General features: G+C 44.5%; 4 protein-coding genes and 2 pseudogenes across 8 annotated transcripts; 3 read left to right on the forward strand and 3 right to left on the reverse strand.

The window, feature by feature from the left end:
• Nucleotides 1–5,423: 5,423 nt before the first annotated feature.
• On the forward strand, nt 5,424–37,757 carry KDM5C (lysine demethylase 5C). The gene is given in 27 exon segments (XM_016219649.2): nt 5,424–5,810; nt 9,559–9,636; nt 11,950–12,072; nt 12,382–12,552; nt 13,081–13,215; nt 13,952–14,075; nt 14,186–14,367; nt 15,589–15,747; nt 17,690–17,809; nt 17,941–18,099; nt 18,673–18,854; nt 18,949–19,111; nt 26,027–26,146; nt 26,255–26,449; nt 30,909–31,090; nt 31,180–31,304; nt 31,433–31,580; nt 32,183–32,288; nt 32,980–33,338; nt 33,922–34,060; nt 34,537–34,716; nt 34,876–35,013; nt 35,185–35,394; nt 35,396–35,785; nt 36,058–36,124; nt 36,261–36,460; nt 36,565–37,757. Coding segments are annotated over 27 exon segments (4,671 nt in total). The 5' UTR covers nt 5,424–5,660; the 3' UTR covers nt 36,931–37,757.
• Nucleotides 37,758–51,257: 13,500 nt separating this feature from the next.
• LOC107542353 (WD repeat-containing protein 5-like) lies at nt 51,258–53,523 on the forward strand (annotated as a pseudogene).
• Nucleotides 53,524–66,001: 12,478 nt separating this feature from the next.
• Nucleotides 66,002–84,851, reverse strand: KANTR (KANTR integral membrane protein). 3 transcript variants are annotated; one of them, XM_087829326.1, is made up of 3 exons: nt 84,803–84,836; nt 84,627–84,700; nt 66,002–67,882 (listed from the first exon to the last, which is right to left on the reverse strand). In XM_087829326.1, the coding sequence occupies exon 3, from the start codon at nt 67,048–67,050 to the stop codon at nt 66,820–66,822; it is 231 nt and encodes a 76-aa protein (XP_087685452.1). In that variant the 5' UTR covers nt 67,051–67,882; nt 84,627–84,700; nt 84,803–84,836; the 3' UTR covers nt 66,002–66,819. The 3 variants fall into 3 exon arrangements, with proteins under 3 accessions (XP_087685452.1, XP_087685453.1, XP_087685454.1); XM_087829327.1 differs by having other exon boundaries at nt 66,002–67,895; XM_087829328.1 differs by lacking the exon at nt 84,627–84,700 and having other exon boundaries at nt 84,803–84,851.
• Nucleotides 84,852–88,405: 3,554 nt separating this feature from the next.
• On the forward strand, nt 88,406–88,693 carry LOC107542356 (small ubiquitin-related modifier 2 pseudogene; annotated as a pseudogene).
• A 2,659-nt stretch (nt 88,694–91,352) lies between these two features.
• On the reverse strand, nt 91,353–97,379 carry TSPYL2 (TSPY like 2). Of its 2 annotated transcripts, XM_087829400.1 has the most exons (7): nt 96,410–97,379; nt 95,087–95,164; nt 94,866–94,977; nt 94,637–94,782; nt 94,408–94,505; nt 93,467–94,119; nt 91,353–91,672 (listed from the first exon to the last, which is right to left on the reverse strand). In XM_087829400.1, exons 1-7 carry the CDS (start codon nt 97,241–97,243, stop codon nt 91,533–91,535), a joined length of 2,061 nt encoding a protein of 686 aa, XP_087685526.1. In that variant the 5' UTR covers nt 97,244–97,379; the 3' UTR covers nt 91,353–91,532. The 2 variants fall into 2 exon arrangements, with proteins under 2 accessions (XP_087685526.1, XP_087685527.1); XM_087829401.1 differs by lacking the exon at nt 95,087–95,164 and having other exon boundaries at nt 94,866–94,971.
• Nucleotides 97,380–98,755: 1,376 nt separating this feature from the next.
• Nucleotides 98,756–120,960, reverse strand: GPR173 (G protein-coupled receptor 173). Of its 2 annotated transcripts, none has more exons than XM_016219659.2 (2): nt 120,272–120,960; nt 98,756–102,754 (listed from the first exon to the last, which is right to left on the reverse strand). In XM_016219659.2, exon 2 carries the CDS (start codon nt 102,655–102,657, stop codon nt 101,536–101,538), a length of 1,122 nt encoding a protein of 373 aa, XP_016075145.1. In that variant the 5' UTR covers nt 102,658–102,754; nt 120,272–120,960; the 3' UTR covers nt 98,756–101,535. The 2 variants fall into 2 exon arrangements, with proteins under 2 accessions (XP_016075145.1, XP_087685502.1); XM_087829376.1 differs by lacking the exon at nt 120,272–120,960 and adding an exon at nt 119,614–119,629.
• Nucleotides 120,961–137,014: the final 16,054 nt, after the last annotated feature.

The following is a 137,014-nucleotide window of genomic DNA, read 5'->3' on the forward strand; positions in this document are numbered from 1 at the left end:
AGCTTTTGGGTCTCTTTGGAACATCCTCATGTTTCCTTTAGCACTTTCTGATGTTCTCCTCCCCTCCTCATTGCAGTCTCAGCACTGGGTTGTCCTTGCCCCACCTTCCCCCTCTCCCTTGGAGGTTCACTCATCAGACTGTGGAGGGGGTAGTTCAGCTCCTCCCCTAATTTCTTTGAGGACCTGAAGATAAGCCCTTTGGCTGTCCTCATATCAAAGGTTCTACTGCCAGTCACTTTAAAGATGGAGATGGGGAGGGACTACACATAACAAAGGACAAAGGTCCTAGAATATCTTACAAAGTTCTTACCTTTGTCCTAGACCTGTGCTGTCCAATAGGTCTTTCTGTGATGGTGGAAATGTCCTGTAACTGCGCTATCTGGTGCAGTAACTCTTACCCACATGTGGCTACTTGAAACATGGTTAGTGCCACTGAGGAACCAAATTTTTACATGTAAATTTAAATAGCCACATGTGGGTAGTGGCTACCATATTGAACAGTGCAGGACAAGACCTTGAGGAGTGGACAGCCTGGTGGGGCTATGTCAATACAATATAATAAGTACAGGCCTAGAAGGAAGCACTGCATGGGGGCACAAAGAAGAGGAAACCCCAACTTGGGATGGGGTGGGGTAGGGCAGGGAAGTGTTTCTGGAACTGTGCCTTTCACTGAGTCTTGAAGGGTCAGTACAAATTGGCCTGATAAAGAAGGGCATTTGTCAGAGGGAGCAGCTTATGAAAAGGCATGGAGGTGTGGGAGTCTGTAATGTGTTTGTGGAATAATAAGAAAGGAACAGAAGAAGGCAACCCAGGGGTGACAGCACAGAGGGAGGCAGCCCAAGTATCCTCATACGTCTGTTGTCACAGGATTGTCTCACCTGGCCTCAGTAGGAGCTAAAGTAAGACCAGGTGGAACATTGGGCCATATAGTGTCTCCACTGTAAAGTTACTATTTTTCCCTTTGTAATTAATGAGTATCTTGTGGAGTGATGCATTGACACTGTAAATATCCTAGTACTCCTCACACTTGCACCCACCAGCTTTAGCATTCACTGATGATTCTCCAGGTAGCCAAATAGTGGTTTTCAAATGCCATCACTCTTTTGACTTGTACTAACTGGCTTTCCACTATAAGGGAGAGCTCTCCCCTCTCCTACATTTATTTACTTATTTATATCCTGTCATGGACCCTTGGTTGCCTATTTTATTAATATCATTCTTTATTTTGATGCTCATAAGTCCCAGATTTGGCCATCCAGAGGTACTCCAAGTTGGCGCCTGTGTTCTTTTGGCAAGTCCCCATCTTTCCTTGAACATTTGCTTGTTTTCTGGCACCATGAGATGTTCCAGGCCCATCTTATACTTTCCCTGCCCCAACCCTGGCATCAGCCATTTTTTCCAAGAAGTCCTGGTTCTTTTGGATTGAGAATGGCACTTAGGAACCAAGATTTGGGCACTAGGTGTTGCAGCTGCTTTAAGAGTTTGCTTTTTTTTTTTTTTGAGAGTGGAAGGGAGGGAGGGAGAGAGAGAAAGAGAGAGAGAAAGGTCGATGTGAGAGAGACACATTGATTGGCTGCCTCCTGCACGAGCCCTGACCAGGGCCAGGGATCAAGCTTGCAACCAAGGTACACGCCCTTGACTGGAATTGAACCCAGGACCCTTCAGTCCACAGGCCAACGCTCTAACCACTGAACCAAACCAGCCAGGGCAGGAGTTTGCTTTTTTATTTGAAAAAAGTTTGAGTATCTATTGATGATTTTCTAACTCCATCATTCCTTTAAGAAAGAGCTTTCCCTTTTCACTCATTTTATTTATTTATATCAATGTGGAGTTATGGATTTTTATTTTATTCAATAAGTTATAATCCACTACTATTATAATTCATTTAGAATTATTATTTTGAATATATCTTTTTATTGTTAAACGTATGTACTGAGCACATAATGTACATCTATATTTCTCTCTCTCTCTCTCTCTCTCTCTCTCTCTCTCTCTCTCTATATATATATATATATATATATATATATCCATGAGTTTCACACCTTGATACCTTGAGGAGGCTCTTTTAATACAGGCTAGAGATAGTAACTGGCTCTCAAAGGGGTAGATTAGAAAATGGCATGGCAGGAGGGATGGATTCCAGAACTCTAGGAGTCAGAACTCACAGCTGACACCTACTTCAGAACTAGGAGGGACATTATTTTACAAATAAAAAGGGAGGTACAATGTCACACTCACCCAGTTCATCCAGAAAACAAGGACGGGGTGAGTGTGATCAAGAGCCCACCAAGACTTCTAATCACAGCTCTGCACCAGCTCCATGCCAGACCCTCTCTCTCAGGGGATGCCCAGCCCCTAGTCCAAGGTGAGCTCCCTGGTGCTTGCCAGTTCTTAGCTCAGCAGTGCCCAGACTCGGGTTGGTCCTCAGCAAGACCTGAGACTTGGAAAAGGAACCCATTTCCTGAGCACCTTACTGTGTGTGTTGGGGGGGGACTGTCTGAGACTTTTACAGGTAGAACTGTACGGCAGTCAGACTTGTGTTTGAATTCTGGTTCTGCCACTTACTAGCCATGTGACTTGGGTAATTTATACTTCCCAGAGCTTCAGTCTCCTCATCTGTAAAACACGGATAACAATACCTATTTCATAGCGCCTGGCCCTTGATGAACAGCAGTCATCATTATCACTAGTCTTCGTAACTACTCTGTGAGGAAGGAATTCTAGCGCCACTGGATAGATCTGAAAATCAAGGCTCAGGGAGGTGAGGCACTTGGCAGACCTCAGTGGGTGAATTTCAGCTTCAGGAAAGCAGGGACCATGACTGTCCTGGTCACCATTATACTCCCAGGTCCCAGGAAAATGCCTGGTGCATAATAGGAATTTAATAAATATTTGTGAATGAATGAACTGGATGGAACCTGGTCCCCCAACTCCTGATTCATGCTCTTTGTCCTTCGCTGCGCTGCCTTCAGAAGAAGGGGCCGAACTTCCCCCAGCCTAGGATTCGGCATGTTCTCCCACCTTCTTCATCCTCCTCGCCCTTCCCCTGCCCAGGTCTATTCCTGGTAAGAGCAAATGACGGGAAGCATTTGACCAGGAGTCAGCAACTTCCTGTGTAACAGCAGGCAAATTGTTTGATCTTTCTGGAACATGGTTTCTCATCTACAAAATGGGTAAATTGACCTGCATCTTTCCCAAGACTGCTGCAAACATTAAGGGAAATGATTGGTATGAAAGAGCTATGTGGGCTGTTCAATATTACACATATGAGAGGCTAGTGATTTTGCTGTTATTAGCATCACCTCGCCTAGCTTTCTGTTTCCCATCCAGACAGTTGTTCACTTGGGTTATTCACCTGTGTTTCTGATGGAAAGGGGCTGAGGTTTCTCTTGACACCTAGAAAACTGGAAAGATGTCACTTACTATGTGTATTACTTGGGACAAGTTTCTTCACAAGCCAAGTGAGGATAAAGATTCCAAACATTCAAGGTAATATAAGGATTCAGGAGATAAAACAAAAATATATGAAATCACTAGGCACAGTGACTGGAACAAAGGAGATTCTTAATGAGATTTGACATATTGGTTGTTGACTCTCAGAAATAAAAATAACAGTTAACAGATACCAAGGAACTTCTACGTGCCAGGTGGTGTACAACAGCCCTGAAAGGTAGGTATTATAATCCTCATTTGTTTCAGAAGTTAGGACTTGCTCAAGGTCACATAATTAGGAAATGGCAGAGAGCTGGTGGGACTAGAAGTTGGGCCTGTCTGACCACAGACTGTGAGCTCCTACCAGTGTGCTCTACTCCCACAGATAGGCTGTCAGCTCAGCCCTGAAGCAGGCAGAATGATGTACCTAACTGGGACACAGTATGAGATTAGGAACAATTAATTGAATGAAGGAATGACACCCCCTACCCCTTCAAGCATATTCAAGCCTATAGCAGATGCTCAATACAGTATACACAAAATGTTTGCAAAGAGTTTATATTATCTTCAGTCAGTATACATACACTAAGGCTGCTCAAAAATATACGTTCATTTTTCTTTTGTTCACTCAACATTAATTTACTGCTTACCATGCCAAGTGCTAAGAATGTATAAAGCCACATTGTCCCTGCCTTAAGGAATTCAGTCTGATGGGGTGGGGGTGGGGGTAGGGGTAGGGGTAGGGGTAGGGCTGGGAGGGGACACAAAAAATAAGTACTTAATCAGCATTTATACAAGTACTCTATTATGTGCACAACAGATGTTGAAACTGTATGCAGTAGGCACACAACTGTTGAATAATAAAGATGGTCCTTAAATGCAGTAGATACCTGTCTGGGTAAAGTACTGGTTTGATACTCATTTGAAGTAGTTTCGATAAACCTATTCAGCAACTGCTCAATGAACATGTACACGAGTAGTAGATGTACACACAGTAGGTACTCAAATGCATAAGGCAGGGGCTATACACAGTACAATCCATGTACACAGATGTTTGGTAAGTTCACTGTAGGCTCACAAATGTGCAGTGTTTCATATGAGAGGGACTAATAGGTGATAAGTATGCTGCTGCTAAACATCCAATAGTTAAAATATATACACTTAAGCTTATTTTGTAGGAGTACCTGCCACAAATGTGCACACAATAAAAGTGCATACAGAACAGTTGAAAGTGTGTATTAAAATGCTAATCGACAATGACTCTTTGGGGTTAAGAATGGAAGCCCTTTGTGAGGCCTCTACGCATAACCTTGGATGAAATAAATATTTCTTCCTTTCATTGGGTCTGAAGATTCTAAAAATCCATAACCCCCTGAGAAGCCTCCTGCCTGTCTTCCTTCAAAGCACCAAGGGTGTCAACGCGTAGAGCTGGGAGCTCCTTACACCTCCCCCAAACCTGCGGGCTAGCAAGACGGGTCGGTCGCAAAGGCCCACAACCGAAAGACCCAGGAGGAGAGAATGTTGGGGCGGGGCTCCCACCAGGGCTGAGGTCATGGGGGGGGGGCTGCCAGTTTCGGCCTACCGCCCACCAACCCCTGCTCCTCTTCCGGTCTGTCTTCATAATGCGCATGCGCACCACTGGCCTTTAAACGTGCACCGCTGGTCCATCCGGAAAAAGGATCCGGCATTTTAATTACAATTTTGCTCCTCCGCCACTGAGCAGAACTATTTGACCTCAGTCTGAGAGCTACTTTTGAGTTCCCGCTTCCAAATAGGGAACCCACGCCTTCCGATTCTGCTCGATCCTCACTGAGTGAAGGCTTCCTAGGGCTTGGGCTCACATAAGATATACAAGGCTCGGAGGAACACCCCGCGGAGGGATCCGGTTTGTTGTGGTGTGGGAGGGGGGTGGGAGGACGCTGACAAACCAAGATGGCGGCGGCGGCGGTGAAGGCCGCGGCGGTTGGGAGGTAACTGTGGTGGTGAAGGCTGCGGGAGTTGGGAGGCAGCGGCAGAGTTTGGAAGGAACGGAGCAGGATTAAGAGGCGGCAGCATTAGGGTCAGCCTTTGCCTCTCAGAGCTCGGCACTCAACACGCCCCCTTGGCCCCCGGCGGGCGGCGGCCGCCCCGCTTAGGGCCTAGTCTCCGAGCTGTGCCTCGGTTTCATACAGCGGCATCCGCCATGAGCCCTTAAGGGCTGTCCGAGCCCTCCAGTTCTAGGGTCCACCATGGAGCCGGGGTCTGACGACTTTCTGCCGCCGCCGGAGTGCCCGGTGTTCGAACCTAGCTGGGCCGAGTTCCGAGACCCTCTTGGCTACATCGCGAAAATCAGGCCCATCGCGGAGAAGTCCGGCATTTGCAAGATCCGCCCACCCGCGGTAAGGCCGCGGGCCGGTGGTCCCTGACAGAATGGCCGGGGATGAGAAACTAGGGTAGCCGGAGGGGGAGTCATGGGCTCAGGGCAGCTCGAGATGTGGGGAAATGGGGTGGCTGGGACAGCGCGGGTCGGAGAAAGGATGCTGGGGCCAGGGGTCCTCGTGATGTGAGGCCCCCAAGTGACCTGGGCTCAGAAATCCACCCCCACTCCCACCTCCCCTTTCAGAATCATTCCTGGTAAGGGTCCAGACAGGGATGCCTGATGGGCAGGAGAGAGTTTACAGAGAAGCACACGCACAGTCTCTTAGTTACCCCGGACCACCTAGGCCAAGGCTGCACTAAGGCCTTTCTGCCATCTACTGTCATCACTTCTCTTAAGGCAGATGGTTTGTGGTAGTGGGAAGATCACAGCTCTGAAAGGAGAGAGACCTGAGTTCAAAACCCCACTCTGCAGCTTCCCAGCTGTGTGACCTTGGACGAGTAATATAACCTCCCCAAGCCTGTGAAAGGGGTCCAATGAATAGTTATTTCAAAAATTCCATTAAACTAGATAGCGTCTGTGTGTAGTAGGCAGTAGATAAGTGGTAATTATTGTGACTGCGAAGGTGTTTGATGTAGTCATTGGTTTGCTCCTATGTGAGTTGACTCATATTTACTCACACCCTGCCAGGCCAATTCATCTATGATAATATCCTAGCCTGGTAGATCAGTCAGGAAATCAGTCTCACAGGGGATGCTCTATCTGTCTCCCCTGAGGTAGGTTCAGGGAATTGTCCCCTTCTTTTCCTAGTTGGACAGTATCAGTATCTCGGCCTCTCCTGCACATCACCCCTCCCTGCACATCACCCCTCCCCAGACTTGACTTCTGTGTAGAGGCTTGGACCAGTCGGCTTGGGGGTGGGGTATGAGTCCTCAGAGGATCTCTGCTCTGTCCCAGGATGTAGGAGGTCCCAGAGGGTAGGGTATTCTTGGACTCCCAGAAACAGAATGGAACTATGGAAGTCTGTCTCCTTTGGAACACTTGATTCCCAGAGGTCAGCGACAAAGGGCATATCTTTGCTCCTAGGTCTGGCTTCAGGCCAAGAGAAGTCCCCCAAGGGCCAGGATAGTCTGTCATGGAGGAGAAATGATGATATGTGTATTCAGTCATCACTTGGGATTCTAAGGGCAGGAATTGAGTTTGTCTGGAATAGCTTGTTTTTGAGTATGTGTCTGGCTGAAACGGGTTGGGAAGCCTCACTGCCACCTGAGGAGGGCACCGCAGGCCTTCTTGTTCAACTTGGTGCTTTCTGGTGCTCTGCCACAGATCTAGGCTGGTTTCAAATGGATCCTCTGGGAGGTGTTGGGTAAACTAATTTCTTCCTTGTTGGAGCCTGGCCACAGATCTCTGAGGTATCCTTGTCCATGGTGAGGGAGTGGCCGTGGGTAGTGAAAGGTCAGGAAGGCTAGCAGAAAGGAGAAGCGAGAGTCCTGCGCAGCCTCAAGGAAGTAGTGTCTGACATAGGGGGTAGTTGAGGCCTGAATTTCCATTTTTCTATCTTGGATTTATCTGGGAAGCCTGGCCTTGTGCAAGTGTTACCTTCCGGGGGGGGGGGGGGGAGTTAGGAGGGGGAAAAGTGACATGTCCCTAGTGTGTGTGACATGGGGGGGGGGGCATCGTCCTTTGTTATGCTTATCTTCTCAACCTCAACAGTGTATTTCTCTCCAATTCAGGAGACCTGACTCTCTGGTTTTGTTCTGGTTTTTCCTTCTGTACGGCTGCTCCTACGCCAGCTTTAGGCAACTAAGCCTTCAGGCTGGAATTTGAAGCACTCACCCAAGTGGTGCTTGGGCCCAGGGTGGGAACCTGTGTATGGGTGGGTTCTTGGAAATGAAGATTTGCCTGAGGAAGGACGATTTGGGTTCTGAATTGCTAGACAGGTAACTAGTACTCTTGGAGACGTTGGAGGCAAGTGTTGGTACCCTGGAGTAGACCCAGGGGAGCTTGAAAGTGCCCTGCTTCCTGCATCAGGTAGCCAGCCTTTTTAGCACTGTCCTAATAATACTGACATACTGAGTGTTTGGCATATAGGAGTGTGAGACTGAAGGCAGGATGAGGGCGCTCATAGGTTGCAGGAAGAGCCAAGCAGGGAGGTTTGCTGGACCTCCCACGGCTATCTGTTGCACCCACAGCTCCTGCTCTAGGATTTCGGTTCTGCCATTTCCTGTCAGTTTGCTTGATGGTGCTTATTCTTATCTAGAACTCAATTCAGCAGGAAAGAAGGGTGCCTGGAGTTTGGGGTTTGAGCACCTTTCTACCTGGGTTACCTGCACTGAGAGGAATGTCCTATTAATGGGGAGTTTGTCTAGGCTTGAGCTGTAACATTTTAGCCTTTTTTGTGTGTGTGTGTGTGCCTCTGCTTTACTGAGCCCCAAGTGTTTGCTACCTGCTTGGGGACTGGGGGGAGCATGTGTGGATACAAGTATGAATCCTCTGGCCTCTTTTCTAAAAATGTATGTGCAGTAGAGGCCAACAGCTCTTTCTCTTCACTGCCCCCCCCCCCCCCCATATGTATGCATGTGTATATGAACACAGGTAGCCTGGTAGAATGCAAAGAGCTTTGGACTGGCAGTCAGAGTCAGAAAACATGGGTTCTAGTCTTCACTCTACCACTAATTCAGCATGTGATTTTGGAGAAATCACATTTCTTTCCCATTCGTAAAATGAGGGCATTGGTCTAGGCTCCTCTAAGTTTTTTCACCACCCCAGCAGGAGCCAGGGCTTTGGGGTGGAGAAGACTGTATGGGAGGGCATTGGGGAGAGGATTCTCCGTAGCCACTCTTTGGGCAGGACGCAGCAAGCTCCAACTTGGCAGGACAGAGCCTTCCCCAGTTTTATTATCTTTCTCTGACTTCCCTCCTCCTCCCTAAAACCTTCCATTATCAGCCATGATAGTTGGACATCTCTGCCCTCTCAGCCCTGGGGCTTCCTCCCCTGCCTCTTCCTGTACCAGGCAGATTTTTGATAGAGGACCCAAGGAGCCTTCTAGGTGAATGATGGAGGTTCTTGCTCCCTTTTTGTTGCAGTGTCTGTCTCAGGCCCTGTAAACTAAGAGAACAGACATTAAGGCCAAGACCTTTAAATCCTGCCAGAATCAGAGCTGAGGTGGGGTCAGTCTTAGATGTGAAATCTTAATGATGGCACCTTTGAATAACATTTTCATTTGAAAAACAGTTTAATTTTCCATATTGGTCTTGTGAGGGAGCTAGGGCAAGAGTTCATATTCCTGCTTTACAGATACGAAAGCATGTATAGAAAGGTAAAATCCTATAGCCAGTAAGTAGTGGAGCTAGAACATGAACCCAGGTCTTCTGACTTCAGGTCCTGTGTGATTTCCAGTAGTTTCAGACTGTGTGTCCTACGGTACATGTCTGGGGGGCAAAGGGTTAATGTGGGTATAGGGAGAGTTTGGGGTCAACTGTTTTGGGTCCCATCTCTATTTCTTGAAATCCTAGCACATTGTACTGTTGGGAGGGACTTGGGAGAAGTTTCCCAGGGCCTGTGCATAGGGCATTAGATGTGAACTTGAGGGGCTGCTACGGCCTTGTTGTGAGTTCTATATGTGGTGGTGTGGGTCGGGTGTTTGCCAGGTTAAAAGGCATCTAAGGGTCTGGGAAGGTGTGGATGGGGTATTGAGCTGCTTTTGGTGCCCTCTGGTCTTGCACTATGCTCGAATAACCCAACTCCCTTTCCCCTTTGTACCTCCTCAGGACTGGCAGCCACCCTTTGCTGTAGAGGTCGACAACTTCAGATTTACTCCTCGAATCCAGAGGCTGAATGAACTAGAGGTGAGAAGACTAAGAGCTGGTGGCAGGATTGGGAGAATGGATACCTGAGCTCTGGCCCCTCTTCCCTCATTCCTTCTCTAAGATACTTTACTGACTAGGCCTTTATTCTCTCTTCTCTGAAGTTACATGGAGGGCATGGAGGAAGCTTTAGGGCTCTGAATATAACCAAGAACATGAGCATTTAGCATTTCTGATCTGATGGTCCAAAGTCTGAGGATATCCCTTTCCCATAAAGGTTTACTACTGCTGAAGTTCCCCTGTCAACTAACCTACCCTATGTGGCTCAACAGAAGGGAAGTATGGAGCTGGCTGAATGTGGCCTCAGTATCCAATTCTTCCACCTCCCTGTGCTTCCTATCTTCCTTCCATGGTGCTTGATGATGCAAATGTGTGGGAGCAACACAAAAACTTATCTGTGTGGCGGCTGGAATGGTTACAAATTTGGGCAGTGTGTCAGACAGATAGTCTTCCCTCTCCCTTTTGTTCTGTACAGGAAGTCCAGGCCCTTTGCATGGGTAGGTGAGGTTTTCTACTGAGGGCTTGAGACTGTCCTGGGGTAAATGAGAATGGGTACCCTGAAGCCAGTTCCAGGTAAGATCCTGGAGTTTCCCAGGGAAGGTGGAGATTAGAAGTATGCTACCACCCCCCTCCCTCATTATTATGTGTCCACAGGCCTTTCTAAATGTCCTGGGGGGATATTAGACCCAACCGAATACCCATGACCTAAAAGCTTACTTGTTTCCTAGACCTTAGTTCCTCAACCTTGGCACTATTGACATTTTGGCCCAGATCATTTTTTGTCGTGGGAGGGCTGTCCTATGCATTGCAAGATGTTTATCAGCACCCCTGGCTTCTACCCATTGATGCCAGTAGTACCCTTTCCCAGTTGCAGCAACCAAAAATATCTCCAGGCATTGCTACATGTCCTTGGGGGCAGAATTGCCTTTCATTGAGAACTAGTGCTCTAGGATCAGTCTTGGTGCTGTTCAGATCAGGGCAAAAATCATCTCTTGTAAGGGTACAAATTTCTTAGAGAAATGGATCTGACAGATCTGTGGGGGTACAGCTAGGGCAAGGTATTGCCTAATATGGGATGGGCAGGTTTTCTAAAAAGGTAGTGCTGGCTAATGAGGGGGAGGAGCAAGGATGAGGCCAAGGTTGGAAAGCTAAGGGGTTGAGCTGGAGGGAGTAGAGTTCCTGACCCCTTAGGGGTTCTGACATCTGAGGAGCCATACGTTGTTTCTCTCTACAAATATTTCGTAGTTTTCCTCATTTATGAAATAGACCTGTCCCTGTTCCCCCCTAATAGGATCAGAGCAAGGTAGTAAATAGTAGTGACTTATCTAGGTCTCCCTAGAATCACGCCCTCTGACCAGGGTGAGGTGTTCTATAGACTTGCATCATGCTTTATTCCTTGGATCTTTGGCCCATATCCAGTCCTGGGTTGGCCAGGTGCCAGCGCTGCTTTGGTATACCATATCGTAGCTCTTCAGGCCATTCTGTCACTAACATGCACTCTCACCCTTCGGCTGCCATGGAACAAGTTTCATGGTACATAAGGAGATGAATGTGCTCTTTTGGAGCCTTCATTCTCTGAAACATGCCTAGAGCTTTAGATGAAATTCTGGAGTTTCCAGAGGGCCTCATTGTTCCTCTCATAAGTCCACCCTTCTGGGGTAAGTGGACTGGGCACTTATTTTATTTCCCTTTTATAATTAGAAAATAGGGATCCAGAGAGTAAAATTGATTTGCTTGAGGCTGTTCAGCATATCAGTAGCAGAGGAAAAGCTGAAATTTATTATTTGACATTCAGATCTATCTCTCTTTTAGTAAATTTGACATTACAATGTCATTGTGTAAGTTTCAAGTAACACAGCATATTAGTTTGATACATTTATGTATTATAATGTGATTGCTGATGTAGCAGTATTTATCACATTACATATTGTAGTGTTATATCATTATACTGACATTCTGATCTCTTGGTACCTGCTGTGTGACTTTTGAGGAAACCAGTTCTCTGTAAAAGAGATGATACTTATCCAGCCCTGTCAGGGAGATTGAGAAAAGGAGTATATGTAAAGCTTTGGCTCTTGTGACCTGACCCTCTCCATTTTGGGACCTTGGGCTTGTCCTGTTGACCAGAAGGTGGCAGAGATGAGAGGTAGGCTAACCACTGCTTAGAGTTGGAGATCCATTTTGTTGGGAAAGGCCCTGGATAGTGGGCCACTTTGTACCCTTCCTCCTCCCCTAAGATTAGGCCAGAAGACAGGAGTTGAGTAGAAGGGTCAGCCTCAGTCATTTCTTTTCCAGGCCCAGACGAGAGTGAAATTGAACTACTTGGACCAGATTGCCAAATTCTGGGAAATCCAGGGCTCCTCCTTAAAGATTCCTAATGTCGAGCGGCGGATCTTGGACCTCTACAGCCTCAGCAAAGTAAGAACAGATTTTTCTCAAACCCCTCCTCACCCTACACCTTAATATCCTTGGTATTCTGGGCACTCTTTTGGTTTGGATATTGGATCTCTAGGCTGCAGTGGAAGGGGGACAGCCTAGTAGCACACATCAGAACTTCTGGGCATGTCTTGCTGCAGTTTGAGTCTTCGTGGTGGTGGTAGGAGGAGAGGGTAGACCCAAGTGCAGTGAGGGGCTGGAGTTGTCCTCATTGCCCTTCCTGCAGGCCTACTCCCTCATGTACATACATACACACAGCGCATCCACGTCCCTTCCTGCTTGTCCTTGCAGATCGTGGTGGAGGAAGGTGGCTATGAAGCCATCTGCAAGGACCGTCGGTGGGCCCGGGTGGCCCAGCGCCTCAACTACCCACCAGGCAAAAACATTGGCTCCCTGCTACGCTCCCACTATGAACGCATCGTTTACCCCTATGAGATGTACCAGTCTGGAGCCAACCTGGTGGTAAGGATGCCAGCCCGGGGTGGAAGGAGGCTTCCCCACCCCAGACACAGATTTTCACACTTGCTCTTAATGAAACTGGTTCAGTGGACTAGAGTCCTGGAATCTAGACTCCACCTTTTTCTAGCGGTGCACATTCTCTTTCCACACTGCCCAGGGTCAGAGGTCCTGCAGTTATCCGCAGGGCCAGTGTACTATCTGTTATGCGACAAGGTTTTAACTTGATTAGAGGAATTCAGAGGAAGGAGAGATCTTTTGGGCTCGAGAGGTCTGGGAAGAGATGGAGTCTGATTTAGTTGGGGAGATGGTTGTGGGGAGGTGGTTGGAAGGAGGAACGGTATAAGCAAAGGAAGGAGAATTCCCAAAGTGTATGCTGGTGTCAATGGTAAAGATCAGTTGAGCAGGGCCTATTGGTGTGGGTCACGGAGGTGCAACCACAGCTTTGGTTGCCACTGGGTGAGGGTAGAGGAAGTCCTTGCTGTTGGGGACTAGGACTCCATGCCCTGACCTCTATCCCTTACTTCTTCCCAGCAGTGCAACACACGTCCATTTGATAATGAGGAGAAGGACAAGGAGTACAAACCACACAGCATCCCCCTTCGGCAGTCTGTGCAGCCTTCCAAGTTCAACAGCTACGGCCGGCGGGCCAAGAGACTACAACCTGATGTGAGTATTTCCCTTCTGACTCAGGGCTTTGGAATGGAGAGAGTCCTCTCCCTCCCTCTGGCCAAGGCTCTGTTACCCGTTCCACTCTTCCTTCTCTCAGTTCTCTAGTTCTGAATAGTAGTGTGCCTCTCTGAAGTCACTCTTGCTCTTCCCTTCACTCTCCACTGAGCTTCCGAGTTGGGTCTTGATCTGTTTATACAGTATCTTTTCTATAGCTGATCTTCTCGCCTGCCTTGTTTTTTTCCTGACTCACTCTGCTTATAGGGACAAAACTCTTCTTTCTCCTTTTACCTGTATCCTAGCTTCAGGCAGAAGCTTATATGCCAGGCATTCTTCTAGGTGCTGGGAATATGACAACAAGATAGACACTGTCCCTGGACTCATCAAAGCATGTAGTTTAGCAGATCATTAGTCACTGCCATTTATTGGTAGTGCTAAACACTGATAGATTTCTTTATTTATGTAACCCCCAAACCTTCTTGTAACTTTAAGGTAAGAGTTAATATTCTCAATTTTAGAGTTGAGAAAATTGGGATCCTGTCTTAATTCATTTCCAAGAGAGGGCTGAGGAGAGAGCTCACTTACTCCCTGTCTCCAAAAAGCACCTCTGAATTCTTGTCCTGGCCCACCCATGCTTCAGCCCCTGGCAGTAGCTCAGTACTCTAAGCTATTGTTCTTTTAGGACAGGGCAATCTGCCCCAGTAGCAGTCTTGATTCATTTCCTTCTTTCTTTCAGCCTGAACCCACAGAGGAAGACATTGAAAAGAATCCGGAGCTGAAGAAGCTACAGATCTATGGGGCAGGCCCCAAGATGATGGGCCTAGGCCTCATGGCCAAGGATAAGACTCTGCGGAAGAAAGGTGAGTCTTGAAAGGCTGGGACAGTGTGAAGGATCGCCTCACCTGGAGATAGGAGGCAAGGCCCTAATTGTTCCAGACCTGTGCTTTAGAGCTGTTCTGCTTTCTCCCAGATAAGGAAGGGCCTGAGTGTCCCCCCACCGTAGTGGTGAAGGAGGACTCAGGTGGGGACATGAAGGTGGAGTCAACATCACCCAAGGCCTTCCTGGAGAGCAAGGAGGAGCTGAGTCACAGCCCAGAGCCCTGTACCAAGATGACCATGAGGCTGCGGAGGAACCACAGCAATGCCCAGTTTGTAAGGACCCAGTCCTGACTTCATAATGCTTTGCTTCTTATGCCTTCAGCAAGCATTTCCCCAGCATGGCACAGGACCTGATTGCATTAAGCTGAAAAGTGGGCCTGGTGGGCCCTGCCCTCAGGTAGCTTATTTAATTGGGGAAACAAGATGAACTGACATAGAACAGAGAACAAGAAAGGGTGATCAAATACTATCAACATGAAGTGCAGCAGGGGTCCACAGAAGGAGACTCCATCTCCATTGTTTCAGGATAAAGGCTAAGCTTCCAGTCCCTGCTGCTGTCTAGCCTCATTCCCCAACACCGCCCCCTCACACTGAACTACTTGTAGGTGTGTTCGTTTTTTTCCCCTGACACACCATGTTCTTTCCTTCCCCATCCTTTGCACATGCTGTTTCTTCTGCCTGGAAGAGTTTCCTATGCACTCTGCCCCATTGCAGTTTGCTCTCAGGTTTCGGTTTCAGGTGTTACCTTTTCAGTGAAGTCCTTAAGACTGTCTCTCCTTGTGTCCAGCTGATTCGAGTGCTTTCTTCTCTAAGCTTTCACAGTACCCTTTATAGGCCACTCTTGGGAGTTTCTGCACTGCCCTTTATTATTATTTTTTAATGCGTCTATTGATTTCAGAGAGGAAGGGAGAGGGGAAGAGAGAGATAGAAACATCAATGATGAGAGAATCATTGATTGACTGACTGCCTCCTGTAGGCCCCCTGCTGGGAATCGAGCCTGCAACCCAGGCATGTGCCCTGACTGGGAATTGAACCTTGATCTCCTGGATCATAGGTCAGTGCTCAACCTCTGAGCCATGCTGGTCGGGCTACACTGCCCTTTAATTTTTATGAACCTGTGTCTCTGGAGTACTGTATGCCTCTAGAAGGCAGATGCCATGTCATATTTCTCACTGTCCTGCAGAGTCCTTCCTACTGTAGAACATACAAGTATTCCGTAAGTGTTTGTTGAATGAATAAAAGGGGGGAGTTCAAGATAGAATGATAAAGACTGCTTTCACAACTCTACCAGTGTGTCGGGAGATGTTGAGTGTATGCAATTAAACTCTAGACCTAGCATGACTAGCCTGTACAGGGCCATGAATGGTCCAGCTAACAAGCACTGTGGCTTTCTCATGGAGAGCTCTGTGGACCTGGGTCCTTTCTGGAGGAGTCTTCTGTGTGAAGGCTGGACAGGGCTTAGGTGGATGAACTGTTTCCTCCCTCCCCTGGCAGATTGAGTCATATGTATGTCGGATGTGTTCCCGAGGGGATGAGGACGACAAACTCCTGCTATGTGATGGCTGTGATGACAACTACCACATCTTTTGCCTGCTGCCGCCTCTGCCTGAGATTCCCAAGGGTGTGTGGCGGTGCCCAAAGTGTGTCATGGCGGTAAGGCCTTCCCAGCCGTAGTCCATATCTGTCTCATAGGGTATCCTTGCTTTCCTTCATCTGGCTTTATTGTGAGCAGCTTCCTGGCTCAGCCACAGTCTTATGTTTTGGGTCCCTGGGGTGGGGCTGGGCTCTGCAGAACTCTGGGACAAAAAGGAGGAGGAGACTCAGCCTTTGCTTGTGTCCTCTGGGAGCTCTTAGACCACTTGGGGAGGTAAGAGTCCTGATTAGACACACTGTATGCAATGGCGTATAATCAAATGCTAAATTATGTTTTAGAAACTCGGCGTAGAAGTTCTAAGGAGAAGAAAATGACTAAGGGTAGATGTTGGGATTGACATTTGGAGGACAGGAATATGAAGAAAAAATTGTTCTTTTTATTTCCAAGTTTTTTATTACTTGTTTTTTAAGAAAGCTTGGAAAATAGACAAATTACCTATCATTTCACCACCTAGAGACAGCCATTGTTAATAGTCTGGTATATTTTCTTCTCATCTTTTTGTTGTTGCATTGGGGATCTTACTGTATATTTTCATTTGTCACTTTGTAATCATTTTTCTATACTATTAAATTTATTCATGGGTATAATTTGTTTTTCTTATAGGGGGTCCATCATATGGGTAATAATGTTTGTGTCCTTCTGTTGTGATAATGGAATTGGTTTGCGGTGATGTAGACTCACTAGAAAAGGTGGGCAGGAATTCTAGACTGGGGAATGGAGGACATGCGGAAGCAAGGGTATAGGGGGAGAATGTACCTAGTGCAAGAGGGGCAGTAACGAGAGCAGCTGAAGCAGCAGTAAAGGCTAAGTGGCCTGGAAAGTCCTCCAGGTCTGTTCCATGAGCTTCCTATCTTCATCCAAATTCTCGGTGCTCATTTACATTTCTCTCTGGTTTTCTGGAGAGCAGATGTTGATAATCTATCCTTATCGTAGGGACTCAGCTGTGGTCGTAGACTAGGTGTGTATGTGCGCGCGCGCGCACACACACACACACACACGTGCGTAGAGATGAGGAAAGAGACCAGGGCAGTGCATAATGAATGGCCTTGGTAGTGGTGGAGATTCCTTTGGGGAGGAGTTTGGACACAAACAGTATCATAGACGGCAAAGACTGTCAGCTCTGCTTGGCTCTCTAAGTGATTGTGGGCCAGTGGACCAGATTGACATTTATTTTTCAGGCATGTAAAGAGTGTGTGTCTGACTCTGGGGTACATACACCTCTCATCTAAAACCATGACTGTAGGTACAAAGTGAGGTCGACCCGCATCCAGTCTTTGAGACAATCTAAGGAACAGGAACAATGTAGAGTTTGGCACTAAAAAATTGGTGCCTTTGTTTCCCATCCTCCACGCTACTAGAATATTCACTGCTGGTTTCCCAGGCCTGTAGTTCTAGTCTGGGCATAAAAAAAGCTTCCCTAAGCACCCTGTGCAGAAGAGCATAGGATAGCATATTTAAGTCAGGGTCCATGGTTTAGATCAGGAGCAGGGAACCTTTTTTCTGCCAAGGGCCATTTGGATATTTATAACATCATTTATGGGCCATACAAAATTATCAACTTAAAAATTAGCTATGAAAAAAACTCCTAGATTTATTGAATTTTGAGTCCTGCCTGTGGTTGCCTTGGCAGGGCCAGACCAAATGATTTTGCGGCTGTATTCGGCCTGCGAGTGAGCATTCCCCACCCCTGGTTTAGCTTGTAAAGTCCTACAGGAAGAAAAGAACAGAAGCCTGTGGAAAGAGTGAGGTGGGAAATGAAGAGGCTAAGCTGAAGTGCTAGGAGAAAAGGTGGAGCTATTAAATGAGGCCTGCCTTGGGAACCTTGAGTGCAGACCTAGGGCTACTTTCCCTCCCTACTCCTACCCATATTCCAGCTCCGATTTTGAGGCTTCTCCACCTCTTTGCCTCTGCCTTGGTGACATGTTCTCCTTTGGGTTTCAGGAGTGTAAGCGCCCCCCCGAAGCCTTTGGCTTTGAGCAGGCTACCCGGGAATACACTCTGCAGAGCTTTGGCGAGATGGCCGACTCCTTTAAAGCCGATTACTTCAACATGCCCGTGCACGTAGGTGATGGAGGGCTGGGGTAGTGTCAGGGCTAGGGTCATAGGTGTTGGTGTCTGAGAGTCTTAGCTCTCCTGGGTCAGTGGGGCTAGGTTATGATGGGCCACAGTCATTTGCTACCCCTGTTCTCCAGATGGTGCCCACAGAACTTGTGGAGAAGGAGTTCTGGCGGCTAGTGAATAGCATTGAGGAAGATGTGACGGTTGAGTATGGGGCTGACATCCATTCCAAAGAATTTGGCAGCGGTTTCCCTGTCAGCGACAATAAGCGTCACCTAACCCCTGAGGAGGAGGTGAGTGGATGATTCATTGTTATACGTCAGCTCTGTGACCTTAGGCAAGTCATTCAGTGTCTGAAAGACTCACTGGCTATGTGGGGCTTAGGTTAGACGATACATGTGTAAAGAACAGCCTGGTATTGGCATGGCATCTCTAGTCATGAGATTGGCTATTTCCTTGTCTGTAGAATGGGGATAGTATCTAACTTACAAATTTGTGATAAGAATTAAATGAGAAGATGTGTGAAATGCCTAGCAGGGTGCCTGACTTGTTCATAAAACGTTCAGGGACAGAAAAAAGTGAGGGCCCAAGCCTGCCTCAAGGGAAGGGTGCATTTTGCTTCAGAGCAGAGGTTTTTAACTTGCAGGTATTTTGGTGGGTGGATATATCTGTCAACCTCCCTGAAATTGAATTGAATTGAATCGAATCAAAATTTTATGCGTATGCATTTTGCGGGGAGAATACCTATACTATTTCTTAGATGTTTCAGAAAGGTCTGTGATCTCAAAATTAACATTCTCTGGGCTCAAGATCTCAGTTCCTTATTATAACCCTCATCCCCTTTCCACAAATATTTGACCTGGCAGGAGTATGCTACCAGTGGCTGGAACCTGAATGTGATGCCAGTATTGGAGCAGTCCGTACTGTGCCACATCAATGCTGATATCTCTGGCATGAAGGTGCCCTGGCTCTACGTAGGGATGGTCTTCTCAGCCTTTTGCTGGCACATTGAGGATCACTGGAGTTACTCCATTAACTACCTCCACTGGTGAGTTGGGGCCCTGGGGAGCTAGGAAAGCAGAGCGGACTCCCTGAGGACCACAGGTGTGACCATTCTATATGTCCCCTTTCCACTTGGACAGGGGTGAACCGAAGACATGGTATGGGGTACCCTCGCTTGCAGCAGAACATTTGGAGGAGGTAATGAAGAAGCTGACACCTGAGCTGTTTGATAGCCAGCCTGACCTCCTGCACCAGCTTGTCACCCTCATGAATCCCAATACCCTCATGTCCCATGGCGTGCCGGTGAGTGCCCAGGAAACAGGGAAATGGGTAGGAATGACTTAGTGATGTCCTTTGTAGTGGTGGTGGCCATTGTCTGGAATCTACCCCTCCACCTTTCTTATTCCTGTTGGGTTATCAGTTTGATATCTCTAATAGAGACCCAAAATAATAGTGGTTAGAGATACAATGTGATGGTGAGCCTTCTGGGCTGCATGTTTGAGGGCAATACCTTAGGGATAGCTTATCACATCATATCTACATTCCAGCAGTGCAAGAGGGAAATTGGGGAAGAACAGGGCAAGACAAGTCTCTTTACTTTTAAGGGCAGACGTCATTTCCTGTTAGTCACAACTTAGTCACATGGCCACATTTAGCTGCAGGGAAAACTGGGAAATGTGTTTTTGTTCTGGATGGTTATGTACCAGCTACAATTTGGAGGTCATGTTATTATGAAAGAAAGTGAAAGAATATCAGGGAGCAATTAGCAGTTCTCTGCCATACTTTCCATACCGTAACCCTTGGAGCAGTCTTTTTACTTATTTAACAGGTCTGAAGTTCAATCGTGGTAATTATTTTGCAATATATAAGTCTATCAAATCAATATGTTATACATTTTAAATTTACATGATGTTTTATATCTCAATAAAGCCTGGGGAAGGGGCGGGTAACCTTAAAAAAAAAGTACTAATATCTTTCAACATTTTGAAAAAAAGTTGAACACAGAGTCCTGGCTTATGCTGTCTCTGTGTACCTCTCCCGCCCTATAAAACGTTTTGCTGGGCATACAACCTGGCTTACCTATAAGAGACTTTATATTCCTGAGAATTTCCAGCATCAGTTAGCATCAGCTAGTTTTCTGGTGTGGATCTTAAAACAACCTGATCAACAGTCCTGTAGGAACATGGCTTAGTACGTTCACCACCTCTGCTTTGAGTCTTATTCTGTACTCCTCCTCACTCCCTTCTACCCCCCACCCTTATCTGCCCTGACAGTCTAATGCATGGGGTCATGTACATATTGAGGTAGGCAGTCAGTACGTATTGAATTAATGTCTCCTCGAGATCCCTGGACATTTGTACAGTAGGGCTTTGGACTGGGTCACTGGTTCTCACCCAAATTTCTCCTTGCCTTCACCTTGTTTTAATATACTACATACCCTTTGAGTAATATTTTGTGTTATACATTTTTGTGATACTTAACCAAGGACTGAGATGTCTAGGAAATTAGAGGGAGCATTCTGCAGCAGTTCAGGCAGCCTTCCTCCACTTAAAGGTAGAGTACCCTTTTCCGTCTCCACCTCGCCCCATTTAAGAATTATTGGAGTTGAGATGCTGAGATGATCAAGGGCCCTTCCAGTTCTCTTCACAACTAGACATTGTGTCTGACCTTTCCTCAAACCTTGCCTACAATGTCAAGGAAAATTAGAAGAGTAGAGGAGGAATCTCCTTAAGAATTCAGACAACTAAGATGTATATATAGCTCAACCGAGCGTGGCTCAGCAGTTGAGCGTCAACCTAGGATCCAGGCAATTGGGGTTCGATTCCCGGTCAGGGCACATGCCTGGGTTGCGGGCTTGATCCCCAGTCGGGGGTGTGCAGGAGGCAGCCGATCAGTGACTCTCTTGTCATTAATGTTTCTTTCTCTCTCCCTCCCTCTCCTCTCTCTGAAGTCAATAAAGATATATTTTTTAAAAACAGAAAAAGATGCATATATAGCCCTGGCCAATGTGGTTCAGTGGGTTGGGCATCGTCCTGTGCACCAAAAGGTTGCTGGTCAGGGCACGTGCCTGAGTTGTGGGCTCGATCCCCAGTAGAAGGCATGCAGGAGGTAGTTGATTGATGTTGCACTCTCACATCAATGTTTCTCCCTCTCTCCGTCTCCCTCTCCCTTTCTCCTCTCTAAAAAAAATAAATAAAAAATGTTAAAAAAAAAAAAAAGGTGCATATATCTGTAGCTGTTTAGTCCTTACCTCTTTTTTAAAAACTTTATTACAGACTTTTAAACATGTGCTCTTCCACAGCATTTCTCTTGCTCATGGCAGTATCCCTCAATCCAAGGCATCTGTGATTTTCATATTCTCGTGTTGGCAGGCTGTAGTTTAGCCAGTTGGAGCTCCCTCAGAGCTATCTTTAGCCTGCCCCCTCCTTCCTCTTTGGTGAGAAAAGGCCATTTCTTTTTATAGATACATAGTATAATTTTCATTATAAAAGAAATATGCCCCCTTCCCAAAAAATGGAAATAGGTCATCTTTATTTCCTTCACATTTTTTGTTTCCACCTGTTGTTTTTCTATGTAAATTTTGACGTAGCAGTAATCAGTGCATGGATTTAAAATCTTTTTTGTAAGTTTAACCTAGGATGGCACTGTCCAGTTTGGTAGCCACTAGCCACATGTGGCTACTGAGCACTTGAAGTGTGGCTAATCCTAACTGAAATGTGCTGACAGAACACATGTTGGATTTCAAGACTTAGTACAAAACAAACAATATAAAATATCTCACTAATACTTTTATTTACCCATTACACATTGAAATAATATTGCAGCTATATTAAGTTAAATAAAATATATTGAAATTAATTCCCCCTGTTTTACTTTTTTAATGTGACTACTAGAGAATTTAAAAGAGCATATGTGGCTGGCATTATATTGGACAGTGCTAGACTGGGATGATTTTTGCTTCCTTACTATGAGCTGTTTATAGCCACCTTTTTAAAAATACCAAGTCTTGCCCTGGCTAGTGTGGCTTAGTTGGTTGGGCCTCGTTCTGTGCACCAAAAGGTTGCCTGTTTGATTCCCAGTCAGGGCACATGCCCAGGTTGCAGACTCATCCCCAGTAGGGGGCGTGCAGGAGGCAGCCGATGAATATTACACTCTCACATCGATGTTTCGCTCTCCCTCCTTTCCTCTCTCTTTAAAAATCAATAAAAATATTTAAAAGTAAAAATACCAAGTCTTTTTAAAAGCAGCTTTATTGCAGTATAACTTACATACAATAAAATTCATACATTTTGAGTATACAGTTGAGCAAATTTACAGAATTGTGCTACTATGACCACAATCCAGTTTTAGAACATTTTTATCACTCCAAAAAGGTATTTCATGCCCTTTTGCAGTCACTCTCCATTCCAACCCCTAGTCCCAGACAACCACTAATCTGCCTTCTGTCTCTACAGATTTGCCTTTTGAAGACAGTTCATATAAATATAATAATATTTGGTCTTTTGTGTCTGGCTTCTTTCACTTAGCATAATGTTTTCCAAGTTCATATTGTAGCCTGTGTCAGAACGTCATTCCTTTTTATAATGGAATCATTTTCCATTGTATGAGTATACTATGTTTTGTTTATACATTCACCATTTGATAGACATTTGGGTCTTTTTTTTAACAGCTGCAGAAAGTGAGGAGAGCTTTTTAAAATAACTACATAGGAAACAGTAAAGTGACATTGCCAAAATGAGGGGGTAGGTTGAGACAAAGAGTCAGGAACATTAGTTTCTATTTCTGGCTCTGCTACTTGAGACTTCTCTGGGACTCAGTTTTCACATCTATAAAATTAAGGCTAGAACTGGATCATTCAACATGTATTGCTAGAACTCCCTCTATGTGCAAGGCCTCTGGTCATCACCCCGAAGGTAAATAAACCAGTCCCTGCCTATGGGTATGCACAGATGGGTGGAGGACAGAGGTGAGTAAACAAGTAGAATAAAATGTTAGAAGTGCTACAAAAGAACAACAGACTGGGTCCTTAGGAAGCAAGGTGAGATGATCAAGAAAGCATTTGTGCCTGGCCAGCATGGCTCAGCGGTTGAGCATCGACCTATGATCCAGGAGATCTAGGTTCGATTTCTGGTCAGGGCACATGCCCCGGTTGCAGGCTTGATCTCCAGTAGGGGGCATGCAGGAGGCAGCTGATCAATGACTCATCATTGGTGTTTCTATCTTTCTCCCTCTCTCTTCCTCTCTCTGAAGTCAATAAAGACATTTTTTAAAAAAGAAGAAGAAAGCATTTGTAGAAATGACTCTGAAAGGAAGAGAAGAGTTTACCTGTCTGGCTGGGGCTTTATCATGTGGACATGGGGATTCAAGTGAGGGCTTCTCAGTAGGGTCAGATTTGCATTTTTTGGAAAACAATTCTAGTGGTTGGTAATGTGGCCCGGTGCAATAATACAGGCAAGAAATGCTAATGTTGCCTCTTAGTAGACATTTGAGAAGAAAATGCGTTGGAGGCAGGAGTTGATGCATGACCCGAATAAACGTGTAGATGTTTTCACATGTGGGAAGATTCAATATTTTTAGAATGTTAGTTCTCTCCACATTAATCTAGAATCCTAGCAGGGGAATCATTGAGTTGAATGGTATAAGCATCTTAGGTTCTTGATATGTATTAGCAATTTTGCTTTCTAGAGAGTAGAAATTATTGATCCCCTTATTGACACTGTACCTATTTCACTTTGTCTTCATCAGCAATGAATATTGATCTTAGAAAATTTTATGAGGTTTCTCAGTAAAAATGGAGAATTAAACATACACATGGACACTTCCATTGTATACCGAAACTCCACTGAAATGGCACAAGGGTTTTTTATTTAAGGTAAAAGAACAGAGATGGATAAACGAGAGAACACAGTGATAAAATGGTTGAAACTAGAAAACATAAGAAACTCAACCTTAAGCCAGTACTGGTACATCTGATTTATACCTCACAGTCCCCTAAAGGTTTAATAGTCGGTGGCACCAGGCATTTTGGGGATAAAGAAAAATGAGATGAAAATCAGGATTGAGTTGTATCTATATAAGAAGCTGTGAGATAACCCTCCTGTGCTGGGCAGCTGGAAATGTGCCCTCCCTCACTTTAGCAAAAGACTGGAAATTGACTTTTGAAGAGGTTAAAATAGAAGATGTCTGGATTGAGGTGTTCTAGGTACAGTTGAGGGTGGAGGTACAGTGAACATAGTCGGCTTTGTTACTGTATACAGACCAGAAGCTGAGGTTCCCAGCCACATTCCTCCACTTGGCTCTCAGAATATGGGCAGTGATGCTTTTCCTTCAGGAATCGCCCAAGAGGGAAGACCTAGAGTTTCCCAAGCTAAATGGCTCAGCCAGATCACCCTACAGTGAAGCTTACAGTTGACAGACTTTACCTATGCATTCAGAATTTCTCTTTACTCTTAAATATAAGTAGCCACAAATTAACATACAACCAAGGAACCTATAAAAAACAAAATAGAACCAAACAGGAAAAAAAACAACTTGGAGAAACAGAGCATAGCCAGGGAGAAGTAAACTTTTAAAAGGAAAGGAAAAGCCTCAGTAATATCTTCAAAGATGAGCATATATTGCAAACATAAGAACAAATACTATTTTAAAAGCATACAGAGCACAAAAAAGAGCTCTTGGAAATTAAAATTATGCTAGCAAAGCTAAAAAATTTAAAAAACATAAAAAGTTAGAAAATGAATAGCTATGGAAATCAGAATGAGTATAATAGAGGTAAAAATATAATAAACTCAATTTTATCATTAACTTTTAAATCACATTTGATAGTTGAAGCAAAAATTATAATTTAATATGCTCAATGTAGGTTGAGGAAATATGTAAGATAACTATTTTTTAAAGTGGGGATATTAAAAGGACCTAAAAATATGTAGGGTTTCTACATGTCATTAGGTTTGATATATTGTTGGTACCAGTATAATTTGATAAGTGATATTTGTATATTATGATATCTAGAACAACTACTAAGAAAATTATTCAAAGGGCTAAACTAAAAAATATAAATAAATCAAGATTGAACCTTAAAAAAAATAGTTACGGAAATCTCCCACAAAAAAATAGAATAAAAAGATAAAGATGGGAAAACATAGAGAAAATTAGAGAATTTGTTTAGGAGGTTCAATATTTAAATACTAGGAGTTCTGAAAAGAAAATAGATAAAAATGGAAAGGATCAAATAATTAATGAAATCATTCAAGAAAATGTCCCTGAATCGAAAGACTGAGTTTCTAGAATCAAAGGGCCTACCCAGTACATGAATGAAAGTAGATCCACACCAAGATATATTTGATGGATTTTCATATCAAACACTGGGACCAGAAAAATCCTACAAGCTTCCTGAGAGAGAAAACAGGTTTAAGTCAAAGTATTAGAAATCAGAATGGCTTCAGACTTTTCAAAAGCAACACTAGAATCTAGAAGACCAGAGCCATGCCTTCAAATGATTTTCAGCTTAGAATTCTATATGCAATTAAAAAAAAAAAAAAGTTCTTCCCATCATTTCTCAGGAAGCTATAGGAGAAATGTGCCCAAGCACAGCAAAGGAATAAACCAACAAAGAGGAAACCATGGGATCTGGGACACAGGTGACCTGTCACAGGAGAGTGATAATCTGGGAAGGACATCTGGCACTGATTGGTCCAGATTGGAACAGATCGTAAGGCTCCATGAGCGACTTACAGAAATGTTAAAACTGATAGAGTTGGACACTTGTCCCAAGGGCGGGGATTAAATTTCTAATAACATTCGTAGAAAATTAGGCAAATTGAGAAGTAGGCTGTTTTTAACATAGTCTAGAGGCATGTTATTCAGTATTAATGTAAATGCCAAAATAATAAGAGGTGAAAGCATTTGGCTCTGGGGAGTGGAGAATGGCAGGGCCTGCTGATTTTATAATAAACCGTGTAGAACCATTTGGCTCTTGAAACTGCATATATAACTGATAAAAAGAATTATTAATGAAAAAACCTTGATTAGCTTAATGAAAGGTGATATTTTAAATTTTTATAAAAATTACTAGTGAGGTTGAAATATTTTCGTATGTACTGTCTTTCTTTTGACTAATTTTCCTGTCATCTATCAACACAAAACCTTGAGAACTAGAGACCAACTTTCTGCAGATTGTGAAAGTCTGTCTCAGTGACTTGGGCCTTTCTTCCTCAGGTTGTCCGCACAAACCAGTGTGCAGGAGAATTCGTCATTACCTTTCCTCGTGCTTACCACAGTGGCTTCAACCAAGGCTACAATTTTGCCGAGGCTGTCAACTTTTGCACTGCTGACTGGGTGAGTCGAGTATGGTGGGCTGGAAGGGAGAAGCAGGAGGGTTATGGGGAAGCTGAGGCACCATGGCCTCCAGACTTTGGCCAAACTCAACTTTGAACCTGTCCACAGTTGCCAGCTGGGCGCCAGTGCATTGAGCACTACCGCCGGCTCCGTAGATACTGCGTCTTCTCCCATGAGGAGCTCATATGCAAGATGGCTGCCTGCCCAGAGAAGCTGGACCTGAACCTGGCGGCAGCTGTGCATAAGGAAATGTTCATCATGGTTCAGGAGGAGCGGCGCTTACGGAAGGCTCTGCTGGAGAAGGTGAGTGGTGGGGAGAGTGCCCTGGGTCAGGCACCCTAGCATGGCAGAGGTGAGGGGAGGAAGGGACAGCCCCAAGAAGTAGATGTAGCTTCTACTTTGGGGGAGTGGTGAAAAGAACCAGATGCATCTTGATGGGGAACCATATTCCATTCCCTGCTCTTCCATTTACTAGCAACCACGAGTAAGTTAATTTACTTCACTGAATATCGGTATCCCTGTCTGAAAATTTGGGATTATAATAAGGCTTATCTTTTTGAATAGTTGGGTAGATTAAGATGTTTATTAAGTAACTGAGCCATAGCAGGTGCTAGTATAGCTGCTGTTCATTATTATTTAAATAACGCAACTAGGCAGACTGGCATATACCGATTACCTGGATGACCTTTTCAAGTCCCTTAACCTCTCATAGTCTCACTTTCCCACTCTGTAAAATGGAAATAAATACTTAACTTGCAAGGAGGTAAAGGTTACGTAAGGTGGTTTATGTCAAAGCATCTGTTAACTGCACTTGCAGTGTAACAGCTGCTATTAATACATGAAGAAAATGATTGAAATCGGAAACATTTCTTAGGAAATGCCATTTTATTCAGATGGTTTAGCAGCTCACACTGAGGTAATATCACCAAGTAGAGGGCAGCCCTCCTTTAATAGATTTCTCATAAGCATGTCAGTTGTGTGTGTGTAGGTGAGTGTAGTTCAGCTGCCCTCTTAAAGCATCACACTTGCCCAATTAAGGAATTAACTTCAAGTCCTCCATAGGATTACAAAGGAATGCTAGTTCTGAGGGATCCCTTGCTGCCCACTTTAGGTAACACTTTATTTTAAAGCTCCTTTATAATTTTTCCTATGAGCGTGGGCTTCAAGGAGAATTGTAGTAACAGTAAGAGTTGGAAGTGTGGGGCCTGTCAGTCTGTGGCATTAGTTGGTGGGCCCCTGGGTGTTGTCAGGCATCACTGTCTCTCTTTGTTCAGTACTGTTATTAAATGATGACCCTGCGGCCATGCCAGACTACAGGACAAAGCCAAAGCAAGGTGGAAGAACTAGCCGTTCTCATCCTGCCTTTCAGATTTCTTTACACTGGGCCCTTACCTTAGAGAACTGTTCTGGACCCTAAGTCTTGAAATTCTATAGAAGACTCGTGTCTGTGTGTGTGTATACGTACATACGTATGTGTGTATACGTACATACGTACATGTGTACGCTTTTCTGGGGAGAGGGCTCATAGATGGCATCCAATTTTCAGAGGAGTCCATGATCCAAAAATACCTAGGGGGCTTCATCTTTAAAGCATTCTCTGACTGCAGAGTCAAAATTAACTGCAGTCAGATTCTCACATTGGGTAACTTAGTAACTCTGTCTCTGGGACTTACCTTCCTCCTTAGTAAAATGAGATAGTCCTGTGAAATAGGTATCCTATCTGAAAAGTAGAGTTAATAACAGTAAATATTTGTTGAGCACTTCTCCCCCCCCCCCCCGTAGTCACCATGCTGTACATTAGATCCCCCAAACTTACTTATAACTTTGACCAACATCTTCCCATTTCTTCTACCTCCCAGCTCCTGGCAACCACCAATCTACTCTTTGTTTCTATGAGTTCAGCTTTTTAAAATTCCACATATAAGTGATATCCTAGTAGTATTTCTGTGTCTAATTTCATTTAGTATAATGCTCTCAATGTCTATGTTGTCACAAATGGCAGGATTTCCTTCTTTCTCATAGCTGAATAATATTCCAGTGTGTGTATCACATTTTCTTTCTTTTTAAACATTTTTTATTTTATTTTTTATAACTTATTTTTTTAAAAGTTGACAATTATGATATTAGTTTCAGGTGTACAACATAGTAATTAGGCATTTATATATGTTATGAAGTGATCACTGTAAATCTAGTACCTATCTGTTACCATACGCAGTCACTGTATTATTGACTGTACAGGGTGAGCAAAAGTAGGTTTATAGTTGTGAGAACATGGAAGAGTTTTTCTTGTATTATTTATTAATTACTGTATTATTTATTTGTATTAAAACTGTAAACCTGCTTTTGCCCACCCCTGTAACCTGTGCTATACAGTACATCCCTATGACTTACTCTGTAAGTGGCCATTTGCACCCATCCCCCATACCTGCCCCTCTCTGGCAACCATCAGTTTGTTCTCTGTATCTGTGAGTTTGTTTCTGTGTTGTTTTGTTGGTTGGTTTGTTTTGTTTTTTAGATTCCACATATAAGTGAAATCATATGGTATTTGTCTTTCTCTAACTTACTTCATTTAGCATAGTACCCTCTAGGTTCATCCATGTTGTTGCAAATGGCAAGATTTCATTCTTTTTTATGACTGAGTAATATTTTATTGAATATACAGCTGACCCTTGAACTACACAGGGGATAGGGATGCCAACTGCACACCCTGCCCCCCATCACCCCATGCAGTTGAAAACTTATATCAAACGTTTGACCTTGAAGGATTGGTTCCAGGACGCCTGGCAGACACCAGAATCCACAGATACTCAAGTCCCTTATATAAAATGGTATAGAACAATGCATACAGCTGGCCTTCACATCTGCAGATCAGAAATACTGTTTATGATCACACCTTCTTTATCCATTCATCATTTGAAGGTTGCTTCCATATGTTGGTTATTGTAAATAATGCTTGATGAACACACAGGTGTACAGATATCTTTTTGAATTAGTGTTTTTTATTTCTTTGGATGAGTACCCAGAAGTGGGATTGCTGGATCATAGGATAGTTCTATTTTTAATTTTCTGAGGAATCTTCATACTGTTTCCCATAGTAGCTGCACCATTTTATATTCCCACCAACAGTGCACAGAGGTTTTCTTTTCCCCTTGTCTTTACCAACACTTATCTTTTTTAGATAGTCATCCTAACAGATGTGAGGTCTCATTGTGGTTTTGATTTGCATTATCCTGAAGATTAGTGATGTGCATCTTTTTATGTATCTGTTGGCTATTTGTATGACTTCTAAAAAATGTCTATTCAGGTCCTTTGTCCAGAATTGTTTGTTGTTTGCCATTGAGTTATATATTTATATCTTTGTATATTTTAGATATTAACCCTTTATTAGATATATGGTTTGCAAATATTTTCTCCCATTCCATAGTTGGCTTTTTATTTTGTTGATTGTTGGGATTTTTTGTGTGTGTTTTTTTGCTACATAGAACCTTTTTAGTTTGATTTAGTCCCATTTATTTTTGCTTTTTGCTTGTGCTTTCGGTGCCAGGAAGAAAAATTGTTGCCAAGACCAATGTCAAGGAGATTTTTTTCTTATGTTTTCTTCTAGAAGTTTTATGGTTTTTGGTCTTATGTTTACATCTTTAATCTAATTCAAGTTAATTTTTGTGAGTGGTGTAAGATAGGGGTCCAATTTCATTCTTTTGCATGTGGTTATCTAGTTTTCCAAGCACCATTTATTGAAGAGACTATCCTTTCCCCATTAAATAGCCTGAGCTACCTTGCCAAATATTAGTTGACCCATATATATATAGGGGTTTATTTCTGGGCTCTCAATTCTGTTCTATTGGTCTATGTGTCTAAGTATTAAGATACTTTTCTAAGTCCTTAGTTGCTTTATCTTTGTTAATCCTCATAACACAATGAGGATGGTACCATTATCTCCATTTTACAAGATAGGGAGACTGAAACCTAAGAGGTTTAAATAATTTATTCAAGATCACACAACTATTAAGTGGCCAAGTAGGATTTGTAATATGCACTGGACTCATATCTTATGTAGAAGTTAGTTGTTAAAGTTAAAGAAACAGAAGATAAAAACTGTTAAGAATCAAAATGTCCTTTTAAAATCCCTAAAATTTCCCATAATGGTGGCATTGTATTATCTTTCAATTCCTCCCACAAAGCCAACTTGTCCTCCGTTTTTGGAATGGATTGCCTTTTCTTCATCTGTGCACCAGATGAAGTCATTGCTTAGGTTTGGAGGCCATGTTGTTAAAAAAATATATTGTATTTTTAAACAGTGGACACGGGCACATAGTTTTATTTCTGTAACTTAGGTATGTGCACATAGTGTGTCCTGTCTGCTAAACAGCAAGCACGGTGCCTGGAGCACAGTGGGCGCTGAGTGACTAGAAGCCATCATTGTTCTGCAGCATATGGCCTTTCTCCTGCCCACTGCCACACCTTGCCACCTCTCTGGTGCCTTGATCACCACTTTTCTTACCTTCTCCCACCCAAAAGGCCCTTTTAGCTGATCTGAATCTTACCTAATTTTTCTTCCGCTCAGCCCACTCTGATTCTTCCCCTGGTTCATCTCATTCCCCCAGCTGTGCGAGTCTGGACTTCATACAGGCAGTGTGCTCCTTGAAGTTTGGTCTCCCTCACAGCTCTGCACAGATTTGTTTCTAACACAGGGCTCAGTAGTGCCTGAGGTGTGGGCCCTGTTCTGGTCCTATATAATGTGCATGGGTCAAACCGCTCCTAGGGCATCACAGAAGCTGAGCGAGAGGCTTTTGAGCTGCTCCCGGATGATGAGCGCCAGTGCATCAAGTGTAAGACCACATGCTTCCTATCAGCCCTGGCCTGCTATGACTGCCCAGACGGCCTTGTCTGCCTTTCCCACATCAATGACCTCTGCAAGTGTTCCAGTAGCCGGCAGTACCTGCGGTGAGCAGGGGGGCCTACCTGGAGGAAGTGGGCCGAGGAGGGAGATGCGGAGCTGGGCCAGAGTGCTCTTCCCTGCCCTCTTCCTCCAGGTATCGCTACACCTTGGATGAGCTCCCTGCCATGCTACATAAGCTGAAGGTTCGGGCTGAGTCCTTTGACACCTGGGCCAACAAAGTGCGAGTGGCCCTGGAGGTGGAGGATGGGCGGAAGCGCAGTGAGTGATGGGGGGGACGGAGGGACTCCACAGGCAAGTTCTACTCCCTTTTCTTCTGTGCCCCCCACCCTCTCCCTCTGCCTTTACTCAATACTGCATACTCCTTGCTGCTCTCATTTTTTCTCCAGGCCTTGAAGAGCTGAGAGCACTAGAGTCTGAGGCCCGTGAACGGAGGTTTCCTAACAGTGAGTTGCTGCAGCGACTGAAGAACTGCCTGAGTGAGGCAGAGGCTTGCGTGTCCCGGGCTCTGGGACTGGTCAGCGGCCAGGAAGCTGGGTATGGCAGCATGAGGTGTTGGGCACAGGTAGCCTGTTGAGACAGCACCTGGGAAAAGTGCTACAAGGGATGGACTCTGACCATTGGGCAGATGACATCAGTAGGAAGCTGAGAAGCACTGCAGTGCAAGGTGGCATGGGAGGTGGTGTGGGAGGGCAGAGAGACCAGGCAACTAGGATAGAGAAGCATCTCGGTTCGAGGAAAGCTAGAAATGCTTCATTTTGTCAGTTCCTGGAGGAGTTTGCAGATAGGCCGAGGGAATTTGTGTGCAGGACAGGTGTGGAAGTTTAAGGGCAAGAAAAGGACACAGAAGCATAACCCTTGACCATAGATCACAGTAGAGGATGGAAAGTCCAGCTTCTGTTACCATCAATTTCTAACCCCCCCCCTTCCCAGATATATCCTGTGTCCCCTCTTCTAATTTTTCTCCCTCATCATTGGATGTGCCTATATCTGAGAGCCTCCCCCTACCCTGGGCAGCTGGGGAAGCTGACGCATGAGAGATCAAGGTGGGAAGGTGTGAGGAAAGGTGTTGTCTCAGCACAGACATGGAAGGAGGGGACTGGCTTTTGACCTGAAACCTCACATCTGAAACTTCACAGTCCCCACAGGGTAGCTGGTCTGCAGATGACCCTGGCTGAGCTCCGGACCTTTCTGGACCAGATGAACAACCTGCCGTGTGCCATGCACCAGATTGGGGATGTTAAGGTAAGTGGAGGAGGTCTTGGAGTGCTGCTGAGTGCTCACGGGGATTGGGGGACCTGAACAGCAGGCCACGCTTGGCTCCCTTAAAAAGCATCAGTTATTTAGGCAAGACATGTGAGAAAATAATGGGAGATAGGAGGCAAAGGGTCTTGTGACTGTCCCTTAGAAATGGGATTTGAGAGACCGCTGGCAAGGGCATGAGTACAGGATGCAGAGTCAAGGGAAGGTTTTCTGGCGGAGCTAAAAGAGGAAAAGGAGGAAGTAAGGAGGGTGTTTATGGGCCTGAGAAGCTGAGTCAAGTTCAGAAAGGTAGAGAAGTGGGATGGAGAAGCTGTAGACACTGGCGTGAGTGGAGGGGTTTGTGAGAAGGCGGAGCATGGAGCATGGTGGGTGTCCTGGTGCTGTACATCAGAATCCTCTGGGACTTAAACAAAGCAGAGACTCCTGACTGACCCCCTATTAATCTCTAGGGGTCAGGCCCAGGGATCTGCATTTTTAACAAATTCCCCAGAGTATTCAAATAGGCAGTGAGGGTTAGGAACCACTGGCCATGGTGAAGGAGGAGAGGCCAGCCCATGTTAGGTTCTCTTCCCAAATACTGAAGGGTGAGAAGGTCGGTGGGCAAGGGGATCTGGTGGTGGGACCTCTAAGTGAGCCCAACTGAAGAGTTTGTTCTTCGTCTGTGTCCTGGTAGGGTATTCTGGAACAGGTGGAGGCCTACCAGGCTGAGGCCCGTGAGGCCTTGGCCTCACTGCCCTCCAGCCCAGGGCTACTGCAGTCCTTGTTGGAGAGGGGGCGGCAGCTGGGGGTGGAGGTGCCTGAGGCCCAGCAGCTCCAGCGGCAGGTGGAACAGGCGCGATGGCTGGATGAGGTGAAACGCACGTTGGCTCCCTCAGCCCGAAGGGGCACCCTGGCTGTCATGCGAGGACTGTTGGCCGCAGGTGCCAGCGTAGCACCTAGCCCTGCTGTGGATAAGGCCCGGGCCGAGCTGCAGGAGCTGCTGACCATTGCCGAACGCTGGGAGGAAAAGGCCCACCTCTGCCTGGAGGCCAGGTAAGTCCAGCCTCTTCCCTTCTCCACCCTACCCCACCTTCAGATTTAGTGAAGAAGCTAAAGATGACTCCCATGGGTGGCCTTGGGCACCAGACTCCTGTGTTGGTGTATTGACTCTCCTTCCCTTTTTTTAAAACTCCGTGTACACATAGAAGCAGAGACAAGCTTGTGGGGAAGCAGAGATGGACAGATACAGAGGCTTATAGAAGAGCTCTGCAGCTGACACATGTGCACACACACAAGCATGAGTACCAACAGGCAGATGGACACACGTTGGTAGAAAGACATTACGCACAGGGCAATCTGACAAACTACAGCACAAGAGTAATACCTCAGATTGTGTGTGTAGGCACTGCCAGCAGGCTGACAGACTGGCGGACAAGCTGAGGCACGAGGGCTCTGGCAGAAGTTGGGTGCATACAGTCTGGAGCAAGCAGTGACTGGCAGCCACCCGTAGGCAGAATACATGCAAGTAGGCCCACGTGGCAGCCCCAAGGGCTCACGCCAATATACCTGGTGGCCAGGCTGGGTTTCTGGTCAGGCAGACCACCCCAGACTGAGGCCTCTTTTTCCCTACCTTTAGGCAGAAGCATCCACCAGCCACACTCGAGGCCATAATCCATGAGGCAGAAAACATCCCTGTTCACCTGCCCAACATCCAGGCTCTCAAGGAGGCTCTTGCTAAGGCCCGGGCCTGGATTGCTGATGTGGATGAGATCCAAGTGAGGACCCTGTCGCCCCCCTCCCTCCACCCCAAACCTTCAGTCTAACCAGCAGAGATGACATACATTGGGTTGTGGATTGGCTTGGCTTGGCCAGAGAGGGGCACGGCACATTGTGAAGAGGCAAAATGTGCTTAGTGAGTAGCATGAAGAGGGGTTGCGAGGCTGGCCTGAGAGAAGAGAAGAGAGGAGGCTGGTGAGAGTGAGAATGGTGGGGGCAGGGAGGGTAGAAGAGGCAAACCACAACAAAATAGCTCGTCTGGTGGTCCTGGGGACTGACTGGATATCTGGGGGCTGAGCCAATGGCTGTAGGAGTTGTGAGGGAGAGCCACGTGGGTGTGCTTGTCTTAGAATGAGCCCTGTTTTATTCTGCCTCAATATTGCGAGTCCAATCCGTCTTCCCAGCTCAGGGCCGGGCACAGAGCATCAGTGGATGTTGGCATGTTGAATTGAGCTTTTTCTTGCCCCTGTCCCAGAATGGTGACCACTACCCCTGCTTGGATGACTTGGAGGGCCTGGTGGCCGTGGGTCGAGACCTACCTGTGGGATTGGAGGAACTGAGACAGCTAGAGCTGCAGGTACTGACAGCGCACTCCTGGAGGGAGAAGGCTTCTAAGACCTTCCTCAAGAAGAACTCATGCTACACGCTCCTGGAGGTGAGGCTGGAACCTGACCCACAGCTTCTCCAGCTTCGGGCCTGGCTGTCGTAGGATGGCTCATATAAGGACATGGGGGTTTAGGGGTGCTGGGGAGGGGAGGAGAGAGGGTGGGTGGCAGGGGAAGCCCATCATCCCTCCTCTGTGTGCCTCCCTCAGGTGCTCTGCCCATGCGCAGATGCCGGCTCAGACAGCACCAAGCGCAGCCGGTGGATGGAGAAGGAGCTGGGGTTGTACAAGTCTGACACAGAGCTGCTGGGGCTATCTGCGCAGGACCTCAGGGACCCAGGCTCTGTGGTAAGGAACTTGGGCCACATGGGGAGAAGAGCCTGGCGACCAGTGTCTGAGCTGGGTGACCACAGGCAGACCACTTGCTTGCTGGGCCTAGTTCTCCTGGTTTGGGGGTGGGGTATTTATGACACCATACAAGGGAGGCTGACCTCCTCTCCCCTGCCCTGGGCACGGCAGATCGTGGCCTTCAAGGAGGGGGAACAGAAGGAGAAGGAGGGCATCCTGCAGCTACGACGCACCAACTCTGCCAAGCCCAGTCCACTGGCATCATCGACCACGGCTGCCTCTGCAAACTCCATCTGTGTGTGTGGGCAGGTTCCTGCCGGGGTGGGAGCCCTGCAGTGTGACTTGTGTCAGGACTGGTTCCATGGGAGATGTGTGTCGGTACCCCCGCCTCCTTAGCTCCCCGAGGCCCAATCCCACCTCATCCCCACTGCTGGCCTGGTGGGAGTGGGACACCAAATTCTTATGTCCGCTGTGTATGCGCTCACGGCGCCCGCGCCTGGAGACCATCCTGGCACTGCTGGTAGCCCTGCAGAGACTGCCCGTGCGGCTGCCCGAGGGTGAGGCCTTACAGTGCCTCACAGAGAGGGCCATCAGCTGGCAAGGTCGTGCCAGGCAGGCTCTGGCCTCTGAGGATGTGACTGCTCTGTTGGGACGGCTGGCTGAACTTCGCCAGCGGCTGCAGGCTGAACCCAGGCCGGAGGAACCCCCTACCTACCCTTCAGCCCCTGCCTCTGATCCTCTCAGAGAAGGCAATGGCAAGGATATGCCCAAGGTGAGCTGCCCATCTATTGTCCTCAAATTTCTGTCACCCAGCTCCCTCCCTGTTTAGGCTCCGGCCCTGTCCCTGATCTCTGACCTTCCATCTCCTTTGGCCCACCCTCCCTGCCCATTCTGTATCTTGTCCAGATTCCTTAGACTGTTCCCTGCTGGTAGTCTGTGTCTGCCCTTCTCCTGGGGCGTTGGGGAGGGAGGAGTGTCGGATTGTGGGGAAGAACAGAGCCTGGTTCTTCAGTCCCCACTCCCCATTCTTGCTCTCCTTAGCAGGCCCAGGGGTTGGAGAACGGAGACAGCGTGACCAGTCCTGAGAAGGTAGCCCTGGGAGAAGGCTCAGGTAAGAGGCAGGTGTAGATGTGGGCAGGCTGTTTATTGGGTATCAGCAGACTTGACCCATGTGGTCGTTGGCTCTGTCGTAGTGGGGAAGTGGTCAGGGGCCGCCTCTAACACAACCCGTCTCTGCAAACCCCCAGACCTGGAGCTGCTGTCGTCACTGTTGCCACAGTTGACTGGCCCCATGTTGGAGCTGCCTGAGGCAACCCGGGCCCCCTTGGAGGAGCTCATGTTGGAGGGGGACCTGCTTGAGGTGACCCTGGATGAAAACCACAGCATCTGGCAGCTGCTGCAGGCTGGGCAGCCTCCAGACCTGGAGCGGATCCGCACACTTCTAGAGGTGAGGAAGGGATTGTGGGCAGGGCCAGGAGGTCAGGCCAAGCAGGCAGGGAGCCCAGGCCTGACCACTGGCCCACGCCTCTTTCTGCCCCTCTGTGATCACAGCTGGAGAAGGCAGAGCGCCATGGGAGCCGGGCCCGGGGCCGGGCGTTGGAGAGGCGGCGGCGGCGGAAGGTGGATCGGGGTGGGGAGGGTGATGACCCAGCCCGAGAGGAGCTAGAGCCAAAGAGGGTCCGGAGCTCTGGGCCAGAGGGCGAGGAGGCCCAGGAGGAGGAGGAGCTGGAGGAGGAGACTGGGGCTGAGGGTCCTCCCCAACCCCTGCCCACCACTGGCAGCCCCAGCACCCAGGAGAACCAGAATGGCTTGGAGCCGGCCCTAGGGGCCAGTTCAGGCTCCTCAGCCCCTTTATCCACTCTGACTCCCCGGCTGCACGTGCCCTGCCCACAGCAGCCACCTCAGCAGCAGTTGTGACAGTGGCTGAGCCTGGCACAGACCCCGACAGAGACCCCCCCTTGGCCTCAAGGATCCTCTTTCTGACCATCAAGCCTGCTTCTTGGGAGGTGGGCAAGTAGGGGGGATGGCCACTCCCCCCCACCCCAGCCCACCCCTGAGTCCCTTGACTTTTATATTCTGACTCCAAGGTATTGTTCAGACCTCAGCTCCTGGGGGCCGGCCCCTGGAGTCCCCCTCCCTGGTAGCCTCTAACCAGCATTCCCAGACACCTGAGGCAGATAGACAGACGGATGGGCAGGGGGGCAAGGGGCAGGGTGTGGCTGGGGCTGGGCCAGCACCATTCCAGAGACAAGGCCAGTGCGTATGCAAACTGGGGAACTCCTCTCCCTGCCCCAGTTCCAGCCCTGGCCAGACCAGGCTACACTAACCTCACCTCCTCCCTCATCTCCTCACTCTCCCCGTGTCCCTCCTCCCTTTCCCCTTCGTCTTCCTCTCCCTTCTCCTGATTGATCCACCCAGGAGGAGGAAACTTCACACAGCTGTGCTCACAGTTCCTTTTAAATGATTCGGTTGGGGAGCTGACCAGGGCTCCCTGCAATCTGAAGAAAGCTTTTTTGGTGCTTGTCCTCACAGCCACCTGTACCTTCCCTCCCTGTCCACCCCGTCTCCTTTCCTCCTCCTGGGTTCATGTTGTAATAAAACAAGATTGTTGGTGTGTAATTAATTTGTTCAAAAGAAAAAAAAAAGCAAAACAAGAAACTTGGTTCCAGCTGAAGCCTATTTTAATTTTATTTTATTATTTTCCTCTTGTTAGAAATAAAACCCTTAGCAACATTTTTTGGAAACTTGTTTCTGAAGTGCTTTCTCTTCAAAGGGGAGAACAGGGAGTCTGCCATCACCCGTCAGTGGAGTGGCTGGTGGGGGTGCTCAGGCGGGAGCCCTCCAGCTCTGGCCTCTGGAACTGAATTCCACCAGGTTCTCCTGAACTGGAGCAGGACATTCTGAGTCCCCCACTCCCCAACGCAGTTTTCTCCACCTCCCAACAGATGGCCCTGCACCTCTCACTTAACTCCTCCAATAGCCTTTGTCTGTCTTCCTCAAGCCCCAGAGTGCTTTTTTGCTTTATTGAGGTATAATTTAGTCACTGTAAAATTTACCTGTTTTAAATGTACAGTTCAGTAGATCAGAGGGATATTTCTAAAGCTCAGATATGATCATGTCACTCTACTGCTTAAAACTGTCTGTGATGCTTCATTCCCCTCAAGACCAAGATTATATATATAATCTCACTCTGGAATGTTCTCTGGCCAATCCATGTGCCAGTCAGGGACCCTTCCCTGGTTTTTCTCCACCCTCAAGGGTTCTTTCTGCTCTATGAATGGGGACTGAAGCTCAGATGTGTGGTCATTTACAACCTGAGTTCACTTTTGAAAAACAGCTTTATTGCAATGTCATTTACATACCGCGCAGCTTGCCCACTTCAAGTATACAGTTCAATGGCTTACATTCTAGTGCAACCATCTCCACAAAAGATTTTAGAATTTTTTCCATCATTTTAAAAAGAAATTACATACACCTTAGGCATCACTCTCCTCCCTCCAGTTCCCCATTCCAAGGCTACCAGTAATCTATATGGATTTGCCTATTTTGAATATTTTATATAAGTGGAATCATGCAATACGTTACCCTTTGTGACTGTTCTTTTATAATGGTAATGGTTTCCAGCCCAATTTCCTTTTAAATGTAGGTATTAATGCTGTGTTTATATTACGCAGATTTTTTCCTCATCTGGGCACCAAAGTGAAGGTGTTGGACTAGCTCAGAGATCATCACAGGAGGTCGTTTACATATTTTTGGAGGGTTTGCATGCATGTTTTTCTGGCAAGAAGACTATCCAGCTTGCATCAGATTCATAAGGGGGTCCTTGTTCCTCCAAATGCAAGAACCACTCTTTGTGGTCGAATATTCTGTGTTCAGTCTGCCTGTGAGGATACAGACGAGGAAGCAAGAGCATTGAAGCTGCTTCAGTGGGGCAGCCCACCAGCTTCCCATCATGCCTGGTTCCACAAGGGGTGTTCCTCCTTGGGAGCTGGGCACTGCACCAAGGGCTTAAAGGCTAAAAGACAGGCCCTGATGCCTACAGGAGCCCAGCAACTGCCTCTGGCCTTTCTCATGTGAATGCTCAGTGGGTTCATTTTGCTCCACCCCATTCCCAAGATTGCCAGTTGATAGAAGCCTAGTGAAGAGAGAAAGCACCTTTTCTGGCAGCTTTGATTGATGGGAGGGTTGGGCTCTGCAGTCTCCAACTTTTTTTTAAAATACATTTTTATTGATTTCAGAGGGAGAGAAACATCAATGATGAGAGGGTCATTGATTGGCTCCCTCCTGCACGCCCCCTGCTGGGGATTGAGCCCAAACCTGGGCATGTGCCCTGACAGAATCAAACCACGATCTCCTGGATCCTAGGTCGGCGCTCAACTGCTGAGCCACGCCGGCCAGGCTCCCTTCATCTTATAATTGGGATGCCCTGGATTGTAAAAGTAAGGGAAGCAGAGACCCCTGCCCAGTTTGACCCCAAGCCCCAATCCAGGGGAAAAGGCTGACCTTTTGTCTGCCCACCTATGTGGAATTGATCCTGAAAAGAGGATTGGAGGAGATGACTTCAAAAGAGATGGGCATAAGAGCAGGGATGGGGACAGGAAGGAGCTCAGGCTCAGCATTTCACTATCACTCCCCACCCCAAGGCAGCTCCCAGAAGAAGTAGCCTGACAAGAGGATGCCTACGACCTGTAGACCTGTAGCAGCTCCCAAGATGGGGAACTGTTAGGCTCAAGCTGGGGTCCTCCAGGGTATGGACCCAGCCCTCAGCAGTTTCCAACCTTTCCCATCTTGGCAACACCCGTGTCCCAACCCTCACGGTGGATATACATCCCACAAACTCTGCAGGAGAGACCCTACCCCCATCCTGCAAGACCCAGATCAAATGTGACCTCTTACAGCCCTGGCCAGGTGGTTCAGTTGGAGTGTCATCCTGTACACCAAAAGATTATGGGTTTGATCCCCAGTTGGGGTGCTTACAGGAGGCAACTGGTGTTTCTCACATCAATGTTTCTCTCATTAATTTTTTTAAAAATTAAAAACATGACCCTTAAGGGGGGACATATGTACTACTTTGAACAATAAAGATTTTTTAAAATGGACCAGAAAAAAAAAAGGTCACCCCTTCCAGAGAGCTTGCTCTGGTTGCAAATCTGTTTGTCTTTCCCAGATGCCCCTAGAAAGAGAGGAGTGACTGATTGGGGGTGGGGGGGGGAACAGATGAGTGGGAGATGGAGAGAAAGGATAGGGGAAACGGTATCTTCAGTTCAAAGTCATTTTCTACCATAGACACCATCTTGCTGCTGTGTTCTCCCAGGTTGCCACATCCCTCAGGATAGCTCCTGAGTCTGCAGGAGACAAGGAGATGGGAACAGACATCACTTCTAACGACTTACCCCAACCCCTTCTCTCAGGCCCAACCATTCCCTACCTTCCCCCTCTCTAGTGCCTCCACTGTGCCTCATGTAGCATCTGAAACACTCTAGGATTAATAGGTCTCTCTGTCCTATCCCCAAGCTCCCCATACTGAGAGCTGCTAGAGGGAAGGCAAGGCCCAGGCTTGAGTCCTCTGGCCCCACTTCCAGTCAGGGGCCTGCAGAGTCTAGGCTTGCAAGGGGCAGACGGGAGCAGCAGCTGGAACCCCACACTGTGCATGTGAACCCTGTTCCCTTTGCATCGCATAAAGCTCATTGGTAAGGGTGCTACCCCATGAGAGTGGGGTCTAAAGTCTGAGGTACATGGTCACTGGGGTTCTGAAGGGCCAGATAATGACCGTGCTTCCCAGAAGTCCTGAAATTGTTGAGATGAAAGGAGGGATTGGGAGGCAGAGAGATGGGCCCCTGCTCCTGGGACACTCATATTCCAGGAAAGGGAAGAGAGCAGCCCCTTGTGAAGCTCCTCCTGGGTGCCAAGTTCCATGTGAGATACTTGACAAAGTTCCTGGCAGACATGCAGGAAACAGACTCCTCGAAGAACTGGGCTGGCCCAGGCATATCAGCCTGGCAGAGCTGGGATTCCCACCAAGTCTCTGAACCTAGTCTGTGCTGCATGACAGAGGGGCCCAAGGTAATTAGCTTGCACCCAGGAAGTTGTTCACAGCAGGGCCCAGTGCTGATCTCTGTTGTGGTAGGTGGGAACTCAGTAGTGCTATAGCCAGATTGGCCTTGATAATCAGAAGTCTGTATTGTTGAACTTGTGCATAACCTCCGTGCTGGCCTATACTACTTACAGTATTGCTGCAGAATAGATTACTCCAAAAACTTAGTGGCACAAAACAACTATCCCACAGCTCCTGTAGGTCACAAATCAGGGCACAACTTAGCTGGGTTTCTATTTCAGGGTCTCTCACAGGCTGCAATCAAGGCATCAGCTGGGGCTGCATCATCTCAAGGCTTGACTGGGGAAGGATCTGCTTCCAAGCTCACTCATGTGGCTGTTGGCAGAATTCAGTTCCTTGTGGGTTGGACTGAGGACTTCAGTTTTTTTCTAGCTGTTGGTGGGAGGTCACCTTCAGTTTCCTTGTAGTGTGGATCTTTTCATAGGGCAGCTCACAACATGGTTGCATGCTTCATCACACCAATCAAGGGAGGAGAGGGGGTGGGAAGGAAAAGGGAATTGTGAGCGTGCAAGGTGGAAGTCACAGTCTTTATAACCCAATCACTGAAATGGCGTCTCATCACTTCTGCAAATATTCTACTCATTAGAATCAAGTCACTAGGTCCAGAGCACACTCGAGGGGAGATTACACATGGGTGTGAATACCAGGAGATGGGGATCATTGGGGGCCATGCTGGGGACTGACTATAGTTCATTCTCTGGCCCCCAATGATTCACATCCTTCCCACATGCAAAATACATTGACTCCTTCCCAAGGTCTGTAAAAGTCGCATTCTGTTTCAGCGTTGCTTCAAAATCCAGAATCTTGGGTGTGAATAAGGATCCTTGGGTGTTGGGCTCCTTAAGTACTATTTTTCTCCATCTGTAGACCTATGAAACTTAGAGACAAATTATCTGTCCCCAACACATCCAACATACGATGATGGAACAGGCAAAGGATAGCTGCTCCAGCCATTCCAGTTCAAAAGGGGGGGAAATGGGAGACACAAAGGAGTCACTGGTCTATAGCAATTCTGAAATCCAGCTGGGCAAATGGATGTTCCTTGATTAGGTTTCAAGGCCTGGGAATAATTCTCCATGGCTCTTGGCTCTGGTCTGGGGGCTCTTGGTTCCACCCTCAGTGCCCTTCTTCCTTTTTCATGTTTGCAGCTGAGTAATTTTCCCAGCCTGCTTCCTGCCAGTAGAAACTTGGGGGTCCAATGTACTGTCTCTGTAATTAGCTGCCACTGGGCAGTTATTCCATAGAGGGGTCTGGTGCTTCTGTGCTGCTGGCAGGTTGGACACTCAGCGGTGGCTATAGCCAGATTGGCCTCTGTGTAAGCTCATACTGTGGAGCCCATACGTCAACTCCATGCCTGCCACCACGGTGATTTTGTTCAGGAGTCCATTGAGTAAGGAAAGGGGTAACAGAGATAGAGGTTGACTGGTATCCACAGAATGGGACGCCTTGTCCATTTGATTGAGATCCCCACTCACAGTGGCTTCACTCTGGTGCTCATTCACGTGGGATGTGAATATCCTCACACTCTGTGCCCATCCCAAGAGGGATACCCATATGCCCCTTCCCCAGGCCTTACTGACGATATTTCGATCCTGTTCTCTCCAAGTCCTTGACAATCTAACCAAATCATTGGAAACTACATGAATCGGTGGAGATCTATACCTCTGACCATCTTTGTGGCCAGCCAATCTTCCTATGGGAGAATTTCCCTTGTCACTGTCCTCAGGATCAACCCTAAGTGGGGCTGCAACACTGCAGCTAGCCACTTCCAGCTGGTGCCAGCATATCGTGCAGAACCACCCGTAAACCAAGCTTAAATATCGGATCCCTTCGTCATCTGGTCACAGGGAAAGCCCCAGGAGGCCTCGGGTGTGAGTGAGAAAGGGATGGCAGTGCACCCAGTGGGAGTAGGATCCACCTGTGAGGCAACCCATTTGTGTTTTCTAGACCTGCTTGTATAAACCTATTCTATTTGGTGGTGGGGTGCTGCTGCGGAGGCGACCTCACGGCTTGTGGGAACAGTAACGCAGCTCACATGGCGTCCTGCGCTCAGGCTTTCAGTCACCGAACACAGCTGCTTTTCCACTTTTGTCTCTGCTTCAGAGACTCCTGTTATCACGACGTGGCCACTTCTCATTTTATCCTCCACTTCTTTAGTCTTTTAAAAATATTTTGGCCCGGCCGGGCGTGGCTCAGCGGTTGAGCGTCGACCTAGGATCCAGGCGATCGGGGTTCGATTCCCGGTCAGGGCACATGCCCGGGTTGCGGGCTCGATCCCCAGTGGGGGGCCTGCAGGAGGCAGCTGATCAATGACTCTCTCATCATTTATGTTTCTGCCTCTCTCTCTCCCTCTCCTTTCCTCTCTCTGAAATCAATAAAGATATATTTTTTAAAAAATAAAATAAAAATAAAAAATAAATAAAAATATCTTGTATCTCTTTATACTTTCCTGTTGCTCTTGCCGCTCGCTAATTCGTCCTTCAGCTGTAGTCCTCCCACCCTCTATCCCATCTAGACAGTGTCTACTCCAATAATGTGTCTGGGAATGAGGGAAATCACCCACAGGATGGGATTTAGGATTTCCTGGGCCCAATGTGAGAAGGACTTAGGCCGTCACTTAGGTGGGCCACAGTGACAGTCTAGGTCACCCGAGATTAACAGTAACTCAGAACCAGTATCCAGTCTCTTTTAAAACGTATGGATATTTCTCTGTTCCCAGGGAGCAATTACGCTGGATGCAAGTCCCTATGGGAGGAGCACGGAGGGAGACTTTACCATATACACTTGTGACAAGTGTAGCAAGGTCCCTCTTCAAATGGACCCTCCCCTTCATTCAAGGGGCTCTAGTCCATGAACTGGCGAAGAGGCTGGGACTCTACATCTTGAGGACTAGATCAGGACTCTATTTGCTAGACTAAATTTTGTTGGTCATATGAATCAAATAGGACCTTAGTAGGTTGTTCATCTCTTTTGGAACTAGGGGAACCATGGTAATTAGCAACCACTGCAGATCCCCACAAGTCAAATCATTCTGATCACTGCCATGGCTCTGCTGTCCGTTTTAGGAACCAGACCCACCTTTGGAGGTGACCCTTTCATCCCCATTGAAATCAGGGGCCCATTATCGTGGTTGCTCACCATGACCATGACTTGCAGAAAAAGGACACTGCAATGCTTTTTAAGAATACTGAAGGTTCAGACTGACGAATGTCAGAGGGATGGAGGAGGGCGGGCAGGTGGAGGGGGAGAGAATAACCAAAGAATTTATATGCACAACCCAAGGACACGGACAATGGTGGGGAGAGGGACTGGGGAGGGGGATGGGACTGGGTGGAATGGGCCATTGGAGAGAAAAAGGGACATCTGCAATATTTTAAACAAAAATAAAGTTTAAAAAAAAAAAAGAATACTGAAGGTCACTCATGTTAGTTAAGGTGAAGTTAGCTTCTGAGACAAAGAAAAACCAAGTCTGCGATTTAAGACAATAAAAGTTCTTGCTCCTTTAATATTCCGAAAGAGGTGTTAATAGTTGAGCTTCCCTCTTCTAAGCGATGATTCAGGGGCCTGGGCACCTTCTGTCTAGAAGGTCAGCTGTCTTCAAAATGTGATCACCATTGTGCTTTTGTCATCTCTATCTCAGAAAACCAGAAGAGGTGGAGACCACATGGGAGATTTTTATGAGCTAGGCCTGGGTGTAGTAGGAATTACTTCTGTTCACATTCTATTAGCCCCAACTGCCAGGGACACTGGAAAATGTAGTCTGATTTGTCCCGAGGAGGAAAAGGAAACAGGCTAATGACCACCTAGCTAGTCTCTGCCACACTGCATAAGGTATTTCTCAAAACCCTGGTGAAAAGAATGTCCACATAGTTGGGAGTGAGTTATATGGGTTGCACGTGATAAATTGATTCCAACATTCTTATTGCCCTAAACATTTGGAAGGCAGCTGTGCCCACCACTATCCCACCACCACTAGCATCTGGATTCCTCCCTCTACAATGTACATCTAGCATTTTTAACACAGGCTGCTGTTGAGTCCAGGTTTCAATCAGTCAATAGAATAAATTGATAAATACCCTTAGCTGCTTCAGCTAACAGTACCCCAAGGATCGCTGATAAGAGCACCCATATTGAAAAGTTTGGCCCTCCCCAAACCAAATAAAGACATCACAAGAAAAGAAAATCGCAGAGCAATATCCCTTATGAATATAGACGCAAAAATCCTCAACAAAATTCCAGCAAACTGAACCCAACAGTATATTAAAAGGATTATACACCATGATCAAATGGGATTTATTCCAGGAATGCAAGAATGGTTCAACATCAGAAAACCGATCAAGGTTATACATCACATTAATAGAACAAAGGGAAAAACCTGCAAGATCACCTCAATTGATGCAGAAAACACACTTCAGACACAGAAAAAGCATAGAGCAAAGTTGCAGAGTACAAGAACAACACATAAAAATCAGTTGTATTTTTATTTACTAGCAATGAACAATTGAAATTAAGACAGCAATTCTGTTTACAATAGCACCTAAAAAAGAAATACTTAAGAATAAATTTAACCAAGGGGGTGAAAGACTAGTTCCGTATATTGAAAACTGTAAATCATTGCTGAAAGAAATTAAAGGAGACGTAAATAAATGGAAAGACATCTTGTGTTTATGGATTGGTATTTTACATTGTTAACATGTCAAAACCGCGCAAAGCAATCTACAGGTTAACACGATTGCTATCAAAATTCCAACAGCCCTTTTGCAGAAGCGTGGGGATGCCAATCTTCAAATTCATATGGAATTTCAAGGGGCCCTGAATAACCAAAACAATCTTGAAATGAACAAAGTCAAACAGCCAAGTGGTTTTTGACGAGAGCACCAATACCATTTAATGGCAAAAAGATAGTCTCTTCAACAGATGGTGCTGGTACAACTGTATTTCCACACGCAAAAAAAGGAAGTTGGACCCCTACCTCACACTATGTACTATTAACTCAAAATGGATCAACAACCTAAATACAAGAGCTAAACCCATAAAACTCTTAGAGGTTGAAACCATAAGGGTAAGTCTTCATGGCCTTGGATTTGGCAACAGATACTTAAGTATGACTCCAAAAGCATGCACAACAAAAGAAAAAAATAGATAAATTGGACACCATCAAAATGAAAAACTTTGTGTATCAAAGGACATTATCACTCAAGTAAAAAGATAACCTACAGAAGGGAAGAAAATATTGCAAATAATATACCTGATAAGGGTTTAAAGTCCAGAATATATAAAGAACTAGAACTCAATGACAGAAGACTAATAATCCAATTAAAAATGAACAAAAGATTTGAAAAGACATTTCTCCAAAAAAATATACAAATGGCCAACAGGCGCGTGAAAAATTGCTCAACGTCATCAGTTATAGGAAAATCAAAATCAAAACCACAGTGCGATACCACTTTATACCCACTAGATGGCAATAGCAACAAAAACAACACTGGGAAGGACGGGGAGAAACCGGCCCGGTTCCACACTGATGGTGGGAATGTACAGCCGCTGTGTAAACATTTCGGCAGTTTCCCAAAGAGTTAAACAGAGAGCTACCATATGATCCAGCAATTCCACTCCTAGGTACATACCCAAGAAAACTGAAAACAAGTACTCAAACAGATACTTGTACAGCAATGTGCACGGCAGCATTATTTGCAATAGCCAAAAGGTGGAGATGACCCATGCTCATCACCAGATGAATAAACAAAATGTGGTATCTATGCATGCTGAGGTGCTCTTCTGCCATGGAAAGGAATAAAGTTCCGACACGTTACAACATGGGTGAACCTAAGTGAAATAATCCAAACAAAAGGACAAACACTGTAGGATTCCACTTACGTGAAATATCTAGAATTGGCAAGTTCCTAGCTATAGAAAGTAGGTTAAAAGTTACCAGGAGCGGGAGGAGGGGCAATAGGGAGCGATTGCTTCATGAGTACAGAGCTTCTGTTGGGCAGATGAAAAAGTTTTGGAGCTAGACAATAGCGATGGCCGCGGAGCGCTGTGAATGTACTTAATGCCACCTAATTGTACACTCAAAAATGGTTAAAATGGCAAATTTTATGTTACATATATGCTACTACAATTTAAAAGCTTGCCCCAATCTAAAGTTACATTCATTTTTTTTATTATTATTATTTTTAAATATGTCTTGCCCGGCCGAGCATGGCTTAGCAGTTGAGCATCAACCTAGGATCCAGGAGACTGTGGTTCGATTCCCGGTCAGTGCACATGCCCGGGTTGCGGGCTCGATCCCCAGCAGGGGGCGTGCGGGAGGCAGCTGATCAATGACTCTTCATTGGTGTTTCTATCTGTCTCTCCCCCCTCTCCCTTCCTCTCTCTGAAATCAATAGACATATTTTAAATTTTATTTTATTTATTTATTTTTTAAAACATATCTTTATTGATTTCAGAGAGAGGAAGGGAGAGGGAGAGATAGAAACATCAATGATGAGAGTCACTAATCATCTGCTTCCTGCACTCCCCCGCTGCTGGGGATCGAGCCCGCAACCCGGGCATGTGCCCTGGCCAGGAACTGAACCACAATCTCCTGGATTCTAGGTCCATGCTCAACCGCTGAGCCACGCGGCCGGGCTAAAGTTACATTTCATTTCTCTCTAATCTATCATACATAGAAGCAATTTGTACACATATTACTGAGGTTTCTGCCAATATAAATTAGTTACATCTTGTCATTTTGTATATATGTAGGCTTTCTCCTCAGAGGTCCAGTTCTACTTCCCCTGGGACATGTAGGAATCTGAATGAATCCAGTAATGGGTATGGAAGCACCAAGGGGTGATATGGGTGGAACTTGAGAATGGTTAGCCAAGTCATTGGAGGGTCCCCAAGTTATGCGGGCCCGGCCCCATTAGTCTAGGGAAGAAGGGCTGGGGTTTAGGGAACTCAGATCTATCCCCAATCAACCCTGATGTTCCTATTCCAGATGTTCCCATTCCAGTTCCCAAGGGCTCACTTGTCCCCCAATCAGTGGCATTTTGATTTCACATAAGAGACCTGGAGATCATGTGAATTCAACCTTCAGAACTTGCTTTCATATCTGATTTCAAACTACATCAGTCCTGTAACTAGAAAAGATAAAGCCCGGCCGGGCGTGGCTCAGCGGTTGAGTGTCGACCTAGGATCCAGGCGATCAGGGTTCGATTCCCGGCCAGGGCACATGCCCAGGTTGTGGACTCGATCAACGAATCTCTCATCATTGATGTTTCTATCTCTCGCTCTCTCTCTCCCTTTCCTTTCCTCTCTCTGGAATCAATAAAGATACATTTTTAAAAAAAAAAAAAAAAAGAAGAGATAAAGAGATTTCTTGTTTTTTAATACAGACTTAATTTTTTTAGAGCAATTTTAGGTTCAGCAGAGTATGAGAGGCCCTGTTGTTCCACATCCTTCCCAATCCTCGGTACAGTCAATTTTGAACTTTGCCAATCTGAAGAAAAAAAGATAAAAATATGAATAACAAAATGGCAATAAATACATATCTATCAACTAGTACTTTCCATGCAAATGGATTAAATGCTCCAATCAAAAGACATACGGTGGCTGAATGGATAACAAAACAAGTCCCTCACATATTCTATCTACAAAAGACTCATTTGAGATTGAAAGACACATGCAGACTGAAAGTAAAGGGATGGAAAAAGGTATTTCATGAAAATGGAAACACAAAAAGGCTGGGGTAGCAGTACTTATATCAGACAAAAACAGACTTTAAAACAAAGGCTATAACAAGAGACAAAGAAGGACCCAGCAATTCCACCTCTGGGTATTTATTAGAAGAAACACAAAACACTAATTTGAAAAGACATGGGCATCCATATGTTCATGGCAGCATTATTTACAAATGCCAGGATATGGAGGCAAGATAAGTGCCCATCAATAGGCCAGTGGGTAAAGATGTGGCACATATATTATGTGCCATACAAAAGAACGAAATTTTGCCATTTGCGACAACATGGATGGACCTAGAGGGTATTGTGCTGAGTGAAATAAGTCAGACAGAGAAAGACAAATACCACATGATTTCATTTATATGCAGAATCTAAAGAACAAAATTAACAAACTAAACAGAAACAGATTCATAGATGCGGAGAACATTTTGACAGTTGCCAGACGGGAGGGGGTTGGGGGGCTGGGTGATAAAGATGAAGAGATTAAGAAGCACAAATTGTTAGTTAAAAAATAGTCACAGGGATGTAGTATTGCATAGGGAATATAGTCAATAATATTGCGATAACTATGTATAGTGTCAGATGGGTATTAGATTTATTGGAGTGATCACTTTGTAGGTTATATGAGTGTCTGGTCACGGGGTTGTACATCTGAAACTAATATAATATTGTAGGTCACCTATAATTGAAAAATAAAAATATTTAAAAATTTGTGATGGCAAAGAATTGGAAATAATCTGGGTGGCCATCCTTGGTGAGTAGACAAGAAAAATGAGTTTGCACACCATGGAGTGCTGAGGTACTTGAGGTTGATGGAAAACCTATACATAGCCTCTTGAATATATCTTACGATATAGTGCTGCCATTATTCATGATAGCCAAAAAGTGGGAACAGCCCAAATGTCCATAACTGATGGAGAGATAAATAAGAGGTGGTATATCCATACAATGGACTATTATTAAGCAGTGAAAGGGGTGAAGTGCTGACTCATGCTATAACATGAATGAAACTTGAAAATATTATGCAAAAGGAGAGAAGCCAGACACAAAAGCCCACATATTGTATGATTACATTTATATGAAATGTCCAGAGCAGGAAATCTATAAAGACAGAAAGGAGATTAGTGGTTGCCTGGGGAGGCAGTGGGAGGAGGTCGGAGGGAAATGGAGAGTGAGTGGACTGCTAATGGGAACAGGGTTACTTTTGGGGGTGATAAAAATATTTTAAACTTAAATTGTGATACTGATTGAACAACACTGTGAATATGCAAAAAGACACTGAACTGTACCTTTAAATGGGTGAACTGTGGACATATGAATTATATTTCAATAAAGCTGTTGTATGTACATATATCTTAATAAAACTGGTATATATATAAATGTATTACTGATATATAAAACATCTATCAATCTCTTATCTAAACATGTTGCTGCCTCTTTGGATAAATAGTTGATTCCAGGGATGGGGCCAGAGAGCTAGGAAGGGCTTAGAAAGGAAAAGAGCATGTCAAAAGCACGCAGAGGCCAACCTGAAGGACCTCCCAATGGGCAAACCTGGGGCACCTTAAGAACAACAAAATAGGGAATAGGTGTTATAAGTTATAGCCCATAAAATAAAATAAGAATTCATGAGCACATACAGCTATAAACAAATGAATGAATGAGTGAATGAATGAGGGAGAATATAAAGTCTTCTTTATAGTCGAAGTTTAACTAATAAAGTCTAATAAATGTAGAAGAAATGGTGGAAATAGAAAATCACTATTCGGCAAACACCACAGTAATAATTGTGTGAAGCATGAATCATCTGTGGATGCTAAAATTAGTGGGTAAAAGCTTGATGAAAAACAGGATGTTTGCTTAGGTACTTTGAGTACCTCCTCACAATTTAGTTACTAATTACAAAAAGTAAAAATAGCAACTTTACAGTGGCAACACCACCTTAACCAAGTGATGAGAATTAACGTCATCACTAACACATATAGACATCATATAACCCCTGTTATAATGGACTGAGTGCATTGTTTCTGTGGTTTTCTTGCCAAAAATGCATAGCCTAAATTTGATCATGAGAGAACATCAGCAAAACCCAATTGAGAGATATTCTACAAAATAACTTACCAGTCTCCTCCAAAAGTATCAAGGTCATAAAAGACAGGGAAGGACTGAGGAACCGTCCCAGATGAGAAGATACTGAGGAGGCACGACAAGTAATTGTAATGTGGGCTCCTAGAACAGAAGAAGGACAGTAGGGGGAAATCTGGTAAAAATCTGAATAGAGTCACAGGTGAAATTTGAATAGATTAATTAACAGCATTGTACCCAAGTTAACTTCTTGGTCTTGGTAATTGCACCGTGATTGTGTAATATGGTAACATTTGGGGAAGCTGGGTGAAGGGTATATGAGAATTCTTTGTATTAGTTTTGTAACCTTTTATGTCTGAAATTACTACAAAACAAAAAGTTTTTAAAAATTAAAAAATTAAAAGCACATATTGGGCTCCCACCCAGGCGGCAGCCTACGCGACTCCAGGAGCACTCAGCCCGCTTGGGCCCGCAGCAGCCCCCGGGTCCCCCACTGTACGTTTCGATTCGCCCACAGTTCTTCCCACTGTGAGTCTTCTGTTTGGAGCTGTGAACCCCTCTGCCTGCGGCTCCCTCACTGCTTGGTGGGCCTCAGAGCAAGTCTACACCTGTTAAACCAAACTATGCTCTAAAATTCCCCCCGGGCTGGCCACACAAAAGCTGTGTCCTCTGTGAAATTCAGCCCGAATGGGGAGTGGCTGGCAAGTTCCTCTGCAGATAAACTCATTAAAATTTGTCACACCTATGATGGAAAATTTGAGAAAACCATATCTGGTCACAAGCTGGGAACAACAGATGTGGCCTGGTCATCGGATTCTAACCTCCTTGCTTCTGCCTCAGATGATAAAACCCTAAAGATATGGGATGTGAGCTCGGGAAAGTGTTCGAAAACCAGGAGGGGACACAGACTTTTGTTGTAATTTCAACCGCAGTCCAGCCTCATTGTCTCAGGCTCCTTTGATGAGAGTATGAAGATGTGGGACTTGAAAAGGGGCAAGTGCCTCAAGGCCGTCTGCACACTCGAACCCAGTCTCTGCTGTTCATTTTAATCGCGATGGATCTCTGATAGTGTCAAGTAGCCACGATGGGCTCTGTTGGATCTGGGCCACTGCCTCAGGCCAGTGCCTGAGGACCCTGATGGACGGCGACAACCCCCCTGTGTCCTCTGTGAAGTTCTCTCCAAATAAGTACATCCTCGCCGTGATCTTGGTCAACAGGCGAAACTCTGGGACTACAGCAAAGGGAAGTGCCTGAAGACGTTGTACTGGTCACAAGAACGAGAAATACTGCATATTTGCAAATTTCTGTGACTGGTGGGAAGTGGATTGTGTCTGGCTCAGAAGATAACCTAGTGTACACCTGGAACCTTCAGAAAAAGGAGTCTGTGCAGAAACTACAGGGCCGCACAGATGGGATCTCGACACCATGCCACCTGACAGAGAACATCATTGCCTCCGTCACCCTGGAGAAAGACAAGGCCATTAAGCTCTGGAAGAGTGACTGCGCCCAGTTGGGCGTGGCTCAGCAGGTGAGCGTCGACCTGGGATCCAGGCGATCGGGGTTCGATTCCCGGTCAGGGCACATGCCCGGGTTGCGGGCTCGATCAGTGATTCTCATCATTGATGTTTCTATCTCTCTCTCTCTCCCTCTCCTGTCCTCTCTCTGAAATCAATAAAGATTTATTTTAAAAAAAAAAAAAAAGAGTGACTGCTAGGCTCTTGGGTGCCATGTGTTGGGGGTGGGGGGAGTGAATGTCAGGAAGCTGGCCCGGATTGGCAAGGATCGAGGTGTCTGGGAGGGGTTCCTCTGGGCCTGGGCCTGGGGACCTGGGGGGGGCCTCGACTTGAGCTGCCTTTGAAGACCCTTTGGCTAAGGTAGAGTGTTACCACCAGATAGTTCTAGAAAGTGACATTTCCTGCCAATCCTCTCACACTGACTGTCTGGGGAAGAATTCCTAGTCTGTATTGTGTTCAGTCAACAACAAAATTTAAGTTTTTATTACAAAAGGCTGAGGTGAAATTCAGTTTATCAAGAGTTGTGTTTTCCCCAGTAGACGTTCTGTGCTGTTTTGATGTTTTATTACCCCGTGTAAGGGCTGTGACCAGTTGCCACTCAGCCTCTCGCAGCCGGGCTTCCGCAGGGTCCCCTGGTCTGGCCAGTAGATGCTGTTGCGACATGATCCCTGCTGCCACCCATTCCTGCCTGTAGTAGTTCCCAGTGGGTTTCAAAGTCTGGAAAACACAGACCCTGTGAGGCTGTGTATGTGTAAAACCCTGTGTGTTCAGGAGTCTGCGTACCTATGCTGACGGCATAGTGGTGGCACTCAGTGATCCCTGTTTGTGTCCCCTGTGTTCACGTAACAAGTGGCGAGGCTGTAAGAAAAGGTGGGACCCGCGCACGGCGTGGCAGCTCACGCCTCGTGCAAAGCCTGTCTCCACTGCTTTGGTACAAAAGCCTCACGGCTGGCAGCGGGCGAAAGGATTTGGTCAAGGACAGGTGCCCCCAATGGCGCATCATTCTGTCCTTGTCCTCCAGAAGTGTGCAGCTGCAGAGGACAACTCCCTGCACATTAATATCGTGTAAGCGAGGGGGCAGGGGACGCTGTCAGGAGAGGGTCTTGGTTGAAAGGAGCCCACGGCCCTGAAACGTCCTGTTGAACGTTGCAGATGGCTCTTGGGGACAGCTGGGGTGCAGGAGGCCCGGGTACCTCAGTTTCAGGTTTAGGCTCTGCTCTGAGGGGCACAGGCTGGTGACCATCCTCCACTGCCGGCCTGAGGGCCAGCAGGCTTCTTGGAGTCCTCAGCGCCAGGGCGTTGGGTGTCACGCACCTGCCTGGCCCTCCCGCCCACCGAGCCTGTGCAGCAGTGAGCACGGGGCCAGGACTGCAGAGCACAGTTTTGTGGCTGCTGCTGGTCCATGGGGACCCTTAGGTGCAGCAAGGCCCGCCCTGGGGTTTGAACCCAGTCTGCCAGGACTGAGACCTCAGGTGGAGGCGGGGGGTGGGGTGCGTTCCCACGTGGGGCTGCGTGTGCAGGTGGCTGACATCGACGGTCTGGGTCTCAGCCCTCTCTGTATTTCCTAAGGCCCAAGTACCCCAGTTCTGGGGTTCTGGACGGTACCAAGTGGTGGATGAAGCCTGTAGGCCTTCAGTTGGATGGGCTGGCGAGGAAGTGGGGGCGGCTCTCAGACAGGCCTCCTGGGAACCCTCTGGTGGCCACTGTTGCACAGGGTGAGCATGACAATTCTGAAGGCGTCTGGGAATCGGGTCCCGTCCTCCTTTGGAAGTAGAAGTGCTCGTGGGTTGCCCGTCCTCGGGGATGAACTGCTGCAGGAAATGGGTAAAACGCTCAGGGGCTGGGACCCACACTCGTAGAGCGTCTTGATAGAAAAAGCTAAGGTGCCCGGCCGGCCGTGGCTCAGCGGTTGAGCGTCGACCTAGGATCCAGGCGATCGGGGTTCGATTCCCAGTCAGGGCACATGCCCGGGTTGCGGGTTCAAACAATGACTCTCATCATTGATGTTTCTATCTCTCTCTCTCCCTCTCCTTTCCTCTCTCTGAAATCAATAAAGATATCTTTTTTAAAAATAATACTGCCCGGCCAGGCGTGGCTCAGCGGTTGAGTGTCAACCTAGGATCCAGGCGATCGGGGTTCGATTCCCGGTCAGGGCACATGCCCGGGTTGCGGGCTCGATCAATGACTCTCTCATCATTGATGTTTCTATCTCTCTCTTTCCCTCTCCTTTCCTCTCTCTGAAATCAATAAAGATGTATTTAAAATATATATATATTAATACTGACATTATTGCAGGTGTCCCCCTTATCCCCTTTTGCCCACCTCCACCCACCCCTGCGTCCCCTTCTCCTGGCCTTAACCAAACTATTGTCCATGTCCATGGGGTATGTATATGTTTTTTTTAAACTATAGAGGCAATTTCCAAGACACAGTCCAACATGGGACTGTACTTCTTTTGAGGTGTGAGAGTTGGTTTTTTTCCTTTTGTAGGGACACCAATTTAATCTCCTGCTTTCTCCTGTTTTGTTTTGTTTTTACTAAATTTATCGGGGTGACACTGGTTAATAAGATTATATGTTTCAAGTGTACAATTCTCTAATACATCATCCGTGTATTGCATTGTGTCCCCACCACCCAAAGTTTAGTCTCCTTCCATCACCATATATTTGACCCCTTTACCCTCTTCAACCTCCCCCGACCCCCTTGCCCTCTGGTAACCTCTCTCCAGTGGTTTTCAAGTTTTATTGTCAAATGGGCTCATAAGCCGAGGCTGCATCTGGAATCCTTCAGGAACGCGGGGCAACAGTCCACAGATGAAACTTTGGAGAAATGACCATTCAGAGGGACCTTCAAAATCCTCCACCTTGGAAAACCTTCTGTAGCAACCATTTACTTGATTATAATAATCTTTAAAGTATTCATGTGATTTGGTTTTGTACCTATTGGTTTTGGACCAATCAGATTTAATAAGGCTCAGCTTCTTTATAACATTCAATACCAGGTGCAGAAGGTAGAGGTAACTGTACCCCATGGTCACATTATTACATCTGATAAGTAGAATGTATGTATATTTTTTATTTATTTGTTCATTCTGTTTTCTCACCCTCTACTCCCATTTCCAACCCTCTCCCTCCAGAGGCAGATATTCTGGTGTTTTTATTGTGATTCCCTTTGATTCTATGTGCTCAGTCAGTTGTACATGCTATTTGGTTTGAAAACTGTGTTTCTTTTAAAATTTTAAATGCATTCAATATATGGGACAGTTTCTAAAACTGGTAGTTTAAGGATGAATAATAAAACTCCCGTATACCTACCAACCAAGTTAAGAACTAGAACGTTAAAGTATTTTTTGTTTGTTTTTAAACTGATCTTTATTGTTGAGAGTATTACAGATGGCCCCTTTTTCCCATTGACCCCCTCCACTCCGCCCCCACCCCCGCCCCAGGCCTTCCCCACACTATGGTCTGTGGAGTGTTAAAGTATTTTAGACGCCTCCAGTTGCCCTTCACAGACCACCTTCCCGTGCCCCAGAGGAAAGCACTATCCTGGCCTTGATGTTCTCATTGTTTTTGCTTTCCTTGAAAGTTTTGCCTCCTGTGTATGGATCCCTAAACAATACAGGCTTTTGTTTTGGAAGCCTGAGTGGCGAGCACACACCCTGCCGGTTACTGACGTTACTCTTAGGTGAAGATGCCCAGGAGAGGCTGAGCTGAACAGAGCCTCTCAGTCACTGTCAGGCTTCAGCTTCCCGAAGGCTTTACAAGAGCTGCTTGCGGGGAAGCCAGTGGATGAGGCCCTGCGCGAGTCCAGGGAACCGAACACGCGGCTCCCCTCAGTCAGTGCACTGTCGTGTGGGCCAGAAATTAGTTGTCTGGTAACAATAATGGTTGGAGAGGGAGTGGGCCCCTCTATCTACTTTTCATCTCCCATGGCCCCGTGGCCCCCAAGAGTAGATGACAGCGGATAGCTTCTGCGGGGTGCAGTGCGTGTCCACCCCCGATCTGGGCTGTTGCGGTGCTTAAAGGGAGGGCTCGCGGGAGCTTCATTCGGCAGCACATGGTCCAGGTTAGTGAAGCACAGATACAGTGACGCAGGCGCACCTGGGCCTTCTGTCCTCAGGTTAACAGACGACAAGTGGGGCTGTTTCCTGCTTAGTGAAGAGCAGATACTAAGGGGCGGATGTCACGGAGTGGGTAACCTAAGACAAGGGAACATACACTTTATTTTTCTTTCTCCCTTTCATGCTTATTCCGTGTTATCCACACTGCCATCCTTCCCCACGCCCTGCCATACAGGTATGTCTTTCATGTGTTTAACCTGTACCCTTTTGTTCGAGTTCTTGCAAGATGCATATTTGGTGTGTATATGCGTGCACTTGTAACTCCTGTGAACAGTGTTTTGTTATATGGCTTATTCTTTTTTGCTCAGTGCTATGTGCTGAAGATCATCAGTGTTGCTTTTGTAGGTTTTTTTATCCTTACTGGAGGATATGTTTATGATTCTAGATAGAGAGGAAGGGATGGGGGGAAGGGGGGAGGGAGGGAAGGAGGGAGGGAGAGAGGAGAGAGAGAGAGAGAGAGAGAGATCGATGTGAGAAACATGCCCCCTACCAGGATTGAACCCGCCACCTTTTGGTGCATGTAACCATGCTCCCGGCCAGGGCATTCTGTGTACATTTAATTCACTAATCTAAGTGCTGAAAGGCTGATTATGGAGCGCATCCCTTGCTATTTCCCTGTGCACAGCCCCAAATGATAGGCACCCAAAATGCCTTTAAGTCCCCATTGTTGCAAACCACACCATAGCCAACATTCTCCTACATGGCCCTTTCTGGACCTGTGTGAGAATTTCCTCAGAGGGCCCATGGGGATACTGAATGTGACTCATCTCTGGGATGGCTGCCAAAGTCCCTGCTACCACTAGAAGTTCATGAGGCTCCCTATGTCCGCCCCCCCCCCCATTGCCACTACAGGATTTGACATGATTCAACTTTTAAAATTTTGCTTATCTATGAGATTTAAAGTGAAATCTCATTGTAGTTTTCTTTTGTATTTTTTCTGACAAGTAATGCATTTGAGCACCTTTTCTTATGCCTGTTAGCTTTTTGGGTTTTCCACTTCAGGAAATTGCTCGTTCATATCTTTTGCAGACCTGTTTGTCCCCCCCCCCACTGTTTTTCCTGTCTATGTGGGCTCCACTGATGGTCCTGATTCTGTAGGAAGGCTGCACCCTAACCAGGGCTTCCCTACTCTGTATCAGGCACTATTATTTCCATATAAATTTTAGGATCAGCTGGTCAGGTTTCTTTTTGCCATATTTATTCCTAACTCACATTTTTAGATGTTATTGTAGCTGGCATTAAAAATTTTTCTATGTCTAATTTTTCATTGCTGTATACAGTTGGTATATACAATTGTTTTGTGCATATCGATCTTGTACATTGCAACTTGCTGGATTTACTTATTAGATGTAGTAGTGTTTTTGTTGTTGCTGTTGTTTTTGGTAGATTCAAACTGGATTTTCTATATAGACAACCATGTCATCTTCAAATACAGTTTTACTTCCTCCTTACCAATCCAGATGCCTTTTATTTCCTTTTCTTGCCTGATTGGACTTGTGAGAACCTCCAGTACAATGCTGAAGTGGTGAGAGCAGACAGGCCTGTTTTGTTTCTGATCTTGGGCAGCGGAACATTCAGTACAGCACCATTAAATATGTTAGCCATGGGGTCTGGGTATGCCCTGTGTCAGGTCAGGAAGTTCCCTTCTATTCCTAGTTTGCCAAGACATCCTTTGGTTTTTTTAAAATCAGGAATGAGTGTTGAATTTTGTCAAATGCTTTTCTGCATTTATTGCAATATCATATGAATTGTGTCTGTGATGGTTACTGAGGCTGGGAATGTTCTCAAACTCAGAGAGGACCCAAGGGAATTTAGAACAGAGATTGAAAGCAGTTTTGATAGGGTCAGTCCTACCTGTGAGACTGTGAATCAACTCCTGGCAGCAGCCTTGCCCCTCAACAGATATATGTCCCCAGCCTAAAAACCCATCACACCCTTTAAAGTCTCTTAGTACCTGGCAGGTTTGTTCTGAAGAGAAAAGCATTACTAAATGCTTAGGAAATCACTTACCCTCGTTTAACCCCTCACTGTCACTGCTCCCCCATTTGGTATCGCTCTTTTCCAACAAGGAAACAGCCAACAATGGTCACCTCTCAAGAGGAGTCCACCCTTAAACACTGCTTCTTACTTCCCACTGACAAATCCTACCCCATTCTGACTACCTAATGCACTTGATACCTCACACCCTAAGGTGCCCAAATAATTGCTTCAGATTCCTGACCTTGTGCTGTTTTTTTTGTGTTTTGTTTTTTTAATCCTCACCCGAGGATATTTTTTCCATTGCTTTTCAGAGAGAGTGGAAGGGAGGGAGAGAGACAGAGAGAGAGAAACATCAATGTGAACGAGAGACATTGACTGGTTGCCTCCAGCACAAGCCCTGACCGGGTTCGGGATCGAGCCTGCAACCAATGTACGTGCCCTTGGCCAGAATCGAACCCGAGGCCCTTCAGTCCACGGGCCGATGCTCTAACCACTGAGCTAAACCAGCCAGGGCCTTGTGTTTTTTTGTGAAGGGCTTTTGTTTCCAAGATACTGGGGGAAGACACAGGGCAGGACATACTTACTCTGTGCTCTCCTCATGGCACCACAGAAACTCTTCTTTCAGTTCCCTCAGTACAAAAGTAATAATGGTAATAACAACACATAGAGTGCTTACTATGTGCCAGACACTATTCTAAACATATTATATATATCAACTCATTTAATATCCTCAATCATCCTATGAAATAAGTACTGCTGTTATCGTCATTTTTACAGAAGATTAAACTAAAGAATTGTAGAGGTTAAGTGACTTGCCCAGTAGCTATAAAATGGGATTTGAACCCAGGCAGTCTGGCTCCAGAGTCTACTGCACTATCATGCTTCAAGTGACAGAACTGTGGCACTGACCCATGCTTACACACTAGTACAGGGGCCCCTTCCCCCTCACCCTCACCCCCACTATCTATACAAACTCAGAATATGTTGTGTCTTTGGAATCTGTGGTGCCTTTGGCCAAATCTGGCACCAGTGAGAGTTCTCACTGATGCTGACACCCAAATATACATATTTGGAAACAAAAACTATGCAGGGAAGAGAACACTGGGAAAAAAAAAAAGACACTTATTTAATGTCCTCAGAATGACCCAAAAAAATTGCATTCATGAAGCAAGATCAGGAAGCTATAAAAAGGAACATTCAGAAAACAACAAAATCTTAGAGTCAAGCAATAATCAAAGAAGGATCTTCAAAGCAGCCAGACAAAAAGGAAACCTAAAAAACCAAAAGAACAAGATGACAGCAGAGTCCTCAACAGCAATAATAAAAACCAGAAGATAGTGCCATAATATCTTGTAATTGTTAAGAGAAAGGGGGTAATTTAGAACTGAGTACGCAGCAAACCTATCTTTCAAGAAGAATTAAGTGAAATAAAGGCATTTACAGATAAATACAGATTTGAGACAGTTTCCTCTTAAGAGATCTGTACCAAAGAATCTTCTAAAGTATATATTTCAAGAAGGAAAACCATCCCCCAAAATGAGGTCTGAGGTATAAGAAGGAAGGTGAACAAATAAAATAGTAAACAAGTATTTAAATCTAAACCAATGCTGTCTACATAAAATAATATTATTAATGTCTATTTTGTGTGTATGTTAAATGAGTTCCTTGGAAAAGAAAGAACTGAAATGGTAGACAACAATAACATGTAAATTGGAAGACAATGTTTTATAAAGCCCTTATTTTGTTTGTGTAGGGGATTATAATGTTGAACTTTAGACCTTAGGTTAAATACGTGTGGTAAGATTTCAAGAAAAACCACTAAAAAAATCTCTGGAGGGACTAATTAAGAAAAAAGAAAAAAGGCACAAGTAATCAGTATGAGCAACGTAAAATATAGAGAAGAAATTAAAAAATAAGAGGATATAATTAATTTTAAAATTTAGATGAACTGGACCAATTCCTATAAAATTCACTTATTTATTGGATGAGCCAACTATAATCTTGACCAAATATGGTATATGACCACAGATGCAAAAATCCTAAACAATTCATTAGTAAACCAAATCCAGAATGAATAGAAAAAGATTTAATATAACATGAAAATGTTGGGTCTAATTCTAGAGCTACAAGAGCTAACATTAGAAAGCTCCTATAACAAGGTGGCTCTGTGACTCTCAGTCCTCTTTGTCAGCCTTACAGAGAGGAGGAGGCTGGGAGAGGGGTAGGTCCCCTGGGGAAAGGGGACTCTGGAGAGGGCAGGCTGGGGAGGGGCCCGAGGCCTATGAACGCCCCCACCTTACATATTATACATTGCTATAATAATACACACAACTCTGAGGTAGGCACATTAACCTCATTTTACAGATGTTCAAACAAGGGCTAAAAGTGATTAGGAAACTTGACCAAGGTTACAATAGTAGTAAGTAGTTTAGCTGCCATCCAAATTGAGGTTGATCTGGATCTACAGCTCATGTTCTCGGCCACTAGGCTGTTCTCCCCTTAAAAGTGAGAGCAGTAGGGGTTCGGTAAATGGTGGCCAGGTGCCAGGTACTTTACAAATACTCTAACACCCACAACAACTCTCCGAGTGGGCATTACTGATGAGAAAACTGATGCTTAGAGAGGACAGGTGTAAGGTCACACAACCAAGACATGGGGGTGCCATGCTTTGAAAACAGTCCTGCCAGACTCCACAGCTCACTTGTCCTAGATTATTACAGGTGTGAATGAAGCCCAAGAGGAGATGAACACCAGTGCCTGAGGACAAGATGGGCAGGTCCTGTCCATTCCTCGAAAGATGAGGTTCTCTGGCCCGGCCGGGCGTGGCTCAGCGGTTGAGCGTCAACCTGGGATCCAGGCGATCGGGGTTCGATTCCCGGTCAGGGCACATGCCCTGGTTGTGGGCTCGACTCCCAGTAGGGGGCGTGCAGGAGGCAGCCGATCAATGACTCATCATTGATGCTTCTCTCTCTCCCTCTCCCTTCCTCTCTCTGAAATCAATAAAAATATATTTAAAAAAATGAAGGAAGGAAGGAAGGAAGGAAGGAAGGAAGGAAGGAAGGAAGGAAGGAAGGAAGGAAGGAAGGAAGGAAGGAAGGAAGGAAGGAAGGAAGGAAGGAAGGAAGGAAGGAAGGAAGGAAGGAAGAAAGGAAGGAAGGAAGAAAGGAAGAAAGAAAGGAAGGAAGGAAGATGAGGTTCTCTGTACCATGGCTGGTGTCGAGAGTCAGAGAAACATCTCTCCACAAGGAGATCGTCACACATGGGACTGAGGGAAACTCCATAACCTATGGAACAGTGGGAATGACCCTAACCCCAGGGAGGTCTAAAGGGTGTGGTCACATAAACACCATGGTCCAGATAAGGAAGCCAAGGACATTGAAAGCTGGTGTGGACAAGCTCATAGACAATCATGTCTGACCAACTTTTCATTACCTTTCTGAAGAATTACCAGATTAGCATGTTAGCAGAGGCCACAGACTCCTCATGTTTGGATTTTGGTATGTGCCAGAGTCTCCCAGGATGATCTCATAGAAAGACAGGTGAATGGTGAGTGCAGTTAGGCAGGGTGGTGTACCCCCTGCTGCTTCTCATCTCTGGGTTTTTGCTCATGCTATACCCTTTGCCTGGACTGCCATCCTCTCCCCTTGTTAGTCATTCAGAAGACTCATCATATTTTAAGCCTAAGTTCATATGTCATCTCTTCTAAGAAACCTTCCCTGGCCCCTTGACCTGGGTTGTATGTTGGATCCCACAGCCTATAGTGCCCACCACTGTTCCTGCACTAGCCACACCAAAGTTATGGTTTTGTGTCTGGGAACATACCTTGTTCATCAATGAGTACTCAGTGGAGAGCAGGACTGACACACAATAGGTGGTCAATTAATTCTGCTCAACTGAACTTACAGCTAGCTGGATTATACTAAGAATGATGAATGAATTGATGTTGGCCTGGAGAGGGAGATCTACTGGTGTGCCACAGGGCCCTGTGTATATTGGTGGCATTCTGATAAAATCAGTAGATGACAAAAAACTATGGGAGTAGGTTACACATTAGACAACAGAATTAACATCAAAACAGTCATGGAGCCCAGCCGGGCGTGGCTCAGTGGTTGAGCGTCGACCTAGGATCCAGGAGATCGGGGTTCGATTCCCGGTCAGGGCACATGCCTGGGTTGCGGGCTCGATCGATGACTTTCTCATCATTGATGTTTCTATCTCTCTCTTTCCCTCTCCTTTCCTCTATCTGAAATCAATAAGGATATATTAAAAAACAAAAACAAAAACACACAGTCATGAGCAGGCAGAAACATTGGAGCCATGCTGGTCCAGAAGGACCTTTGGGGAAAAGTTGGGACTGAAACCTCACAACCTTTTGGAGCCTTAACAGTGGAAAAAGTATTTTTTTGACCTAAAATCTACTTCCCTGTGGTGTCCACCATTATAACAGCACTTACTATGTGCCAGGCTTTGTACCAGCTCCTGTATTCCACCCCCACCAAGTACCACAGAAAAAGTCTAATGGGGTGATCTGCTTGGCCTGGGAACCAAGAAACAGTTCCTCATAGGGCAAGAGAAAGGGGGATCCTAGCTGTGATCAGAAGGCCCAGTGAGAACTGGCTCTTTCTTTGGTTTTCACCAAGTAATGGGCAGGCACTACAACACAGCAGCTTGAAGGCTGTTTGAGAAAGAGGCAGGTCCGCCTTCAGGAGCTCCAGTCATAGAGAACAGGGGGCCCTGTTACCACCCTCCCTACTGTGAACTTGCTTCTCAAAAGAACTCAAGAGCAATTCTCACTGCTTCTTCACAGTCCCCTTCCTTCTGATTGATGGCATCTAATCTCCTTAGCATGGCAGGAAAGGCCTTCATGCCTAGCCTAGTTCTCAAAGCATTCCTCTATCATCCCCATTAATTCATTCATTCAGTTTATTCCACAAATATTTATTGAGCATCTGTAAATATCACTATGCACTGTTCTTGGCACTAGGGATACAAAAGTGAACAAAACAAAAATCCCTGCTTTGTGGAGCTTACAGTCTATTGGAGAGAGAAAAACACTAATCACAATAAATAAATATGAACTATTTCAGGTGGCGATCAGTGCTTTGTAGAAAAACATAAAACAAAAAGTGAGATAAGGGAATGGAAAGCGCTGGTGAATGGGACTAATAGAGATATGCCTATCAGGGGATGCTTCTCCAAGGAGGTGATACTTCAGCATCCTGGAAGTGCGTGGGCACGTCACCAGATTATCTGGGACGCATGTTTCAGGCAGTGAGAACAAGTACAAAGCCTCTGTGAAGGGAGGGTCCTTGACAGGTGTAAGAGCAAGGAGACCAGGGTGTCCAGAGGGCAGTGAGTGATGGGGAGAAGGGCAGGAAATGAAACCCGAGAGGGAATGGGACTGGACTGGACAGAGACTTTGGGCCATGGTGAGGGCTATGGCTTTTATTCTGAGAGAGCTGGGAGCCATAGGAGAATTTTGAGCAGAGGAGGGACATTATCTGATAGGGATTTTGAAAAGACTTTCAGAGAAGAATTAGTAATAGGTATTACAACACTAGGCAAGGGAAAAAACCCAGACAATTACTAGGAAAATGAAAAGGCATACAATAAAAAACATGTAATCAGAGTATGCTGCATGGTGGATGTGAAGAGTATTCAGTGTCGTCCTTATGCAAACAGTGATTACTGGTTGAACAAAAATTGTACAAAATGCTTAAAGAAATAACAGATGCAACCATAAAGATGAGCAAGCAACAAGGGATTATTAGGGATGACTAAGCAGATTAGAAAGTGAGATATATGGAGCTTATACAAATTAAAAATACAACTGTTGAAATTAAAAACTCAGTAGACAGATTAAACAGCAGATCAGCCATAGCTGAAGAGTGAAACAGTAAAAATCTGAAGAAATTTCCCAGAATGAAGTGCAGGAAGACAAAGAGATGGAAAATATCAAAAAGATGTTATAAGATACAGGAGATATAATGAGGAGGTCAAAAATATGACTAACTGGATTCCGAGAAAGAAAATATATAAATAATGGGAGAAGGCAACATTTGAAGAGATAATGGCTGAGAATTCTCTAGAAATTATGAAAAAAAAAAACAAATCTAGAGGCATGAAGCAAGTGCATTTCCAAAGTAGAATAAAGGAAAAAGAAATGCATGCCTAACATCTTAGAATGACACTGTCGAGCCCCCATACATACCCCTCCAAAAGAGAAAGATAGAGAAAAGACTTTAAAGGTAGCCAAACACAAGAAAACAAAAACACCTACAAAAACAGCAATTAGACTGATAGCAGAATTCTAAATACCTATAACAAACTATCTTTTAAGATGAAGATGAAATGACATTTACACATAACAAAGACTGGGACGAGTTAACACCAAGAGACCTATACTAAAAGGGCATCTAAACACTGTATTCGTAATGAAGGAAAGTGATCTCAGAATGATGGTCTGAGATGCAAGAATGTAAATCCAAACAAAAGCTGTGCATATAAAATAATATTAACGATCATGTAGAATTTATGAGGCTAGAAAAAAAGAACTAACATATTTAACACAATAGCATGTGGTCAAGAGAGAAATGCCTACAATTGAAGGCTCCTGTGTTTCTGAAGAGGGAGGTTAAAATACTGCTTAACTTTAGACCTTATAAATTAAACACGCATGGTAAAATGTCAAGGATAACCACAGGAAGAACAGAAAAAAATGAAAATTCCAAACCGTAGGGAGGAAAGAAATTGAATAAGAAAGCAAACAAACAAATTTCAAAACGAAAAAAGCAACAAGAGAAAAATGAAGCATAGAAGAGATGGTGGGAGGAAGTAGAAATAAAAAAGTATGATGGTAGAAACAAGTCCAAATATATCATAGTAAATGTAAACAGATTAAACTGCCCATTGAAAAACAGAGATCAGCCCAGCCGGGCGTGGCTCAGAGGTTGAGCATTGACCTAGGATCCAGGAGATCGCGGTTGGATTCCCGGTCAGGGCACATGCCCGGGTTGCGGCTCGATCCCCAGTCGGGGGCGTGCAGGAGGCAGCCGATCAATGACTCTCTCGTCATTGATGTTTCTGTGTCTCTCTCTCCCTCTCCCTTCCTCTCTCTGAAATCAATAAAGATATTTTAAAAAACAAACAAACAAAAATAACCAGAGATCATCAGATTAGCTTTTTAAAAAAGGTCCAGCTAGCCCTAGCCAGTTTGGCTCAGTGGTTAGAGCGTCAGCCTGCAGACTGAAGAGTCTCAGGTTCGATTCTGGCCAAGGGCATGTACCTCGGTTGTAGGCTCGATCCCTGGCCCCTCTCTCATATCAAAGTTTCTCCCTCTCTCTCTCTCTCTCTCTCTCCCCCCCTTCCACTCTTCCTGAAAAGCAATGGGAAAAATATCCTCAGGTAAGGATTAAAATTAAAAAAATAAATAAAAGGTCCAGCTATATGCCATTCCCAAGAGATAATAATTACAGCATAAGAGCATGAAAATGTTGAAAAGTAAAAGGATGGGAAATTGTATGCCACATGAATCCTAACAAGAAAAAAAATCTTGTGTTGTTATATTAATGTAAGGTAAAATAGACTTCAAGGAAAAATGCATTATCAAGAATAGAGAAGGTCATTACATATTTACCAGGAATATATAACAACTCTTAATTTGAATACTCTTAATAAAATATTCTCAAAATATATAAAAATTTTAAAAAGAACTACAAGGAGAAACAGACAAATCCACCATCATAGTTGAATATTAATACACCTCTTACAATTATTGGTATATCATGACCAAAAAATCAGTATAGATATAGAAAATTTGAACAGCATAACTAACAAGCTTGATAACAGACATATGTAGAACTCTGTATTCAACAATTAGAGAACATACATTTTTATAAAGCACATAGGAAACATTCAAAAATATTGATCATGTACTAAGTTATAATCAAGTCTCAATAAATTTCAGAATTGTTATCACACAGACAACATCCTCTGACCATAATGCAATTAAGACAGATTTCAGTAATAAAGAGATAAATCACCAAACATTTAGAAATTTTAAAACACACTTTGATATAACTCACAGGTTCAAAGAAGTAACCATGATGGAAATGTTGAAGTACTCGGAACCAAACAATTAATGAAATAGGACATGTCTGAACTTATAGAAAATCAGTATTTAGAAGGCAATTTATATCCTTAAATGTACAAATAAAAAAACAAGAAAGGCTGAAAATTAATGAGCTCAGTATCCATTTTAAGACATTAGAAAAACAACAACAAAATAAATCCAAAAAATGTGGAAGGAAGGAGATCAAAAAAGATAAGAGCAGAAATTAAAGAAATAGAAAACAAAGACATAATAGAGAGAAGCAACAAAGCCAAAAGTTGGTTCTTTGAAAAGACTAATAAAATAGATAAACCTCTGGTGAGATTGATCATGAAAAAAAGTGAGAAGGCACAAATAACCAATATTAGCAATGAAAAAGGAGACATAACTACAGATTATATACAGCAGAGAATAAAAAAATAGGGGAAGTTGATGCCAATAAATTTGAGAATGCAGACAAAATGGACCAATTCTTAGAAAACTTTAACTTACCAAAACTGACTCAAGAAAAAGAAATCCTGAATAGTCCTCTAACTACTAAAAGAATTGAAGCAGCAGTTAAAACTCTTCCTACCAAAAATAAATGAATGAATGAATAAACAAACAAACAACAAATAGCAGGAGGCAGAATTTTCTAGTTGACATGTGGATTACAGGTAGATAAAGAGATACTGATTCCCTCGGCCCTAAAGGTGTCCATGTAGAACCTAATGCAGTGGAGACCCTAGGCAGGCTGCCTCTCTCTACGGGAAGCCTCCTATGGAGATCCTTAGAGGGTGTCCCTTAGTGAAACAGGGTCTGACAGATCCCTCTCCCTTAACTGCAGGTGGTGAGCACCAATGAGTAACATCCAGCACTCAGTTACTGCTCTGTGGTAAGTGTGCTAAGCAGGGCCAAGGAGGAGCTCAATCACTTGGACAGCCTCTTCAGTAGCAGCTTCTGTAGTCTTCTTCTCATTGAGGACAAGGGGCCTGTGGAGCTGTTGGAGGAGTCTGTTCCAGTTGCCAAGAAACACCATACACAGCCACGTTGTGACTAGTTGGGGTGTGGTTGGGTGCAGGAAGGCCAAGCAGGGGCTTCTAGACAATGTAGCTTCAGGTAGAAGTCCTGAAACTGTCTTCACGAATATCAGATACTTTTATCCATTTGCAGCAGATGAGCCCTTTTAATGGTATCCAAGCTAGCTGCAGGGTGATGGTTCTAACAATGATGCATGTTCTGCAAATAAGAGCTTCATCATTATTTTGAAATCATTTATATGAAAGAGTTCAATTGGTTTGAAATCTAATCACATTATCACAAGAAATTTTAACAATATATTTGTTAATAAAACAAAGAGAAAAGCTCTCAGATACCATTTCAGTTTTTAAACATTTTTGAAGAATTTAACAACTGGTTTTCAATACTTTATCACCTACTTGTACATAGATTTTTGTTGATTGTGACTATTGAAAATTTGAAAGAACACATCATTAAAAAGTCTTGATCAGAATTTGGGTGTATCCATTTCGGTAAAACAATATAAAATAAACATGTTATGCAAGCAGTTTTCAAATTTCTCATTTAAAAATCTGAAAAGACTTTATTCAGAAATTTAATATTAATTCAATATTAAAAAACACCAAACCAAGATGGTTTTACAGAAAAATTCTACCAGATAGACCATTCTAAAGCCATATAGCATCTTGCGGAATTCTGCAAAAGAGGGAAAACTTACTCATTCTATGACACCAGCAGAACTTGAGGTGAAAAGCAAATAAGGATGGTATGAAAAAGGAAAATTAAAGACCAGTTTTACTCATGAATACATACACAACAATCCTAAACAAATATTAACAAACTAAACCTAGTACTGTATAAAAAGGAAAGATCAGAACCAAGTTGTGTTATACCAGAAATGCAAAGTGGTCTAGCATGAGGAAAATCTATAAACGGCACTTAACATATTATCGCATTATTAGAGAAAAAAACAAAATCATCCTAAGAAACAGAAAAGGTATTTGATAAAAAAATTCAATACCCTTTCATGATCTAAAAACAATAATAAAGACTTCTCAGCATAGAGTAACAGGATAGAACTTGTCATTCTGAATAGAGAAAGGTTAGTGGTGTTTCCTCTAAAATATCCAACAAGCTAAGGATGCCCACTATCCCCTTTTCTATTCAACACTGTCTTTTTTTTTTTTTTTTTTTTTGGTAAATATATCTTTATTGATTTCAGAGAGAGGAAAGGAGAGGAAGAGAGAGAAAGATAGAAACATCAATGATGAGAGAGTCATTGATTGAGCCCACAACCCGGGCATGTGCCCTGACCAGGAATCAAACCCTGATCGCCTGGATCCCAGGTTGACGCTCAACCGCTGAGCCACGCCCGGCCGGGCTATTCAACACTGTCTTATCTTACTAAGAAGTCCTGGCCATCTTAGTAAGGCAAGAAAAATAAATTAAAGGCATAAAGATTGGAAAGGAAAGAACAAAACTATCAATATTTATAGATGATATAGTTGTCAACATAGAAAACACAAAAGAATATACAGACATCTTAAAAGGAACCGTGGTTCCTTGAGAAATGATCAGTTCTAGGGTTGGGGCAGGAAAATACAAGGTGAGTAGGAAGCACCTTGTAGTTCCAGCGAGTAAGGAAGTACTCAAAAACAAAAGGATGGGGGCATGTCACAAGGACACAGGAGCCAACCTGAAAGAGTGCCTAGTGGCCAAAGCTGGAGCAACTTGAGTAACAAGACAAATAACACACAGTAGTTTTGGATTTATAACTCAAATTATTAAATAAACATGCATGAGTTCATACTGATATAAACAAGTGACCAAATAAATAAGCACATAAATATATAAATAAGGAAATACGGAAAAAGAAACAAATCTTTTTTTAACAGAAGAATTCCAAATAATATATGTAAATATACCCCCTTCCAGAAGTGGAGCTTAATTCCTCTCCATCTCCTTGAGGTTGGGCTAGATTCTTCCAAAGAACAAAGAATGAAAAGAGAAAAATAGCAGCTGTACAGTGGAGGAACCTGGCAACCACCTTAACCAAGTGATGAAGGTCGGTATCACCAGTGATGTCATGGAGATATCACATACCCCTGATATGATGTGATGCAAAGGCCACTTAAACTCTGTGGTATTTTTTCAAAAAGAAAACAATAAACCCCAGTCTAATTATGAGGAAAGCTTCAGACAAATCCAAATTGAGGGACATTCTATAGTACACCTCAAAAGTGTTAAGGTCGTGAAAAACAAGGAAAGACTGAGAAACTGCCATAGACCAGAGGACACTAAAGAAACCTGACAACTTAAATACAATGTAGTATTTTGAATTGGATCCTAGAACAGAAAGAAGACATTAGTGGGAAAACTGATAAATCCATATAAAGTCTGAAGTTTAGTTAATAGAAACATACCAATATTGCTTTCTCAGTTTTGACAATATACTATGGTGAGGAGTATACAGTAACTCTCCAAACTCTTTATTTACTTTTCTATTACTGTAAAATTATTCTAAAATAAAAAGTTTGCTTAAAAATATTTAGCAAGGTGAATGGCTATCATATCAATATTTTAAAATCAATAGACAGGCGAAGGCCTGGGGGGGATGGGTGGGGGGGGCAAAGGGGGGAAAATGGGGGACATCTGTAATACTCTCAACAATAAAATAAATTTTTAAAAAATCAACTTCATTTCAATACCCCTGCAAAAGAAAGCACATAACAAGATCTCACTTATAATAGTAGCAAAACCCACAAATACAAGGGAATAAATCTAATACAAGACATGTAAGACCTGTGTTACAGAAGTGTACACCTGAAACCTATGTAGTTTTATTAACCAATGCCACCCCAATACATTCAATAAATAAATAAAAATAAAACCAGTGAAAGAAAGAAAAAAGATATGCAAGACCTTACGCAGAAAATTATAAAGCTCTACCAAAAGACATTCAAGAATTTACTTAAAATGAAAGGATACATCATATTCATAGCTAGGATATGAATTCTCTTCAAACTCATCTATAGATCACTGCAATTCCAATATTTTTGTAGGACATAAACTTATTCTGAAATGTGTTTGAAATAACAAAGGGCCAAGAATATATGATGCTCCTGAAGACTACAATGGGAAGATTTTCCTATCAGGTATCAAGGTTCTTTATGAAGCTAAGGTAACTATGGTAGTGTGGTACTGGTTTAGAGACAAAAAGTTAGCCAATAGCAGAGCTCTCAGAAACAGACCTATACAGATATAGAATTCAGATGTATGTCAGAGGTGGCACTTCAGATCACAGGCTATCCATGTGGCAAATAATAAAACTGGCTCCCTACCTTATACCCTTATACCACACAAACATCAATTCCAGTTAGATTAAGGACTTACATGTGAGAGGCAAACTTTTCAACTTTTATTAGAAGAAAATAAAGAATATCTTTAAGACCATAGGTTAGGGAAGACAACACACAAAAAGTGCTGTCTACAGAGAAAAGATTAATTTCAAGTCAATTAAAATTAGGAAAGTCTTCTCATGCAAAGACACCATAAAGAAAAAAAACAAGCCACAGAGGGAAAATATTCAACACATGTAACTGACAAATGATGAGTATCCAGGTAATTAAACAGTTCCTACAAATCAATAAAAATGATGAAAATAACAATCTCAGAAATGGGCAAAAGATGTTAATAGTCATTTCCCAGAAGAAGAAACATGTGTAGCCAGTAAACATGAAAAGATGCTCAATCACATTAGTGAGTGGGAAAATGTTAATATAGCACACAATGAGGTATCACCTTATATTCACTAGAATGACAAAAATTAAAAGGTGGGACAATATCAAGTATTGATTAGGGTGTAGGTCAACAGGGTTGCTTATAAATTGCTGAAAGGTATATAAATTGTTACCATCAGTTTAAAATACATTTTGGCACAATCTTGTTGAGCTGAATATTTCCATGTCCTATTAACCAGCAATTCTATTCCTAGGTACATACCTCAGAAAAATGGGTGTGCACATGTACCAGGAGACATGTATACGAATGTTCATAAGAACAAAATGCTGTAAATGACCCAAATGTCCATCAACAGATAAATGAATAATTTGTTTTACCATCACCCAATAAAATATTATACAGCATTGAGAAAGAACAGGCTATAGCTACATAATAAAACACAAGTGAATCTTGGAAACACAATAATGAGTGAAAAAGTCACAGAAGACCACATACAGTATGATACTATTTCTCACAAAGCTCACACAAGCCAAATAACCAATGCATTGGTTAAGCATCTCCACAAATATGAAAAAATATGCATATATCAAAAGAGCAAGGGAATGTTAAACACAAGACTTAGGAGAGTAGTAATTTCTGGCAGGGGGATGGGGAATGGGGCAGAAAATGACACAGGGATGGATGTTATTATTAATGTTGTTCTTGGTTAAGGCTGTGAGTTCTTGGGTTTTCATTATATTATTATCTTTATACATTATGTACATAATATATATATATTCTTTTTATTATATATCTAATATATTTCATAAGAACAGACAGAATGGGAGGAGAGCAGGAAGAGGTGAAAAATGACAACTCTTTCAAAGGGTGTTGCTGCTAGGGAAACAGAAAAATTAAGCCATAGCTGTAAGCGGATGTGATACAAAGAGGGTTGTTTTTGTTTTTCTAAAGATGGGAGCAATAGGAGATAGATACAATGGCAGAGTGAGGACTTTGGTGAACTAACTATCCCACTAAAACAATGAAAATATGGGTGAACCAACTAAAGTCAACCATCTCAAAACTCTGGCAATTAACCAAAGACACAGACAAAATGAAAATAATCTAGACCAGCCAGGTATGGCTCAGCAGTTGAGCATCGACCTAGGATCCAGGAGATCAAAGTTCGATTCCCGGTCAGAGCATGTGCTTGGGTTGTGGGCTCGATCCCCAGTCGGAGGCATGCAGGAGGCAGCCGATCAATGACTCTCATCATTGATGTTTCTATCTCTCTCTTTCCCTCTCCCTTCTTCTCTCTGAAATCAATAAAGACATATTTTTTAAAAAAGAAAGAAAATAATCTATCCAAGACAAACTACTGAATCTTGGTAAGACAACAGATTCTGTGACATTTTAACTTGTGACTATTCCCATCCTCTCTCCTTTCTCAACTCAGTGGTTCAGTAGCCAAAAGCTGACTAAATTCTAGACGACAGAGAGAGATGACAGCTTTGGCTGGGAATTTAAAAAGCAATCCTGGAGATGAGACAACTATAGGAAACTTTGAAAAGCTCTGACATTTTCCTGGGGACCTAAAGGGATCACATTATATGAATGTCCAAGAAAGAAATGAAAAAGGAGAGAGCCCAAGTCACTCATGCCGGCTGACTGTGAGTCCCTGTGCAAGCAGAAAGTGGAAGCTAAGGCTGCCTTGTAAACTGACTGGAGTCTGAAGGCATGCCTTCTCACACAGGTCTCTTTGGCAAAGGGTAGGAGACATACAGACAAGGCATTTAAGGAAATGTATTTGACCAATCACTGGGTGGCCACCAAATTATACTTAACAGATGTAACCCCTGGGAATCTAAGCTTAAAAATAAAAACAAGCCTGGCCCAAGTGGCTCAGTTGGTTGGGTGTCATCCTGTGCACCAAAGGGTTTCTGGTTTGATTCCTGGTCAGGGCATGTGCCTGAGTTTCGGGTTCAATCCATGGTGAGGGTGAATGCAGGGGGTGGGGATACACTGATTGATGTTTCTCTCTCATATCAATGTTTCTCTCTCTCCCCTCCTTCCTCTCTCTAAGCATGTCCTCAGGTGAGGATTTAAAAATAAATAAATAAAAACAAGAACTTAAAAAAATTGGCAGAGAACTCAGGGGCCACATACAGTGTGGGGCAAAAGTAGCTTTACAGCTGCAAGTACTTGAAACAGTTTATTTTTGTATTATTACATTATTTTCCATATGAACAACTGTAAACCTAGTTTTGCACCACCCTGTAATACAGGGAATAAAGAATTCACAAGTAAACAGCAATAAGAAAAATAACAATAACAACAACCACACATGCACAACCCAGAACAACAACAAACCTTGAGGATGGAAGAGTCTGATACTAGAGTTGAGTAGAGTATCTAAAATGCCCAGTTTTTGACAAAAATTGTGAGACATTCAAAGAAACAGTAAATTATGTTACATATATAGGGGGGAAAGCAGCTGAAAGAACATTTGGGACTTAATAGACAAAAACTTTAAATTAGCTATTATAAATATTTTCAAAGAACTAAAGGAAACTATATCTACAGAATTAAAGGAAAGCATGAGAACAATGTCTCACAAAATAGAAATCATAACAAAGAATCAAATAGAAAATCTGGAGTTGAAACATATAACAACTGACGTGAAAAATACACTTTGAGGGGCTCAACAACAGACTTGATCTGGCAGAAGAGAAGGGTAAAATTGCTAATATGCCAATAGAGATTATCCATTATGAAAAGCAGAAAGAAAAAAGAATGAAGAGAAAGAAACAAAGTCTCACAGACCTGTGAGATCACATCAGTGTACCAACATACGCATAACGGGAGTCTCAGAAGGACAACAGGAAGAGAAAGGGGCCAAAACATTACAAATTTGATGAAAAATATTAATCTATACATTCAAGAAGCTCAAGTAGAATAAACTCAAAGAGATCCATACCTAGATACATAGTGAAACTGATAAAAATCAGACAGAAAGAAAATTTTAGAGGCAGCAAGAGGAAAATGACATTGCATATAAAGGATCCTCAATAACATTAATAGCTGATTTCTCATCAGAAAATATAGAGGCCAGAAGACAGTGTGATGACATCTTCAAAATGTTGAAAGAAAAAGACTGTCAAAGGAGAATTCCACATCTAATTAATTGTCCTTCAAACATGAAAGAGAAGTTACGATAACAAAAACTGAAAAGACAACTACTTAAAGCAATAATAATAAAACTTTGTTGATGGGCTTATAATGTATAAAGAAGTAATTTGTATGACAGTACTACAAAGGAGGGGAGAGGAAACTGAGGTCTATTCGAGCAAAGTTTTTCACACATTATTGAAAGTAAGTTAGAATTAATTCAAAGTAGAATGTTTCAAGTTAAGATGTTAACTGTAATCCCCAGAACAACCACTAAGAAATTAACTCAAAAAATGTATAGTTAATAAATAAATGAAAAAGTTAAAGTAGAAAATATGTACTGAAAAAAAGGAAAAAAAGAAAGTATCTACTGAATGCAAAAGAGAGGAATTAAAGAACAAAGGAACAGAAAAGATTTAAGACATACACAAAGCAAATATCAATCCTCCACAAACTCATCCAAAAAGAAAACCAGAAAAAACAGTTCCCAATTCATTCTATGCAGCCAGTATTACACTAACACCAAAACCAGACAAAGACATCACAAGAAAACTACAGATTAATATCCCTTATGAATATATGGTAGGTATAAAATTCCTCAGCAAAATACTAGCAAACCAGGTGCAGCAACACATAAAAAGTATTATATAACATGATCAACTAGGCTTTATTTCAGGAATGCAAGGTTGGCTTATCATCTGAAAATTAATCAATATAATACACCATATTAATAGAATAAAGCATAAACTCCACATGATCATCTCAATAGATGCAGAAAAGGCATTTGACAAAACCCAACAGCTGTTCATGACAAAAACACTCAGAGAACTAAGAGTAGAAGGGAACTTCCTCAACTTGATAATAGGTATCTATGTAAAACCCACAGCTAACATCACACTTAACGGAGAAAGACTCAGTACTTTCCCCCTAAGATCAGGAACAAGATAAGGATACCTGCCATTATTACTTCCAGTTAGCACTGTACTGGAAAGTCTAGCCAGGGCAATTAGTCAAGGGAAAAAAAAACATCAAGGCCTTGGCCGGGTTGCTCAGTTGGTGTGAGCGTCATCCCAATATGCCAAGGTTGAAGGTTCGATCCCCAGTCAGAGCACATGCAAGAATCAACCAATAAATGCATAAATAAGTGGAACAACAAATCGATGTCTCTCTCTCTCAGATCAATTAAAAAAAAATTTAAAGCATCCAGATTGGAAAGGAAAAGTAAAACTATCTCCATTTGTAGATTACATGATCTAGTATACAGAAAATCCTAAGGACTCCACTAAAAAACTATTTTAACTAATAAACAAGTTCAGCAATGTGGCAGAATAGAGGATCAATAAACAAAAATCAATTGTATTTCTACACACTAGTAATGGACAATTAGCAAGTGAAATTAAGAAAATAATCCCATTTATAACAGCAAGAAGAATAAAATACCTAGGAATAAATTTAACAAAAGAAGTGCAAAACTTGTATACTGAAAACTACAAAACACTTCTGAAAGAAATTAAAGGCAATCTAAATGGAAAAAATTCTCATGTTCATTAACAGGAAGACGTAATATTGTTAAATGGCAATAATTCTAAATTGATCTATAGATACAATCTTGAAAAAGAACAAAGGTGAAGACTGCATTTCCTGATTTCAAAACTTACTACACAACTACAATAATCAAGACAGTGTAGTCTGGCATAATGATAGATACATAGATCAATAGAATGGAATTCAGAGTCCAGAAATAAACCTTTAAATTTATTATTTATGGCCAATTGATTTTCACAAGGTTGCCAAGACTATTCATTGGGGGATAGAATACTGCTTCAACAAAAGGTGCTGGGACAACTAGATGTGCACATGTAGAAGAATAAAATTTGAACCCCTACCTTACACCACACATAAAAATGAACTCAAAATGGATCATCAACCTAAATGTAAGAGCTAAAAAACCATACAATTCCTGGAAGAAAACACAGGAATAAATCTTTGTGACCTTGGGTTATAGAATGGTTTCTTGGATATGACATGAAAAACTCAAGTGACAAAAGAAAAAGTAGATAAATTTGACTTTGAAATTTAAAACTTTTGTGCATCAAAGAATTCCATCAAGAAAGTGAAAAGATACCCCACAGAATGAGAGAAAAGATTTGCATTTCATATATCTGACAAGAGACTTGTATCTAAAATACAAAAAGAATTCTCACAATTCAACAATAAGACAAATAATCTAATTTTTAAAGGGCTAGGAATTTGAATAGACATTTATCCAAAGAAAATGTACAAGTAGCCAATAAGCACATGAAAAGATGCTCAACATTGTTATTAGGGAGATGCAAATAAAAACCACAATGAGATACCACTTCATACTCACTAGGATGGCTTTAATAAAAAAGACAAACAATAAAAAGTGTTGGTGAGGCTATGGAGAAACTGGAACTTTCATACATTGCTGATGGGAATGTAAAATGGTGCAGCCACTTTCCCAAATGGTTTGGTAGTTTCTCAAAAAGTTAAACGTAGAGTTACCATATGACCAAGCAAACCCACTCCTAGGTATCTACCCAAGAAAAAAGAAAACATATATACATCTACACTAAAACTTGTACAGAAATGTTCAGAGCAACATTATTTATAATCGCCAAACATGAAAACAACTGAAATGTTCATCAACTGACAAGTGGATAAACAAAATGTGGAATACCCATACAATGGAATATTATTTAGCAATAAAAGGGAGTGCTACATGCAACAACATGGATGAACCTCAAAACCATTATGTTAAGTGAAAGAAGCCACTCATAATGACCAACATAGTATATAATCCCACTTATCTGAAATGTCTAGACTAGACAAATCAATGGATAGAGACCAAAAGTAGATTAGTGGTTGCCTAGGGCTGGGGGGAGAGGAGTCATGGGAAGTAACTGCTAATGAGTATAAAGCTTCTTTAGAGGGAGTTAAAAATGTTCTAAAATTGATTATGGTCATAGTTGCACAATTCTGTGAATATACTAAAAACCCTTTAAAAGGGTGAATTTTATGGTATATAAAATATATCTCAATGAAGCTGTAACAAAAAGGTGAAAGCAATAACAATATCTGTGTGCTAACGAGAATGATCTTGTAGAGAGGGGAACAATGATTCAGGAAAGAGGGGAAAACTGTTGGAACCACGTTCTCAAGTAGGTAAGAGAGGGTGGGATCTAGTGCCAAGGGGGAGGGACTAGATTTTGATGACAACAAAAATAGTTTATCCATAAGAACAGGAAAGAAGGCAAAGTATTTGAGTACAGATGCTGTTTGTGGTTGGATGTGGTGGTGGGAATCTGTACAGATTTCCTTCTGATGGTTTTAATTTTTCAGTCAAGTAGGCAGCCTGAGCATAGGGTGGGAGAGGAGGTGCTGGAGATTTGAGGAAAGAGAAGGTACAAAGTAGTCATCTAGGAGGGTGGGAGAGTGAGTGGCCTAGGGAAGTACAGTAGAGCAGGCGGTATTTAATTTAGCCAGGGCTGAGGGACTGCCCTATGAGTATGCTGAAGTGACAGAGGGCAAGGGAAGAGAGGATGTATGTAAGGGAATAACTATGATGATGGAGCATGGAATCTAAGCTGATTAAAGGGAGGACAAGGGAACATGGAGGAAGTAAAGGGTAGTGAAAGCGTTCCACCCTAGTGGCGCTGAAGGACTATTAAAGCTGGGGTGCTAGAGGGAGTGAACCAGAAGGGTAAGAGGTACTGGATGGATAGCAGGATGCCTGAAACTGAGATTATGGAGGCGATGTTGTCACAGGTACTGATAAGGGTATGGCTATTGGAGTGTGTGGCTGAGGTGGGGTTGAAAGGCAAGACATTGCAGGAGTGCAGATCACAGAAATGAGAGACAGGAACACTGGAAGGGCCACCTATGAGGATAATAAAATCACCAAGAAGCAGGACTAGGGCAGCGTTATACAGAGTGACAGAAAGCCGGTAACTGAATTCTCCCAGGAATGAGGGGTGAGAGGGGCAGGTATGTGTGTGTTTGTACCTGACTATAACACAGATGGCTGGGTGATGGTATAGTCTGATGATGAGAGATTTCAAACATGGTGGTTGATATTTACATAATCTTAAGGTATCTATCCACAAATTACTTATTAATTATAAAGAAAAAAATAACTATAGTGGAGAAATCTGGCAACATCACCTAAAACAAATAGTCAAAGTGACCCTGGCCAGTGTGGCTAAGTTGGTTGAGCATCCTCTCAGGCACCAAAAGGTCACCAGTTCAATTCCTAGTCAGGGTGCATGTCTGGGTTTCGGGCTCTATCCCCTGTAGGGGGCTTGTAGGGAGGGGGCAGCTGATCAATGTATCACTCTCACATCAATGTTTTTCTCTCTCCCTCGTCCTTCCTCTCTCTGTAAAATCAATAAAAACATATTTTAAAAAAATAGTCAAAGTGAAAAAACCAGTATTAGGACAAACTAATATCATATGCCTCCTGGTACAAAGCAATAGAGACACATCTCTTTTGTGGTATTCTTCCCCAAATTCCATAACTTTACTATAATCACAAGGAAACAGACAATCTGGGGAAATTCTCTAAAATAACTGGCCAGGACTCTTCAAAAGTATCAAAGTTGCCCTAGCCGGTTTGGCTCAGTGGTTAAAGCGTGGGCCCGTGGACTGAAGGGTTCCAGGTTCGATTCTGGCCAAGGGCACGTACCTCAGTTGCAGGTTAGATCCCTGGCCTCGGTCCAGACGAGTGCAGAAGGCAACCAATCAATGTGTCTCTCTCACATCGATGTTCCTCTCTCCCCCTCTCCCTCCCCCTCCCACCTTCCACTGTCCCTGAAAAGCAATGGGAAAAATATATATATACTCAGGCGAGGATTAAAAAAAAAGTATCAAAGTCATGAAAGACAAAGAAAGACTAAAGGCCTGTCCCAGATTGGAAGAGCCTAAATGACAACTAAATGCAATGAATTCTATCCTAAAAGAGAAATATGATATTACTAAAAAAACCCTGATGAAATCTGATTAAGTTCTGCCATTAATAGTATTGTGCCAATGTTAATTTCCTAATTTTGATAACTGAACTGTAGTTGTATAATTTCTTAATACTTGGGGAATCTGAGTGAAGGATAAATGGGAATTCTTTGCATTACTTTTACATTTTAAAAGTCTAAAATTAGGCTGAGAAACAAGATGGCGTCATAGGAAACAGCTGCACCTGCCGCCTCCCGCAACCACATCAAAATTACAACTAAAATACAGAACCGCCATCACTCAGAGCCTCCTGAGATCTGGCTGAACAGAAGCCCCACAACCAGGGAGCTGAAGAAGCACCGAGACCCGCAGGAGGGGCGGAGACCGGGCAGATCGGGGCTGAATGGAGGAAACTCGGCCCTGGGCCCACACCCGGTGTCCGGGTTGAAACCCGAAGGGAATCTCGGCGGCAAAGGTTTCCCAGAGGAGCGAGGGGTCCCAGCCCCACAGCAGGCCCCCAGCCCAGGGCTCCAGGCCGGGAAGAGACGTCCCCACAACTCCGGGCTGTGAAACCAGCAGAGACTGTGGCTGAGGGTTGCGGAGGCTGCGGGAGCCCCAGCAGCTCCTCTAAAGGGCCCGGCACGGACTCACTCAGACCCGCTCCCTCTGAGCCCAGCGCCGGGCAGCAGCTTGAAAGGAACCTGGGACCCTCGGGGAGGAACTAACCTGCCTGAGATCCGGGCGAGAGGTGGGGGGGGCAGCTTTCTCACAGGCAGAAGAGCTGGCAGACACCATGGCTCCTTTGGTGAGCCTTCCCCATACACTGCCGGCAGGCAGGCGCCATATTTGAAATCCAGCACCTAAATCACACCTTTGGCCCCGCCATGTGATTCCTGGAGACCCCGCCCCTCCCCACCTGCAGCTCATCCAGGCCATTTCCATGCAAGTGGCCTCTTGAGCTTCATGCTTAGGACTTTCCTAAAATCTCTCAAACAAGCAGCAGAGGGCCCCATAGGGCTTGATAAGTGGCCCCAGGCCTGGCACTAGCGGCAGCCTCCACTGGGTCATGGCTTGGCCTCTCCTGGGAACCTCCAAGCGAAGCACAAGTAGCAGCCATCTACGGTTTGCTGTGTAGCTCATGCTGGGTGGCCCTGGGCAAGGCACTAGCACAGGCTGACTTTCCACCTCCCCCAGGAGGCCCCAGAGACAGTGCACCTGGTGGTCATACTCGACCACGATGTATTATAACCCTACCACATCCACGAGTGACACTCAACGGGCGCACTTGGTGAACACCAAAGCTCCACTGGAGTAAATCCTGATCCATAGGGGTGTCTCCAGCACAGCAGCTCTTTGGCTGTAGTTGCAGCTGGTCCTCACAGCTGATTGGCCTGGGGGTCAGTTCCTCCCAGTGATGCCAACAGCAACCAAGGCTCAACTACAACAGGACAGTGCACACAGCCCACACAGGGGAGCACCTAGAAGGCCCAGCTCAGGTGACTCGGGAGGCTGAGCCACTGGACCCTACAGGACACTTACTATACAAAGCCACTCTACAAATTCCAGAAGACATAGCAGCTCTACCTAATACATAGAAACAAACACCAGGAAGCAGCCAAAATGTGGAGGCAAAGAAACATGTCACAAAAGAAAGAACAGAAGAAATCTCTAGAAGAGGAACTAAATGAAACAGATCCAAGCAAGCTAACAGATACAGAGTTCAGAATTTTGTTTATAAGGATGTTTAAGCAGACTGTTAGGGAAATAAGTGAGAAAATTGATAACATAATAAAGTACCAATTTGAAATGAAGGCTAGAGGAACTGAAATGAAGAATAATTTACAGGGAATCAACAGTAGAGTAGAGGACACTGAGAATCAAATCAGCAATTTGGAACATGAGGAAACAAAAGCACCCAACCAGAAGAGCAAAAAGAAAAAAGAATCCAGAAATATGAAAATAGTATAAGGAGCCTCTGGGACAACTTCAAGAGGCCCAACATTCGTATTATTGGGGTGCCAGAAGGGGAAGAAAGAGGCCAAGGAATTGAAAACCTATTTGAAAAAATAATTACAGAACACTTCCCATACCTGGGGAAAGAAATAGACTTACAAGTCCAGGAAGCACAGAGGGTCCCAAACAAGAGGAACCCAAAGAGGCCCACAGCAAGACACAACATAATTAAAATGCCAAAGGTTATAAACAAAGAGAGAATCTTAAAAGCAGCAAGAGAAAAGCAGTTTATTACCTACAAGGGAGCACCCATACAACTGTCAAGCTGATTTTTCAACAGAAAATTTGCAGGGCAGAAGGGAATGGCAAGAAATATTCAAAGTGATGAAAAACATGGAACTACAATCAAGATTGCTCTACCCAGCAAAGCTATCATTTAGAATTGAAGGTCAAATAATGAGCTTCACAGATAAGAAAAAGCTAAAGGAGTTCATCACCACCAGACCAGCACTACAGGAAAAGTTGAAGGGTCTTCTTTAAGAAGCTAATGAACAAAAGAATCTGATGAACTAAATAGATCCAGAGACATTGATGCATGCAACAGACAATCATATTTCAGAGGAAAGAGGGAAGGGGGTGGAGGGTGGGGAGAGATTAACCTAAGAAGTTATATGCACAACCCATGGACACAGTTAATAACGGGGTGAAGGCCTTGGAAGGGGGTGGGAGGGAAGTGGAGGGGATCAATTGGGGGGAAAAATGGGATACCTGTAATACTCTCAACAATAAAGATAAATTAAAAAATAATAATAAAAAAGTCTAAAATTATTTTTAAATAAAAATTTAATTCTAAAAAAAAAAGGTAGCTTAAGGAGGAGGAATAGAAAATGTCTGGGAAGGGCAATTAGAGTGAGGACACCTACCCCCATCTCCTGGACTCTTGGTAAGAGGAGTATGAGGGGGTTGCTGGAGCAGCAAAGTGCTCAGGGGAAAGCCAGATTTCTATTCAAGCAGTGGTTCTCAGTAGGGGGGTGGACAATCAGGGGTGTTTGGGGGCATTTTTGATTGTCACAATAATTGGAGATCACTGGTGACATTTAGTGGGCATGGATCAGGGATGCTCAGCCGCACAACACAGCTTCATACAGCAAAGAATTGTACCACATTCCATACAACTTTAGAATGTCCCACCAGACAATCATGTATGTAAAAACAAACAAACAAAACCTCTTCATTCATTCACTTATTCATTCAACATTTACTGAGAGAGCCTACTATGTGCCAGGCACTATTTTAGGTAATAAGGATGCATCAGGGTGTGTGCGTGCACACACACACACACACACACACACACACACACAAATGTCTGCCCTTCTAGAGCTAACAATCGAGTGGGAGAGTCAAACAATAAATAGCAAACATAATAAAAATGTGAATTTTATGTTCCATAAGAGGGTGAGGAACACTATGAGAAAAATAGATCAGGGTATGTGCTAGGAGAGAGCTGCAATTTTACAAAGGATGGTCAAGGAAGGCCTCATTGAGAAAGTGACGCCTGAGTAGAGGCCTGAATGAAGCGAGGGCATGAGCGTTGTGTGAGAAAAGCATTTTAGATACAGATAATGCCCCAGTACAAATACTTGAGATGGAAGTGTGCCTAATATAACCAAGTATTGCAAAGGAGGCAAGGATAGATAGCACAGAGTGAACAAGTGGGGAGAATGGTAGGAGATCAGGTCAGAGAGGTTATTAAGGCCAGATCATAGATTTTTTAATATATACAACTACATAAATTCAGGAAAGATTGCACTATGTTTTATTTAGAACTTTATGAAGAACTGTTCATGATCTAGGAAAACTGCATCACCTTGCCTGTGGTTTCTAAGTCACCAATCAACACACATGTAGCTGTCACATTCCCAAGTTCAAGAATTATATGCAAGACCATTTCATTATGTCTTTTAGTGGAATTACATCCCAGCCTTTACATACTAAAATATATGTTCTTTTATTATAAGTTTCTCTTCCTTTACTTTTCATTTATATTACAATTAGGACATTATATTGGTTTGGGGGAATTATGTGTGTAGAGAGATCCTATTATCTATGCACTTCATTTCAGAATAGTGAAGGGGGCATTTCAAAATATACATTGTAAAAATGGAGTGTAGGGTCCAATAGCTGTGAGAACCACTAAGGATGGCAAGAAAACTAAGAGACTATTCAGAAGCCAGGGTAAGAATGGAGGGGATTTTGCTGATGATTGAAGGTGAGTTCCAGAAGGCCTAGTCAAAGGATTTCAGGATGGGGACAGAAGGATTGTATGGGGATGTAACTAGGAGATCCCTGGTCTTCTGTGGTGACTAACATGATATAGGATAAAGGGCCTGATCCACTTTTTCATCTAAGTTGCTCCTCATCCTGGGGGTCTTTATCTGTTTAACACAGGAGGCTGGGGAACAAAGAGGCCAGAGGCAGCCAAAGTCCAGGTCCATTTTTTATCCATAGAAAGGTCTAGAGCCCCAGGCAAAGTTCACAGATGCTCTCAGGCCAAACTCACTGCTATAAAGAATGCACCTTTAATCTATTTAGGGATGGAGAAGAGACAGGTAGAAAGACAAAAAACAGTAACAGAGAAAGAGAGAGCACACAGGAAGAAGAACCAATGGGGGTAGAGTCAGAGACAGACAAGGAGAAAATAAAGCCAAAGACCAAGAGATAATATTTTTTAAAATCACGACCGTCATTATTTATTGAATATTTTCTAGAGGCCGGGCGCTGGGCAAAGTGATGCTCATGTATTGTCTCAGACGGAGATTATTAGACTTCCATTTGACAGATGAGGAAACTGAGGCCCACCTGGGTGAAGTAGATGGCTCAAGGTCTCAAGGCTAGTTTTAACAGGATTCAGCCTTCTAGATCTGGGTTGTCCAGTATGTGTCAGGGAGGGAGAGAAACAGAAAGAGACAGAAAGATGGATAGACTGCGAGAGGGAAAGGCGGGAGAGAGAGAGACTGGGGGGGCGGGGGAGAGAAGACTTACAAACACGCACGTAGACGACCATGTGAGCTGCAGACCTGCACAGAACCGTTTTCCAAGAGATTGGGGGGGGGGGGGGGGCGGGCATGGGAGGTAGGCTCGGCAGGGCACTCACCTGGTCGCAGTCTGGGGCCACAGGGACGCTCGCCCTCCCTTTGCCACCCGCAGGATCCTCCGCAACCGGCTGACCTAGGGTTGAGAGGCCGCCCAAGTAAAACCTCGCCCAGGCCCCACCCCTCACGCGCTCCGGCCGGGCCTCGCTCCCCCGCGGCCCCCGACCTCGGTCCTTACAGCCTTTCACTGGACACTTCCCGCCGTTCGCGCCACGCCGGAGCGGATTCCAGGAACAGGGAGCTGGATCTGGAGAATACCCAGGAGGCGTCCCTCCCGCTCGCTGGACCCCGGGCTCCACCGCTACTTACGGCCCCTGGGCTCCCATTGGAGGAGTGCCCTCCTGTCTTCCCTGGGATTGGCTGGAGATGGAAACACTTTATTTTTACCAACCCCCGCCCCCCAGCCAGGGTCCTGGAGGAAGAAAACTCCGCCCCTTCGGGGGTCTTTGATTGGCTGACGAGCCAAGCCCACCCGTTAGTAGGATTGGCCAGGAGAGGAGGACTCACCATTCTGTCTGTGGGTCCATTCGACTAGGCTTCAGGGGGTTCGCTGGGAGCACTCAGGCGCTAAGCCCAGAGTGGGGCCTGGCGCGAGTCACCAAACGATCAGAGATCCTGGTTTCTTGACGTCTTAGTCTGTAAGCCCCTTTGCGTAAGCTACTTCCCAGCTAAGAGATGTGGCTCTGCCCTCAATTTCCTATAGCTCTACCCTCACTGCAGGGATCTCTGAGCTAGGTTTCTCTCGCTCAAATTGAGTGTCGTTTTTAATTTCATCCAAGGAAGACTAGGGGGTTATGGGAGTGTGGCCAGTCACCTACCAGCCACTGCTTACTTACTCAGACATTGGTCAGGTGGCAACCTCACTAGGAGCCTCAGTTTATCTGTGAAATGGGAAGACAATTTAAAAATCTCACCTGACACTATCGTGAGGATTAAATGAGAGAACATAAATTAATTGCCCGGAACGTTAATAGTTAAGGTCTCCCGTACCAATTCTTGCTTTCCCCATTGTTTCAGACTGAGGGAACTATGGCCCAGAGAGGCAAACTGATTGGCTTGCAGTTACACAGCAGTAAGACCTAGAATAAAACTCAGGCTTCTGTCCTCCAAATGACAGCTGTTTAAGAAGGCAGGAGACAGGAGGGACCTTCCTGTTACCTGGAGTTCTTAATTTGGGTTCACAGACCTCCAGTCCAGTCTGGGGACAGGGTTTGGAGGGGTCCATGAATTTGCATGGGAAAGAGAATTACATCTTTATTTTTCACTCTCCTCTAGTTGAAATTTAGCATTTTCTTCAATAAAGAATGTAACTAACCACAGTAGTAGTGCCTGTGATGCTGTCACCAATAGAAGTCACAGAGATTTTCTTATCACATTATAGATGTTGCAGAACTCTTGAATTATCATGTAATCTCATCTCTATTTTAAAATAAAGATAGTTATTAGACCCTCCATTGGATCTTATAATTTAATGAATTAATGAGGAGCACATATATTACTAAAGCACACATTTGTTTTTCCATATTTTAATAACTATATTTCAATATAATGTTTCTTTTTTAACTAAAGGTTTTTTATGCATTTAAAAGGTAGTATTTTCTGAAGAAAGGTTAATAGACTTCATCAGACCATCAAACAGATCAGTGGCATAAAAAGTGTTGAGAATATTTGTCTTTCACAGAGAGAGAACTGGTGGTTGCTGGAGGGGCGGGAGGTTAGAGGACTGGGTTTTCAAAAGATGGGAGGAGGGTTGGGGGGATGGGTGAAAAAGGTGAAGGAATTAAGAACACATTGGTAGTCACAGAACAGCATAGGGAATATTGTCAATAATATTATGATAACTATGTATAGTGTCAGATGAGTACAAGATTTATCAGGGTTGCCCTAGCCTGTGTAGTTCAGTTGGTTGGGCATGGTCCCACGCAACCAAAAGGTTGCCGGTTTGATTCAGGGCATGTTTCCCTCTCACATCCATGTTTCTCTCTCTCTCCCTTTCCCTTCATCTCTCTCTAAAAATCAACTTTAAAAATCTTTTAAAAAATGTATTAGGTGATCTCTTAGTTATATAATGTTCAATCACTGGGTTATACACCTGAAACTAATATAATACTGTATGTCAACTGTAATTTAAAGCTTTTTAAAGAATTTTTTTAAAAGAAAGTTAAAAAAAAAAAAATACAGTCACAGCAAAAATAATTAAAATAAAAATACTTGTCTTAAACTCTGGGCTCCAGGAGAGCAAAGACTTGGTATATTCTTGTTATATTCTTATCACCCAGTTTAGTACCAGGCACACAGTAGGTGCTCAATAAATGTTTACTGAATGAATAATAGGATTCCTTCCTAACATACCCCCAACTGAGGGAGTCAGTGCTGGCCCTTTTGGTGACCTAAGAAGCAGGGATAGTCCTGAATCTAGTTTTGGTTTAATTTTGCCAATCTTTGGTTCACAGAAGTGGGTAACATTTTAATAGTCTAGCCCCAGGCGATTCTGAGAACCTCACCCCTGGGAGCAGGGCCTTCTGTTGCAGAGGAATGGAGTGAGCTGTGAAGGACACAAAGACAATTAGCTTCAGCATGGGGACAGGCTCTGGGTGCACTGGGTCCATGACTTCTCCTCCTCCTCCTGGTCTTCCTCCTGGTTTCTGTTTAGGGTCCCAGCAAATGGGGCCCATCTTCTCTGGTCTTCAGCAAAGACTATATTTTGGAGTTGGATGTGACCTTAAAGACCTTCTAGCACAGTCCATTCCTTTTGGAGACCAGACATGGCAGGAATTGAAGCCACACCATACACTAAGGAGAGAGGGCACACGGAACAAGATGTCACTCCAGGCAAAGAACATTCTCTTCTCCCATGCCTCAGGCCAGGACATGAGCACCCTGGCTAACTATATTAGAATCCCATATTTAGCTCCTAACAGCGTCCCTGAAGCCAAAGGCCCTTTTTGACAGGGTGGGTGAAGAGGAGCCTCAAATACCAGAATGAGGGGCTGGGGATTTGATTAGGAAGACAGAGAGGAATCAGGGAAGAGCATGATGAAGGCCAGGCTTCAGAGGTCTACTTCAAGGCTGGATGCCATCTTGGGAACTTAGGCAGGTTGCTTCTCCTGGGCTAATGCTCAAGCATGATTAGCCTAAGTTTGCAAATGGGAAAACTGAGGCCCTCTAGAGAGGGTGAGAGGGCCACATTGTGAGGTAGAGCAGATTGAGGCAAGGATACCCAGGCCATTTGTCTCTCAGACTGGCTGGGATCCTCTTCTCCAGCTCACCTCTTCCTGGCCCACCCCAGGCCCTTTGCCCCTGCTGCTCTCTCCTCCCCTTCACTTCACCACCTGCTCATTGGGACTGGCTCCAGACATTGCACATAGTTGTCTCTTCCCTGTGCATAGGATCCCTTGACTCAGGATCTTGCACTCTCAGCTCTGACAACATGTTCCCCTTTCTGGGCCAGAGTCTCCTCTACCCACTTCTGACAGTGTGGCCCCAGGTCAGAACTAGAGGCATCCAAGCCTCCATGCTCTCCCCAAAACATTTATCAAAATCATGCAGTATGTCCAAGATCTGGTATTCCAACCATTTCACAGAGGAGGCCCAGAGAGAAAGGGGCCTTGCCAAAGGTTCCACAGCAACTGGTAGTCATGCCTGACTTCTCTCAGTCCTTCTTTTCCCATATCTAAAGTCTGTCAGTTTCTGCCACTCCTGGTGCTGCTTGTGTGCTTGTTTGGTGTGGGCCTGGTACCTCTTTTGTGAAGCTGATGCTGAGGAGACTCCAGCACTTGCCATGGCTGACAAAAAGCCCAAGGAAGGAATCAAGATTGAGAACACCAATCATATTAATTTGAAGGTGGTGGGATAGGATGGTTCTGTGGTGCAGTATGAGATTAAGAGGCATACGCCACTTAGTAAACTAATGAAAGCCTACTGTGAACGACAGGGTTTGTCAATGAGGCAGATCAGATCCCGATTTGATGGGCAGTCAATCAGTGACCCAGGCACACCTGCACAGTTGGAAATGGAGGCTGAAGATACAATTGATGTGTTCCAGCAGCAGACAGGAGGTATCTACTAAAAGGGGAACCTGCTACTTTACTCCAGAACTCAGTTCCTCCAGATCAAGAAGACAATCTCAATAAAACCACAATTTGGATCCACTACATCCTGACTACTACAGTAAAGTTTTCTTTATTCTTTCATTTCCTCCTTTCCCATTCCTTTATTGTACATAAAGTAACTCATGTGTGTGCACAAGAATTTGCATTTTTAACTAAATAGCCGATGGTATGTTTTGATGGACATCAAATGGAGATGGGATGGAGGGAAATACTGGTTCTATAAAAATACCCCCTTTCTCCATTAGTGGCATGCTCATTCAGCTCTTTACATTCCAACAAGTTATTCTGCTCTCACTGTTTAACAAAAAAAGAACATAAAAATCCTTGCATAATTTGCTCAATTGGAGAATTTTAATGTTTTTCATTTATCATTGTAAAACCAAGGACAATTTTATAACTATTTTATACATAGCTGTTACATGTAGGGCAATCTGTCTTTAAGTAGGGGTAAATTACTCTGAAGGACATGAATCCTAGATAGTTTTCCCTTCATGTCCAGCATTTTATTGTTTAAATAAACTTCTTGTTTAAAATGGAAAAAAATAGAGCCTGCCAATTCCAGCATCTTAAAAGCTCTCATAGAATAGACACATTTCTAGTGCAGGACAATTCCAATAAATTTATGTAGATACTTTGCCCTGAGGAGATGGAGCAGAGCCCTCCACTCCCTAAGCATGAGCTACACTTAGTGGCTTCCTTAAAAAACAGCATGGAAAGGCGGGGAGTAACTTTGCAGTGGAGAAACCTGACATACGCTACCTCAGCCAGGAGAGCAAGGTTAACATCAACAGTAATAAGGCATATTGATAGCACGTACCCTTATATGATGCAATGAGAATAACACTTTATTTCCGTAGTCTTTCTTCCCCAAACCCAAAGCCCCACACTAATCATGAGAAAAGCATCAGGCAAATCTCAATTGAGGAAAATTCTACAAAATACCTGACCAGTACTCCTCAAATGTTGATTACTCCAGGTCATCAAAAACAAGGGAAGTCTGAGAAACTGTCACAGCCAAGAGGAGCTTATGGAGACATTATGACTAAATGTAATGTGGCATCCTGGAACAAAGTAAATTAGATAAAAACTAATAACATATGAATGAAGTATGGACTTTAGTTAACAATATGGTATTAATACTGGTTCATTAACTGTGACAGATGTGCCATACTAATGTAAGATGTTAACACTAGGAGAAACTGGCTGTAGGGTATATGGGAACTCTCTGTATTATCTTCGCAGTAAGTCTGTAAATCTAAAACTTCTAAAAAACATTTTATTTTTAAAACCTCCTATATCCACCCCCATCACGCCCCTCTCAACCTGAGGTATTTGTAGCTTTGCTCACTGCTCTCCCTTCCTCCAATCCATTCTTCTGGCAACCAGCAGAGGGCACTCTCTAAAACGCAAATCTGAATCCTTCCAGCAAAATAAGGGTGTTGGATGGTAAGTTCTGGAGGTGTATGGCAGAAGACCGACGCAGATGGCTACATAAATTGTCATTATGATCCAGAAAGAATCTGGGTGGTATTTCTGGTGTATCTTGAAATAAAGTTACTGTATCCAAAATTTAAAACCTCTCAGCCTTTCCAAGGTCTCCCAGATAGAGCCTGCCTTTCAGGCCCCTGGCCCCATCACACAGCTACATAGTAATTTCCCTTTGCTTTGCCCTTATCTCTATGCAAATCCTCGGCCTGAGCCTTCTTTTCTTGCGTTCTTTCCCAGGCCCAGCTTCAGGGACCCTGCACCCCATCCCTAAGACAAGAGAGCACTCCTGCATTTTTGTGTTATGTCCCAATTGATATTTTTTTCTACTACATGCGCGCGAGAAAAATGGATTTCTCTGGCTGCCCTCTCCCCCGCCTAGCTCACACTAGGCCCGAGGAAAGGTTTGACGCATGATAAATTAAAAGATGAATCACTGAATAAAAGGATGTTCTAGGGCGCAGAGCATTTCTGCGCGTGTGCAAGGGGAAGGCGTGGGAAGCTGTTTGATACCTGGCTGAGTCCACTGCAGCCGCTGGGAGAGGGAGGGGCTTCCTGTCTCATCTTGCCATTGGTCAGAAAGGTCCGCATTGGCCTGACGCCACACCTCTGTGGCCTGCAGACCTGGACCCTGGCCAGCCAAATCCCCCCATCCCAACTCCTCGCAACTACCATCTTACTGGCCAGTGTGTATAGGAGCCAGCTGCTTGCGGGCCTATAGCAAGGGAGACTGGCTGCTGGGGACAGCGCACCAGGCGGAACAAAAGACTCGAAGCAGCACTTTGAATTTGCTCTGAATTTTATTAGGATTACCAGGGTTCACAGGGAATGAGGCAGGGCTTCTGGGGGTGGGGGGCAGGAATACCGCAATGGCGAAGCGGCCTTGCATAGACACCGATGCGGGCTAGCGGGCACAGCGGGGAAAGGTGAGGGAAAGAGAGAGACTTAGGACAACAGGGTGGCAGCAGAGCCCCCCAAGGCCACAGCAGCCCTCCCCGCTTCGGGATCAAGGGTGTCCACTCCATACAGCACGAGGAGGGGGAAAGAGGGGCCCTGGCCAAGGCATCACAATAAATACGTAGCAGCACACAGAAGCCTGCGAGGGAGGAGGGCCAAAAGGAAGGATCCCTTCCCCCAAAATAAGAACTCTGCAATTACTAAACCATAAAAATAAACTTCAAACCCGTGTACGAAGTCGGTCACCCCCCAGAAGTGCAATGTGGGGCCTCAAGGCCCTAGCTGAGGGGGAGGGCAAATGGGGCAGAGGGAGAGGAATACAGAGGCAGCGCCACAAGGGCAAGGGTGAGATGTTTATCCAGTTTTGCCTCTCTTCCCTGGGTTGGCCCAAGGGTTTTGGACCTGAAGCACTTCCTCCATGTCAGAGTCTTCCCAGTCTTCTTCGATTCCTTCCTCCTCCTCACTTCCTTCCTCATCATCGCTGTCCTCACCTCCTGGCAGCACAGAGGACAGGCAGGAAAAAATCAGAAAATGAGGACGGTTAGATGGGCAAGTAGATGTCACTCTTGATGGAACAAAGCCCACAACCAGGGCTGTTGGAGGCCAGGGACCACTTGCCAAGCACCTATGCTTGGAACAAGCAGCCAAGTGTGTGTGTGGGGGGGGGGGGGGGCTAGTGGGGGCTAGTGGGAAGGAAGCAGAAAGGTAGGGTGGGCTCCTTGCCTCTGTCCTATCAAAATTGATACATCTCTGAAAGTAGCTTTTTCTCCTCCTGTATGTACCAATGTGTGTCTCTACCTGAGCTGTGACCTTAGCTGAAAAAACCTATTCATCCTCAGGCAGCTCCCTCACTCCTTCTCCATAGTCTGATCCAAACAGGCCCCAGTCTGTCTCCTTCAACTCAATTCCCTACCCCCTCTCCCACCCCAGGGCTGGGCTGATAGCTCTGCCTCTCTTCCAAAAGAAGAGGTGTCATCCAGGGGAAGGGGATGGGGCCAGCAACTCCCTCATTTTCCCTAGTCAACCTGAAATGTCTAGATTGAGTCTACTCACTCATTCAGTGTCTCCTTCCTTGGTCCCCTAACCCTGCCCTCAATGGAACTTTTTGACTGCATGGCCAAAACCCCCAGGAGTGGTTGGTCTTCCCCCAGGGGCCCACTTTATGTCCACCAAGCCCTTCCAACTCCATGTTTCTCCCTGCATCCCATCAATCTCACCACCATGCCCTTCCCCATCCCAGGAAATGGCACTTCCTTCTCCAGTCATCCAAGGCCAGAACCAAACCTGGGAGTCACCTTAAATACCACCATTTCCCTCAAACCCCATATGCATTTCCCAAAAGGCGTTCTTTGGTGAGCAGTGAACAATGGCTTGTGGTCAAGAAGCTTGAAAAATGCTGGGTTCCACAAAGTTTAAATAGGTTTCTTACAGCAGTACTTCTCAGAGCCTTTAAGGTGCTAGTGTACATGTGACTCTACATGAAGATATTACTGTATGTACTATTTTCCCCAACATATTCAACCACTGAACCTTTTTGTGAGAAGCAGCTTTCAGAACTGGTGAAGGGTCCTCGGAAGACAATTTGGGAAACTGTGTCCAACATACCACGCATTTTCACCCTTCCAGGTCCTTGTTCAAGTGAGCCCTTCTACCAAGAATGCCCCATAACACTCCTTAAGACGAATGCAGCCTCCAATTCAAATGTCACTTCTTCCTCTAGTTCTCCCCTTCCTCATTCTTGAGGTAGAATTAGCTGTTCCCTTCTCTGGGCTCACAGAGCACAACCTCCTCTAGGCTCACAGAGCATGATGTTCACTTTGCCCCCAGCTCCCCAAACAGGACTGGGAGTTCCCAGAAGGCTAGGGCTGGGTACAAAGTGTACCGAATTACAATGTGTTTGCTCCTTTTTCCCCCTGCATGCGCGCGCATGTGTGTGCGCGCGTACGTGAGCGCGGGCGCGCGCGCGGACACACACACACACACACACACACACACACACACAAACCAGTCCTTAATTTTTTACCCACTCTCTCCTATCTTTTCCCTCCTCTTTGCTTTTGCTGTTACAACCTATCTATCCATCACCTAGAACTGAAATATGTTTCTTTGGTTTTGTTACAATTTGTAAGTTAAATATTCCCTGGCCTTGCTTTGTTTTAGAAGTTGCACAGATGCTTTTTTCTTTTCACCACAAGGGCAGATTGTGCTCATGCCTTGATTCCCTGATCCTGGCCAGCTTTTCTCTGAGGAAAGAGAAAAGAGGGAAGACAAGAGGGGGTCTAGCTCACCTTCCTCACTGCCCTCCTCTTCTTCCTCCATTGATGATTCTTCTTCAAAGATGTTCTCTACCTCATCCTCATAGTCATCCAGGTTGTTGCTATTCACCTGATCCTTCTCAGGTTCTTCAATGTCACGCTCATAGTAATCAATGTCTCTGTCATCATCATCACTGCTTTCATTGTCACCTTCATTGCCGTCATCATCACTGTATTCACTGTCATCATCATCACTGCCTTCATTGTCACCTTCATTGCCATCATCTTCATCATCACTGGTCTCGTCTCCATCGTCAATGTCGCTGCTGTCCAGGTTGTTGCCATAGCTGCCATCTTTAAGGTTCTTGTCATCACCATCAGTGTTCTCACTGTTGTAATCAGGATTCTCATTGTCATCGGCACTCTCACTGTCGGTGGTCTCACTGCGGTCTGGGCTCTCACTGTCACAGAGGCTCTCACTGATGTCAGTTATCTCGTTGTCAGTGGTCTCGAAGCAGTCGGTGGTATCCATGAAGTCAGAGATCTTGATGTCATGAATGGTCTCATTGTCGCTGATAACATCACTGTCTGAGGTCTCGCCAATAATGTCTTTCATCACTTGATAGTCATCAAAGTCATCCATGATCACCACCTCATATTTGTCCCTCTTTTTATTGTGGGAAAGCCTGCAGTTGAATATATGGTGGGAGGTGGTGTACCCAAGACAGACACTAAAAGGTGGTAAATAACTTGGGAGGCAGTAGGCTATAAGGGCTCCCAGGGACAAAGCTAGGGTGGGGAGAGTCCCATTTCTGCCCCTGAGTGTGTAAACTAAGGCCAATCACACCCCATTTGTGGGCACCATTCCCCGCTTGTAAAACATATTGGACTGAATTATCTCCAAGGTCCCTTTTGGTTTTATAAATCCAGTGTGACACTAACACATCACCTCTCAGCCTCTAACCCCCCATCACCTTTCTTTCTTTTCTAGCTTCTTTCTGTTTGCCCTGTAGCCGCTTTCTCCCATCATGTAGTAGCGCACAGGGTTAACCCACAGATCATTCTTGATAATCTGTTGAAAGAGAGAAGAGAGGGGAGAGAACAGAGCTATGAGTACAAGCCCCAGAACCTACTCCCAATTCCCCAGGCACCCAGAGGCAAGCCTAGCAAGACTTTCTCTGATAATACCAGGAGGGGCCTCACCTCAGCAATCCTGTCAGCCTCTGGGAGGCTGTGATTTGAGAACCAGGTGAAGAAGCTTTGTTTGGTGTCTTGGTTCCTGTGCCTCTGAGCCTGGGGTTCCTGGCCTCGGTGCCAGCGGATTGGGGTGGAGTGAGACACTAGCCGGCCTGGGGAAAAAGGAGGCTGTGGAGAGGGCACTGGACAAGGGTAGGTGGGGGTTCCACGGATTAGCCCCAGGACTGCCTCTTACCTGATCGGTTGCACTGGAACTCCTTGACAATCACCATGTTTGTGAAATAGGGGTTTGTCTGGAAGTACAGCTTCATTTTGTAGCCCATGGAGATATGTCTGAGATCCTGTACCTGCTCAGGGTGGGGGTAATGATGCAATCCCCACCCCACCATGCCCCCCCTCACCTCCAAGGATCAGATTCCTTGCCTGGCCTTAGTAAAAAAATCTCTTTGGCCTGACCTGCAGATTGGTCAAGTAGCGGAAAATGTCTTCATCACGTTGGTTGATCAAGATTGAAATTTTGGGGTGGTTGAGGAACTGAGGGAGGGAGCAGTTTAGGTCAAGGAGTGACTATTCTTTGAGAGAAGGAGGGAGGGAAGGCCAGGCAGGGCAGGGCAGGCAGGGCAAAGCAAAAGAGAAGCTGGAGCAGAATTCCTTCTGTGTGCATTTGATATGTGTGGAACAAGTGGGTCATGGGACATGACCTGTACTTTATTTCCATGATACTATGTAGTGAGAGCCTGTGTTTATGCTTTGTAAAACCTCTGCATTAGGTGGCCTTGCCACGGTTCTTATTTGTTGTGTCTGGGTACTGAGGGTCTATGTCCATGTGATATGTCTCCGGATGCTTGAGGGCTTCTGTTTGTAAGACATTGTGTGTCTGGGGGCTGAAGGCCAATGTCCAAGTAATGCTATATCTGCTTGCTGAGGGCCTATAGTCACATGATATTCTATATTTGGATGTTATGGGTCTTTGTCCAAGTGAAGTTATGTGTCTGGGTCTGAGGGTTTGTGTCGAAATGACACTGGGTACTAGGGTCTGTGATCATGGATACTTTATATGAGAGTGCCAAGGGTCTGTAGCTATGTACTTCTGTTAGGACAACCCATGTGTTCCTAACATGTTGCACGTCTATATGTGTGTCCTACAGAGATGAGCTTGTCACCAGTAGTGAATGGGATTTTCTTACTCTCCCCTTTCCTTCATTTAACTCCTTGATATCCATTCCTAGGTACTCCTTCTTCTGACCCATTAGGGGCTCTAGTCCCTTTCTAGCCCCTTTTTCTCCAGCCAGGATTAGGGTTTCCCTAGTATCTAAGCAGACACCTAGGCTTGCAGAGCCATGTGTGAGTTGGGGCATCCATTCTGGGCAATTTCTCTGCTCTGATGCCCTTCCCGTCCCTCTTCACTGTCTCTGAGTCAGTTCATTTTCTGTGTGCCCCTCCCTCCTCTTTTCACCGTCTTTGGTCCAATTTTTCTATGTGCCTCTCTACTACCCACCCCCTTTCACTGTCTGTGATCCATTTTTTTATGTTATGCTCTTCATCTTCACCCTTTCCCACCTGTGGTCCAGTTTTTATGTTGTGTGCCCCCTCTCCCCTTCACCATCTCTAGTTCAGTTTCTCCAATGTTTTGCCCTCCTCCTTCCATCCCTCCTCCACCAAACCTAGTCGTTCTTTCAATAGAGGCCCGCCCCCACCCCCTTTCACCCTGTCTGTCCCTGCCCCCACCCCCCTTTCTGTCATGGACTCTTGGCCCATGAATATAGATGACAAGGATACTGCTTTGACCCAGAAGCCTGGGATATTCTGGATGATAAGGTCTCTGCGCTCAAGGAAGGGTCTCCGCATCTGGATGAACTTGCGCTTGAGACGGAGAAAGGCCTTGCCTGCCTTGATGTTCACTGCCTCCAGGTCCAGCTGAATGTTTTCCAGTGCCTGCAGGACGTACTCTATCTTCTCGGGATTCATCTTTTTGCTTGCCTTCTTCACCTTCCTCTGCCTCCTCTTCCTCCTCCTCCTCCTCTTCCTCACACTTTCCTTTACCTCCTCCTCGTCGTCTTCCACTATGATGATGGCCTCTTCCTTCCCCTGTAGACCGGCTACCATCTGGTACTCCCGTCCCCCTATGCTACAGGTTTCTAGGGCCTTCTCTCCATCAAAGCCGCTGGGCTCCGGAACCTGAATGTCGATTTCCAGGCTTCCCCCAGAAACCTCCTCAGGAGAGAATGTTTCCAGGCTCTCCGTGGGAGGGGGCGCCCCCCCATACCCAGGCTCGAATTCAGGGGGCGCCCCTCCATACCCAGACTCAAAATCAGGGTCCCAGCAGGAACACCCAGCACCCAGGGCGAAGTACGCGCGGACTCCCCCCTCCTCCAGAATGACATAGGGGGGTGGCGGGGGCAGAGAGGGGCCCAGTCCCACCCCCCTCATGTCAGCCAGCACCTGTGCCGCCTCCGTTTCCTCCCGGAGCCTCGGGCGCTGCTCGGGTGGAGGCAGGGGCAGTCGCAGGAGTGGCGGTGGCGGCGGCGGCGGCGGAGGCACGTCGTCTTGAGGGGGCTCTGAGCTGCTGAGGCGGCGGGCCTTGGCCGGAGGCCCCTCATCCTGGCGGTCCATGGTGACCGCGCTCACACCGCTCAGGGAACCGCGCCCGCCCCTTCAGTCTCAGCCAGGTCGCTGCTGCCCGTCACACCTGAAGCGGAGCCGCCGCGCCTAAACGCGACCAGCTCCGCTCACAGCCCGGCTCTGGCGCTCCCTCCCCCGGCGCCCGCTCTACTCCCTCCGCGCCAAGTGCCCAGGCCCCGTCCCTCCCTGACGTCAAGGGCCCGTTCTGCCTTGCCATTGGCTGCCTGCCCCAGAGGCGGCACCCGGTTCCCAAGACCGCTGCCCGCTCTCACGCAATCTGCTTGCCAACGCCCCACCTCACCACTTTCCCATTGGCTCCCCTCGAGTCCACCAATCACCGGGCTGACTCCCCCGCGCGACCGGAGGGAAACTGCGGGGCAATTGGCTGTGAGAAAAGCAAGGGAAAGAAGCCCCTCTCCCTCACCCTTTCAACGTTTTATCCAATGGGAAAAGTACCAGTGGTTCTTTTTTCTTTCTTTCTTTCTTTTTATTGAATTAGAGGGTGTGGGGATAAATGGTGATGGAAGGAGACTTGGCTTGGGGTGGTGAACACAATACAATATACAGGTGATGTATTATAGAACTGTACCCCTGAAACCTATATAATTTTATTAACCAATGTTACCAGTGGTTCTTAAGACCAAAAAACAAAACAAAAAAACGAACGCAGGCGCTGAGCACGACGTGCTCAGATCAAATTGGAGAGCTTCGCTGTAGTTCATTCCCCTCCTCCGCTTCCCTCCCCTCCCTTTCCCTTCGGCAGCTACGCACTTCTTAAATCTGCCGGGGCCCCAGCCCCAGCGCCCAGCTTTTGCGAAGCAGCAAACTCTGATGAGGCCCCTGAGGGCTCAGGTTGCTCTAAAGGAGCCTGGAGTTCAGTAGAGACCTGGGGCCTTTGGTTTGGGGCCAGGTTTTGACGTGGCGTTGCCCATCTCTGCAAAACGGCTCTAGAAATAATAATCATGAAGAAAAAAAAGTAACTTCCTATGCGTCATTAAAATGATGTGATTCAGTTCGTATGCTAGATTTTTCTAGGACTTTCTCTCTGTTCATCTATTCAATACTTCTCTCCCCCCCCCTTTCTCTCCCTTTCCTCAGTGTATACTGTTCTTAATTGTATTTGAAACAATTTTTTTGGCCAGATGGACGATCTCCAGTGAGGCATGGTGGTGGGGTTCTGCCTTTGGTAGGGATTCAAATCTCGGGTCTATTCTTCGCTTTGTAACTCTCTGAGCTTCAGTTCTTCCCAAGTTGGATCCCTAATTCCCAGTCCCCATTCTCTAAATGAGGTATCTTTAAAGAGAAGTATAGGAAACTGCCCATTGCCGCCTTGTTGTAGCAGAGAACTGGAAGCAACCTAGAGACCCATCTCCAGGGGAATGGGTAAGGAAAATGTGATATATGTGTATAAGATGACCACTAGGATGAATTAGATCTACATACGGCAACATGGCTGGATCGCTCAAAAACATAATGTTGAGTGAAAAAAGAAACAGAACAAGATTTATAGTACAATACTGTTTATGTAACTTAAAACACATAACAATACCATATATTTTTTCACAGATACACATATATGTAAATAAACACATGAATGGTGGATTGGAAGGACGTATGTTAAATACACGAGAGTGGGTGCCTATGTGGAAGGGGTGATGGGATCAGAGATGGGTGATAAAGGGGACAAAACAAAACAAAATAAAGAATAAAAGGGCTTCACATGAATCAATGATAATATAATTGTGCCAAGAACTGAGGAGTGTGGTCAACTCAATTCTGTGCACCTGAGAGAATAAGTAAATAAATAATAAAGTAATTGGGTGCCCAGGCAACAGGCTGGCTGTGTAGACTCCCAGGCTTGGGTTCCCTCCTGTGACATCCCTCCCTCTGAATTTAGCCAAAACTTACCAAAGTTCCAGCTGTATAAAGTGGATCCTTCAGCAGATCTCCCATCCCAGGCTGAGCAGTTGCTCCAGAAGCCATTACTTTGCGGGGGACATTTCCCAACCCCATCAGTTCTCCCCAAGTTGGATCCCTAATTCCCAGTCCCCATTCTCCATGGTGGTCCAGTTTCAGGAACACCTTGTTTGGGTTTTGGAGAGGAGACTGATCAGGATTTGAAAGTGGTACCTGGGGGCTCCAGGCTTTGGGAAGAGATGGGGTTCCCAAGTATTCTGTCTGCCATGTTCAGAGCCTGGGCCAGAGGAGGAAGATCTGATGAGATGGGAGTCTCCCTCTTGCTATGTACATACGTACAGTTTTCAAGTTCCATCTCTCCGACCACTCTACTTCCTGCTGCAGGCACATACTCTAGTTTGTCTCCTCTCAATTAGGTGCATACATGTACGTGTGTGTGCATGCCATATATGTCTCCACATACAGGCATTTACTCACATGTGTGTACCAGGCAGGGGTGCCTCCCCACACAAAGTCACACAGACACACTGTCTCACTCGATCATACCTCCCCACATGTGGTCATGCAGACAGGACACACAGACACACAGACGCACACAGACAGACACATACACACACACACACAGTCAGAAAGAGAAAACATCCAATATAGCATTGTTCATTTCAGTTTTCCATTTACAAAATCCAATGGTGAATCCAGGCAGTTAGAAAAAAGAAATGGAGGAAAACCCTCCTGAATGTACCCTATCTACCCCCACCCCTGTGGTCCCCCCACCCCACCCCCTGGAAAAGGCACCCCCATCACTATCACTGAGAGAACAGGTACCCCACCACCACCAGCCTCTCAGCCACTCTGGCCTGCCTTTCCAGGGCAACTCCACAGCCAGGCTCATTAATGTCTCTCCTGCCTAGAGTGCCCTCCCCATTCTTCTGGGGTCAAGGCTTAGGACAAGGGTTTCAATAGGGAAGGGAAAGAGGGTGGATAAATACAGATCTCCCCCTCACACAGAGAACCTGGGCAAGACCAGGCAAAGAAATGCCAGCTTGGACTCCCAGTCCATAAGAATTGGCCTTGGTGTGATCCCAGAGAGGACTCTGCCCTGGGAGGGAAGCTTGGGATCAAACACCTGGGAATCTGGCTACAGTCTGTTCCACTTTGGGAGGAGGTAAGGGTGGAGGGGGCAAGTTGGGGGCTGAGGGCCCAGAAGACCAAGGGCTACCACAGAGGGGCATGAGGCCCCTGAGGCTTGAGGAGGACATAAGGAGGTCAGATAGGAATGGACTCAAATCCAAAGTGCCTTGGAGCTTATCCACTATGAGATACCAAGGACCCAAAGAATTTTCACCTTTGGGAGAGTAGAATGAACGCAGGAGGCAATTGTGGGGTTGAATTCCGCTCTGATGCCAGGTTCTGGGATCCAGCTACTCTGGGGAGTTTGGCTCTCTCCCTACACTTCCCCTGGGGAGCTGCTCCTGCCTGTATGGCACCCACATCAGCCTTAGTGGGGCTGGAGTGGATTTCCATCCTCAGAAAGAAGAGTTGGGGGCTGGGGATCCAGGAGGCAGCTCGAGAGAATACAGTCAAGCTTATGTATCTTCAGCTCCAGGTGTGCAGCTCACATCCTGCTCTTCACCTAGCCCAGGCCCATCCTGGGGGCCCTTTTCCTTCCCCTCCTGGCTTCTCAAACAGATGCTCAAGAAACACTTGGGATGTCTGGACATGGTGGGAAGCAAGAAGAGATTGGGCTTGGGACCAGGGTTAACCTAAAACAACATTGCACACAACATAGCAATTAAACATCCCTGCCCCCTGGGGACCCTGCACCCCCTTTGGTCCCTCTTGTCAACAGATCAGTTTCTCCCTAAACATCCAGGCCTTGCTAAAGGACTTGGAAGAGGAGGGTGCACGGGAGCAGAGGGGGCCAGAAGAGCTCTGAAAGTCTATTTTACAGGACAAATTTCCCCATTCTGGACAGTGTCAGAAGGAGAGACATTAAAGCAAGAAAGCCTGATTCCTCAGCTGTTAGTAGAAAAACCTGCATTTTCAGTTTTGTTTTCTTTTTCTGAATTAGAAAGAAAGAAGAGAGAGGGAGAGAAGAGAGAGAGAATGAGAAAGAGAGAAGGAGAAAGATTGTAGGAGTGGAAAAGGAGGCAGCAGAGACAGGCCCTAGAACTAGAAACATCTCTTTCCCAGTCTCCCACCCCTGGGAGGTGTTGGCAAAGGTGCCTAGATTCTGGGTGGTTGGTTTGAGGGGCTGGGGCTGGAGCTCAGAAAGAAAGGCTCCTTTATGGGGCCCTACCCCTCCCTTACTGTTGGCCCCATCATGGTGGCCATGACCTCCCTGTCTGTCTGCCTACCAGCCTGCTTCACATGACACAGTAGGGTTCTCTGGGAGCCGGGGCACCTCCTGTGCCCCAGCAGGGGGCGTGAGTCCTCAGGCACTTCTTGAGGTCCTTGTTGAGCAGGAAGCAGACGATCGGGTTGACGGCAGCCTGGGCGAAGCTCATCCAAACAGCAGTGGCCAGGTAACGGTGGGGCACAGCGCAGGCCTTAACAAACACTCGCCAGTAGCAGGCCACGATGTAAGGTGACCAGAGGAGCAGGAAGAGCAGTGTGATCGCGTAGAACATGCGGCCCAGCTGCTTTTCACCCTTGACCTCGTCCATGCCCAGCAGCCGCCGGCTGGCTGCATGCCCATTCTGCCGGATACCCAGCAGGGTTGGTGGCATGGGCCCACGGCCAAAGCCAGCGATCCAGTTGGCAGCAGCCTGGCCGGTGGCCCCAGGGCCATGGAATGTCCAGTTCTGACTGATGGCCGGCACCATCTGCACTGGCTTCATCTTGCGGTGACGATACTCAAAGAGGAGCAGTTTGCCATAGACAGCATGTGTGGCTGCCATGAGCACAGCCAACATAAGCATGAAACCCAGCGTGTCATTGGCCTTGAAATAGCGGTGCTCAAAGATGCACTGGTCCTCCTCACGGATAAACTTGTAGGTGCCCACATCGAAGACAGGTGGGAAGGCCATGGCCACAGACAGGGTCCAGGCCATGCAGATGACGGCCGCGCATGTCCAGAGTGTCATGCGTTTGGCGTAGAAGCGGTGGTGGGCGATGGCCATGTAGCGGGTGACGCTGATGCAGAACAGCATGAAGGCCGCATGGAAGCAAAAGAGCACAGCCATGAAGGCCACAATCTTGCAGCTGAGCGCACTGAAGGTCCACGAGGAGCCGTGGCGCACAGAAGCCAGCACAAAGGGAAAGCAGACGGCAGAGCGGATGCCGTCGGCTAGGCACAGGTCCAGTAGAAAGTAGTAAGGAGCCTTGTGCAGGGCACGCTCCTTGAGCACCAGCAGGGACAAGATGGCGTTGCCCGCCAGGCTCACGCACATGATCAGTCCCAGCAGCACCAGCTTTACATAAGCCGATGCAGACGGCGGAGACAGTGCACCGCTCACCTCCTCGGGCTCCCCGGTGGTGTTGGCCATAATGAAGGGCAGGGGCTGCTCCCAACCCTACGGAGTCAGCCAGTCCAGTACTCGATGGGCTACGGGGGACTCCATCAGTTGTTCTGCTGGGCTGCGCCTGCGAACGGGAGCATGAGAGACACAGACATGCGGAGAGATGGGGCAAGAGAGAGAGAGGAAAACGCACACGGGGGCACAGAGAAAGAGTGAGAGAGGATAGACCAAAGAGAGGAAAATGGCGACAAGGATATAAACAGATAAAAAGGGGAGACAGAAATGGAGGGGATGAAAAAAGAGAAGAGATAAAGAGACAGAACCAGAGAGACAAGGAAAGGGGGAAAGGAGAGGGAGGAGAGGGGACAGGAAGAGAGAGAGAGAAGGGGGAGAGAGGGAAGGAGGGGGAGGAGAGAAACAAGGAAAAAGAGACAGGGAGAAACAGATGGAAAGAAAAAGTGAGGGAGAAACAGAAAGGGCAGTGTTAGTGTGTCTGTACAGTCCCCCCCTCCACCCCTACTTACACCCTGGCTAGTGTAGGCCCTGCCCCTGGCCCACTGCTGCTTCTGCCCCATCCCTGCCGAGTGAGGCGCCTCTATAACTCTAGATGTCCTTGGTCACCTGTTTCCTACATTGGTGGGTCTGTGGGGCAGGGATTTGGGTGTGGCTCTTCTCCCTTTTTGTAATGCCCTAAGGCTGTGTTCATCAAACTTTGCTGACTACCAACCATAGTAAGGTTTTACATCACAACCCGGGACACATACACACGCATGTGCACACACAGCTGAATCAGCAGTTTCACAGAACAGCACTGAGTCTGTATCCAATGTATCCCCATTAGTTTCCATTCTATTTCATGTTGTTTTGTTGTTGTTGTCAATGCTGGTAGCCACTCATTAAATAGGCTTCTTTACTCCTTACCCTGCTTAAGGAATAGTGGGAAACCAGTGTGGTTGGAATAGGGCAGGCGAGGGAGACAGCGGCAGAAGGTAAGGTCAGAGGTGTCCGGGGCCAGGTCAAGGAGGCCGTGGGCCATGATGAGGACTTGGGTTTTCTTTTAAGTGAGGTGGAGAGTGTGTGAATATAAAGATGTAGGTATGCTTGTGTGTATTCATTCATGGAAAAAACATTTATTGCCCTGGTTGAGTAGCCCTGTTGGTTAGAGAGTCATCCCTATATGACAGGATTTGGGTTAAATCACTGGTCAGGGCACATACAAGAATCAACCAATGAACACGCAACTTAGTGGAGCAACACACGTCTCTTTCACTCTCAAGTCAATAAAAAAAATTTTTTTGAAGAAAAACCATTTATTGAGTATCTACTGAGGGCTTCATAGAGGTGTCATCTGAGCAAATATCTGAAGGAGGGGAGAGAGTCAGTCATGTGGGTATCAGGGAAGAGAGGTCCAGGCAGAGGGAACAGCCAGAGCAAAGGCCTCGAGGTGGGACAGCAGATGGTGCGTTTGAAGAAGCACAAGGAGGCCGCTGTGGGTGGAAGAGAGTGAGTGAGAGGCGAGTGGTGGGAGGTGAGGTCGGAAAGGTGGCAAGGCCAGATCCTGGAGGCATGGTGCGGACTTTGACTTTTACTCTGAGTGAGGTGGGAGCCATGGGGCTTGTGAGCAGAGGCGAGATGTGCTATGACGAGGGACTAAACAGGATCCCACTTGCTGCTGTGAGGGGCACCGACCATGGGGGCAAATGTGAAAGTGGGGAGACTACTTAGGAGAATCCTGCAGTAATCCAGGTGAGAAAGAAGAGCACCCTCGTGCCCTTTGCCCTGCTTTATTTCTTTTCCTAGAATTTATCTCTTTTAATGCACTGTGTTAATTTACTTTTAAATTTTGGTTTATTGCCTGCCTCTCCTTATGAGAACAAGAGCTCCACCGGGCAGTACTTATAGGCTCACACACTCTCCTCTAGAAAAGTGCTGCACAGCACCTGGTAGACCCTCAGTTCAAAGCTGTCAACCAATTGATTGAGGGACTAAATGGGCTGGTGGCTCAGGAAGGGCTGCCTGGAGGCATCGAGGTAGCATTTGCTAAAAGAGCAGCCTGGCCAGTGCATGAGTAGGAGGGCACAGGCAACACTTGGCAGGAAACAGGAAGAATCCTGGTGTGTGCGGGATGGGGCAGAGGGTGTGTGGTGTGATTAGGTAACAGGGCAGATCCCAGAAGGAAAGTAGCAAGGCAGAAGCTGGAGAAGATCAGAACTACTGTTGGAGCTGGGATGGGCTTCAGGTTGGGGAAGGCGGAGCTCGAGTGGGTGTCTTTCTAACCCCCTCTCTCCCAGGAAAAAGTCTCCCATCTGCACTGTTTTCCAGCTCAATCCAACCTGGCTTGCCACAGCCACCTGGGGCCAGGCTTTTTTGATGGCACCCTGAAGTCTCAGAGCCAGTGCCAGGAGGCCACAAGAAGGTGCTGGGGCAGGGGCTCAGGAGAAGGGGGTTGACAGGTCCCTTTCAGCTGGCCCCTCAATGCTTGATAGCTCCCACAGAACTGTGGACCAGCCAACAGACACCTGGGTATTCATAAATGTGTACACACACACACACACACTCTCTCTCTCTCTCTCTCCCTCCCTCTCTCTCTCCTTAGCCTTGAGAAGAGGCAGGGGAAAAGTTAGAGACAGAGAGAAACTGAATGTAAGAGAGAGCCAAAGAGACACACAGTGACAGAGAAGAGAAAGAGATAGGAGCAGAGAGACAGACAGAGAAAGGGGGAGGAGAGACAGAGACAGAGAAGGGAGAGAAAGAGATAGAAAAAGTAGAGAGAGTGAGACAGAGATAGAGATAGAAAAACAGAGACATAGACAGGGAGAGAAAGAGATAGAAAAAAAATAGAGAGAGAGAAGAAAGGAGGGAAGGAGGGAGAGATAGGTAGGTACCGAGGTAGATAGATAGAAGGGGAGGGATAATACTAGGAGAGAGAGAAAGATACAGAGAAATAGAGATGGGGTAGGGGAGTGAGAGACAGATGAAGAGATGGGGTGGAGGCAGAGGCAGAGACAGAGAGAGGCAGACAGAGAGACACACTAAGACCAAGAAAGTGGATAATGTGCAGTCCAGAGTCTCAGTGAAAACAAAAGCAAACGCTAAAATAAAAGAAAAACACAATAGCAGCAAATGAACAAAACCCTGGTGTTGCTTGGAAAGCTGGGGCAATTGTGTAAATAAATATGGAGAGTTCTTCTGAGCAGACTGGCAGCCTCATGCCCAGTCTCCCTTAGACACACATACACACAGACACCGCCACATTCACATAGACACATAGCCTACTGCAATGGAGACCTGTGGACAGCAACCAGCTCACACGTAGGGACATTACACACACACACACACACACACACACACACACACACACACACAGAGGGGTATACTGTGCAAGCTGCCTCAGTCACACAGGTACAGTGTACCCTGCCTAAACGCCAGTGCTTTGTCCTCAATTAAGGCATTACTGCCCCCTAGGGGGCATTTTGGAAATTTGTAGGTGCATTTTTGGTTGTCACAATACTGGGGTGTAGTGTCCTAATATTTAGGGGTCCAGGATGAGGATACTGGCCATCTAGTGATGTGCGAGGAGGCAGTCCCACATGGTCAACATATGTCCCGCATCCCCTAAGACTTTGGATTTGTAATTAACTGAACCTAGAATCTACCTCTATTTCACAGATAAACACAATTTCCCTCCTGCTTTCAATATACAGTAGGTCCTCGAATAACAATTCATCCAATGTTGTACAGTTATAACGTCGATGGGGTGTCGTAAGAACTTAATTCTTGTTAGTACCAATTAGCCTGTGGGAAAACTGGTTTTGTTATATGCTGTTTTGCTGCAGTTTCAACAACCTATTGACAACATTAAGTGAGGACTCACTGTGCCCTGAATCACCCAGGAATGTGGTTGCTACGTTAAGTTCACAGGAGACTGCACTTTGTTTTGCACTTTCCTTGAGCTGTCCACTATTCCAGAAAACTCTCAGCCCTAGGCCTTTGCCTGCCATTTTCCTGCACCTCCTGCAGCTTCTGATCTTTCCCCTTCCCTCTAATCCACGTTTACTCACTATAAGATGTTATATGCTTTTAAGTACATCATTGAATCTCCTGGGGAGTGTCATGGCCAAGCACTTGCATACTGAGATACAAATTATTTTCTTATAAATATCTTTGTTTCCTTTTATGTTTTATCTATTTGTATTAATACAATGTGACTATTGTATAAAATACTACAGATTTTCTTTTGAAATTATATGTGCAGAAAGGTTATATTATTTAAGAACTTTGTGTCCAGATAGTAAAGGAGTGTTACAAAATATGTTGCATAAAAGAGGGTGTTGGGTATAAGAGGGCTAAGAATTACTCTTATACACAGACAGTCAGACACACTCACATATAGACATGTGCAATGGTTCATAAACCCACAATTATAACTCTCCTAACACACACATACACACAGATACACACACTTTTGAACTCTCAAATGCTGACAGAGAGATACACACCTACAAACCTACTCACTATCACTCACACATAGACTCACATATCCCCTTTGTTTCAATATACTGATTATTCAAGTCCTCTCACATATTCAGTCAAACTCTTGCAACACAGGTATGTAAGCAGTGGCATACCTATATCATCACATATATAAACACTGTCACACACATTAACCCTCAGTTTCAAAGTTACTTTCGTAGGCCAGCATGCTCACATGCACTTGAACCCTGCTACACTATACACACAAACACAAAGAGAAAGTCTGTCCATGTATACAGCCACACTCACAGACATGTGCACACACACAAACTTGCTCACAGATACACTTACATGATATACACATCCTGCAACAGGTATACACCAAGAGGCAGTCCTGCTCATGTGTACAGACCAGCCAACCCCTGCACACACAGGTGGAAACGTGCAGAGCTGCCAGGCTGGTGGCCACCTGCCACAGCAGGGGCCAGGGCAACACGGGGTTCTAGGGGGCCAAGGGGAAAAGGAGGTTGTAAACGTTTGGATCTCTTCCTGTTGAAACATCCCAGATCGTCTTCTGATTATTTCTTTGATTGCCACTCGTTCGTCATCAGTGAGGTTTTTGGTTTTCCCCATAAGTATGCAATGTTTGTTTTTCTTTTCATTTGATCTCATTCTTATTTTTTCACAAATTTTTTCCTACGGAAATAGAAGGGCTGTATGATTGTTGCTGTTATTACTATTATATGGTATTAGGTGTTCCTAAGAGGAATATAATTAGTTTGTTAATGTCCTTGATTGTTGCTTCTTTATCAAGGAAACCTCTTTCCTCTAGACATTTGAAACAGAAAAAAGTAGAAGGAATCGTGTAATGAACCTCAGTGCACCCATCGCCCAGATTCACCAATGACCAACTCACAGGGTCTTATTCCACCTATAACCTCACACACTTCCCCCACTTCCAGAAAAGCATATCTACTAAACCATTTCATTCATAAGCATTTCAGTAAGCATTTCTAAAAGATAAGAACACGTTTAAAAACATTACAATAATGTCATTTTATTACTTCTTAGACTATTTATTGATTTACTTGCTATTGGCTTTTAATACTGACAATTAGCCAAATCTGATTCTTGGTGGGATTTCATAATTATTATCTTTTGTTTTTAAGTTAAAACATTTGTCAATAAATGAATGACATCTGATTGTAGTTGAATGGAATTCATTCATTAAAGGGAAAGCTAGGCTTTTATGGCTGTTTCAGAGTGCAGCTTTCTTGAGAATGCAGAAGACCTAAATTTTGTTTATTGAAAAACTCAGTTTTCAGAAGTTGCAAAGGTCTGCTGATCCCTTCAATATTTTATATTCAAGTATATTTACTTTTTAAGATTTTCCCCCATCATGATGGAGTTTTTGATTAAAGCTGGAAAATCAGGAGACTCACAAGACAAACACAGGAGTTTCCCATGCAAAAAAAAAATCCAGGATGTCCCTAATTTAAGCAATTTACCAAGGATTGTCTCAAATTTGGATTTAGATGCCTAATTAGTCCTTTTTTTCCTCAGCTTAAATGTCTGATTTGTGTGGAAAAGTTACCAAAGGAGACTTAATTTCTCAGTAGGCTATGTTGGTCAACTGACCACAAAACCACAAAACACTAGCACACCGAGAAAGATTTGGACTTTTCAAAGCAACTGGCAGTGGCAAATTAAGAAACCAGGCCCGTTTATGAGATGGGTTAGAACATTCTTAGAGCTCAACCAGCTGGTGACAGGGTTGCACTATTAACAAGTAAAGGTAAGATGCCCCTCCCAAGAGAATCTCACGTGCCAGCAGTCTGCGAGGAAATTGTCCACACTGTATCTGAAACCAAGCAGGTAAAAAGAATAGGAAAGGGGCCACTTTCAATGATTGCTATTAGGAGACAGTGTGGACAGGTCAAAAGACATCAAGATGACATTAACCCAGAAGACTTTTGAATCAAAAGGTTTTCATTTTATATTGCTGCATCTCTGGATGTTAATTAACTGTGCTTGGTTCATAGAATTAGTCAGAAATCCTGAAGAGAAATGCAAGCAGCACCCAAAACACTAAGGTTGAAATACTCAAAGTGATACATGAATGTTTTGAAATACTGTGGAAACTCTGCATAAGTCTGTGGACTGATGCTGCCATTGTGATGGCAGGAAGTTGATATTTGGAATTTGTTCTGAAAACACCGAGATTCATTTACTGAGAAGCCCTTACCTTATAAAAGCTTGCATGCAGGTCTAATTTCCACAGTAAGTGATCCTGGGTGAATTTAATTAAATTCATAGCACCACCCACCCGCGTGTCAGTTTTCTGTGAAGAATTTGGACCAGTACACCCTTCTCTATTGTTTTAAGTCTAAGTGTGTAAGGATTCTGGAAAAATTTATGAGCTAAAAGAAAAATTTCAGCATTTCTTCGTGAATGATTTTCACTTTGCAGATTTGATCTTTACTGTTTTCAACAAATGGCTCTTTGAATAAAATTACATTAAAAATTTTTTTGGTATTAATCCTCACCCGAGGATATTTTTTCCATTGCTTTTCAGAGAGAGTGGAAGGGAGGGAGAGAGAAACATTGATGTGAGAGAGACACATTGATTGGTTGCCTCCTGCACGTGCCCTGAGTGGGGCCGGGGATCAAACCTGCAACCCAGGTATGTGCCCTTGATCTGGAATCGAACCCAGGACCCTTCAGTGAGTAGTCCAACACTCTAACCACTGAACAACACTAGCCAGGGCTACATTAAAAAATTTAAAGACACTTAAGAATATATAAAGTTTTACTGACAAGGTCCTTTTCTTTTAAGTATACTGACAAGGTTTATGGATTCCAAGCCAAACTTCAGCTTAGAAGCAGTGAGGTCAAGCATGGCTCCCTGTGTTTAGTTGGCATTAGAAGCTAAATACTAAAAACAAACTTATTAAGATGAGTAGAGCAATGTCTGTGTCTACTTAGGGGGAAAACTTCATCATTATTTTGAAATACTCAAAATGAAAATATTCTGTTGGAGTCAAAACTCATGAGCACTCGTTAAAAGAAATTTCAACATCACATCTGACTGAAATAAAAGAAAAAAGCATTAGATTTAAAGAAGGATCCCACCTTTGAAGCACAAAATTCAAAGACTAAAAATTATCCAAGTTCTGCCTATTGACCATTTGCTGCCACCTACTTATATAAGCAGTTTCCTGTTGATGGTGATTACCAAGAGACAGAAGAGATCATGTAGCTATTTCTGGCATAAAACCTGGGTCTCTGCCTGGCCGTGGCAAGAACACGTGAGTTATAAAAAGGAGGTGAAAAGAGGAGGTATGAACAATTGTTCCATTTTTTTAGAAAGATTGGGATGGTGTGGAAGCACCAGTCATAATCAACACTAGAAACTGCATCTGATGCGTCAGAGAAACCCAAATGGTACTTGAGGGCTCCAAAGCTCATGTTTTGAGGTGAGCATTGCTGACCTGCAGAACTATGCAGCTACATTTCATACATTCAAGCTAATCATTGAGGACATCAGGGCAAATTGTGCCTCAGAATCCTCCATGGAATGGATCTTACCTTCAACAACATGCCTTCCAAGATCAAGAAGTGGCAGGCCATGATGGAAGCTTATATCCATGTCAAACCTACTAGTTGTTTGCTTTCTTTGTTTTGTGCGGTGGCATTTTGTGTTTTTTTGTTTTTACCAAGAAACACAATAACTTGATGTAGAAAATCTATGCTCAGCACCAAATGATTTACCAAATCATGATAAAAATGACCATAGATAAATTAAATGACCATAAAATAAATCAAGGCAGCCATGCCCAAAGTCTCAGAAGAAGTGAACATCAACGTTGACCACTACAAATTTGTATGAAGAAATACAAAAGTCATAGTTCCAGAAGTGAGCCAAGTGTGCTATGAAAATATTTCATTTGAAAATTGTATACAAATTGTATAACTCCCCTAAAACTTGGAGTTTTTCTTTTTCTTACCGATTTGTATAACATAAAGAAAATGTCATTAAACCCCAGTACTCCTAAATCCTCTTCAGTTTACTCCAGTGTGCCATACACATATTTTACCTTCTCTGTGTGCTGGGCTTCGAATGCCCTGACACATTCCCATCTAGTCACACTGCATAAGCACACTAGCAGACGCAGGCAGAAACGTGCACATAGGCACATGTGGACATGGAGATGCGAATTTACATTCACATTCAGATTTATATCAGCTGATATGTGCAGTACAGTGTTCGCGCTCTCTCTCTCTCTCACACACACACACACACAGAGGCACCCTTCTATAGAAATACAGACCTAGGCAAAGACACATTCACCACTCACATGGACACATGCAAACACATACACCGACAAACCAAATCGCATGGACCTACATGCTGTCCGACACAATCATGAATGCACAGACAGAACTGACATTCAGACACAACCAAGTCCTGCTCACATTCCTTCAGATCCAGGCCTTCCCCCACCTTAGGCTCTTACACTAAGAGATTAAAACTCACTCTCTTATACAAGCCCTGCCCTCCCACACATACATATATACACAGTATATAAATTGGCCCTGGCACATATACTCACAGTACAAACATGCTTGTACATACGGGCACATCACTCAGACTCACTGCTGCACACACAGAGGCACAAACCTTTTATTTTATATTTTATTTTATTATTTGATTTGATTTGATTTTGATTTTGTTAATCCTCACCCAAGGATATTTTTTCCATTGATTTTTAGAGAGTGGAAGGGAGGGAACGGGGTAGGGGAGAGAAACATAGATGTGAGAGAGACACATTTATTGGTTGCCTCCCACATGCACCCCAACCAGGGCGGGGATTGAACCTGTACATGCCCTTGACCAGAATCAAACCTGTGACCCTTTGGTGCACAGGTCAACTCTCTAACCACTGAGCCACACCAGCCACAGCAGCACAAATCTTTTATATACACACACACATCCACCCACATCATCATATATAAACATGGTTACCAACATTCTTACATTTACAGACACTCACAACAGAGACTTAGAAGGACATAGTTACATGTTGACCACTACAAACCTGTTTACATATTCAGATAAAAACACACTCTCGCACATATATGCAGACATACCAGCAATGCAGGGAACACCCACACTCACATGGACACAACACTATACAGATACAGGTGTGTGCACTCATACACCAGAGTCAAATCTCCTTCATCAACCTTTTAGACACACACTTCCTTCCTCATACATCCATGGTTTTATACACATACTGGGACACATCAAAGTACAAACTCAGTTTTATGTACAAACACTCTCACATACACACAGGATCTGCCCATTCTGTCATACGTACACATGGATACAGATGTAGCAAATGTGCATATAGAAACATTTCCACTCACACTCTTAGGTGGACAGGTAATATTACTTACACATCAGCACATGTAATAATGACAGTGCTGGATAGAACCTTATATGGCACAGAGGATTCATGTGCCAGGCACTGTCCTGAGCACATTGCAAATACGAACTCATCTGATCCTCACCCTCTGAAATAGGCTATATTATTGCCTTTACTTACAAATAAGAAACTGGAGATTAGTTGAGGTTAGGTGACTTGCCCAAAGCCACACAGCTAATAAATAGCAGAACTAGGATTCAAACTCAGAGTCCGGCTCCAGACACCTTGCAGATTCAACTTATTCACATGTAGAAACACATTCACCTCATGCACATATACAGATACAAACCATTCTAGCACAAGCATGTGCACATACAAGCCATGTACCAACACATTCAGGTACAGACAGCCACATACACGTACACATATACACATGGATGTGCTCACAAACACGTCAGCAGAGGTATATATGCCCTAGGAAAAATTATACACACACACACACACACACACAATCACACTCACACACAGATACACCCATGCTATCAAACACATAAAACACCCAGATACACCACCTACACACCATGCAGATAAGTCCACACTCACATATAGATACACTGCATTCTCAGATACATCCCCACCCAAATGCACCAAGCACTCTCACACACACTCACAGGCACACACCGCCACCCAGATACACTCACATTCACACACCCTGCACAGACTCACCTATACACTGTCTCTTTCTCATATGCCACCCAGAAAGAAGCCCACCCAGCACTCAGACATGCCCTCTCAGGCACCCGGCTCAGAGAGGTGCGCATTCTCTTTCACCCCCCATCCAGATACACCCACTTTCGCACCCTCAATACTTGCATAGCAGCACTCCATGGCACACATCCCATCTAAACACACCCACCCTCATACACACACCTCAAATACACCTACAGTTACAGGCACTCCACCCAGATACAGCCACACTTATGTTAACTCCCAAATCAGTACACCCACACCCTCACATACAACATTAGGATACACTCAAACTCACCCCTCAACCCAGAGCCCTCATATCTGACCCAAGCACATCTACAATCTCTCTCCCACGCATTATCAAGACACACCCAAAACGACACACACACCATTCAAAGACACTACACTTCCACACACCCCACCAAGATACTCACGCTCACAATTCCCCAACCCAAATACATCCACACACAGATACTCACCTACATATAACCAGAGACACCCACTTACACCCAAGTCCTATCCATGTACACCCACACTTTCTCATGTTCTATCTCTGTCTCTCTCTCTCTCTCTCTTTTTCTCACACACACTCACACACACACACACACCCAAACACAGCTCCAGTCACACGGCTCTACCCAGATCCATCCCCCCTCTTGTATATATACATACCATCCAGATTCATCCCATATGGATCATTGAGATATACTCACCCTCCACACACATCATCCAGATACACCCACTCACAGCTCAGTACACTCACACTCACCCCCCAACTCATTTAAACCCAAACACTTACGTCCCATCCAGATTCACTTACACACGCCTCCTCCCAGACACATCTGTGCTCATACCCCCGCCACACTCAGAAACACCTACTCTCTCTTACACATACACACAATCGAGATCCTCCTCTTTTTTAAAATTAAAAAAATATATATGTCTTTATTGATTTCAGAGAGAGGGAGAAGGAGAGAGAGAGTTGAAACATCAGTGATAGGGTCATTGATCGGCTGCCTCCCGCACACCTCCCGCTGGGGATCGAGCCCACAACCCAGGCATGTGCCCTGACCGGGAATCAAACCTCGATCTTCTAGATCTTAGGTTGATGCTCAACCGCTGAGCCACGCTGGCCGGGCCCTTTTTCTCTCTTAATCACCATCATCTAGAATACTCACAGTCCGTACACACAATGCAGATACACCCATACTCTCTCAATACACTCCCACACACCATCACAAGTACCCTCCAATTATATGCATTCACACACATCCCCACCCTCACCAAGATGTGCCCAAATCCTCTCTCTGACACACCGTCTAGATTTACTCCATCATAGACTTCCATTGCCTAGGTCCACTTGTGCTCACACCCACCTACACACCATCCAGGTCTGCTCACACTTGAATGCCCCCACCCCAATACACCCATACTCTCTTATACACATACTCTACCCAGAAACACTCACACCCTCTCTTACACATACAACACAAATACATGCATATTATCAAACATATACAGCATCCAGATACCCGTTACTCTCTCTTGCATCATCCAGATACCTCCACTCACATGCCTCATGCATACACACATCCTCACACATATTCCCGCCCAGCCACACCCAATCTCTTACTCATACCTTCCTCCACCCCAAGAGGCTGATGCTGTCATAGTATGTCACAAACACACCATTTACATACATCCACACTCACGCTCATCCTCCCCAAATATAGGTTTCCCTGCTACCCAAAAGTAAAGCATTCCTATGAAAACTTTCGTAAGCCGAAATGGTGTAAAGTGAGGAGTATCCCCCGCTTTCCGAAAGTTTGCCTTACTCCACTTTGCTTCTGTGAAAAAAGCCATTACCTTACTAATGTAGGTCTTTCACGAAAGGGAAATGGCTTAATGAGAACTTTTGGAAAGTGACGTATACCTGTGCATGCCAATGTCTCACATATACACCCTACCCACCAAGAGAGAAACACCAAGGCTCTCTCTTACATCTACACAATCCAGATATTTTCTCTCTTCCTCTCCCTCTCCCTCCCTGCTCTTCCCAGATATACCTTCACTTACACATACACATTCACATCTAGATTTTTGCCTGAACGGCATAACTTGGGTGCTCTCGGTGAAAATCATTTACAACCTGACACCACACAATGCCACTTTGTCCTGGGCCTTTGATGGTTAGGTGATGGGAAGGGAGGTCTTTGTTTCACGATATCCTTTTCTTTTTTAAAAATATATATCTTTATTGATTTCAGAGAGAGGAAAGGAGAGGGAGAGGGAGAGAGAGAAACATCAATGATGAGAGAGTTGTCATTGATCGGCTGCCTCCTGCAAGCCCCCGACTGGGGATCGAGCCCGCAACCCGGGCATGTGCCCTGACTGGGAATCGAACCCTGATCACCTGGATCCTAGGTTGATGCTCAGCCACTGAGCCACACCTGGCCGGGCCAAGATATTCTTTTTTAAAGAGATCACAACCCCCCTTCCCTAGTAGGACATCAGTCATTATTGGTTCCTACTTCTTGAGTGTGAATGATAATAGGAATTATCTTGAGACCCTCCCACAAAAGAAAACAGCACATGGTCAAGGCCAGAGAGGCCCCAGAAGGGGATCATGGATTGCTCAGGTGTTACAGCTTGCCAGCCTGTAGGACGTCTACACAGTTAGAACCAGGCATGGTCTAGCAGGGCACTACTGACTCTCAGGCATGCACATAAATACATGCTGAGGTACACAGAGCATCACACAGACTCATAAATATCCTCTTATCACTCCCTTAGTGGTAGAGCCTATCTGCACAAGCTCAAGGCCAAGGATCTCTCTCTCATACATATACCATCAGCGAAGCACATGCACAAATATCTACGCTCATCCCTACACACAGACACACTTATAGCCATGCACACTCACACTGCACTTGGTCTCACATGTGTACATCCATTTACTTTTAAACATAGGCATATATGCATGGCACACATTCACATGACATAATAATGCCCATGAAGGGCACACATTCACTCACAAAGACCAGTGTACATAAAGTCATACTTACACATGCCCACAGACAGGCAAACTCTGTATTGCACCTACTGAGACAATGAACAAACATGACACGCAGAGGTGAGCTCCCAAATGTATATACACATATACACAGACATGACCACATAAGCATATTCACACACATTCACACATGGGTGTACTCACACATATAAACACCTAGATGTGTACATGCTTGTCAATGAGATGATGTATTCACATACAGACATTCTAACACACATTGACTTATACACACAAGTGAACGTGTACACCTGTGAGCATATTCACATGCACATAGACTTGTGCAGCATTCATTACTCTATGCACACAATCAGACATGAAGAAATAAATGTACTTAAAAACACACTCACTCAATCACAGATGTGCACACTGTGTATATTCTCACATGTCCATACATCCACATGAGAAGTGTGTAAACAAAAGAAGATTCATCTATACTTATATCCCCAGACAGACTTGGACACAAAGGTATGTTCGCACACATGCACACATGGAAGAACAGTGACATATTCTCACATCCTTGCACATGTGCACAAGAAGAATTGGTAACACTTATTGCAGACACACACATGCAAAGACATCCTCACACACACACACACGCACACACAAACACTTTTGGGCCAATAGTGGCATGCACAGACATTCATTTACACTGTTCCACAACATATATTCCAGAACAAATGATGGCATATAAACACAACACACATGCGCAAATAATTAGAACTGTACAAATTAGTACATTCACACATCTGTACATTCAAACAGGCACACACACAAACATATTCACACACACACACTTAGATGTGTGTGGACACACAGGAAATACACAAACATGTTCACTCAAATCCACACACAGCCAGATGTTCACACACACTTAGCATATACACAATATACACATTCAGTCACTCACATATCCACACTTAGAAATAAAAACAAGACATATGAGACATGTGCACCCAAGTATTATGAAATGTAGTTATTCATTCATATCACAATCAGACACACGCTCACACATAACAGTGTACCCACAAACAATGAGACATATACACAAATGCATCCATTCTCTTATGCACACAGCCTTTTGTGTATATATATACACAAGCATACGCCTCCCCAGCCCTACCCATCCATGTACATAATCAAATGTGCACACATAGGCATACCCACAAAATATATATTTATGCACAAATATGTATTCATGCACTCCCCCTTACTCACACAATTAGTCCTCCTCATACTAGTGCGGCCATCTGCACTAACATTTCCCCACTCAGATGTGAACCCATAGGTCTGTCTACAGACAAAATGTACTCAAACATGCACACATGGATGTATACATGATTAAAAACGCTGGAGAATCCACATGGACACTCACACACAGGCCTACTCATATGTATACATGACAGACACACCCACACAGAAGCATGTTCACACACATACCCTGCCATACATGCATGAACATGCACATGCCCTTACACTCATAAACATACCACTTAGATGCACCTACACTCATATGCACACATAGGCACACAGATATACACAATGAGATACAACTAGGCATTCACCTATTTGAACATGCATAACCAGGCATTCTGGAACCCTCCCACTCACAATATATAATCACGCATTCACACTCAAAGGCAAATTGATACCACACACACACATACAACCAGACATTCAACAGGCTTATTGGCTCAGAGAAACACACCCTCACCCAGACTCAGAATCAAACATGTCTATTTGCTCACTCAGATAGACATGCAAAGTCATACCCACTCCCCTATACACACACACAAGCCTACCCAAACACCCACACACTCACATACACCATCACGTGGCCTGTACACACACAGACAGCCTCATACACATCCACAGTGCTCATGAACAGACACACAAACACAAACAGACTACACTCACAGCCACGTTTTCAGTTGCACATACACACCCACGCTGAGGGCCAGATGCCTCCAGACCACAGGCTGAGCCCTTTCCCTTCTGCAACAAATACTTCTTCAGAAAAGTCTACTCTATACCCCAAAGCCCCACCCCTTCCTGCCCCCCACATAGGGGGCTTTCTGGGCCTCAGTCTTTCCCATCCTCCTTCTCCCCAGCCTTTGGGACCTTTCTCCAGCCACCAACCCCTCACCCAGTGTTCCACCACATCTCCACACCCAGAAACCAGCCAGCTGACCCCACTGTTTCCCCAGCCCAGGCTCTATGTTAGAAACTCCCTGGGACCCGTCCCCCATAGGTCTGGCTGCTGCATGGGCCACACCCCAGCTCTACCCAAAGCCCTGCGATCGCAGAAGCTACAGCCTTGTCTACAGGCCCTGCCAAACACTGACCATAGGCCAAACTCTTGCCAAGTCTCCCCTCAACAGGGAGACGCATACATCACCAGGGCCAGGAATGCTGCAGGCTGCAAGCCAGACCTCTGCTAGATCATGGGGGGGGGGGGGCAGCTCAAGCCTCTGTGTGTGTGTGTATGTGTGTGTGTTTCTGTACAGACAGGTGGTCAGGGGCAAATGTGAGGAAAGGAGCCTGGAGTGGGTGGGGGCAGGAAGCTTTGCCCACAGCCACCACTTATCACTCCCTACAAATGAGGAGTTATAACACAGAGCTGATCCTGCCTCCATTCTACTACTCCCCCCGCCCCCCCATTTGCCTACCTGCTGCCCTCGCCAGATCTCTTCCAAGACTCTGGAGAAGAGGGGTCAGTCTCTCCCCCAAATGATCAAAAACAATATTAATCATGAATAATCAGCAGCAATATTGACCATGAGCGTTGCTGACATTGCTTCAGGGCCACTTCTATCCACATCCTTTATTCCCATGCACCAACTCATTTAGTCACTACACACACTCATGATGGAAGGGTTGCCAGTCTCTTTGACAGATGGGAAAACTGAGGTTTAGTAAGTGGCCCACTTTCACTAAAGTTGCAGAGCTAGTAGTTGGGGGTAGTGTCCCTGCAGAATCCATATTTTCCATGTACCGTACAGGCTTTCTTGCCCCTCCAGACATAGAGACCACTGGCCACTGTGCACAAAGCTATAGGATCTGGGAGTCCCAGACAACATGGGTGTCTGAAACAGAGATAGACAGCCTTGTGATAGAGACTGGGGTCCACACTGTAGGAACAACCACGTTGTGTCTGGCCCCTGCAGGTTGATGTGTGGTGTGGTCCTTGTCCCCACAGAGCCATCAGGCAGCTTAAGGCCTGGAAATACTCCCACCCCCACCTCACCTTCCTTTTAGCCCTACCGTGGCTTCCTCCCCCTATCTTGGAATCGCAGCAATATCTTCAGTGGTGAGTGAGCAAAAGTCTACTACCTGTGGGGAGAGACAGAGGAGGGAGGGAGGGAGGGAGGGAGGGAGGGAGGGAGGGGTGAGGGGTGGTCTGGGCTGGGAGCAGCTTTTCTGTCATGTCTACCCACCTGCCTGCTCACACACAGAGATAGACAGACACACACCCTGCATGCAGGCCAAGGAACCTGGAGGAGAGTGGAGGAGGAGGGAGAGGGAGAGGTGGTAGCTGCAGGAGGCTGAGCCTGCCCAGGGTGCAGGCATTGTGGGGAGAGCACGGCGGGCTCCCAGGCATGCCTTCCACAGCTAGTACACAAGGAAATATTAACACAGCCTCTTGCCCAAATGCGACCAGAATGATAAAAACAGACCCTGGCGAGGGAAACAGGTGGTGGTTCCCTTTCTCATGGGACATTTGGGATTGGGAAAGATGAGGATGGCTAGTGGACTCTCTAGGCTTGGGTCCCCAAGTAGCCCTTGTGATGGAGCAGAAAGAGAGAGACTAAGAGTCAGAGAGAGACAGAGAGCATGGCAGTGATGGAGACTGAAATCTGTGTGGGGAGATAGAAGAGAAGTCCCAGCCCCCATCCTTGGTGGAGGGATGCTGACTACTTACCTGGGCTCTCTCAGCAGGGCTGTCTTGAATCCAGGGACGGGGCTCAAGCTGTCTCACCCAGGATAAATCACTGCCCAGACCACATTGTGGGACCCTCCGTGATCTGGCGGCCAGTGACACTCCTGCTTCTGTTGCCGTGGATACAGCTGGGCTGGTCTAAATTGCAGACATCAGGGGAAGCAGGCACCGGAGGGGTGCACTGAGCAGGGCTGGGGGTGCTGGGGAACACCAGGTGGGCAGCACACAGCTTTGGGGTGCCCAGCTAGCTGGCAGGTGGGGGTCCGGGCAGGTGCTTCCCTCACTACACAATCCCACCCCCATCTTCATGCCACCGCCAAGCTGGGAGGGGGGCCAGCGCTGGCCCCTGCTACCCGTCTGCCCGCCTGGCTGCCGGTCCCTCCCCCCACCCCCCCTGTCTGCCTGCTGGCCGCCGCCTTTTGTCCTCAGAAGACACGGTCCCCGCGGGGCCTCTGCCAAGCCTCTAGCAGATGCTCAGGGTCCGGGGCTCCTCCCTGGGAGCCCTCTGGCCATGGCCTGGGAGAGCCCCAGGTTGAGGGGCTCTCATCCAGGTTCACCCCACTCCCTGGGCCTGGCGGGGACGGGGAAGAGGTGCAGGTCCACAGCCAGAGGCAGCAGCAGAGGTGGTGTTGGGGAGGGATGGACGCCAGAAAGAGGGGGTGGGGTGGAGAGAGACGCTGGCCTGATAGCTGTGTCCCGGGTTTTAGATCCGGGTTGAGGAGGGTGGCTCAGAGCATCCGAGGGGGGGTCCTGATGCAAAACGGGGGCACCGCGGGCCTGCCGGAGGGACCCTCCAGGTCTGGGAACCACCGCAGCTCACACAAACCCAGGTGTCAAGATGCTGGGACACTCAGCCTGGATAGAGCATCAGCGGGGAGCCCAAGGCCCTCAGTTGGACCCCATCCTGACTGTCCGTCCCCCCTCTCCTCGGTTTGCACGGTCCCTGCCTCAGGGGCGGGCGGAGGGAGGAGGGAAGGAGGCAGGGAGGGAGAGGGAGGGAAGGAGGGAGGCTGAGCGGGCTGGGAGACTCCCAGCCTCCAGCCTGGTCCTCCCTGGGGCGGGGCTGGGAGGGGGGGCTGGGGAGGCCGGGGAGCAGCCGGCTGGCTGGCCGGCCTACTGGGTGGGGACGCTGGCGTGGCGGCTGTGCTGCCAGGACAATAGCTGGCTAGGGAAGGCAGACTCGGGCTTTTCTGAGATGCTCGAGACAGAGAGGCATGCGTGGAGGTGGGGAGAGCCGGCTAAGAGGCTGCTGAGAGAGGAACTCACAGGGTCTGCAAGTGCAGAGGAGACAGGGGTGGGAGCTCTGGGGATGGGGTGGGGCAGAAAGGTCCTGTGGAAGTTTTTCAAAAGCTTTGGGATGTGAGGGATGCTTAGAGCTCTGAGACGTGGAGTACATAACCTTATTTAGAATGGGTTCTGTGGACATTTTCGCAGCCAAGGCCTGACGGTGGGCTTGGGCGGAGGGTGCAGGGCAAGGAATGCTGCCCAGCCCTGATAGACCCCTCTCAGGACTTCTCCTGTGCCACCCCTACATTCTTTGGGCCACTAGACAGGCAAGCACCCATACATAAAGCCATGTTCCAGGACAGCAGAATGGGACAGGTGAGGAGAAAGCCTGATAGGCAGAGATTTGAAGAAAAAAAAAATTTCTGTTCTGAATGGACTAAATTGGGACCAAATGATGTCATAGTGGGTCCCCTAATTTATAGCTTTCAAGAATTCCAATTTTCTCAATATAAGCAACTTTATTTCCTTTCTCCCCTCACCCATTGGCTCACCCATTTTTAAAAAAATTTATCTTTATTGCTGAAAGTATTACAGATGTTCCCCCTTTCCCCCCATTAACCCCTTTTACTTCACACTTACCCCCTGCCCCAGGTCCCCACCAATTAGAAAGAATATATGCACCCCTACGTTCATAGCAGCACAATTTACAACAGCTAAGATCTGGGAACAGCCCAAGTGCCCATCAGTAGATGAGTGGATAAAAAAGCTGTGGGACATTTATACCATGGAATACTATGCAGCTATAAAGAAGAAGGATCTCATACCCTTTGGGACAGTATGGAAGGACCTGGAGAGTATTATGCGAGGTGAAATAAACCAGTCAGAGAAAGACAAAATATCACACGATCTCACTTATGTGTGGAATCCAAAGAACATGATAAGCTGATGAACAAAATACATTCAATGACATAGAAGCATGGATCAGACTGAGGAATCTCAGATGGAAGGTGGGGGTGGGTGGGGAGAGATTAACCAAAGATTCTATATGCATATATGCATAACCCATGGACACAGACAATCGTATGGAGAAGGCCTGGGATGGGGAGTGGGTACAGGGTGGAAGGGGTCAATGGGGAAAAAGGGGACATCTGTAATACTTTCAACAATAATGATAAATTTTTTTTTTAAAGCTGTGGGACATTTACACCATGGATTAACCTATTTTTTAAACATGCATTATGCTAGGCCCAGTGGTGGGTACTGGCAATACAAGAAAATCAGACTTGCTCTCTGCCCTCAGGCCCCCTTGCTCTGCTACCAGACTGTGGTCTGCAGCCCATTTGCATCTAAATCCTGTGGAGAGCTTGTGCAATGAGGATCCCCAGGCCTACCTCCCAGAAGTACTAATCTAGGTTTGAGATAAGACTCTAAAACCTTTTCTGGACAAGGCCTTCAGGTGGTTGTTTTTCTTATGCCCACTGAAGTTTGGGCACCATACTTTGGAGAGGGAGAAAAACCCATGAGTCAAAGAGAAATTCACAATGGAATTAAAATTTATTTTGAATTGACAGTTAATAAAAATATTACATCTGAAATCCTGTGGAATACTCCTCAGGTTATGCTTAGAGAGAAATTTATAGCCTTAAATTTATATACTATTTTTTAAAGACTGAAAATCCATCTCAAGAAGTTAGAAACAACAAATTAAACTTAAAGAAAGTAGAGGAGGAAAGTAACAGAGATAAGAACAGAACTCAATGGAATAGAAAACCAGACTTACAGCAGAGAGGAGCCATGCAGCTAAAAGTTGGTTCTTTGAAAAAAACTTGGAAAAAATAATAAATCCTTGAGACTGATCCAGAAAAAATATATAGAAAGCACATAAGTAGTATCAGGAACACTACAGGGAGCACTAAAATATGGGTCACAGACGCATTAAAATATAATAAGACAGTATTATGAAGAATTTTATACCTAAAATTTGGAAAATTTTGATAAAATGAGGAAATCCTTGTAAAAATACAATTCACTAAAATTCACAGAAGAAAAATTTAAATTTTAACAATCCTATAACTATTAATTGAATTTATAATTAAAAGTTTTTCCATAAAGAAACCTCTAGACCCAGAGTGTCGATGATGCACTCTACAAAATATTTAAAGAAAAAAATAACTTCAATTTTCTAATTTTACACAAATTTTTCCAGGGAATTGGAGAAAAATTATATGATCATTTCAATAGGTACCCAAAAAAGCATCATGACCCAAAAACTTAGCAAACTTAAATTTGCTATAAATATAAGGGAAATTCCTTAATTTAACATACATTGTCTACAAAAAACCTACAGCAAATATTATAACTAATGGGGAAATGTTGAATACTTTTCATTTAAGATTGGGAATGAGGCAAGGATGCCCACTGTAACAATTTTTATTTAAATTATACTGGACATCTTGGCTAGTGCACTAAAGCAAGAAAAATAAGTAAAAGACATAAGGATTAGAAAGGAAGATATAAACATACAACTTCTTTGTAGGCGATGAAATATGATATAAAATCACACTCACTAGAATGACTAAAATGAAAAAGACAAGCCCGGACGGTGTGGCTCAGCGGTTGAGCACCCACCCATGATCCAGGATCCAGGAGATCCTGGTTCAATTCCCGGTCATGGCACATGCCCGGGCTGTGGCTCGATCCCCAGTCAGGGGCGTGCAGGAAGCAGCCGATCAATGACTCTCATCACTGATGTTTCTATCTCTCTCTCTCCCTCTCCCTTTCTCTCTCTGAAATCAATAAAGATATATTTTTTTTAAAAAAGAAAAAGGCAATGCTGAATGTTAGTGAGAATGTGGAGTGGCTAGAATTCTCATACAATGCTGATGAGAGTATAAATTGATATAACCACTTTGGAAACTACTTAGCTATATCTACTAAGGTGACCATATGCACACCCCATAACCCAGTAGTCCTACTCCTAGGTATATCCCCAACAGAAAAGCTGATATTTCTATAAAAATATATGCAATAATGTTCATAAAAGTATTGTTTGTAATAGTCCAAACTGGAGACAACCCAAATACCATCGATGGAAGAATGATAAATTGTGGTATATTCACACCGTGGAATACTACACATCGACTAGAAGAAATGCCTCACAACTACATACAACAATATGGATGAATTTCATAAATATTGTACTGAGCAAGATAAACCAAACACAAAGAGCCCATACTGTATGGTTCCATTGAGATCAAGTTCTAAACCAGGTGAAACTAAACTATGGTGATAGACATCAAAATTGCCTGTGGGGTCTGAGTAGGAGGTCCAAGAGACTTTCCGGAATGCTGGAAATGTTCTGTTTCTTGATTTCTGAACTGATTACATGGGTGGTTACTTAGTAACGCTTCATTGAGAGCTGTACCCTTAGGCCTGGTGTACTTTTCTTTATGTGTCTTATACTGCAAGAAAAAGTTTTTAAAAATGAAAAGTTAAATAAGCAGTCAGATTGTTTCATCATAATGGCAGACAAAAATAGGAACTGGGAGCTGTAGGAGCTCGAGGATGTCATGGGCAGTGGGGCCTGGCGGGGTTGGGGAAGAAGTGCAGGTCCAATGAGATAAGGGGAAGTGGAAGTGAATTAGAAAACGCCTAAGAGGCAATATAGTGTAGTCTCTAATCACATGGACCCTGGCTCTAGGCTGCTTGGGTTTGAATCCATGCCTCTCCCCCGGATCCTTTCACCTCAAGTTCATTATCTATTAAATAGGGTCATAATAGTGCTTACAACATAGAGCTGTGAGGATAAATGAGGTAATCTTTGTAAAGTGTTCATAATAATGTCAAGCCACATAATTAGTATCATGCACATCTTGATTAAATAAAAATGATGCCTACGTGAGTGAAACAGCTCATACAAAGGCTTGAGGGTAGGGTAAGAGTCCCAGAAAGCCAGATGTGTTTGGAGCATGGTGAAAGCAATTATTGTGGCCTGGGTGAGGCATGCTCCTCCCCCATGGGCCAGACCCTGAATTGTAGGCCAAGGATCTCAGACTTTCTCTGGAAGACAGAAATATTGACCTGGACTCCTGCTATCTTGCTTTGCCCTCAATTAGCCTCCAACCCACATTCTTCTAAGGCCCTCAAGAGAAAGGATTGTTCTAGTGAGATCCTTGGAAATGGTGAGGAACAGTGATGAGGAAAGGAGGGTGGCAGAGGCCAGCTAGGCTCAAGACCCCCACCTTACCCTCCACCCTGAAGCAACCTTCCTCCCTTGGCAGGGGGAAGAGAGGGTTCTCCAGAAAGGCTTGTCTCTATAAGATAAGCACACAGGAACCAACAGGCAGAGCTGTAGGGGTAGAAGGGAGGGGAAACTGAGTCATATATTTGTAGCTACTGTCCCTTATATTCTAGGAATGGAAAAACCCTGGTTCCCTTCTGCCAGTGCCCCTCTGTTTACGCCCCTTCACAGGTGGAGATATAAGCCCATTTTAGAGGATTTTTAAAGTACCTTATTTCTTGTTTCTTTCTCTAAAATGACAGTACTCTATCACTTTTGTGGGGCTGCTGTGGTCTGCTTAACCAGCCCAGCCTGCACTGAATTGGGAGAAAGAATGCCATGTTTTACCATTTAATTAGGTTTTTTTAAAAATTTAACATTTTCAAGTGTGAAATGTAATATACAGATAGAAATGTGCATAAGATTTCTACATGCAGATTCACAAATAGTTGTAAACTGAACACCCATGTAACCACTGTTCAGTTTGTAACCAGAACCCAAGTTCAGCTGCCTGCCACCACAAAAGCAAACTCATGGGACAGATGCTGGTGAAAAAGGAAAGATTTATTCAAGTTTCAGTCACCTGAGGCGATGGGGGACTCTTGTTCCAGAGTTCATTTCCACATCTCAGTATGGGCAGAGGTGTTCATAAGGGGGGAGAGAGAAAGCAGAACAAAGAATTCAAGGGGAGGGGGTTGAAAAGTTCTCTACGTGGAGGACAGCACAGTCCATCCCGATAAGGATGTTGAAACAGGTCAGGTGACGGTCTGGTGTGCGTCACCCTGGTCTCATCATCCTGGTTCTATGTCATCCTGGTTCTACAGCTGAAGGTCAGTTAATCTCCAGGATCTGGGATGACTGAAGGTCGGAGTCTATGTCTTCTGAAGTTAGTTCCTAGGTTCTTGTAAAAACATGCTGTTTATCTACAAGCTACATATTAGTCAGAGTCAGCACTGACAGAAACAACGTCAAAACTATGGTGGGGTGGGTTACAATTCCCTGCTGTTACAAGCTCAAGAAATAGGATATTAACAGTATCCAAAAGCCCCTAGCATTAATGATTTTTTTATTTTAAAAAACAAAAGACAACATTTCTATCATAAGGAATGTCCCAGATTGTTGTCTAAACAGGTGGGAATGTACCTAGGTTTGGTACATTTCTCACCCGTGTTTAACTGTCCTAGTTACTGAATCTAAACAAGGCTTTTAGCCCAAGCTTGAATAAAAATGCTTCTTTCCAACTTATTCTGGAATTTTTCTTAGTCAAGGCCCCCTTTCATTCTATCAACAGACTTTAATCATTTTTATTATGAACATTTCAAATATACGAAGCATAGAGTAGTAGCACGAACACACCCACCACCACCATGATTGGACAAGAAGTAAGATTCTACCATATTTGTTCCATCGATTTCATTTTTCCTTTTGTTGCAATATTTCCAAGCAAACCCCAGTCACCATATTGCATTCCTATACACTTCAATATGTATTTCTAAAAAAGGACATAATTTAATAAAATCACTACACCATTACAGTTAAACGTAGTAATGTCTAATAATGTCCTTGGTAATGTCTAATAATAAGCAAGTCCACAATTACCCAATTGTCTTCATAATCAAATGTCTTTGTCTGTTAAGGGTCCCTTAATCTAGAGCAGGTCCTCTCTTCCCACTTTTTGTGTCATGCCCTTGACTTGTTGCAGTGGTGCCTTAGAAGAACTCATCTTCTGAATTTATCTGTTTGCTCCCTTGTGATGTCATTTAACATGTTCTTTACTCGCCCATCTTTCCTGGAGATGGAAGTTAGCACTGAGGACTCTTTTGTCTTCAGGTTATTTGTTTGTTTATTTATTTATTTATTTATTTATTTATTTATTTATTTAGTAAGAACACTTCATAGGTGGTGCTGTGAGGTTCCTATTTCATCACACCAGGAAGAATATAATATCTCGTGGTCCTGCTTTTAATGATGTTAAGATTCATCAGTGGGCTATGGCAGTCATCTGATCCCTTAATGGGAAATTTCCCCATCAGCTTATCATCTACCCAATGATTTCATTTACTGAAGATTACAGCCTGGATTGATTATTATATTTTTTAATATATCTTTATTGATTTCAGAGAGAGGAAGGGAGAGGGAGAGGAAGAGATAGAAACATCAATGATGAGAGAGTCAGTGACCAGCTGCCTCCTGCACGCCCCCGACTGGGGATCGAGCCCGCAACCCGGGCCATGTGCCCTGACCGGGAATCGAACCCTAATCGCCTGGATCCTAAGTTGACGCTCAACCGCCGAGCCATGTCCAGCTGGGCCTGAATCGGTTATTTTACTAGGACTTGCAAATCGATAATTTTTCTAAAATTATATCACTTTCCTACATTTAGTAACCAACATTCTTGTATACGTAAAAACTTTCCTTCATCAATTCTGGTTACCCAAAACACAGTTCAAACAGGAAAGACAAGAGAAAGATGCACTGCTGTCACCACAAATGCCAGTGTTAGAGGATGAAATTGATGCCTATGGGTCCAATGGTTCAAATGAGGTTCTTGTTTAGACTCTTTTTTGCTTCTTCTTGTTCTTAGTGTCCTTATGAACTCATTGTTCTTGTTTTTAAAATATATTTAGTGTGTTTTGACCCATTGCAATCATTATTCTGTTTGATGTTGAAATTATCCTTCATTTAGCCAGTGAGAGCCCCTTCAAGTTTGCTCCTGTGCCTTTTTGACATGGCACTAGGGGTCTTTGTAAGTTTTCTTGGTTTCTAATATGAAGAGATGTCCCAGGCCCATAATAAACATTTCCTGCTCCAGAGCTGGAATCAGCCATTTCTCCAAAGAGTTCTGGTTCTTTTGAGTTGGGATGTATTTGAATAAGATGAGGGTGTTAGGTGTGCACATTGATACTGGGTGTCACTGCTTCTAGCTGTGACTTTCAATGAACAGAGCAAGAAAATTTTTTCTTTGAGCAAAACAAAAAAGTCATTGGATCATATTAATATTTCCAGTTCAAAATTAATATTCCAAGGTATTTATGCAATTTTTAAATTTTATACTTCAGCCCGGCCGGGCATGGCTCAGCGGTTGAGCTTTGACCTAGGATCCAGGAGATCGCGGTTCGATTCCCGATCAGGGCACATGCCCGGGTTGCGGAACGCGCAGTAGGCAGCTAATCAACAACTCTCTCATCACTGATGTTTCTATCTCTCTCTCCCTCTCACTTCCTCTCTCTGAAATCAACAAAGATATATTTTTTAAAAGAAACAATAAATTTCATACTTCAAAAATGGCACTTTTTATAGTGAAAATCTTGGTTCCTGACAACATTCTTATTATGGCTTCTCTGCATTAAAGTAACAAAATCAATATTTCTACCAACAATTAGACTCCCGAAAGAAGTCTAAGATTTCTTAGTAGCTCTACTTGTCCTTGGAATATAGTCTACCAAGGATATGCATTCAAAACACTGTGTTCTGAGGTTGCTGGAAATATTATCTTTGGATGCTATGTCATGAATGTGATAAAGTGAGATTTATTTATTCTAGTTTGTTTTTAATTTTTAGGTATTGGTTTTTAAATACTTAACCAAAATTTAATTTTTGAATATGTAAAACATTTTTACATTTCCAATAGATAGCCTAAACTATATAATATAACTTCTATCCTGTCCCTACACCTTGTTACACACCCCCTCTCTCAGGTCACTATTTTTTATTAGTTTTTTGTTTATCCTTCCAGTGTTTTGTTTTGCAAATATAAGTATCTACCTATATGCTTATGTATGTATATCTACATATACTTTTACATAATACTTGTGCTTTGCATTAACTTTGTTTCCTACTCAAAGTTAGTGGACTGGATACACTGTTTTACACTGTCTGTACATCCACTGAGTACTTATTATGTTCCCAGCACTGTGCTCAGGTACTCAGGCAAGAGCAATTCCACTTATCACCATGTTCTAGTGTGTTTTTCGGTATTACAGTTAATTAGGGCTTCTGCTCTTATCTCTGTCTCTCAGGAGACAGTGCTCCTGGGTATAGCTTCAGTGCAACTTATTTATCTCCCACTATCTTGCAGTGAGCACTGACAGTGACAAACACTTGTCCCTCAGCACGTCAAAAGAATGAACATATTTCTAATTACATAAGTAATGCATGGAAGCACGCACGTTGTGAGGCGCTTGAAAAACACAGAAGAGCGTGGAATAACAAGCCATGGTTTGCCCTCTCGCCCAACCCCACTGCACTTGACTGAAGCAATTATTTCTTTGGTGGTTGCCAAATGGTGATTTTCTAATTCCATTATTCCGTCTACATTTATTCCTTCATCTACAATAAAGAAGAGCTTTCTCTTCTCATTTATCCATTCATTCATTCATTCATTCATTCATATATTTAGTTTTGTCATGTGGATTTGTGGATTCTTACTTTATTTTTTTAAAATATATCTTTATTGATTTAGAGACAGGAAAGGAGGGGGAGAGAGAGAGAGAGATAGAAATATCAATGATGAGTCACTGATCAAGCCCGCAGCCCGGGCATGTGCCCTGACCAGGAATCAAACCCCGATAGCCTGGATCCTAGGTAGACGCTCAACCGCTGAGCCACACCCAGCCGGGCTGGATTCTTACTTTATTTAATGGGTTATTTAATGGGAATTGCTACATTCATTACTTATTTTGATTCCCAAATTGTCCCAGAATTTGACAAGGGGGGTCTTTTCAAGCTCACTTTTGTGTCCTTTTAATATGCTCACCGTTCTTTGAACACTTCCTTACTTTCTGGAATGGTGTTCCAGGTTCATCTTGTACTTTTCCTGCCCCAGCTCTGGAACCAATAATTTCTCCAAGAATCCAGCCTTGGCCCCTTTTGGTAGAGATACCAAAATATGGGCAGCCAGGGGGGTCATTGCTTCTAGGCCATCTCAGTGAACAGAGTTTACATATATTTCTACCCACACATATACACATATTATCATATTTGTCTATCTATCTATCATCTATCTATCTATCTATCTATCTATCTATCTATCTATCTATCTATCTATCTATCTATCTATCTATCATCTCTGTATCATCTTAAAAATGAGTTCATATTGGTACTCCAATTCCAATCTCAAACCACAAGTTTCATTCTAGCCTTTCCCTATTTCCCTTCTCTGACAGTGAGAAACCAAGTTCTCATTATCTACAATATATTTACTTATTTGTTCAGTCCTAAGATATGCATTCAGTAGTTTCAGAACTGCTAACCCATACCACTGTGAAAAATAAAGGTATATCAGTTAATTAGGGCTGCTGGGTTTAACATTTGTTCACAGTTCTTTCTGTTTTCCCCTTCAGTGTAATGCTATTCATTTGAAATAGGCTCATTTATTTCTGTTTGTATTCTATTTTGTTCTTCCCTTTGTTGATTAATTGATCACATGAAACATTAACATGATTTTAAAAGTCAAAACTATATAAAAAATTATACCCAAAGAAATGTAATTTGCCCACCCCAGGTACCTCATTCCCAAGTTCTAAACATTTGCACCCCACCCCCTGTAGGTAATATATCCCATTTGTTTGTAGTTTACCCTTACTGTGTTTCTTTTTACACAAACAAACATATATATTTTTTATTTCTACTTCATTCTTACACAAAAGATAACATACTGTAGATACTCTAGTGCACTTTGCTTTTGCATTATTTTCTTTACAAATATGTCCTGAAAAATGTGTGTACTTATAAAAACACTTTAATGGTAAAATAGAATATACATACTTGAAAGTACATAAAACGTATATTCACTTTTTAAGTATAATTATAATGTTTGTTTTTTTAAAACTTTTTTATTGAATTTATTGTGATGGCATTGGTTGATAAAATTACATAGGTTTCAGGTGTACAATTTTATAATACCTCATCTATATATTGTATTGTGCGTTCACCACCCCAAGTCAAGAGGAGAAATTATAATTTAAACCCTGTATAACTACCACAAAGGTTAAGAAATAGAACATTAGCTCAGCCGGGCGTGGCTCAGCGGTTGAGCATCGACCTAGGATCCAGGCGATAGGGGTTCGATTCCCGGTCAGGGCACATGCCCGGGTTGCGGGCTCGATCAATGACTTTCTCATCATTGAAGTTTGTAGCACTCTCTCTCCGTCTCCTTTCCTCTCTCCGAAATCAATAAAGATATATTAAAAAAAAAGAAAGAAAGAAATAGAACATTATTAGCACCCAAGAAGACCTGTGGTTGACTTTTCCTAATCATAGCTCCCAGTCTCTCATCTTGAATTTTATGGTATTTACAGGCACACCTTATTTTATCTAGCTTCCCTTTGTTGTGCTTTGCAGATTTTTTACAAATTGAAGGTAAGAGCCTCAGGTGATGGTTAGCGTTTTTTAGCAATAAAGTATTTTAAAACTAAGGTATGTACATTGTCTTTTTAAATATAATGCTTTTGCATACTTAATAGGCCACAGTATAATGTAACCATAACTTGTATGCACTGGAAAACCAGAACTATGTGTGCCTTTATTACCATATTGGCTTTATTGCGGCGATCTGGAACCGAGCCCACACTATCTCCGAGGTATGACTGTACTTCCTTGCTTTTCTTCAATGGTTACCCAGCTTAGTTTAGTTTTTCCTTTATTCAAGTACAGCACACATAAAAGCTCACAAAAATTATGGCTGGCTTGACAAGTTTGCACAAACCGAACATAGCCAAATCAAGAAACAGATCATGACCAACATCCCAGATGTCCCACCTGTGCCCCATCCCAGTGACTCTCCACCTCAGGGTAGCCACTATTCTGACTTCTAAGAGCAGGGCTTAGTCTTGCACTTTATATAAATGGGAAACTAATAGAGGGTATGCTTCTTTTACTTCATTATGTTTGTGAGATTTATCCACTCTGTTGACTGAATTTTCATTGCTGAGTAGCATCGCATTGTGTGAATAGACCACAATTTAAAAATCTGCCTCACTGGCATTGTTGGGAGCTTGAGTTGTTTGCACATAGCTTGTAAAAAAGGAAAAAATTACCTGAAGATGGAAGCCCTGCAGTTAGATAGGTGAAGCGCAGAGCTGCAGAGGGAGTTCTCCACGAGAGTTCTCTGTGTGGAGATACTTGAGATAAGTCTTGAAGGGTGAGAAGACAGGCTCTCCCTAGGGAGATGGGAGAGGGAGGGAGGGGGAGAGAGGAGGGAGGGAGAGAGAGCGCACACCTGGTGAGGATCCGGGGACTGCGAGCATTTGGGGAAGGCTAGGTCAGAGGGCGCTGCATTTAGAGGTGGAGGGGAGGACTGAGGTTGCAGAGAACTTAGTAAAGCAAAGGACATGTCACAAAAGTCCCAAGGTGCTGGGTTAAGAAGATGGTACTTTATCCCTTTACCTCCTCCTCCCCCTCCCCTCCTGCTCCTCCTACATTTTCTTATTTATTTATTTATTTATTTTAGCACGGGCATCACGTGGCCTAATTTGCCGTTTAAAAGATCCTTCCAGCCGCGAGCAGGGAAGAAGAATTGGAGGTGTAAGCGCGGGAGGCACGGAGGCCTGCGAGAAAGTCACAGCAACATTCAGGGGCGACGCGCATCGGTGGGTAGGAGTGGCAGTCCTGGAGTCGGCGTTCCAAATTTTCTCCAGCCCAGTTCTCCATCCTGATCTCCAGACTCTCGTATCCAACTTTCTACTCAACATCCCCACTCGAAAGTCTAATAGGCATCCTAAAACTCCAGCCAACCAAAACTGAACTCCTGCCTGACCTTTCCCCTAAAGTCAGCCGCCCCCGCCCCCCGCCGTCTTCCGCTTATTTGGGTGGCAAGTCCACCCTTCCGGTTGCGCAGGCTACACTCTTAGAGGTGCTTCTCTGCTCTCTCTTTCACACTCAGGTCCACTCCATCCTGAAGTCTACTAATTTTCGTTTGCATTTCCTAGAATCCACACAAATGGAGTCATACAATCTGCTTTGTTTTCTTTTTCTTTGGTCTGGTTTCTTCCACTCAGCATACAGTAATTAGGTTGAGATTCATTTTTGCCCTTGCATGTGCCAATAGTCCATCCAGTCAGTGCTGAGTAGTATTCCATTGTATGTATATACCACTAATTCTTTTTTTTATTTTTATTTTATTTTTGTTTAAAATATTACAGATGTCCCTTTTTCTCCCCAATGACCCATTCCACCCCGCCCCACCCCCCTCCCCAGGCCCTCTCCCCACCATTGTCCATGTCCTTGGGTTGTGCATATCTGCATATAAATTCTTTGGTTACTCTCTCTCCCTCCACCCACCGCCCTCCTCTATCCCTCTGACATTCATCAGTCTCATCTATGCTTCCATGTCATTGAATCTATTCTGTTCATCAGTTTATTCAGTTCTTTAGATTCCAGGTATAAACGAGATCATGTGATATTTGTCTTTCGCTGCCTGGCTTATTTCACTTAGTATAATATTCTCCAGGTCCATCCATACTGTCCCAAAGGGTACCAGATTCTTCTTCTTTACAGCTGCATAGTATTCAGTGGTGTAAATGTCCCACAGCTTTTTTACCCATACCACTAATTCTTTAACCATTCATGTGTTGATGGACATGTGGGCTATTTACAGTTTTTTCTACTATAAATAAAGCTGCTATGGATATTTGTGCACACATCTTAGTATAGACATGTGCTTTCATTTCACTTGGGTAAATACATAGGAATGGGAAGGCTGGATTATATAGTAGGTATATATTTAACTTAGTAAGTACTTCTAAACTGTTCTCCAATGTGGTCCTACCATTTCATTCCCACCAGCAGTGTATGAGAATTCCAGGTCCTTCACATCCTTGCCAAAACTTGATATGGACAGTCTTTTAAATTTCAGCCATTTTAATAAGTATGTAATAGTACCTAATCATGCTTTAAATTTACATTTCTTTAATGACTGGTGATATTGAGCATTTTTAATGTTCTTATTTGTCATCTGTATATTTTTTTCAGTGAAGTGTTTATTCAGGTCTTTTGCCCATTAAAAAAATGGGTTGTTTGATTTCTTATTATTGAGTGTTCAGAATTCTTTACATATTCTCAATAGAAGTCTTTTATTAGATATGTGCTTTGCAAATCTTTTCCTCCTAGTCCGTGGCTTGTTTTCTTTTCATTACAGTCTGTTTTTGAAGAAAGAAGATTTCTAATTATGATAAAGTCCAAGTTATCAATGCTTCTTTTATACCCATGCTTTTGGAGTGCTAGTTAGAAAAAATTTGCCAAACCAAAAGTGGCTAAGATTACCTTCTGTGTTGTCTTTAATAAATTTGTGAAGTATTTGGTTTTACATTCAGCTCTATGATTTATCTTGCATTAATTTTTGTATACGTTGTGAGGTAACTGTCAAAGTTAAATTTTTAAAAATGTAGCTATCCAATTTATTAAAAATATTATTCTTTCCCTCATTGAATTGCATTTATACCTTTGTCAAACCATACATGGACAGGCCTATTTCTTTTTTTGAATTATATAATGTTTTAATATATATTTTTATTTTTCAATTATAGTTGACATTCAATATTATAATAGTTTCAGGTGTACAGCATACTGGTTAGATATTCATAAAAGTTACTAAGTGACCTTCCAGTAAGTCTAGTACCCACATGACACCATACATAGTTATTACATTATTGACTATATTCCTTATGCCATACTTTACATCCTTGTGACTATTTTGTAATGACCATCCAACTTATACTTCTTAATCCCTTCACCTTTTTTCACCCAGACCCCCAATCACACACCCACCTGGCAACCATCAGTTTGTTTTCTGTATCTATGTGTTTGTTTCTGTTTGGTTTGCTTATTTCGTTTTTCAGATTCCACATATAAGTGAAATCATATGGTATTTGTCTTTCTCTGTTGGACTTATTTCACTTAGCATAATACCTTCTAGATCCATCCATGCTGTCACAAATGGTAAGATTTTGTTCTTTGTTATGGCTGAATAATATTTTATTGTATATATGCACCACATCTTCTTTATCTAATCTTCTATTGATGAACACTTAGATTGCTTTCATATCTTGGCTATTGTAAGTAATGCTGCAATGAACATAAGGGTGCATATATTCTTTCAATTAGTGTTTTGGGTTTCTTCAGATATATTCCTGGAAATGGAATCTCTGGGTTACAAGGCAGTTTAATTTTTAATTTTTTGAGGAAACTCCATACTGTTTTCCACAGTGGCAGCACCAATCTGCATTTCCAACAACAGTGCATTAAGGTTCCCTTTCCTCCACATCCTCACCAATACTTGTTGTTTGTTGATTTATTAATGGTAGCCATTCTGACAGGTGTAAGGCGATACCTCATTGTGGTTTAAAATTGCATTTGTCTGATGATTAGTGATGGTGAGCATTTTTTCATATATCTGTTGGTCATCTGTATGTCCTCTTTGGAGAAGTGTCTATTCAGGTCCTCTGTGTATAGGCCTATTTTTTTTTACTCTTTTTCGCTGATCTTTACACCAACAAGGCATTGTCTTGATCACTATAGCTTGAAATCAGGTAGCGTAAGTCCTCTACATTTGTTCTCTTAAAAAATAGTTTTATTCTTCTAGGTCTTTTGCATTTCCATATAAATTTTAGAATTGGCTTGTCAATTTACGCATCTTAGCAATATTGAGTTTTCCAGTCTGAGGACATAGGATATATCTCCATTTCTTTAGATTTTCTTTATTTTCTCCCAGTTCTGTTTTGTAATTTTCAGTATACAAGCTTTGCACATCTTTTGTCAAATTTATCCCTACATATTTTGAATGTTGTGATACTATTACAAATGGTATTTTTACTTCAAATTCTAATTATTAGTTGCTAGTATATAGAAATGCAGTTGATTTTTAATATAGACTTTTATTTTGCAACTTTGTTAAACTTATTTGGTAGGGTTTTTTTTTGTAGATTTCTTAGGATTTTCTATAGAAAATAAAGTTATATGTGAAAAGGACAGCTTTAATTCTTTCTTTACAATCTGGATACTTTTTATTTGTTTTTCTTACCACAGTTCAAGGGTTAGAACCTCCAGCACATTTTTGAACAGAAGTGAGGTCAGACATTCTTACTTTTTGGCTAATCTTAAAGAGAAAGCATTCAGTCTTTCCTCCATAGAGTATGATACTAGCTGTGGGTTTTTCAGAGATGTTCAGTATCACTAATCATCAGGGAAATGCAAATCAAAACCACAATGATATATTACCTGAC

Source organism: Miniopterus natalensis, chromosome X, assembly GCF_054644295.1.
Source record: "Miniopterus natalensis isolate mMinNat1 chromosome X, mMinNat1.hap1, whole genome shotgun sequence".
NCBI lineage: Eukaryota > Metazoa > Chordata > Mammalia > Chiroptera > Miniopteridae > Miniopterus > Miniopterus natalensis.

Excerpts from the sequence above, each read along its gene's own strand:
- KANTR (XM_087829328.1), bottom strand. The coding sequence starts at position 67,050 with ATGTCTCCTTTTTCATTGCTAATATTGGTTATTTGTGCCTTCTCACTT.
- TSPYL2 (XM_087829400.1), bottom strand. The coding sequence starts at position 97,243 with ATGGACCGCCAGGATGAGGGGCCTCCGGCCAAGGCCCGCCGCCTCAGC. Across the intron at positions 94,978-95,086 it reads GCTACTTGACCAATCTGCAG|GTACAGGATCTCAGACATAT; the intron begins GTCAGGCCAAAG and ends CACCCTGAGCAG. Across the intron at positions 94,506-94,636 it reads AGGCTGACAGGATTGCTGAG|ATTATCAAGAATGATCTGTG; the intron begins GTGAGGCCCCTC and ends CTCTTTCAACAG.
- GPR173 (XM_016219659.2), bottom strand. The coding sequence starts at position 102,657 with ATGGCCAACACCACCGGGGAGCCCGAGGAGGTGAGCGGTGCACTGTCT.